At 42.8% G+C, this 144,179-nt stretch overlaps 1 protein-coding gene across 1 annotated transcript; it reads right to left on the bottom strand.

Annotated features, from left to right (window-relative positions):
* Window positions 1-35,508: 35,508 nt before the first annotated feature.
* Window positions 35,509-107,316, bottom strand: LOC140190448 (uncharacterized). Its single transcript, XM_072247052.1, has 9 exons — window positions 107,158-107,316; window positions 64,492-64,574; window positions 59,639-59,695; window positions 56,546-56,622; window positions 54,823-54,915; window positions 52,373-52,541; window positions 49,933-50,012; window positions 45,739-45,837; window positions 35,509-39,798 (listed from the first exon to the last, which is right to left on the bottom strand). Exons 2-9 carry the CDS (start codon window positions 64,526-64,528, stop codon window positions 39,538-39,540), a joined length of 873 nt encoding a protein of 290 aa, XP_072103153.1. The 5' UTR covers window positions 64,529-64,574; window positions 107,158-107,316; the 3' UTR covers window positions 35,509-39,537.
* Window positions 107,317-144,179: the final 36,863 nt, after the last annotated feature.

Here is a 144,179-nt window from a genome sequence, read left to right as displayed (position 1 = left end):
GCATTCTTATCCATGTCATGAATGTATAGAAAAAACAACAAGAGTTCCCTGTTCTGTTCCCTGTGGTACACCACCAATCACAGTCATCCATTCATAAAATTAATCTTCCACCATCACCTCCTACCTCCTACTGCCAAGCCAATTTTGGATCCAATTTATCAACTTAGCCCTGATCACATTGACACTAACTTTTTGGAGCATTCCCTGATGTGGTAGTTATCAAAGGGTTTACTGAAGTCCCTAAGACCTTAAGTCATAGGAGCAGAATTTGGCCCATCGAATCTGCCCTACCATTCCATCACGTCTGATTTATTACCCCTCTCAACCCTTTCTCCACATAACCTTTGATGCCCTTAATAATCAAGAACCCATCCACCTCCACATTAAATATACCCAGTAACTTGGCCTCCACAGCCAACTGTAGCGATGAACTCAACAGATTCATCACCCTGTGGCTAAAGAAGTTCCTTCTCATCTCTGTCCCTTTCAATGACAACAACCACACTGCCTTCATCAACATATTTTGTTATTTAGTCCTTGATATCCCATAGCACTGAGAGGTCCTTGGATTTGATGCCCATACCTTTTCCCATTATGGAAAAACTTTAGCCTTGACATTCTAGCAAGTAGCTGCTCCCAGATCTTCATTGCCATCTTCCATTTTATGGCATTGAAATAGGCCTTCCCAGTCTTTTGCAAATTCAGGCCATTAATTTCCAGGCCATCCTTTTCCCTTTCCTTACCTACATTTTAATATTATTTTGAATATGCAGGGGAGGAGCCTCAGGACTCACCCCACCAGGTTCGGGAACAGTTATTAGACCACAACCATCAGGCTCCGGAACCAAAGGGGATAACTTCACTTACCTTCTCTTGCCCCGTCACTGAACTCTTTCCACAACCTAAAAACTCACCTTCAAGAACTCTTCACCTCAACTTCTCAATATTTATTGTTTATTTATTTATTATTATTTTATTTTTTCTTGGCTCATGCAAGTCAAACCTGAGATTTTTGCATCGCCAAGCAGACTTATTTCTTAATTGCAAGGAGCTTTGGACTTTTCCCAGTATGATAGCAGAGTGTTCGATCACAGTGTCTTCTACAGAGTCACCCAGAGGTATTATTTTTTTATAAACGTATCTTTTACAATCTTAAGACCTTGCTGGACATTAAGAACTTAAAGTACTTCAGGTCTAACCCATCATCAAGTTGCTTGTTGGAGGAAAATCTGAAGGAGCTGGACTTGGTATGAATCATGCTACTGCTTGTGTCAGGGGCATCGGTGCATGAAGGCAGTGTGCAATCTTACAGCAAGCAATCATCTTGGTCACTTTTCTTGTAATCGCAAGACCCTGTTGGACATTGCTAATGTAGAATGCTGCAAGTCATATTCACTGTTTTATTGGCAGATGACAGGGGAGCTGTGTGGCCTCAGTTGTAGCGAGGATTAGGCCTTAGGCCGCGGTGTCGCCTGTTTACAGTTTCAAAGGAGAGAGAGGCATCGGAGTTGGTGTGGCTTGGCGTCCAAACTGGGGTCGTTGCTGCCCCCAGTGTTCGCTTGGCAGAAGACAGCTGTATTGTGTTTGACTGCAGACTGCTGCAACATGCACGGACGCAGAGTCTTGGACTATATTTCTTTCCGTGACTGTATTTTACTGATATATATGCTATGTGGCTTGTGCTGTGTTTGATTGTTGGTACCGTGTTTTGCACCTTGGCCCTGGAGTAATGCAGTTTCATTTGGCTGTATTCATGGGTATTCATGTATGGTTGAATGCCAATTAAGCTTAAAATTAGATATTCTAGTCATGTTTAGTATTGTGGCTTTCTGCAGATTTACATAAATATTGCTGTGTAGGCCTAATTGTTTAATGCTAATGTGTAGTGACTTTGGAATGATACCAGTTGTAGACATAACTATTGGGACAATGTTCCCTGTTCATGTTCCATAGTCTTTCAATTTCCTCTTTTAATTCAGCATACTTATGTTGTATTTCACTGTGATTTCCGTATATTATTTGTGTTTGAAGTGGCTGTATCTACTCAGTAAGTTGTTTTTTCTTCTTCATCCTGTAATATTATATCTGGATGGTTATTATGGATTGGCTGCAATATAATTTGTGAGATTCTGGGTCTAAAACTGGATCAAGCATGTATTTATATTAAAGAGTGGGGTCTCTTATGAGTTTGTATTTTAAAGCAAGATTTGGGTGAATGATGTTTGCCACTTGAGTATGTCTGCATAAGTAGATGTTTTTTTTGCTGGTGGGTGAGGGGATTGTTGCTTTGCTGCTGCTTACACATGGGAGGGGGAAGCTGGGGGTGGGCTTTGGGGATCTAACATTTAACTGTCATTCATTCTCCTCTGTTTTCGTGGATGGTTGCGAAGAAAAAGAATTTCAGGATATATGTTGTATACATTTCTCTGACATTAAATGTACCGTTGAAATAATCAGATTGAGTTAAACTATTACAGGATCCTGCAATATGTTGGATTGTTTCTGGTTTCTCTAAGCATTTTATGCATTTATCCTCTTGAATATGCTAGTCTTTTATTATGTATTTTTGATTTTTTTTTTGTGTGTTAACCACCTGATTGTGTATTGCTACAAAGAACCTCTCTGTTTTGGGAAAAGATTTCCAGCTCTGAGCCAGGCATTTGACACTTTCTTGTCGACATCTAGTCTGCTCAGATCATGGGAATGTCTTCCATTCAGAGTCATGCTCTTCCTCTGGATAATGTTTCCTTCTGTAGTGATAATTTCATCATTTTTCTGGGTTGTACTTTCATCTATATTAGTGGTGTGTACTTCTTATAGGAATTGTATATGCTCACGTGGAGTGCTGAATTCTATTTTCGTTGACGAAAATATATCCTTAGAAGTTCTGTCTGATTGTTGGTAACTTTTTTATGGCTGTCTTTCTTCTTCCTCCTTCTGCCCTAGGTTAATCGAACTGTGTTCAAGTGTACATAGTGTTTTCTAAAACTTGTGATTGCAGTTCTTATTTTTCTTTATAAATTTTCCAGATCAGTTTTGGAGTAAGATATTATGCCAGAAGAGTATGTTAATATGGGTATAGCGAAAGTGTTTATCGCCTTTGTTATATTTTTACTATGGAGCTCTGTTTGGCAGATTTTCTTAAGCCTTGAAGTAAATTCTGTCGAAAGTTTTCCCTTTATCACCCTATGAACTACAGATCGACCTTCACTAATCCGGCACCATCGGGGCCTGAGGAGTGCCAGATTAGTGAAAATACCGAATTACAGAAGGATCACATTAGGCATAATCAGTGCCGGATTATCGAAGGAACAGGATTACAGGTAGTCGGATTAGTGAAGGTTGACCTGTATTTTCTTTTCTTGCTGATATCCCAGATACTTAGATGATTCATATTCATCCATTGGTTGCATTTTATCATGCTGTTCTGTTTTATACTCTACTAGTTCTATTGCATCTTTGGGCCTAATTGTTTAATGCTATTGTGTAGTGACCTTAGGATGATACCAGATGTAGAAATTACTTCTGGGACAATGTATACCCTGATCATGTTTTGTAGGCTTTCAATTTCCTCTTTTAATTCAACATATTTCTGGTGTTTTTCTACTTCATTGATTTCTGTATGTTATGTGTGTTTGGAATGACTGTAACAGTTAAGCAACACACATACCACCCCAACAGTCCTTGTCCTCACCTACCACCCCACCAGCCTCCAGGTCCAACATACAATTCTCCGTAACTTCCGCCACCTCCAACAGGATCCCACCACTAAGCACATCTTTCCCTCCGCCCACACTCTGCTTTCCACAGGGATTGCTCCCTACGTGACTCCCTTGTCCATTCATCCCCCCCATCCCTCCCCACCGATCTCCCTCCTGGCACTTATCCTTGTAAGCGGAACAAGTGCTACACATGCCCTTACACTTCCTCCCTCACCACCATTCAGGGCCCCAGACAGTCCTTCCAGGTGAGGCGACACTTCACCTGTGAGTCGGCTGGTGTGATATACTGCGTCCCGTGCTCCCGATGTGGCCCTTTATATATTGGCGAGACCAGACGCAGACTGGGAGATCGTTTCGCTGAAAACCTACGCTCTGTCCGCCAGAGAAAGCAGGATCGCCCAGTGGCCACATATTTTAATTCCATGCCCCATTCCCATTCTGATATGTCTATCCACTGCCTCCTCTACCGTAAAGATGAAGCCACACTCAGGTTGGAGGAACAACACCTTATATTCCATCTGGGTAGCCTCCAACCTGATGGCATGAACATTGACTTCTCAAACTTCCGCTAATGCCCCACCTCCCCCTCGTACCCTATCCATTATTTATTTATATACACACATTCTTTCTCTCTCTCTCCTTTTTCTCCCTCTGTTCCTCTCACTATACCCCTTGCCCATCCTCTGGGCTTTTCCCCCCTCCCCCTTTTCTTTCTCCCTAGGCCTCCTGTCCCATGATCCTCTCATATCCCTTTTGCCAATCAACTGTCCAGCTCTTGGCTCCATCCCTCCCCCTCCTGTCTTCTCCTATCATTTTGGATCTCCCCCTCCCCCTCCCACTTTCAAATCTCTTACTAGCTCTTCCTTCAGTTAGTCCTGATGAAGGGTCTCGGCCCGAAACGTCGACTGTACCTCTTCCTAGAGATGCTGCCTGGCCTGCTGTGTTCACCAGCAACTTTTATGTGTGTTGCTTGAAATTCCAGCATCTGCAGATTTCCTCGTGTTTGCGTTTTTAAAATAACTGTTAAGTAAGTTGTTCTTGCTTGTTTATTCTGTATTATTATATCTGTACCATATTATAGATTGTCCTATCTGTAATAGCCGATCGGTCATAATATAATTTTGTGGGACTCTGACTCTAAAACTGGGTCAGGCTTGGCCTCAGAGTAAGATATGGTTTATTTTATGAGTTTGTATTTTAAAGCAAGGTTTGGTGATTGATACTTGCCACTTGATTGTGCCTATGTAAGCAATCTGATTGAGTTAAACTGCTGCAGGATCCTGTAATGGGTTGGATTGTTTCTACTTTCTCTTGGCATTTTCCGTATTCATCATCTTTAATTTGTTGGTCTTTTATTATGTATTTTCGATAATTTTTTGGGTTAACCACTTCTCCTGTGTTGCTACAAGGAACCCTTCTGTTTCTGGGAAGGTGTCTCCAACTCTAAGCTAGGCATTCAAAGGCTCTTTTTTGCCATCTAGTCAGCTCAGATCATGCAAGTGTCTTCCCGGGAGGATCATGCTCTTCCATTGGTTAACTTTTTCTCCTATAGTGATAACGTCTTCATTTTTCTGGGTGGCGCATGCTTTCACTTAAGTTTAGTGGTGAGCCTTTCTTATCAGAGCTGCATCCGATCGCATGAAGTGCTGAATCCATTTTTTGTTGCTGTGCGAGGCTCTTTGGGGCTCTTCACACTGTGCCACTGAATGCCCAGGCACCTCCTGGACCTTGTCACTGAGCTTCAGAGAGCAGTGTGCTAGAGAGAAGGAGTCACCATGACCAGCTTTGGGAAGTGTACTGGCTGGACAATGTGCTGTGGTTCTGCAAATGGTCCAGCTCAACTTGGGTCAAAGTGATTAGATAACACATTTATACTAATCTTTTTTTCTTTGGTAATTTATTTTTTTATTGAAGTTCGTCATCAAACAAACATTTCCATCAGATGTATTTCAGATACTGTATATATATATATATATATATTCATATTTGCCACAAATCTCCACATAATATTTATCTGAAGTATACACTTACAGAAAAAAGAGGGAAAAAGGAACAAGCAAAGGGAGAAAACTATGTACAAGTAGGGAGTGATTTCAGGGAATGTGACTGAACTCCTCCCAGGTCAACATGGTCCAAAAAATTATCCAAGATATCAATCCCACAGGCTGTGTTGAAACAAAGGGCATCATAATAAACTTCTTAAGCATACTGAAAACTGAAGAAGCCACCCATATAAACATAAAAAGGATGCAGTTTGAAGTTAGTATCTGTGTTCGTTCCTGAAACCCTGCACTATGATAACGATTAAGATTTACATGCTAACAGAGATGATTCCAGCCAGTTTGGTCTTGGTCCAATGGCCTGCAAAAATTGTGAACAGCAGAATGGATTTTAGAATAAAAGATATTTGCTAATGTTTCAGAATTATGATTATGATTATGAGGACACGCAGTCCCCTTTTATTGTCATTTAGTAATGCATGCATTAAGAAATGATAAAATGTTTTTCCAGAATGATATCACGAAAACACATGACAAACCGACTTAAAAACTAACAAAAACCACATAATTATAACATATAGTTACAACAGTGCAAAGCAATACCGTAATTTGATAAGAACAGACCATGGACAGTAAAAGTCTCAGAGTCTCTCGAAAGTCCCATCATCTTACGCAGATGGTGAACCTCCAGCGCCGCCAACTTGCCAATGCAGCATCCTAGAAGCATCCGACCACAGTCCGACTCCAAGTCCGTCCAAAAAACTCCGAGCCTCTGACCACCTCTCGACACTGAGCACTGAGCACCATCTCTGCCGAGCACTTCGACCCCGGCCCCGGCAACAGGCGATAGGCAAAGCCGAGGATTTGGGGCCTTCGTCTCTGGAGATTCTTGATCGCACAGTAGCAGCGGCAGCGAAGCAGGCATTTCAGAAGTTTCTCCAGATGTTTCCTCTGCACTTCTCACGGCTGTCTCCATCAAATCTGGATTGTGCACGGCACCCCTAGTTACACATATCGATATCATTTGGAACGGCCGCGCGTGCTGTGTCGCGCTGCCATCTTCTCCTCCCTCCAGCACCGATATTATCAGACTTCTACATATCAAAGCATTAATGCTGAATATCAAACATTTCTACTTAAACAGTTCACATACTTACAAACAGCAGGCACAATGCAAATGGTACAATATCCTTGCAAGCAGTGCAAGTGCCCTACCTGCCCCTATGCCTCCTCTCTTGCTACCATTTGGGCCCACAAACAATCCTTCCGGGTGAGGCAACACTTGACACGTGAGTCCGTTGGGTCATCTACTGTACCTGGTGCTCCCTGTGTGGCCTCCTGTATATCGGGGAGGAATTCAGAAGGTGATATATGCAACTCAAAGAAGAAGAGATATTCTACAGGCAGGATGGTGTCATTGTGCCTAACAAGAAAAGTCAAAGCCAACATAAAAGCCAAAGAGAGAGCATATAATAAAGCAAAAATTAGTGGGAAGATAGAGATTGGGAAGCTTTTAAAAACCAACAAAATGCAACTTAAGAAAACAGTCATTAAGAAGGAAAAGATGGAAAACAAAGGTAAACTAGCTAATAATATTAAAGAGGATACCAAAAGTTTCTTCTGCTGGAAAATGACACTGTAGATGTAATAATGGGGGGACAAGAAAATGTTGGACGGACTGAGTAAGTATTTTTGAGAGAATCATGGGGCAGAAGTGTGTGAAGTTGCCATTACTAGAGAGAAGGTTCTTGGGAAACTCAAAGGTCTGAAAGTAGATAAGTCACCTGGACCAGATAGTTTACACCCCAGAGTTCTGAAAGAGGTGGCTGAAGAGATGGTCGAGGCATTAGTGATGATCTTTCATGAATCACTAGATTCTGGCATGGTTCCCATATGTCACGCTACTCTTCAAGAAGGAAGAGAGGCAGAAGGAAGGAAATTATAGGCCAGTTAGTCTGCCCTCAGTCATTGGGAAGATGTTGGAGTCGATTGTTAAGGATCTGGTTTCAGGGTACTTGATAAAATAGGGGGTAGTCAGTATGGTTTCCATAAGGGAAACTCTTGCTTGAAAAATCTGTTGGAATTCTTTGCAGAAATAACAAGCAGGATAGACAATGGAGAATCTGTGGATGTTGTGCACTTGGATATTCAGAAGTATCCCTTTGACGATATGCCACACATGAGACTGGTTAACAAGTTAAGAGCCCAAGGCATTACAGGAAAGATACTAGCATGGATAAAGCTGTGGCTGATTGGCAGGAAACAAAGAGTGGGAATAAAGGGAGCCTTTTCTGGTTAGCTGCCAGCTCCTAGTGGTGTTCCACAGGGGTTTGTGTTGGGACCAATTCTTTTTATGTTATATGTCAATGATTCGGATGAAGGAATGAATGGCTTTGTTGCAAAGTCTGCAGGCGATATGAAGATGGGTGGAGGGACTGCTAGTTTTGAGGAAGATGAGAGGCTACAGAAGAACGGAGACAAATTAGGAGAATGGGTAAAGAAGTGGCAGATGGAATACAGTGTCGGGGAGTGTACTGTCATGTACTTTGGTAGAAGAAATAGAAGTATTGAATATTTTCTAAATTCAAAAATCTGATGTACAAGGGGACTTGAGAGTCCCCTTGCAGGATTCCCTAAAGGTTAATTTGCAGGTTAAGTCTGTGGTGAGGAAGCCAAATGTGATGTTACAATTAATTTTAAGAGAACTAGAAAATAAAAACAACGATGTAATGTTGAGGCTTTATAAAGCACTAGTGAGGCCTTACTTAGAGTATTGTGAGCAGTTTTATGACACCTGTCCACGAAAGGATGTTCTGACATTGAAGAGGGTTCAAAAGAGGTTCACAAAAATGATTCTGGGATTAAAAGGCTTGTCATATGAGGATCATTTGATGGCTCTGGGCCTCTACTCATTGGAATTCATAAGAATGAGGGGTGACCTTACTGAAACCTATGAAATGTTGGAAGGCGTTGATAGTGTGGATGTGGAAAGTTGTTTCCTATGGTGGGGTAGTCTTAGACCAGAGGACACAGCCTCAGAATAGAGGGATGTCCTTTTAGAATGGAGGTGAATAGGAATTTCTTTAACCAGAGAGTGGTGAATCTGTGGAAGTCATTGCCACAGGCAGATGTGGAGACTAAGTCATCGGGTTAAGGCAGAGATTGATAGATTCTTGATTAGTCGTGTCATGATGGGATATGGGGAGAAGGTAGGAGTCTGGGGCTGAGAGGGGAAAATGGGATGGCAGAGCTTACTCAATGGGCCAAATGGCCTTATTCTGCTCCTATATCTTATGGTCTAAAATAACAACAGCAAAGCATGTCCCTTGCTGCTGCTGCTACTACATACAGACACACAAACCTCTAACCCCAGAGCAATCATCTCCAGGCTTCTGGTCTCCAGTAGATTCAGACTGGCAGGCAACTGGTCTTCGACTTCCCTAGCAGACCGACAGAGGCTCGCAGCCCAGGTTAAGGCCATCACCAACTCAGCAACAGATAGAAAGAGCTTACACCCACTGATGGTAACTTATAGTGGCCTCCTACCAGAATTTACATCCTTGTTGAGACTCTTTCCATGACCTGTTCTACTGTGACTCTTTTTATATCCATAACCACAAATGATGTTCTTGCATCTGCAAGCCTGCTTGCAATGGAATTTAGTACCATTTCTGTTTAGCTATGCTTTTATTCCAATGTCAGTCGCTCTATCTGGTATTAGCTTACAGCTCACACTGTGGGATTTCTACACTGTTATAGTGAGTGGTTGACCATGTTTACACACAGGGCACACGTGTGTCATGCCTATTCCCTTACCTCCTGCTTACCGTTTACTGTATCTTAAATGTTCTTGCCATTATGAGGAAGCAGAGCTCGCTCAGAGGGGAGGAGCAGAGAATGGTAGTGATCGAGAAAAAGAGCGAAAGCAATCAGAAGGTAGAGAAATGGGGAATGGGAAAGCTGTTCTTAAAAAAAGGAAAGGCATGTGAGGAACTTAAGTTTAGTATAGAGTCACCTGTAAGAGACAGAAAGGGATATGAAGAGGTCACCTAAAAAATTAGCAGATATGTTTTTTAAAAATTGCCCAAAAAGTGCAGAATTCAACTCATGGTTTAATCTCAGCTGAGGGAGTGGCACTGCAGCTGCACTCAATGAGCTAACTTTTGGATCCCAGTGCACTGATAGACCAGGGCCCCATTTGAAAATAGAATAGAGTAGAATAGAATAGAACAACCAGGAAAGACTGGGTGACAACCACGAAAAGAGTGGTGACGACTGGAGAGTCAGTGACAGCCCAGAGAGACGGCAACCAGGGCAGAACGGGCTGGCAACCCAGACTGTGTCCTCTGAGAGGGGGACCCCCACAAAAGCTACGATGAATCTAAAGGAAAGATACCCCCAGGGGTGCCCGAGAGGGGGGAAAAGAGCACCCCAGTCAGACGGACATATCAGCATCAGACCCAGGCAATGAACAAACGACGATGAGGAAGCAGTGTGCATGTGGCAAAATCTGCAAGAACGATCGTGGCTTGAAGATCCACCAAGCGAGGATGAAATGTTTGGCAGGAGCAGAAGCAGCACAACGCACAGGTGTCCAACGAAGGAGAGGCCAGGCCCGGAGTCACCCCATAGTGCCCGGAACCTCCAAGCGTTTGCAAACTAATCCCTCTAACATGAAGTCTAACGGGAGGCGGATCAAATGACCTGCAGCAAACATCACTTCACTGTGGAAGCAGTTTGATGAAGATGTTAACCAAATTCTGGAGGCAACGGCGAAGGGAGGGGTTGATAGGAAGGTCTCCCAGTGGAGGTTGGTTGTAGGGGATTTGCAGCCCGTTCCTTAGTTAGAGCCTTCAGCATTTTGGGCATCGAGGGAGAGAGGAAGAGGAGAGCCATCCGCAGTACCACCGATGCGGCAGAGAGGGCCTCAAGGTGGCTGTGGCTCACAAGAGGGGAGCCATGGAGTCATAAGTAGCTAGCCATCTGGACACAAGCTGGGGTCTGATCAGCCCCGGCTGGGTCACCTGGAGAAGGTTGTATGATGTTGAAAGACCCGAAATACCCGATGATTCCAGGAACATCACTGAAAATGTGTCCAGAAGCATCAGTAGATGTATGTACACAGTACAGCACATTACAGGCCTTTTGGCCCACAATGTTTGCTGACCCTCAAACTCTGCCTCCCATATAACCCCCCACCTTAAATTCTTCCATATACCTGTCTAGTAGTCTCTTAAACTTCACTAGTGTATCTGCCTCCACCACTGACTCAGGCAGTGAATTCCACGTACCAACCACTCTCTGAGTAATATCCCGCTTGAACTTCCCACCCCTTACCTTAAAGCCATGTCCTCTTGCATTGAGCAGTGGTGCCCTGGGGAAGAGGCGCTGGCTATCCACTCTATCTATTAATATCTTGTACACCTCTATCATGTCTCCTCTCAACCTCCTTCTCTCCAAAGAGTAAAACCTTACCTCCCTTAATCTCTGATCATAATGCATACTCTCTAAACCAGGCAGCATCCTGGTAAATCTCCTCTGTACCTTTTCCAATGCTTCCACATCCTTCCTATAGTGAGGCGACCAGAACTGGACACAGTACTCCAAGTGTGGCCTAACCAGAGTTTTATAGAGCTGCATCATTACATCGTGACTCTTAAACTCTATCCGTCGACTTATGAAAGCTAACACCCCATAAGCTTTCTTAACTACCCTATCCACCTGTGAGGCAACTTTCAGGGATCTGTGGACATGTACCCCCAGGTCCCTCTGCTCCTCCACACTACCAAGTATCCTGCCATTTACTTTGTACTCTGCCTTGGAGTTTGTGCTTCCTAAGTGTACCACCTCACACTTCTCCGGGTTGAACTCCATCTGCCACTTCCCAGCCCACTTCTGCATCCTATCAATGTCTCTCTGCAATCTTCAACAATGCAAAATATCTCCCGGCGCATGAAAGCTGAAGTGAAAACAGAAATGCTGGAGTTGCTCAACCCGTCAGTCAGCATTTGTGGAGAGAGATGACACTTGATTGGAATTTGTCAGTACCGATCCAGTATAGGTTCTTTAGTCACGTACTGGTGGCTGTAGTGGTTTCCAAGATGAGTAATATTGTTGAAAGTTCCCTTTCTGTTTAACAATCAAGTGGATAAAATCTCAAAATCATAGGCCTGATGAAATAGCTTTCTACTCTGCAATGCATTTTCACTTAAGCTATTGGAACACCATGCTCTGCAGTGCCATTTATAATGTCAATTTTATTCTCACTGACAATATGACAGTATTTTCATTGCTTTGCGATTTCAAGGAGCCACTCACCCTCCTATAATCTGCCGTTCAAAAGACTGAAGACACCCACTTCAACCACTGTATATTATCTGAAGCACTTCACAACACTCGGATATGGGAGCTCGGCACACTCAGGTATGGATGTTTAGAATTCTTCACGGAGGATGATTCCAAGTACCCAAGGCTCAGGACAATGTGTGTGAAGTGTTTTCAAACAAACAAGTTCATACCGATTATCTTTCTGATGCATAGCTTCAGATTCACAAAGCAAGGATCTTGAGAATATGCACCCTCCTTACATTAAGGCTTGCAGGCTGGAAGCACATTCTCCCTTGAAGTGAAAGACAGAGAGATGTAATTGCGCATTTGTCAGATATCACATACTGTGCAAGAAACAATGGATATAATCAGGCTTGGAGAAGTTCTCTGCGATCTGCCAGGATTCTTGATAGTTCCCCTTCAGCAATCAGCAGTGAAGTGCAAGTGTTGCGCCCTTGGGTTATTGTTAACTTCTTTTATGTTGCTTGTGCTTCTTTCAAAATATTGTGTCTGACAGTTTAAATTTCCACAAAGGGGCTGTGAGTCTATATACAGACACTGTTCTCTCTGACCTCCTGATTTCTCATCTATGTGACTCTCTATGTAAGTTGCTCATAAAGTACTTTTTTGCATTTTTCACATGGAGCTATGCCAAGATAGCAAATTTTACCATTAATCCAGACTTTACACTTCAGAATTTGAAGGCAAGGATCAATAAAGGTAACCGTACATCTCACTTCTAATTCACCGCTTCAAATAACAATTTGAGATGAGTTTCTATCCAATGTATTTTTGATACTACAAGGTCACATTTGGATGAATGTTTAGGGCAAAGTCATTGGTTCCATCCCTGCCATCAGTATCAAATCCTGCTTGATATTCAGTTAACATTTCACCAACAGAATACCCAGCTCATAGCTGTTTTGTATCCACCACGTCCTGAACTTTCGGCAGATGTGTGTTGAAACGTGAAGTCTGGGTCAGGAGGGTTTGAACTAGAGTGAGTGTGTGTGTGTGTGTGTGTGTGTGGAAGGTGGTGCCCTGAGCAATAGAGTGAAGGATAAGAGATCGGAGGTTAATACTGTAGCCAATGATAGGAAGTTTTATCATCAGAGCTTGGTAAGGGAGGAGGAATAAATCAATTGGTTTCAATGCAAGGTTCTTCACAGGTACGGCAAATGAGCTCAGAATGTGGATTGGCCTGGGGGACTGGGGATATCACAGCCATAACAGAAACATAACTGAGGGAAGGGTAGAACTGGCAGCTCCTTGTTCCAAGATACAAATGCTAGACTTGTGACAGAGGGGCAGGTAAGAAAGGAGGGGGAGCTACCTTCTTGATGCAAGGGTACATAACAATGGGCCTTCGAGAGGATACTTATTAGGGAATCGTCCACTGAGGCCAAGTAGGCAGATCTTAGTTATAGACAGGGGATGCCACTCTGTTGGGATTTTATTACAGCATTAAGGTGGATAAATCCCCAGGGCCTAGCCCATGACATCCTTGTATCTTGCTGGAAGCTAGAGAGGAAATTGCAGAGGCCTGTGCAATGATTTTTGCTTCACTTCCAGTCACATATAAGTTCCAGACACTGGAAGGCAGTTAATGTGATACCACTGTTTAAAAAGGGTAGCAAAATGAGCCAGGGAACTCCAGGCTGCTGAGGCTGACATCTGACATCAGTTGTGGGTAACTTACTGGAAGGGATGCTGAGGGACAGCGGGCGGGTGGGGGTCTAATTCGGGACATTCAGCATGGCCTTGGTGTGTGGGATGTTGAGCCTGTCAAATATTTGGAGTTTTTCAAGGAGGTAACCAAGAGGGGAGATGAGGGTCGGGCAGTGGATGTCATCTATCAGCAAGACCTTTGAAAAAGTCTGTAATGGAGGACCAGTCTGGAAGGTTAAATCGCATGGGAAAGGGGGACATAGCAGACTGGATTAATAACTGGCTGGGTTGAGAGGTCAAGGATTGTTTCTCAGACTAGAAATCTGTGCGTGGTGGTGTGCCACAGGTTTGGTGTTGGGACATTTGCTGCTTAAAATTTATATAAACAACTTGGATGTGAATTTACAAGACTTGGTTAGTAGGTTTACAGATGATACTGAAATCAGTGGTGTTGTATATACTGTGGAAGGTTATGAAAAAATACAGGGGGATCTTGATCAGGTATTTATATGGGTTGAGTATTGGCGAATGACTTTCAAATCAGATAAATGAGAGGTGTTGCATTTTGGGAAATCAAATCAGGGTAGGACTTGTGTAGTGGATGATGGTACTCTGCTGAGCGTAATGGAACAGAGGAACCCGGGAGTTCATTAAAAGTGGTGCCACAGGTAGATGGAGGGGTGGTAAAGGAGACATTTGCCATGCCTGCTTTTATCAGTCAGGCCACTGAGTACAGGAGTTGGGAAGTTGTGATACAGTTATACTGTATGAAATATTAGTGAGGCTGCAGTTGGGTAAATGAAATTATTTTAAAATTTGTTACCCCTATTTGGATATATATTCGCAAACAAAAGGGGACAACACACATATTCAAGGCCACGTGAAAACACTTTATTAGAACTAGAGCAAAGGCAGAACAAAAGGAAAAACAAATCTCTTTCAGTAAGTAGCAGTATAGCAATTAAAATAATATGCATCATCCTCTAAATAATTTGATCTGCAGATCCACAGGGGACTGTATTGGCTCCCTTCCTGTTTACCCTGTATATCTTGGACTTTAGATACAGCATTAAGTCACGTCACCTGCAGAAATTCTCTGATGACTCAGCAACAGTTGGGTGTATAACGGGAGGACGGGAGGATGAATACAGGGCTCTGGTGGAGGACTTTGTCAAATGGTGCAAGCTGAGTCATCTGCAGCCAACATCAGTAAGACAAAGGAGATGGTGATGGACTTTGGGAAGACTAGGCCTGCACTGCTTCCTGTAACTATTGATGGTGAGGACATGGATATGGTGAGGACCTACAAGTACCTGGGGGTGCACCTGGATGACAGACTTGAGTGGAGCACTAACATAGAGGCTGTGTACACGAAGGGCCAGAGTCACCTCTACTTCCTGAGGAGACTGAGGTCCGTTGGAGAATGCAAGTCTCTCTTTTACATGTGCTACCATTCTGTTGTCACCAGTGCAATCTTCTGTGCGGCAGTGTGCTTGGGGCAATGGCAACAACACGGGGTTGATAAACTGATTAGAAAGGCTGGCGCTGTTACAGGAGTCAAACTGCACACACTGGAGGCTGTTGTACAACAAAGGACCTTACGGATAATCCTGGGAATTCTGGACAATATTTCTCACCCTCTGTATGCCACGTTGGCTGAAAAGAGGAGCACTTTTAGCAATAGACCAAGACAATTGCACTGCTCCAAAGAGTACTATATGAGGTCATTCTTACCTTCAACCATTAAGCTGTATAATGAGTCAACCAATAGCCGGGGAAGTGATGACCCCCGCCTGTTAAACTGAGGTAACATTTTTTATCCTTTCTTACTTCTCTTCTAATATTAGCATGTCTGTGCACTTGTAATACTACTGTGACACTGTGGTTTCCTTTGGGATCAATAAAGTATATATCTATCTATCCATCTAATACTGACAGACTTTCACACAGCTTCTCTCTCTCTCCCTCTCACTGACCCAACATACTCTGACTCTTTCTGCATACTGTTCTCAATCTCAGCGCCAGCCACCAGCCGTGATTTAGCCTGGGACAAAACTCTCTCCCCCTTGCACTAAGAAAGAGGCTCTTTTATACCCTTCAAGACCCCTCACACTGCGACTTTTCCATGCATTTGATATCTGCACCTGTACAATGACCTTGCCTTCCCTTGAAATACATGTTTTTTCACTATCTTCCACTGTTATGGGTATAGACCTGTACTCCCTTAGCTTTCTCAAAACATTGCTGTGGACTGATTCTCCTGTACTTCGCAAAGCAATCCCTCTCCAAGCTACTAGAACTTTGCCTTATAGTCTTCCATTTTACTTTAGCATATTCTGATGAAAAATCACATTTAACTATTTCATTACAACTTGGAATATTGTGTACAGTTTTAGTCACCCTACTACAGGAAAGATGTTATTAAATTAGAAAGAAAAGCTTTACGAGGATGTTACCTGAATTTGGAGGATTGAGTTACCAGAAGAGATTGCATTGACTCGGGCTTTATTCCCTGGAATATAGAAGATTGAGAGGAGACCTTATAGAGGTACGGTGGATTCTGGTTAATTGGGACACATTGGAACCAGTATGTTTTGGTCCAATTAAGTGGCTGCCTTATTATTCCAAAGTTTTATGGAAATAGTTAAAAAGATATAAAAGGACTAACTACCACTTAGCTGAGTAACAAGCTATGAATTTAAATAAAATACAGAACAAATCAGATCACTACTAATAATACTACAGTACTATAAAACTGTCAGGCAGATGGGGCTCGTTAGCTCATCTAGGAGAAGAAACGCTCTGATCTTAAACCTCTGCTGCTTTGCGGCTGTACCCAATCATGGGGAAGGCTTCAGGAGTAAACCCCAAGGGAAAAATCTGGAGCAGTCCTACATTGAGTTCAACACTGACTGCAAGTCTTGCGGCACATCTGGTACCAAACTGTATCGGTCTCTGCCGTTCCTTTGGGTTCAGCAGATGTGTGCAGAGGGGGAGCTTGCTATATGGGCAACAGCTTGCTCTCCATATCATATTGCCCAGGCTTGCATACCTAGACAGCTAGGATGCTTTAATTTCCTCGGCATACACATCAGCAAGGATCTTACATGATCTATACATACCGGCTGTGTGGTGAAAAAAGCACAACAGTGCCTCTTTCACCTGAGACAGTTGGAGAAGTTTGGCATGAGTCCCCATATCCTAAGGACTTTTTACAGGGGTACAACTGACAGCATCCTGACTGGCTGCATCACTGCCTGGTATGGGAACTGTACTTCCCTCAATCGCAGGACTCTGCAGAGAGTGGTGCAGACAGCCCAGCACATCTGTAGATGTGAACTTCACACTTTCAGGACATTTACAGAGAGAGCTGTGTAAAAAGGGCCCAAAGGATCATTGGGGACCCGAGTCACCCTAACCACAAACTGTTCCAGATGCTACCATCTGGGAAATGGTACCACAGCATAGAAGCCAGGACCAACAGGCTCTGGGATAGTTTCTTCCACCAGGCCATCAGACTGATTAATTCACGCTGATACAATTGTATTTCTATGCTATATTGACTGTCCTGTTGTACATAGTATTTATTATAAATTACTACAAATTGCACATTCAGATGGAGACGTAACGTAAAGGTTTTTACTCACGTTTGTGAAGGATGTAAGAAACAAATCCAATTCAATTCAATATCCATGGTTATCCTGAGGTCTATGGACTCCTTGATTAATAGTAGGGGTCCATGGCATAATAAAGGTTGACTTAGAAGGATTTAGAACAGTATAGCACAGTACTGGCCCTTTGGCCCACTATGTTGTGCCGACCCTACAGGCGGGATGTATGGTTGACCCCAAATGGTTGAGCTGGAGGACCTGTATCTGTCCAGTATTACTCTATGACCCTATGACCCTACACAGATTTGCTAATGTTGAACTATGATGCAGTGTACTCACTGGAGCCAGGCTGGTGGAAGATCACCTCATAGCATCTTTCTAGGAAGTTAAATTGTACCTACTCTGCTATCTGATTGCAACCTTCGTGGAACTGGTTGAATAACCTGTTATCAAGGACCTGCTGTTGTTGTTGTTGTTGATGCCATCGAGTTGCCATTGACTTTTGGTGACCCTATGGATAGTAGTGTAGTTGTCCATAGGGTTTTTGTGGCAAGATATGGAAGTAGATTACCAGGCCTTTCTTCTGCACTGATACTGCTGCTGCCCAGGTGAGGACCTGGCCGGATTCGAACTCAGGACCATCCAGCTCGAAGTCCAGGGCTGATGCCATTACCAAAGTGATATTTTACCATTGTGAAATTTTAAACAAGCAAATGGACAATTTTCTTCACTTACATGCTCAAGATTGGCTTCTTCACCGCCTTTTAACTCATTTGGTGTGTCAAAAGGGTAGCATATAGGCTGAGTGGCACAACACAGGAGGAAGACTGCTAGATTTTCAGCAGTACCCCTTAACTTGCATCTCCAAGTTTACATTCTGAGGTTTGTGACCGTCTGTCCATCACAAGCAGGTGCAGATTTAATTTTTTCCTTGATTATTGCTTGCTACAGAGCTCCACAGATTTTTGGGAATGCCCATGCAAGGCGAGAAGATCAGCAAAAGCAGGTTGGAAAACTTGTTTGGGTACCTGAAAATAACTTCTTAAAATGAAAGTTTATTTGCATTGGTAACAAATCTTGACTTTACTGATTATCAAAGAAAAACCTATGGGGAATCTTTGATCCGTGGAGAATTATGATCCTGTGGTGGCCCAAAGGATTTTATTTATTTATTGAGATACTGGATGAAATAGGCTCTTCTAGCCCTTTAAGCTACTCCACCCAGCAACGCCCTGATTTAATCACGGGACGATTTACCCGATGACCAATTAATTAACTAACTGGTACGTTTTTGGAATGTGGGAGGAAACTGGAGCACCCTGAGGAAACCCAAGGGGTCATCGGAAGAGCATGCGAACTCCTTGCGGGCAGCGGTAGAAGATGAACCCAGATCACCTGTACTGTAAAGTGTTGCGCTAACTGCCACGTCACCGTGCCACCCAGTTCTATAACAAAGATGGTTCAGGTGGAGAGAAATGGACAGCCAAAGTTTCGGGTCCATGCTCTTTCTGTGGATAAAATGTTTCAACGTTAAATTTCAACTCTCCGGTCCCTTCCACTGATGTTGCCTCACCTGACGAGTTTCTGCAACAGTTTGTTATCTTTTTGCTCCAGACTCCAACAGCTGCATTTTCTTTTGTCTCCACTGAATTTTCTTCAGGTAAACTACTTTCTCATTGATTCTCATGTCCCCTTCTTACTCCATTTCTTTTGTACTCATTCTCTTTAATCAGCCTAACATATGACCATAGCCTATCATCTTACATGATTCCGCCCCACCCCCGCCACTCCTCTGCTTTAAAGTTGTAAACTCTCCTCTCTTTTCCCCCTTCTAAGGGAGGATCCTTCCATAGATGCTGCCTGATTGGCCGACTTCCAACATATGTTTTAGTTTCAGATTTCAGCATCTGCGATGTTACTCATTTTCCAAAATTCTTTTCATGGCGACAGGGTAGCGTAACATTCACAAAATTCCCAGCGCTGCCTGTAAGGAGTTTGTACACTCTCCCCGTGACCGTGTGGGTTTCCTCCAGGTGCTCTGGTTTCCTCCCATATTCCAAAGATGAATAGTTTAGGGTTATTAAGTTGTGGGCATGCTATGTTGGTTCCGGAAGCATGGCGACACCTGTGGCCTGCCCCCAACATGTCTTGGACTGTGTTGGCTGTTGACGCAAATGACTCATTTCACTGTATGTTTTGATGTACGTGTGACAAATAAAGCTGATACCTGTATCTCTTTTCAGGGAAGGTGGGTCTCTGCAATCTGCAATGCACACCCTCTACCAGATGGTGGCACTGTGTCACTAACCTGCTTGACAATCTATTGTCTTTTGGAGATTTCACCAGTGGACAGTACATCAGAGCCATGAGCCACTGCACATATTTTAGTCTCTCAGTCTTTGTGAGGGGGTTTCTGACAATCCCCAGTCACAAACTTCTTAGGACCTTAGCTGCAGAAATATCCAGGTTATGAGCCACCAATCCAATCACAATCAGTAGCAATACAGACAGGAACAGTTCCTAACCAAACTAAGGCTAAACAAGAGGATATACAGCAAGAAACAGTCCTTGGTGGACGATCTCAGAAGTTAGCCAAAATTGTACTATCCCAATATGCCATGAGAGAGCCAAGGCTCTGTGAAATATACAAGGAGTGAGAGCAGAATGTGTGTGTGTTTGTGTGTGTGTGTGTGTGTGTGAGAGAGAGAGAGGGAGAAAGAGTTTTGATTTACTGGTCTAACCATATCTTTTCTTCCTTGGGCCCCTAAGATTTTGGGCTGTATATGGAGCTACAACACTCCTCTGAAATAGGCTCAAATACTCTGAAACCATTGAGTGAGGAGTTGATGAGAAAGGACTTTCAGGAAGAACAACAGTTATAAGACCATAAGGCATAGGAGCAGAATTAGGCCATTTGCCCCATCGAGTCTGCTCCGCCATTTCATCATGGCTGATCCATTTTCCCCTCAGCTCCAATCTTCTACCTTCTCCCTGTATCCCTTCATGCCCTGACCAAGAACCTATCAACCTCCTCCTTAAAAGTACTTAGAGGCTTGGCTTCCACAGCTGCCTATGACAATGAATTCCACAGATTCACCACTCCCTGGCTAAAGAAATTTCTCTTCATCTCCATTCTAAAACGACATCTCTCTATTCTGAGGCTATGTCCTCTGGTTCTGGTGAGCCCCCACCAAAGGAACATTATCTTCACATCCATTTTATCAAGGCATTTCAACATTCAATAGGTTTCAATTAGGTCACTTCCAGTGACTACAGGCCTAGAGCTATCAGGCACTCTTCATGTGACAAGCCGTTTAATCCTGGAATCATTTTTGTGAACCTTCTTTGAACCCTCTCCAATGTCAGCACATTCTTCCCAAGATAAGGGACCCAAAACTGCTGACAGTAGTCCACATGAGGCTTCCCTATATAAAGCTTCAATATTACATCCTTGCTTTTATATTCTAGTCCTCTTGAAATGAATGCTAACATCGCATTTGCCTTCCCCACCACAGACTGAATCTGCAAATTAATCTTTAGAGAATCCTGCACAGTTCATCTCCATTTAGAAAATAGTCTCCCCTTTTATTTCTTCTCCCAAAGTGCATGACCATACACTTCCTGACACTATATTGCATCTGTCATTTTTTTGCCGACTCTCCTAAGCTGTCCAAGTCCTCCTGTGGCCTCTCCACTTCCTCAAAACTATCTGCTCCTCCACCTATCTTTGTAATGCCTGCAAACTTTGCAACAGAACCATTAATTCTGTTGGCCAAGTCATTGATAGATGATATAAAAAAAAATTGGTCCCAACACAGGCCCTTGTGAAACACTACTAGTCCACGGCAGCCAAACAGAAAAGGCTCCCTTTATTTCCACTCTTTGCCTCCTGCCAATCATCCACTGCTTTATCCATGCTGGTATCTTTCCTCTAATATCATGGACTCCTAACTTGTTAAGCAGCCTCATTTGTGGCACATTGTCAAGGGCCTTCTGAAAATCTAAATACACAACATCCACCTATTCTTCTTTGTCTATCCTGCTTGTTATTTCTTCAACAAATTCCAACAGATTTGTCAGGCAAGATATTCTCTTGAGAAAACCATGCTGATTACAGCCTATTATACGCCTCCACATCCTTAACAATCGACCCAACATCTTCCCAACCACGGAGGTCGGACTAACTGGCTCATAAAATCAGTTCCTCTGCCCTTCTCCCTATTGAAGATTGGAGTGACATTTGCAATTTTCCAGTCTTCTGGAACCATTCCAGAATCTAATGATTCTTGAATGATCATTACTAATGCCCCCGTAATCCCTTCAGCCACCTCTTTCAGAACCCTGAGGTGTACACCATCTGGTACAGGTGCATTATCTACCTTCAGACCTTTCAACTTCCCAAGAGCTTTCTCCCTAGTAATGGCAACTTCACACACTTTTGACCCTTGACACTTGGAACTTCCACCGGACAGCTAGTATCTTCCACTACAGTGAAGCTTGATGCAAAGTACTCATTCAGTTCATCTGCCATCTCCTTGTCCCCCATTACTGCCTCTCCAGTATTGATTTCCAGTTATCCGATACCCACCCTTGGCTCTCTGTTACACTTTTGGTATCCTCTTTAATGTTATTGGCTAGCTTGCTTTTGTATTCCATCTTTTACTTCTTAATGACCTTTTAGTTGCCTTCTGTGGGTATTTGAAAGCTTCCCATCCTCTAACTTCTCAGTAATTTTTGCTCTGTTATATGCCCTCTCTTTGGCTTTTATGTTGGCTTTGACTTCTCTTGTTAGCCATGGTTGTGTCATCTTACCTATGGAATCAATATATCCTGTGCCTTTCAAATCGCTTCCAGAAATTCAAACCATTGCTACTCTGCCTTCATCCCTGCCAGTGTTCTTTTCCAATCAACTTTGGCCAGCTCCTCTCTCACGCCTCTGTAATTCCCTCTAATCCACTGTAATGCTGATACATCTGACTTTAGTTTCTCCTTCTCAAACTTCAGGGGTGAATTGTATTATGATTACTTCCCCTAAGTGTTCTTTTACCTTAAGCTCTCTAATCAATTCCAGTTCATTGCCGATCACCCAATCCAGAATAGCTAATCCCCACGTGGGCTCAACTATGAGCTGCTCTAAGAAGCCGACTTGTAGACATTCTAGAAATCGACCTTCTTGGGATGTAGCACCATTCTGATTTCCCCGATCTGCCTCCGTATTGAAATCGCCCACGACTATTGTAACATTGCGCTTTTTGCATGCATTTTCTATCTCCCATTGTAATTGGTAGATCACATCCTTAGATCCCTACATCCTTAAGCAAATAAAGAAAATTCCTATGGTGAAGATGTGTGTACTATCAGAAGACAGGAGTCAGGAAGCTTTTAAATATTTATTTCCCCATCTAAAGTACAAACATCAGCTGGTAGTCCACTGAGCAGGGGCTGGACTGAAGGAAGGCTTGTTTTGACAATCACTAGAGTTGGGCTTCATTGGAATATCAATGGACTAACCCCAGGGAATGTACATTACTTGGTTAGTGGTGTAGTGGGTTAAGAAGAAAGGAGAATTGATCCTTGTGGCTGCTGTTACAATGATGTCAAACTCTGGTAAAGACATTTCACCACAGAATAAAGTATTTTTCTTGTCATTTACTACCAATACCTTGTCAAGAATTCTGCACATCAAGCAATAATTCTTTACTAGATGGACGGAGGGTGAGATGAGTCCTATTTTGGAGAGAGGCAAGATGGTTTTTAATCAGTTGGTCTAATTTTATGCTCAAAAATTTAGATTATCTTTATATGAGCAAAACTCTTGTACTGTGACCAATAATGATAAAGCATTTTTATCTCTAAACTGTATTTGACAGCTCCACTGAAGAGCGCGGATGTGTTGAGTATGAGACTGAGAAGATTTAAGGGATTGAGAGAATTTTGGATGATCAGGAATCTAAGTTTTTTTGGGGATCAGGCAGCGAAATAGAACTGTGAAAGTTCAATGTCCATTTCTATTGATCCATCTTTATTGTAGAACTGAGCACCTCTTGGGCAACACAGAACCCTAACTCTCCATAGATCAAAGATTCTCCACAGATCTGTCTCTTCCTATCTCTATCTCTCCCTATCTCTATTTCTCCCTATCTCTATCTCTCCCTATCTCTATCTCTCTCTCTATTTCTCTCTATCTCTCTATCTCTCTCTCTTTCTAATGGCTGCGTTAACTTGTCAACTGGATGAGCTCTACAACTTATCCAAACAGCACCTTCTCGGGTATTCCCTTTCCCCTACCTTCTCTGCGATTTAAACTAACTCTTTTTTTCTCACCTCTATAGTTCTTTCAACCTAAAATACTAGCTCTGCTTCCTTTTCCATAGATGCGGTTGATTTGTTGAGTGGCTCCAGATTCCCAGCATTTGTAGTTCCCTGCCTGACTCTAAGTGTGTGCGTGGGTATGCTTACGAGTCTCATGTGCTTTAGTGAGAATTGGAGCCAATATTCATGTGTATCTGTATATACAGGTTTGCATTTGCATGCGTCTCTGCTCTGCAAAGGTGTGAGCATATTTATGATTTGCATCTGAATTTTTGCATGTGTGTGTATGCACATGCTTTTGCATGAATCTGAATGTAACGTGCATGTTCTTGAAGACAATGTCATAGACTTAATGAGCCAAACAGCACCTGAAGAGGTAAAGGAATGGTCCACATCTTGGTTTGAGACTCTGCATCAGAACTGAGAGTGTAGAGGGGAGATAGCCAGTGCAAGAGGAGAGACATGGAGCTGGTAGTTGATAGGTGGAACCAGATGGTCAGGAGGGGCGGTAGAATTATGGGCATTGGGAGAGGGGAGGGAAAGAGGGGAGGATGTGACTGGTGGGGTGAGATCCCAATACAGCTGGTGGAAGTTTAAAAGAATGATGCGCTGGATGTGGAGGCTGGTAGGGTGAAATATAAGGACTAGAGGAACTCTGCCACTGGTCTGTCAGTGGAAAGAGGTGGCAGGGAAAATGGAGAAAATGACTGTGAGGGATCATGCGTCTACAGCAGAGGGGAAGCCTTGCTTCTGGAAAAAGGAAAACAGATTGGATATCCTAGAGCAGCTCTACTGACCATCTTTCCTCTGCACCATTAGTCCTCATCACAAAATGTCAACCATCTCTTTCTCTCCACAGAGGTTCTCTGACTCACTGAGTTCTTTCCAGCAGTTTATTTCACATTTTCCTCTGGATTCCTTCAGGAAGGGCTACCTGACAAGTAGAATTAATGAGGACCCCAAGGCATTCTATACAAATATCAAGAGCTAAATGATAACCAGCGAGAAGGTTGGGCCACTCAAGGATAAAGGAGGGAAGATGTGCTTGGAGGTAGAGGATGTGGTGAGGTCCTAAATGAGTACTTTGCATCAGAGTTTACCAAGGAAAAGAATGTGGAGGATAGGGAGATCAGTGTCAAGCGCGCTAATTTGCTAGGTGATTTTGAGATAATGAAATAAGAAGTGTTGGGTTTCTTAAAAAATATTTAGGTGGATAAAGCCTGATGAGATCTCCCAGGTTACTGAGAGAGGTAAGAGATGAGATTGCTGGGACTTTGACCAGTATCTTTCTGCCCTTTCTAGCCATAAGCAAGGCCCTGAAGGACTGGCATGGAGCTAATGTTGTTCCATCATTTAAGAACAGAAATAGGAAATCTCCTGGAAACTACAGCCCAGTGAGTCTCACATTAATGATAGGGAAATTAATGGAGATGATTATTAGAGATAGGATTTATGAGTATTTGGAAAACCATGGCCTGGGTTGGGACAGTCAGCATTGCATTGTATGGGGAAAGTTGTGTCTCAATAACTTGATTGAGCTTTTCAGGAGGTGATGAGGGTAGGATGTTGCCTATATGGATTTTTGTAAGACGAGTAACAGGGTTCCTCGTGGGACACTCATTCTCAAGAATAAGGTGCATGGTGAATGTGTGGGGTAGTAAGTTTGTAAATGATATGAAGATAAGTGATGTTGTGGATAGAGTAGAAGACTGCCACATGAGACAGTGGGACATAGACATGTTACAGATATGGCGGGGGGGGGGCGGCAGGGAATGGCTGATGGAGATTAGCCTGGTGAAATGTGAAGTGTTGCACTTTGGGAGATCAATTGTAAAGGAACAATACACTGTTGATGCCAAGATCCCAACGGTGTTAATGTGCAGAGGGATCTTGGGGTCCATAGCCCTATGAAAGTGGTCGCATGGGTTGATAGGGCGGTAAAAATGCAAATGACTTGTTGAGTTCAAGAGTTGGGAAGTTAATTAGATTTATAAACTCTAGTTTGGACAAATCTGGAATATCACATTCAATTCTGTTTGCCATTATAGGAAGAATGTTGAGGCTTTGGAGGGGGTGCTGAAGAGGTTTGCCAGGATGCTGCTTGGATTAGAGGGTATGTGCTAGAAGGAGAGGTTGGAGAAACGTGGGTTGCTTGTCTCTGGAGCAGCAGGGACTAATGGGAGACCTGATAAAGGTTTATAAGATTATGAGAGGCATAGAGAATAAGGAGAAAATGATCTTAGAAAGGATGTTCTGAAACTGGAGAGGGTTCAAAGGAGTTTCACAAAAATGATTCCAGGATTGAATGGCTTGTCATATGAAGAGTGTTGGATGGCCCTTTGCCTGTATTCATTGGAATTCAGAAGAATGAAGGGTGACCTCATCAAAACCTATTAAAGGGTAAAAGACCTTGGAGTGGATGTGGAGGGAATGTTACCTATGGTGGGAGAGTTTAAGACCAGAGGACACAGCCTCAGAATAGAATACTTTTAGAATAGAGATGAGGAGGAATTTCTTTAGCTAGAGAATGGTGAATCTGTGGAATTCTTTGCCACAGACAGCTGTGGAGGCCAAGTCTTTGTGTATATTTAAGGGAGAAGTTGATAGATTCTAGGTAGGTCAGGGCATGAAGGGATATGGGGAGATGGCAGAAGGTTGGGGCTGAGAGAAAAATTGGATCAGCCATGATGAAAAGGTAGAGCAGACTTGATGGACCAAATGGCCTAATTCTGCTCCTATATCTTAAGGTCTTACGGTTAAAGACAGCCAGTGTCTTTTTTTCCCCAGAGTTGAAGTGTCTACTACCAGTGTGAAACTAGATAGTGTGAAACTAAGACCAATACATCTGAGAAGACGTTAAGCTCAATCTGATCTCATGTTACAGGTAATGGGTGACATTGTAACTGATTGTAAATGTATATCTGTCCACTGTTACCACGGCCTTCATAACCTTTCTGCTTGTGCATTATCATTTTTTATGTTCTGAAGTTCAGGTAACAATTTTTAGAATTAATATGGGTGTGGACCATGATTCCAACTCTAACTGCAGGCCAGATCCAGTTTCCTGGTGAGGTAGATGCAGGAAATCCATAAGATATAGGAGCAGAATTTGGCCATTTGGCCCATTGAGTCAGTTCTGCCATTTCATCATGGCTGATCCATTTTCCTCTCGGCCTCAATCCCCTGCGTTCTCCCCGTGTCCCTTCATGCCCTCACTAATCAAGAATCTATCAACTTCTACCTTAAATGTACCCAATGACTTGGCCTCCACGGCCCTCTGTGGCAATGAATTCCACAGATTCGCTCTGGCTAAAGAAATTCCTCCTCATCTCCATTCTAAATGGACATCCCTGTATTCTGAGGCAGTGTCCTCTGGTCTCAGATTCCCCCCACCGTAGGAAACATCCTCTCCAGACCCACTCTATTAAAGCCATTCAACATTTGTCATTCTTCTGAATTCCACTAAGTACAGTGAATTGTAGGGCATTCTGTAGGTAGCATGCCCTCTTGATAAATTTCTATGTATTTCAACTGTTTGAGGGAATATTAAATAAGAGATTGTCATGGGATATAGAAAATGTTGGACTGAAACCAATGCAGTGATTATTATGATGGCTGATTACCTTGTATTGCCTCTCAACAGATCCTGACAGCACTGCTGGAGTCAGCTAAAGACTGCCTTTGTTACCAGACTGAGTCAAACCAAGAGCCAAGAGTTCAGGATGTTGTCAACAGTGTTGATAGGAATTCCTGAATCAGAGCAACAATACTTAACACGGCTAATAGAATTGCAATATCTTACGATTGGCATCCGTCTGTCTGGGAGGACAAGGCGTGATGATGAACTTCATCACAAGCTTTGGTGGAAGGTATGGAGATCCTGAGATGTCCATTCGCCAAGATCCCCCTCTTGGTCTCATCAGTGTAATCCAAAGGAAAGCTCATGAAGCAATCCGTTTGGTACCAGCTTGGTTGCAGGAGCTGCCGGAAGGATGTTCAATGATGTCCAGCTGCCTTAGGGCTCCACACAGGATTTGCTGTCTGGGTTTACTCCTGTAGCCTTCATCTCTCCCGAGGCTGCCCACTAGACTGTGGGCTATACCTTATCCAGTTTACTCAAAGACAGATCTGATAACGATTGTCTGGTGTCAATTGTACTTAGCTTTTTAATGTCATTAACTCAAAGTTTGTGGCGATGCACAGCACTTTATTGGCAAATTTAATTGTCATACTGAAAAGATAAATTCTTGGTGTAGCCAAAATTTGAATCTTAATGATTTTCAATGTAACTGATTTTCAGTTTTATCATGTGAAAAGTTCACAATTAACAGTATAACAATTTATATGTTTCTATTATAAAAATTAGTCAAACTTCTGTTTCTCAGGGTAGAAATGTTTAATACTAGAGGGTATGCATTGAAAGAGAGAGGGAGTAGGTTCAAGGAAGATGTGAGAGGTAAATTTTTTACTTGGAGAGTTGTGGATGCCTGGAATACACTGTCTGGTATGGTGGTCGAGGCAAATACATTAGAGGCTCTTAAGGGACATCTGGATAGGGACATGAATGTGAGGAAGATGGAGGGATTACTGTTGGGTGTTTTAGATTTACTTCTTAGCTGGTTTGACACACCACTGTGAGCCACAGTGCCTGTTCCTGTGCTGTACTGTTCTATGTTCTCCTATTAAGGGCAACCAGAAGGCTAAACAGGAAAAAATAACTAGTGGAAATTTTAGTAATCAGATACTTGTGACACTGATGTTTACTGTGTAGCTTGACCACAGCTGGTGTGCAGCTGTTTGTCATCTCTGGTTATTGAACCTTGTCCTCAAAACACAATTCCCTCCTGCATGGAATTACTCCTGAGGCTGGTTTCTGGGCCAATGGAACTTGTGACTGGTCTTGAAGAGTGCTGCCTTGGATCATGTGGTCCAGAGGAATAGCAATGTCATTGTTCTCAAAGGGTAAATCCACAAGAATCATTAACTGCTTGACTGCTGAATGTTATCCAGCAGCTTTCTGACAAAGTTCAAAGCAAATTTATTATTGAAGTATATATTTGTCACCATATACTACTTTGAGATTTCTTGCAGCTATTTACAGGAAAGTAATGAAACACAATATAATTTATGAAAAACTTTAAATAACAAAGATTGACAAATAACGCATGTGCAAAATCATGCAAATAAAATAGATGCAAGTTAATAATACTGTGTGGTAGTGTCCTTGAAAATCAGCTCTGATGTGAGTGTGGTGCAGCTACTAAATGAGGTAGACCTGCAGAAGGAGTTGTGCACTACAGAGTGGAAGATGTTAATTTAACTGATTTGGTATGTCACCAAAGACACTCACAAAATTCTACAGATGTACTGTGGAAAGCATTCTAACTGGCTGCATCACTGTCTGGTATGGGACGGTGGTGGGAGGGTGGGGTGTCTACTGCACAGGATAGGAATAAGCTGCAGAGACTTGTAAACTTATTCAACTCCATCATGGGCAGTGACTTCCATTGTATCCAGGACATCTTCAAGGAGCAATGCCTCAAAAAGGCGGCATCCATCGTTAGGGATCCCATTACCCAGGGCGTGCCCTGTTCTCATTGCTACCATCAGGAAGGAGGTACAGGAGCCTGAAGGCACGTGCTCAGTGATAGAGCAATATACTGCTGCCGCAAAGACGCAGATTTCACAACATGTGCTGGTGATATTGATTCCGATTCTGATTCTGATACTGACCAACGGGGAGAAGCCTCTAGGCAGATTGCACATAGCTACAGTCATGTGCAACGTCTTAGGCACTATATATATATATATATATATATATATATATATATATATATATATATATAGAGAGAGAGAGAGAGAGAGAGAGAGAGAGAGCTAGGGTGTCTGAAACTTTTGCACAGCACTGTATTTGTCAACATGGAGTGGAGAGCGAGAATGCAAATCTGTCAGGAGTAGAGGATTTTAAAAAACGCAAACAACAGGAATTCTGCAGATGCTGGAAATTCAAGCAACACATATCAAAGTTGCTGGTGAATGTAGCAGGCCAGGCAGCATCTCTAGGAAGAGGTACAGTCAACGTTTCAGGCCGAGACCCTTCGTCGGGACTAACTGAAGGAAGAGTTAGTAAGAGATTACTAACTCTTCCTTCAGTTAGTCCTGACGAAGGGTCTCGGCCTGAAACGTCGACTGTACCTCTTCCTAGAGATGCTGCCTGGCCTGCTGCGTTCACCAGCAACTTTGAGGAGTAGAGGATGTTGGGAATGGTGAGGTTGGAGCTGCATGGGAGGGGTGTGGAACAGTTGACAGATAAGGAGTGCCTGAGACCGAAGGAGGGGGGACACGACGTGGGTGCAGACACACACCCATCCTTGATACATCAGGCAAGGTAATCTGATTCCAAACAATTGGTTTATTGATCATTCCCGAAGGTCTCTCTGGTGCTTCCCTCTCCCTGCACCTTTTCCCAACCATGATTCCTCTCTTCTCCCTGACTCCTTCCCACTCTCAGTCCACAATAGAGACTCATATCGGAATCAGGTTTATCATCACTCATGTTTGTCATAAAAATTGCTTTTTTGCTGCAGCAGCAGTACAGTGCAATACATAAAATCACTACAGTCCTGTGCAAAATCTCGCTACTGTATATATATTTGACTACATTTTATATGATACAGGTGTCCTTACAATGTTTAGTGATTAACGGTAGCACATTCAAGATTCAATGTTATTGATCACGTGTATGTTGAAACATACAGTGAAATGCATCATTTTGCATTAACATCCTGGATCATTCTTTCTCTGCATACCCACTCATCTGACTTACAACTGGGGAGGAGATAGTAAAGATTAATATTAGCTTTATTTATCACACGTACATTGAAACATAAAATGAAATGCATTGCATGCACTATCGTTTGTGATATGCTGGGGCAGACCGTAAGTATCGCCATGCTTCTGGTGCCAAAATAGCATTCCCACAACCCAGTAACTCTAACTGTATGTCTTTGGAATGTGGGAGGGAACCAAAGCATCTGGAGGAAACCCAAGTAGAAACAGAGAGAGCATACAAACTTCTTACAGACTGTGGCAGGAATCAAATCCCGATCAATGATGCTGTAAGGCCATTGAGCTAACCACTGCGCTACTGTGCTGCAAAATAGGCACAAGTCATTTGACCTCACCTTCTCAGAGTCATTCTGCTTGCTTGACCTATTGTTCTGCCACCTGCCTTGCTGTTGAAAACTAACTCTTTCCCAGTTTTGCTGTAGAATCCTACACCTGACACATTGACACTTTTTTCTGTCCATAGTTGCTGCCTGTCCAGCTGGGGTGTTTCCAGCATTTTCTGCTTTCCTTCCACACAAGGGATTGGTACATGGCGCAGGGCAGCAGTGGTTAATTAAGCTTGGTTACGTAATTAGAAGTTCAAAACAATAAGCTAGTCTCTTTGAAACAGCAAGTTGAATACTGCACCTCGAGGCATTCCAAGATTCATTAGTCTCAATGCTTTCAAGGATTTCAATCACTTTTCTGAAACAAACTGAATTAGACTTGAAATCAGTCTATTTAAATAAAATTTTTGCGGTGCTACAAGTTCTGTTAGTATGCTCCTAAACAGAATGATTAAGCAAAAATTATACAACTGCTCAATTGTCTCGACATATTTTGTCAACAAACCTTGGATCATGAACTTTTGTAAAATATTGGAAATCACTGTTGTTTCTGTGGTAATAGATGGTAGACAGCCAACTTCAGCAAGCACATTATACCTTCGTGAGACAGGGCTTTCTTTTTGTGCTCGATCACAGACAGATGACCGAACCTCTTCATACTGTTTCTATTGAATTAATCGTTCATTACCATTCTAACTTGTTTTCCTGTGTACTTGATGTCAGACCTCCAGAGGTTTTAAAGAATAAACTACACTGGTTAAATTAATGATTCAACAGAAACATAGTTTGCCTGATGACGCATATTTAAAAAAATACACTTTCAAACACGTTTAAGAGAGTATTAGGAAACTAATCAAGATAATTGTATGTTCTGTTATTGCTGCACTGATACAAATTTGGACTATGGACTTGTGGAATTTTTTAGTCTTATGGTTTTTACATTCTGTGTTTTTGTCCGTTATTTCTCATTTTTTTTTCGTGTGGCAGGAGGGGGTTGGGCGATCTGATGTTCTTTCTGTGTTTATATTCATTTTTTGTGTGGGGAGGGGGATTTGGAGGCCGATGTTCTTGTTACATTTCATGCGGGATGGGGGTGGTGTGGAGGCTGATATTCTTGTTGTGTTCTGTGCGGGGAGGAGGGAGTTTGGGGTGGGGGGGGTTGTTGATCATGTAGCTGTTCTTTTTTTAGTGTGTGGGGAGCTGAATTTGCTGTTTCTCTTTAAACTGACTTCCATGGTTTTCTTTGTTTTGTGGCTTTCTGGAGAAGACAAATTTCAGAGTTGTATACTGTATACATACTATCATAATAAATGAACCTTTGAAATGGAAACTTGAATCATTTCCAAATCCAAATGCTGAGAAACAACCTGTGTTGCCAGATGCATAGAATTTTTGAGCTTACAGGGAAGTAAATAATCCGTGTTAAATCTCAGTACATTTTCAGTACAAGAGCAAAGAGATATATAATTATTATTCCAAATGTATTAGAAATGACTCATTTTAATAACTCCTTTGTACTGTCAATAGTTCAGATTACAGTTACAGAATTTTTTCCATCACTATCCATACACAAAATACTGGAGGAACTCAGCAGGTCAGGCAGCATCTATGGAGACGAATGCATAGTTGACATTCTGGATGAAAGCCTTCATCAGGACTGGGCTAGATGAAGAGTCTCGGCTGAAATGTCAACTGTTTGCTTCCCACCATGGATGCTGCCTGACCTGCTGTGTTCCTCCAGTATTTTGGTAGTGTTGGTCTAGACTTCCAGCCTCGGCAGAACCTCTTGTGTCTCCACCACTGCACACCTTTGCCTATCATTTATTTTAATGCTTTCAGTACACCAATGTAAGCACACAAAATAGCAGGAACTTTATTACCAATTACAGGCTATCTCTAGGTTATGAGAGCCTGAATTGTGGGCATCCCACACATATGAACAAGCTCCATAATATCTGTAAATTCAGAAGTCTACCTATGTTCATTCCTAAGAATGGTGGAAGTAGTTTTATCAATCTTTCTACTTTTAAGTAATTGTTCCTTCAAATAGTCTTGTGTTTTTGATGCCATTCATTTCAATACTGTGGAGGTATGGCTACCAAACTATGAGCAAAATTTATTTATAGACGTTTATTAAAACAGAACCTGCACATTGGAGGAAACTGGAGCACCCGGAGGAAACCTCTGCAGTCACGGGGAGACCTACAAGTTCCTTACAGGCAGCAGTGGGGGTTAAACCCTGTTCTGTAAAGCGTTGTGCTAACCACTATGCTACCGTGCTGGCATCCTCTTTCCACAATTGCAGCTAGATCTTTCTGCCCTTGAACTCCATTTCTGATTTAAGTGCGCTAACACACTGAATCGTTACTGTTCTGCCTTCAGCAGTAAACCAGATTTCGTTCTGCGAAATCGGCCTCAGAAGTTCTGGAGACATTCATTTTGTGCAACTGCTGAGAGTGATACAGTGCCCAGGAGCAACCAGCTCTTCTGGGAGTAATGTTTTCATTCTTCTTATTTATATGAAAGTTGAAGCAAACAACTTCTGTGGAAAGCAAGTGAGATATTGCAGTCATGCAGCAAATCTAATACAGTGTAAAGAAACCATGATTGCAACACCAAGAATGACCGGTGATTACTTAACAGAAACTTAATCAAATGACTTTTGAAAACGATTAAAAGGATGCCAATGGTAATATTAGATATTCTTATGCATATTATAATGACAGGAAACATATCATTGCAACAGCTTGCACTTACTCCACCTTTAACAATATTGAAGAGCCTTCAGAATATTTGACTAAAATCAAGATCGAAGGGGAAATCTTCACATCTTGAAGCAAAAGAAAGGTTCGTTAAGGGAAGGAGTTCTAGTATTCAGCATGAAATGGCACACTGTGTATGCCGGAATGTTTGCATTTGGAGAAGGGTAAATTGTCAGAATTGAAGGACTGCGGTAGTGTCAAAAACTTGTAGGGCTGGAGGACGTTCCAGGTATAAAGAAAGGGAAGGCCATGGAGAAATTTGGAAATAAGGAGGAGACTTTAAATTACACCAGTTGCTCTAAATTCTGGGAAATGTGATAACGATGATTCAGAACTTCAAGACAAAGATAAACTGATAGCAAAGTTATACAATAGAATTACCCAAAATACTTACCATTAAAATTATATCAATACCTCCAAATACTTGTGGGAAATACATACTTCTCTTTCAGGAAATTCATGATGTTACAATGATGACAAGAGATTTTAATTGTCACTTTGCTTCCACAAAAATCAGTGAGGCCCACTGTGGCTATGGATCAACTTTGCCACACACCACAGGAAGTATAAAAGTAGATTTAGTATTACACAAGTTGCCCTGCATTACTAAGCTACAAGTACAGCTGTTTGCACATCAGTCAGCACAACAGACCACACTGTCTGGTCTCCTGGGATGAACTTCTTTGTTTATGTGGATTCTTCAGAAATGCTGGTTCATTCCGCTTAAGACAGAGAAGGCAAGGAAGAAATTTAATAGCAGCCTTCTAAATTATGAAGGGTTTTGACAGAGGAATAAAGGACAAAATGTTTTTGTGGTCAGACGGTCCTTATTAGTTTATTGGGAGAAAATAAGGGAATGCAAAATTAGTTTGTTATAAAGCAAATTATTATGACTCAGAATCAGGTTTAATTTCACCAGTGTCTGTCGTGAAATCTGTTGTTATGCGGCAGCTGTACATTGCAATACATAATAATAACTGAATTACAGTAACTATATATGTTAAAAAGTTAAATTAAAAAGTAGTGCAAAAAAGTAGTGAGTTTGTGTTCACAGGCTCAATGTCCATTCAGAAATCGGATGGCAGAGGGGAAGAAGCTGTTACTGACTAGTCGAGTATGTGCCTTTAAGCCTCTGTACCTCCTTCCTAATGGCAGCAAAGAGAAGAGACCTAACATTTGTTCAAATATGGTAGAAGGGGTTAAAGTATTAACTTTCAAAATGGAATTGAACACATAATTGGAAAGGTCAACTTAGCAGGATTATTGACAAGGAACAGGTGAGTTAAACTGACTGAATAATTCTTTCGAAGTGCTGACCAAGGACAGTGAGGTGATTATGTGTTCTACCATTCAGGTTTTTTAGATACATGACTGTTGTTTTGAAAGAAATGGAGCAAATAGTATGTTCACTGAAATAAGCTGTCTAAAATTAGCTGAAATGTCATGAAGTTAACAAAGTTCACGACACATGCCAGTGATAATAAACCTGATTCTGATTTTCATGACTGAAGAAAACCCAATATGAAATATGAGCTATATATCTAATCTATATTTGTTACTTCAACAACCTTCCAGTTTAACTCCTTCCTTTAGTACTTTCTATAAACTTGCCTGTGCAAGTCCTGCTGAAATGCATTTCCTTTTTCTTTATCCTCTGGGAAGCCCAATTCCCGGAAGTACGGTTGAGAAATCAATGATATGCTTCCCTCTGGAATTTTGGGACTTCTGATTTCAAGAATGTTTGAGCAGGAGTCTCAAGCCTCCTGATCATCTTGGAGGGAAAGTCTGGTAGTTCCACGTGGAACTACAGAGAATTTCCCACGAATCCAGATTAATTAGACTTAAAATAGCATTAAAATACTGTAAAATTAAAGTAGCGGAATACAACACCACAAAACCATATATATTGGAATTTAATTTTATTAGTGCTCATTTAATTAAACATAGATGCCACATAGAGCTATGAACTGTTGGAAATTGCCTGAAACCAAAAGAATAACATTATCCGGAACAATAGCACAGTTAAACACTTGTAGCCATTGTCGGGAACACAATCTTCTGCTATGCTTTTGTTAGAACTAATTCAAAAATAGCTGTGATAGATTATGGAAAAAGTGATTTAACTACATTAATGATACTTAGATAATATGCATTTCTTTTTCTATAGTGATGCAGAACTCAAAGATGTCAGGAGACTCAGAGATACTTAATATAACCGAGAGTTGTGTCGATCCTTTTTCCTGCTTCCAAATATCAGGAACTTTTTAATAGGCCCTTCCCCAATTTAGCCGTAACCTAACCACAGAACAATTAACTTACCTTTGGACTATGTGTGTGTGTGTGTGGGGGGGGGGGGGGAGGGGGGGAGGGGGAGGGTGGTGGGTGGTGTGGAGGGGTAACTGGAATACCCGGAGCAAATCTATGAGGTCACGGGTAGGAAGTACAAACTCCTTGCAGGCAGTGACTGGAATTGAACCCAGTTGTCTGTCCTGTAAAGCGTTGTGCTAACCACTATGCTACCGTGCCACCCGTTTCAGAAAAGAGGTAGCGATCTGCAATGTCAGACGTAAAAGTTAATTGGAGCCAAACCCGGGTAGCTTAAAAAAAAGTTAGGATGAGTTTATATTTTGCAATTAGTAGGTCAAAGTGGAATCAACTAAGGTTATATCAAATCAATAATTGAAAATTGAAAACTAGAATGCAAGTTCTTTTTCATTCTACCACTGAATGACTGTTATTAAAAAAACAATGATGGGATCAGCAATTAATGGATGGTGTCAAATTGAAACTCGATTAATATTGTTATCCATTGCCTCTTAATTAATATGACATGCAGCAATCTATCAAAGTGCCCAGCCGCTGGTAGCTGACACTGTTGATAATTTTTTAGTGTTGCTGGGAACTTGGTAGGGTCAGAATTGCAATGTAGACCAATCCCAAATGAGTGGGTTTCACTAGAATGACTATTGAAGCAGAGAAGCATGGGGAAAGTTTTTAAATCAGAACACACTTTTATTTTCAAATGTACTTAATTACCTCTGAGCCTCACATAACAGAAAGAGTAAAGTGGTTGAAATATTAACATGCTAATTGAAATCCCCAGCTGCTTTCCATTAATTCTTTGAGAGATTGAAATCACCCCTTTAACAAAAACTGAAAGTTCATAACTCTTATTAATTAATAATCTGAAACAAAACGAATGAAATGACACAGCTCCTGAAAACCCAATATCATTGTTTAGGGAGGGGGAAAAAAACAGATTATTGTTGCTCAAGTGAGGAATATAATTTCTCTTATATGCTTTATTCATATTCTATACGTTACTCTAGCATTATAGAAATATAATTCTGTTTGAATTTTATTATATTCCAGTCAAACATATATTTTGTGGTTGAAGCAAACATCACGAGACATAGGTTTCGACTACATATTCACAGATGAGCAGGGTGACCAGACCTTGCCAGAATCTGCATTGGTTATGTGCTCTGCAGTAAATATAACAGCAACTACAACCATTCAGAGTCACATTTGACTTTGCTCAGATCATTCTTAACGGGCCTGTTCAGCACTGAAACTGCACGGAGTGGATGTCAATAATGCCAATTCAGTGTAGATACTTGCAGATCAGGAAGGCAAATGGTAAAGCCGTGGCATACAAATCATTCTCTGGTGCTTCGGGAAACTTCTGACTTATGGAAGTGGGTTGGTTGTGGAGTGAAAGATCAGCTTTCATTCCTGCATTTTCCACAGTATTGTTAAAAAGTGAACAGGTGACAAAATAAATGGAAGTGCTTCCAGTGCCAAGTTGAAATCTCTCTTTTGTTTTCTGTGGATCTTACTCTAGATTTGGCCAAAATTATGTCAATATAAGATATGATAGTGACTTGAATTACCGAGGTTAAATGGACATGAGAACAGGTTGTTGGACCTGTTTCAACTTATGGAGAAGTAAACATCCACATGAGCTGATGGGGTTGATGACCAAATTTCAGTTTACAATTTTGATGTTTGTTGTCCAGTCACTAAGTCGTGACCACATGGACCATAGGGTCTATAGGGTTTTCATGGCAAGATACAGAAGTAGATTTCTTCTGCACAGATACTGCCGCTGCGCCGGTTGGGACCTGGCTGGGTTTGAACCCAGGACCATCTGCCTCGAAGTCCAGTGCTGATGCCACTACACCACAAACTGACCCACAAATTTAATGTTGTACTATGCATATTCTCACATAATTTCTTAACCATAATAAATAAGGAAAATGCTTTCCTGTTGTTCAGTTCCTTTGTCTTCTAGGTAACTGCTCGTACAATCTGCTTTAGAAAATATGTATATTATTCCCATCGAAAAGTATTCAACATTGAATGTTACTTGTGTATACATGTAATATTTAATGATAATTAGTTGGGGAGAGATGTCCAATGAGCTCATTGCATCCCTCACTCTTTCACAGATAATGGCTCTTATTCATTACAGATAGAAACAACCAGATGGAGGATTCAAACTGATGCTGCTGAGCTTTCTGTAAATAATTAAAGGAATTAAAGGTTACAGGATTAGCACAGGAAAGCAGTGCTATAGGAAAATATCAGCATGACATTGCACAGCAGAGCAGTTGTAAGGGGGTGAATGGCCTGTAGTAAAGAACCAAAAATGAACCAGATTTTGCCTCAGGTTCAGCATGATCTGCAATTTAAGAGGGATATTGGAGGATATGAGAGTGGAGAATAGCAGTTACTGGGATCTTAATGCTGCTCAGAGCTTCTTAGATTTCCTTGATGTTTACCCCATACCATACTTTCATACTTCCTTCTGCACTTCCTCCATTGCATAATGAAGAGCAAGGGTAACAGCACAACTTTTTTCTGCCACAGATCCATCATCTTTTTTTTAAATCAAAAAATATTGTTATTTACAAGAAGCTAAAAATATTTCAACAAAGCAGACTTGCAGCACTGAACAGGCCCCTTAACTATTTATAATATATATCAATTGACATTACAATGATTGACGCTTATTTAGAACCATGACATATACTGCATAAGCCTTTTTCTGTATAGTTCTTTATGCATTTTTATAACATGGTGCTATAGAGATGAAAATTTCCAGAAAAGTTCATGTTTTATGTCACGCCATCTGCAGTAGGCACATCAAATTTCAAACTATTGATATCGATTTCAGTATCAAATATCTGTGAATAAACACTGCTTTCTGTGCTAACATTTGGCCTATGGTTGATATTCTTTTTTTTTAAAGTTTGGCAAGGAAATGGTGTTCCATTTTCTCATCCATTTTGCATCATGCATTGAGACACCCAAAAGCAACTTTAAGTGAAAACAGAAATACTGAAAGCAGTTTGCTTTCTTTTGTAATTAGAATGCATTTGTCGGTTATTTTCCATGGACCTTGATAAAGCCTATAACTAGTTTGAAGGTCATTGTTCACTGAATATTTTGAGACTGTGTCATTTAACATGGTAAAATTCCTGTGGTGTTGACAGAGCTAAAGCATTCATGCTGCTTTTAATGTTTTGATCTGATTTTGATCATGTTCTTCTGACTTCCTTCCTTTTCTTTCTACTTGCTGCTTTTGGTCTTTTTAACAATGATGCTCATAGAGTGTGAAAATGTGAGAGAGGAGAGAGAGGGAGAGAGAGTGGGAGAGAGAAAAATAGACAGAGAAAGAGAGAGAGAGAGAGAGCGAGAAAGAAATGGACAGAGAGACAGACAGAAAGATAAAGAGAGAAAGAGAGAGAATTATTACCTCAACAGAACTGAAACCGATTATCTATACTATAATCTTCTTTTGGGTGGATAAATTTGTAGTTTTAATTATATTAAGGCTAATTCGTTTCACAGAAAAAAAATCTGCTCACTTCGAATACTGACATAAAAAGGCTTATGCAGTTTGGTGCTGATGTCCGAATTTTATAAAGTCTGGTGTCAATTATTGGCTCTTGCTTTTAAAAACTAAAGGGAGAAAACTGATTAGCCAAAGTAAAGGCAGCAACTGCGTATATCATCACCTTCATAGACTGTGCCATACTTGCAGATCCCAACAAATATTCTTGTCCGTCTAACTTCAGACAGGAGTCAGTGGTTGCCTGGCAACACTCCTGGATACATGTTGACGCACTGCCGCTGGAAGAACATCCAGATGAGACTGTATTGCAGCTACTGTCACAGCCACTTGTCCATTTGTTGCTACTTGTCTCCTTTTCCAGCTAAGTCAATGAAAAATAAACAAGGACATATTTTAACTTCGGCTTCAGTCACTTACCATCCATCATAGTCCTTCCCATCAATTTCCACAACTGCAAATGACAAAGTAGAATGGACTGGTTGCTATGGCCACAATGCACCGCTGTTATTATTTCTATTTATTTATTTGTTTGTTTATTTATTTATTCATTGATATAGAGCTCAGAATCATTCCTTTCAGCCCTTGGAGCCACGCCCAGCAATCCCTATTAGATGGCGGCGCGACGCAGTGCGTGTAGCCTCTTCGGTGAAATGATATCCTGTTTGTTAAATTTGCACAATTCTGATTTGATGGAGACAGCTGTGAGAGCATGGAGGAACATCTGGATTAACTTCTGAAATGCCTGGTTCGCTGCCGCTGCTATTGTGCAATCGAGAATCTCCAGAGGGAATACCCCAAAATCCTCGGCTTTGCCTGCTGCTGGTGGCTGGGGCTAGGGTCGAAGCGTTCAGCAGAGATGGTGCTTGGTGCTCAGTGTTGGAGGGCTGGTCGGAGGCTCGAAGTTTTTGGATGACTCAGATTCAGACTGTGGTCGGGTATGGCAGGGAGAGTTTTCTTCCTTCTCCCGTCTGCGTGAGATGTGGGACTTTTGAGAGACTTTGAACTTTTTAACTGTGCTTATGGCCTGTTCTTCATCAAGTTATGGTATTGCTTGCACTGTTGTAACTATATGTTATAATTATGTGGTTCTTGTCAGTGTTTCAGTCTTGGTCTGTCCTGTGTTTCTGTGATATCACACCGGAGGAATATTGTATCATTTCTTAATGAATGCATTACTAAATGACAATAAAAGAGGACTGCGTGTCCTCATAGTCTAAATCTAAAAGTAAAATCCTAGCCTAATCACCAGACAATTTACAAATTACAGGAAGGATTACTAGGTGCTGCACAGTGGAGTGTAAACTGGAGGTGCAGGGAGAGATCGGAACCAGAGTGCCAGAACAGTTAGTAGAGAAGTTGTAGAGACAGATGTTGGTAAGACCTCAGGCAAAATCAGGAACCAAAAGGTTAAGCATGGTGCGACTAGTGTCCTGAGCTGCGTATATTTCAATGTAAGAAGTATGGTAGAAAAGGCAGATGAGCTCAGGGCCATGGACCAACACCTGGGATGTTAGTGAGACTTGGTTGCAGGAGGTGCAGGACTGGCAGCTCAATATTCTGGACTTCTATTGTTTTAGACATGACAGACCGGGAGGTATTAAAGGAGGAGGGTGGCATTACTAGTCAGGGAAAATGTCACGACAGTGCTCAGTCAGGATAGACTGGAGAACTCATGTAGTAAGGTGGAACTGAGATATAAGAAAGGTATGACCACGTAAATGTGGCTATATTACAGACCACTCAACAGTCTGAGGGATTTAGAGGAACAAATTTGCAGAGAGATTGCAGACTGTTGCAAGAAACAGAAGGTTATTATAGTAGGTGATTTTTAACTTTCCACATATCGACTGGGACTCCCATACTGTAAAAGGACCAGACGGGATAGAATTTTTCAAATGTGATCAGGAAAGTTTCCTTAATCAGTCTGTACAAGTCCCAATGAGAGAGTGCGCAATACTTGATCTGCTACTAGGGAATAGGACAGGGCAGGCAGGTGACAGAAGTTTGTGTAGGGGCACACTTTACATCTAGTGATGACAATGCCATTAGTTTAGAAGTAAATATGCAAAAAGATGGGTTTGGTCCATGGGTTGAGATTATAAATTGGATAAAGGCCAATTCTAATGGTATCAGAAATTATCTGCCAAGTGTGGATTGTGACAGGCTGTTTTCCGGCAAAGGTGTACTCGGTAAGTGGAAGGTCTTCAAAGGTGAAATTTTGAGAGTACAAAGCTTGTATGTGCCTGTCAGAATAAAAGGTAAAGATAACAGATTTAGGGTACCTTGGTTTTCAAGAGATATTGAGGCCCTGATTAAGAAAATAAAAGAATATATGGAGTATAATAAATGCAAGAAAATGCGTAAGAAATAAATCAGGAGGGCTAAAAGAAGACATGAGGTTGCCCCAGCAGACAAAGTGAAGAAAAATCCTAAGGGATTCTACAGGATTGCAAGGGAAAAAACTGGTCTTCTAGAAGATCAAAATGGTAATTCATGGTGATCCAAAAGAGATAAGGGAGATCTTAAATGAACTCTTTGCATCTGTTTTTACTCAATGGAGACAGACACAGAAGCTATAGAAGTGAGGTAAAGTGGTAACAACTTTATGGACCATATAGATTACAGAGGAGGAAGTATTTGCTGTCCTAAGGCAAATTAGAGTGGATGAATACCCAGGGCTTGACAAGGTGTTCCTTTGGACCCTGAGGAAAGTGCAGAAACTGTTGGGGCCTAGCTGAGATATTTTAATCATTCTTAATGACAGGTGAGGTACCAGAGGGTTGGAGGATAGCTAGTGTTGTTCCGCTGTTCAAGAAAGGCTCTAAAAATAAACCAGGGAACCATAGACTGATGAACATCAGTAGTGGGAAAGTTATTAAAAGATATTCTGAGGGACTGGATATACATATATTTGGATAGACATGAACTGATTAAGGATAGTCAGCATGGCTTTGTGTGTGGTAGGTCATGTCTAACCAATCTTACAGAATTTTTTAAGGAAGTTACTAGGAAATTTGATGAAGGAAAAGCAGTGGATGTTGCCTACGTGGACTTTAGCAAGGAATTTGACAAGAACCTACAGGGATGGCTGGTCAAGAAGGTTCAGTCGCTCAACGTTCAAGTTGAGATAGTAAATTGGATTAGGCATTGACTTTGAAGCAAAAGCCAGAGAGTGGTAGTGGATGGTTGCCTCTCTGAGTGGAGGCCTATATCTAGTGGAGTAACACTGGGATCAGTGCTGTGTCCATTATTGTTTGTCTTCTGTATCAATGATGTGGATGATGGGATGTTCGTTGAAGTTGTACAAGGCATTTGTGAGGCCTAGTTTGGGCTATTGTGTGCAGTTTTGGTTACTTACCTACAGGAAAGATGTAAATAAGGTTGAAAACGTAAAGAGAAAATTTTCAATAGTGTTGCCAGGTCTAGAGGACCTGAGTTATAAGGAAAGATTGAATAAGTTAGCACTTTATTCCTTGGAACATAGAAGATTGAGAGGAGATTTGATAGAGGTATACAAAATTATGAGGGGTATAAACAGGATAAACGCAAGCAGCCTTTTTCCGTTGAGGTTGGATGGGACTACTACCAGAGGTCAAGGGTTAACGATGAAAGGTGACAAGTTAAAGGGAAGCATAAGGGAAAAGTTCTCCACTCAGAGAGTCATGAGAGTGTGGAATGAGCTGCCAGCACAAGTGGTCTATGCAAGATCGATTTCAACGTTGAAGAGGAGTTTGGATAGGTAGATGGATGGTAGGGATATGGAAGGCTATGGCCACGATGCACGTTGATGGGAGTAGGCTGTTTAAATGGTTCAGCATGGACTAGATGGGCCAAAGGGCCTGTTTCTCTGCTGCACTTTTCTATGACTCTATGACCAATTAACCTACCAACAAATACATTTTTGGACGCTGGGAGCTGGAGAGGTAGAATTAGAGGTAGACAAAAATAAAGACATATTGGAACTGTGAGGTACAGGCTGGGTGTTTCTGAAAAGGAAAGAGCCAGAAAATCCATCTGGCTCATTACATTTTGACAGACTAAGGTGCAGGAGAAGTTAGGTCTATACACTGTTCAGTTTAGAGGTAGAAGAAGAGTCCTTATTGGAATAAGCTACCTAAATAACAACATAGCCTCCAGTGGTGGAAGAAATGGATGCTCAGAAGGGTAGGAATATGACTTAAGCAGCCTGCTTTGTACTGACTGATACTGAGCTTAAATTGTTGGATTTGCACTGACTTAGGCAAGTGGACAGAATGCCATCATTCCCCTGACAAGCTTTGCAGTCAGTGAAAAGACTATGGGCATTTAAGAAGTGGTCTTACACTGCAATGTGTCGGTTTCTGATTTGCTCCTTGCATTGTCCAGTTCTCTGTATTTGCACTGGAATTTATGTGCTTGGTCCTGTTGAATTTCTTGGTAATGATGACATTCAGGATATTGCTGCTGGGATACTCAGCGAAGGTAACATCATTGACTTGTGTGGGCTTTGCCTTCAAGGACATGGTCATTGCTCAGAACTTCTGTGGCTGGAATGTTGTCTGCCCCTTAATCAACTCATGTCCGAAATATTCCTAGTGTTGTTCCATGCTAATTGGCTGATCTACATTCTGAAGAGTTGTGTCAGAATTGTACACTGTGGAATTATTAGCAAACATCCCCACTTCAGATGTAAGGATGCAGAGAAGGTCACTGATGTTTGGGCCAGGAGATTGATCCCAAGATTTCTTGCAGTGGTGCCTTAGGAACGAGAACAACTGCTATACCTCATGCAACATATGAATGTACCAGTGGAATATTTTCTCCTTGATGTTCAATTACTTCTATTTTATTGGCCATATTTAGTCAAATGCTGCTTTGATGCAATGGGCTGTCAATCCCATCTCATTTCTGAGGTTCTGCTGAGTCTAAGTTTGAGCCAAGGCTGTGATGATTTCCATAGCCAGGTCATCCTTATGAAAGTCAGGATATGATTAGGTGGCATTTAGTTTTAATTAATTAATTATGTATTGAGATACGGTGCAGAATAGACCCACCTGGCTCTTCGAGCCACACTGCCCTGCAATCCCCCAGTTTAATTAGAGTCTAATCATGGGACCATTAGCCTACTATCCAGTACACCATTGGACTGTGGGAGGAAACCTATGTGGTCACGGGGAGAATGTATAAACTCCTTACAGACAGCGGCAGGAAATGAACCCCGGGTGACTGGTATTGTAATGACTACGCTACCGTGCTACAACTGTGGTGCAATGGTTAGTGTAATACTTTACAGCACCAGAATCTGTAAGGAGATTTTAGTTTCACCCCTTGACTGTATGGGTGCTCCAGTTCCAAAGACACACAGGTTAGGGTTAGTAAATTGTCGGCATTCTGTGTTGGCACCAGAGTCACGGTGGCACTTGGGGGCTGCCTCCCAGCACTTCGTCATACTGCGTTAGTTGCAGACACTAATGATGCATTTCACAGTATGTTTTGATGCATGCTTGGCAAATAAAACTGATAGGAGCATCCAAAGAACCACATGTTGCTCTCTGTTTCGCTGTTCCTCGCTGCCATTAAAAGAGTCAGTAGCCCTCTCGATTTCGTTTTAAAAACACCTCGTCACCTGTGTTATGTTTTGTACCTTCAGGAGGCTAAAGAAAGTCGGCATATTCCCTTTGACCTTCACCGGTTTTCATAGAAAGCATCCTATCCGGATGCATCATGGTTTGGTATGACAACCGCTCTGACCGAAACAACAAAACCAGCAGAGCTCACTGTTAGGTTTTGTAAAACTAAATTAATTCAAAGGAAGACACGGGAGTCTGAGCTGCCTGGGTCTAACTTTGTATTTACTTTAAGTGCATATCACTTGGTAGTACAATGATGTGTGCAATTAATGTATTTTTACAGATAATTATTTAAACAAATAAGAATGCTTAATCAAACAATATACGGTATATATATACATACACACACACAAGATTACTCAAATAATATTGAAATATTAAATACACAACAGAATTAATGTTAAATTACTTAATTGGGGCTGGGTAATAAGCAACAATGCTGTGGCTGTGAACCAAAGCCCTCTAAAGTTAATCTTCAAATCCATTTCCAACCAAATTCTGACTGAAGTGTGGATAAATACACATGATATGAACTTACTAGAAACATGAAGGCCATGGCTCATAAGTAAACTAGAATCACCCTTACATCTCTCACTGAGACCATGCAGAATGCCATCTCCTGACGTTAAGCTTTTTTTCCCCATACAGATTTCCCATATATCAAATCTATATAAAAATTAGATAGGCCTTACCTTGCAGTATGGTTCTGCCTCAGTGCAGTATTCTTGTTCGGGAGCTTGAGATTGGTAGCAGGTATCTCCAATACAGTTAACCACTTTACACCTATTGCCCTGCAAAGTTTTTTTTTGAGGAAAATATCTCAGCTTGTTATAACAATTTACAGAGCAACACAAAGAGAAGCTTTGAGCATTTTCTACCATGGCAAAAGAAAAACATTTTTAACCTAACTCCATGTCACAAAAAGTGCCTGTGAGCTTTGTTGACTTGAAAAACCAAGTAAGAATATAACAAAACTTCTTTCTAAATATGTTTCTGAGCACACTGTGGAATGAAAGAAAATGGAGAGTTCCTGTACATTTAGTCTTATTGATCTACTAACCTGCCTTCCTTTTCACTATGTGCTGTTAAAGGGAAATGTTTCCACAAACACTTGGAGCTTGTATTGAGACTCGACCCATTGCTAACCTTTTGGGTTATGCTGACGTACTGAGAGGGATAGAAACTGCTCCAAGGCAATTTCCCTCAGATTTGTCGGCATCTGTTCCCTCAATCTGAAGCTGTAAAGAGGGTCCCATATCCCTAACAATAAAACTGCTATTGGGGTCCGAGTTCATACCTCCCTGAAAAAGGAAACAGTAGTAGATAGAAGAGTAAAGAAGATGTATGGCACACTAGGGCCATAGACTAGAAGAGTCGGGAAGTCATCATTTTGTATAAAACTTTGGTTACACTGGACTTGGTACAGAGGGTAGTTGGAGCAGTCTATTCTTAGCATGAGAGGTAAGAATAAGAGAGGGTTCAATACTGGACCTCCTTTTTGGGCAACGAGGTAGGACAAGTAACTGAGGAGATAGTGAAGGAACACTTTGCCCAATACAATTAGCTTTAACGATGGGACCGATCCACAGGTTAGGGTCCTAAACTAGATGTAATGGAGGTTAATTGGGAAAGACTGCTTAAAGGGAAAGTAATGGATGGCAAATAAGAGGAGTTTAAGAGTATGATATCAAGAGTCCAATATTCTCAATACAAGCTCCAAGTGCTTGTGGAAACATTTCTCTTTAACAGCACATTGTGAAAAGAAAGGCAGGTTAGTAGATCAATAAGACTAAACATGCAGGAACCCCGTAGATTTTCTTTCGTTCCACAGTTTGTTCAGAAACATATTTAGAAAGAAGTTTTGTTATATTTTGGCAATATTATAACCTGGCAAGCTTAGGAACTCTTCTGCACTCTGGTTGATCTTTCATTGATCCTGTTACAGTTACTTTTCTATACATTTTCTGAGTATGCCCACAGGAAAATGAATCTCAGGGTCGTACACGTATGTACTTTGATAATAAAATTTACTTTGACTTTGACCTTTAAACTTGCCATGTTGAGGCTCTGGTCAAGCAAAAGAGGGCAGCATACATAGGGTTTAGGAGGTCGGGAATGGTGAATCCCTTGATCACTATAAAAAGATTAAGAATACTCTTAAGAGGGGAATGTGGAGGGAAAAGAGGGAGTATGAGATGGATTTGGCAAGTAAGTTTCAGAGAAGTCCCTAGAGGCTCTATAGATATATGAAGAGTAAAAGAGTGGTTAGGGAGAGAATAGTTCCTCTTAGATGTCAGCAGGGAGGACCACCTATGTCTCAAGCAGTGGAAATTGGCGGGATCTTTAGCAAATATTTCCCCTCTGTAGTTACTGAGAAGGAAATTACAATTGCTCAAGAAATAAGAGAAATGAGTGAAGATGTTTTGGAGAACATTCATATTAACAGGGAGGAGAGATTTGCAGAGGTGCATTAAGGTGGATAAATCCCCAGGACATGACTAAGTATATCCTTGGACTTTGTGGGAGGTGAGAGAAGAAATTGAAGAAGCTTGCGGAGCCTCTCCTTGTGGAGATTCTTGCTTCATCGTTAGTCAGTGGTGAAATTCCCAAAGACTGGGAAGCAGCTAATGTTATTCTATTGTTTAAGAATGGTAGTATTCAAGCCATGGAACTACAGGTTAATCAGGCTGACTGCAGTGGTGGGGAAGTTAACGGAGGGTACTCTAAGGAACAGGATCTATCATCATTTGGATAGACAGATTCTTATTAAGAGGAGTCAACATGGCTTTGTGCATAGGAAGTTGTGTTTGATTAATCTTTTAGCGCTCTATGAAGAGGTAACCGAGAAGGTAGATGAGGGTAGGGAATGGATGTTGTCTATTGGCCGCGACAAGATCCCACATGGCAGAGCGGCCTGGAAGGTGAGGTTACATGAAATCCACAGTTAGGTGGATTCAGACTTGACTCAGAAGAAGCAGAGTTTGGTGACTGGAAGTTGTTTTTCGGAATGGAGACCAGTGACTAGTGATATGCAGTAGGGTTGGTTTTGGAACCCTTGTTATTCATTACTTCTAAAAATGATTTGGATGTGAATGCAAAAGGCTTGATCAGTGAGTTTACAGATAATGTAAAATTAAGAGGCGTTGGTGAAAGTGAAGAAGGCTATCATGGATTACAGGGGGATCTTGATCAGTTAGCGAAGTGAGCCAAGGAGTGGCATGTGGATTCAATGCAAATAAATGTGAGATGATGCCCAAAGTCAAACCAGCACTGGATTTATACTGTGAACGGTAGGGTAGGAAGGAGTGTAATGCCACAGCAGGACCTAGAATTACAAGCGTATAGTTAGTTGAAGGTGGTATCGTTGGGTGATAGGGTGGTGAAAAGGTCATTTTGCACACTGACCTTCATTGACCAAGGCATTGAGGTAGTGACTGTAGGAAGTGGTCGAGGCAGGTATAATTGTATGATTGAAGAGTCACTTGGACATGTATGTGGAGGGGAGGGGGCCTGGAGGGATATGAGCTGATCACAGGAAATTGGGAAAGGCTAGGGGAACAAAATGCTGGACATGAACTCGTTGCTCCGAACGGACTGTGCAGTATTGCTCCACGACTCTATGAGAGGGACATTTGGTGGTCTCTGCATTAGCTTGCTGGTCGCATGGTGGAGCACCAGGTACAGGGCCCCTAGTTGGATCCTGACTGACTGAATATTATCGACATGGAATTTACATACTGTATTTTCACTATGACTGACTGGGTCTCCCCCAGCGCTCCAACATCCCAAACATATTCTGCCATGTTAATTGACTACTGTTAATTACTATTGCAAACGGTGTGTGTAAGTAACATAAAAAATTGAATGGGTGCTAATGGAGCTGTGAGAGACAATATGGGCAACAGAAAGAACAATTACTACCTCCTCAACCGTCAGGTTCTTGAACCTGCCCCAACTTCACTTGCACCATCATTGAAGTGTTCCCACAACCAATCGATTCACTTTCAAGGACTCTTCATCTGATGTTCTTGACATTTATTTCTTATTTATTTATTATTACTTCTTATTTTTGTATTTGCATAGTTTGTTGTCTTCTGCACTCCGTTTCAACACCCTAGTTGGGCGGTCTTTCATTGATTCTGTTATGGTTTTTACTCTATAGTATGCCCACAAGAAAATGAATCTCCGGGTTGTATATGGTGACATCTATGGACTTGTATAATAACATTTACTTTCAACTTTTGAACTTTGTATGGGACTGACACGATTTCTCTTCTGGGAGTCAGTGTAGAACTAAGAGCTAAAAGGTCTTTTTCTGTGTACAAAGGGTCGCATGGAAGTACAACACATGTTATAACTATTGTGTAGGGATTCTCAATGATGGAACCTTCTAGACTGTTGACACCGTAGTTTGAAGGTTCATCTTCTCTCATTCACAAAGACTGGAGGACAGTAGAAGTAAGACCTGCAGAAGCCTCCCAGCATATTTGGACGTACTGAGGCAGCATTTAGATTCAGACTCTTGAAATGCCCCATTGGAATCATATCTCAGGATGGCAGGCTGCTTGCATTATCAGCCCACAAAAAACAGATGCATATCTATCTAATGAACATAAAAAACTGTCCATAACAATATTAAATAAAATGGAGAAAAGCGGGTCACCCTACAGTACACCCCTTAGAACAGGGTTAGACCCAATCTTGATCCTGCCATTCTCAATATTTCTCTAAGTTCTTCTTTATTGGGGTGGCTTCTTTTCAATAACATCTTAGAATTCCCAAGGTTGAGAAGCAGAAACATTATTTGGAACATTATCTGTAATTTAATTGGTTAAACAGCTTACAGGATAAGCATGCATCCTCTCACATTAATAATGAATACTCACACTGCCTATTGTTGTTGCAGCAGTTGTTGGCATCGGTGTTGTTTCCATTGTTGTAAATTCAGTCATAGGTTCAGTCATTTCTTAAAAAGTGAAAAGAAAAGTGTTAGCTCAAATCTAGACAGTCTAGAATGGATAATGAATGAGAATCTTTCCCACAAGGCAACATTCAGAGGTCTAATCTTTCCTCCTGTCGGAAGCGGGAAAAGTGAGACAAAAGCTTGGTAACTTCAAAGGAATATAGTAGTTAAAGAAATACAGCTAAAATTTGATAACCCAAATACCTGCTCTGTGTTGAGGAGGAGTTCAAACATAGCTTGGAAGATTTAGTACAATTACATTCTGAAGCACAGCTAATAACAAAATAGTATTCTTCAGCTTGAGTTGATAAACCCCTCTGTGGAATTATTAATTCCGTCCGTACTGATGCAGGAGGTAGCTGATCTGACCTGAAAGAACATTGTTGGCCATTTTTGACTATTATTGCCGTGTGCCAGGTCCTTTGGTTGTGACAGATAAAGGCCATGGGGCTGGAATGCAACATTTTAGTCAAGGACTGTCAATCCCTTTAGATGGTCATATAAACCTTTGTCAGAAGAGGCAAACAATAGTAGTGCTGGCAGTGATTTCAAGACAAAGATGCAGCACAGAGTAAGGTGACACGAAGAAATAAATTGTTCTTTAAAAAGGAGTTGTCTCTTTCTAAAACATTTAAGCAAATGGCCTTTGCATTTTGCACATGGTAATTGAAAGGTTCTAAATAAAACCAATATAAATATCTCACTAATAATTGTTACTGCCTTAAGTTCTGGAATCCCCTAAGCAATCCACACATGTCCAAGTGACTTCTACTTTTAGCTTCTGTAAGTTTCCCCACCAGTGAAACCAAACACGTTCATCTATTTTGAGCCCTGAATCTACAGATGTTTGGAGATTATAACCAGGGTACCTACAATTTCCTCCCCCACTACCTTGGATGCATTCGCTTTTATTTCAGATTTCCAGCAACCGATGTGTTCCGTTTCTCTCTCCACAGATACTTGTAAGATGTTTCTGTTTATTTTTAAATGTTATGGCTGTAACCGGCTGTGTTGTCCCTTGGCACTGATAGTATTTTGCATTGACATGCAGTGAGTTGGATGAGATGGACAAAGCTCAGGCATATTGCACCTGCCAGCACTAAAACAAAACTCTAGGATCAAGTTTCCTACCTGACCTTATTCACTGGGCACACATGCGGTGCGGACTTCAGAGAATGATAGAATTATGAAATGAAATTAAATGTTTCTATAGGTGGCTCAAAGCCATATGAATGAATTTAAACAATTATCTCACTAATCTGAAAAAATGAAAAAGGGTCAAGTATTAATCGTATGGAAAATATCAGCTTCAGCCATTTTCTGAGAACTCGTTCTCAATACCACTGATAACAAAGGGTAGACTATTCATTACAAGGTCCAACTTGACTTTAGCTAGGGAATTGATTCATCGATTCTAAAAGTCATCACCTGGGTGTGTGATAGGGATTTACCATCTGACTGTTGCTTTTCTGTGGGGCTAGGAAGAATGCTTCATAAAATGGTATAATGTGAGCTTTGTGTAAGGCCCTGGAAAAGGAATTTACTGAGCACAAGGTGTCATATGCAATAGAAAAGTCCTTAATTCCTTTTCTGTCTTCAAACTGAGCTGGTGGCTAAAGTCTTCAGATTACAAATGGAGGGCGTGAGTCTATGGCAGGGCAGCGGATCAGTCTAAAGTAGGGAGAGGATTGGCCTGGGTCAGGGCTAGTCTAGGTGAAGGTTAGTGATTGGGGTCAGCTGGACAGTGATGGAAGATTGGTTATAGGTCATACAGGAAAATGGTGGATGGAAGGAGGGAATGGGGTAGGTGTGCTTCAAAGGTTGAAAGGTGTTAGTAGGTTGGTCGGTGGTTGACCTGGTGTTCGGTGCAGTGGGCATGTGGAGTGCAATGTGGACAGTGACTGGGGATCACGGTCAGGTACAGCAGTGACTGGAGGTCATGTGGGTTAGTCAGCAGGTGATTGGGTGGACATAGAAATCAAAGGGGAAGATTGGGTGCTGGGATTCATGTGGCCTGAACTGGACTGTGGTTTTGGCAGTCAGATGTTCAGTAAACTGGGACCATAAGGACATTGACAGCAAGTGTAAGGAGGGATTAGGTGGTGGCCGACATGTATGTAACCATTTAATGAGGACCAATCTGGAAGATGACAGACACTTTAGAATCCCTAGCAATGAACTGAAAAAGATTATGATCTCTTTAACTAAAGATGAAGGAGCTCCCCACTCTCTATGGATGACACAAAACGAATATGCTTTTAGCAATTGGGGTTCAAACTTTACTATATGCATAAAAATATTATATCGATTGAGTAACTTGGCCCATGTTTTCAAAGTCTACAGAAAGTGAGAAGTATCTCTACCATAATCCCAGCGTAGTTCTTGGATTGTGCCGTTCAGCATCAGGCAGAGCGTTGTGTTGCAGCACTCCATTGTACACATGGTCTGTGAGGCATTCCAGCAGATGTTGTCCGTGCCAGCACAACTGTCGCTGCAGCCCGCCCAGTATGAGTCATTGGAGGTATGATAAAGCTATAAAACAAAATGAATATTCGTAGTTTGAAAAATGAATAAAATACGGGGCTATTAAATCTTTGAGATCTAGAAGGGCTTAAATGGTCAGATAGAGCCCTAAAGGTATAAAGCACTACAACACAGAGACTGGCCCTTCAGCCCATCTAGTACATGCTGAACTGTTATGCTGCCTTGTCTCATAGCCCTCCATACCCCGTGCATCTGAACTTCACTTAGATGCTGAAATCGAACCTGCGCTGGCAGCTCACTCCAGACTTGTACCACTTTCTAAGTGAAGAGGTTCTCTTACGGTTTCCCTTTAATATTTCACCTTAACCTGTGACTTCTAGTTGTAGTTTCACCCAACCTCAGTGGGGGAAAAAAACAGCTTGCATTAACAACGTCTATACCTAGATCCAGTATGGGATTTCATAGCTGAAGTTGTTCAGCTCTTGTTATTGAGCTGCAGGGATGTACCATTCTTCCACTCAACCTTTCCTGTGAGACATGAACAAACTGGTTCTCAATGGAAATGCACGTTCAGTAAAAGGCAGAAAACCTAATGCACATTGTGACACATTCCCTAAGGAACTCAGATAATACAGCACATTGGACAGCTTTTTTGATGATTCACTTGTGTCCCAATGTTTTGTCATCTTGCATAGTTGACTTAACAACCTAAGTATGGAACCACCAATGCCTTTGAATGGAAAATCCAACAAAAAGTAATGGATTCAGTCCAGTACATCTCAGGCAAAGCCCCCCCCCCCCCCCCAACCATTGAGCACATCTGTATGAAACACTTGCAGAAAAGCAGCATTCATAATCAGAAATCCCCACTGCCCAGGTTATGGTCTCTTCTCACTGCTGCCATCAGGTAAAAGAACCTCAGGACTCTTACCACCAGGTTCAAGAGCATTTATTACCCCACAACCATTGGGCTCTTGAATAGAAAGAGATTTTTGCCCCATCATTGAAATGTTCCCACAACTAATGATCTCAATTGAAGGACTTCCTATCTCATTATCTCATGTTGTCATTACTTATTGCTATTTATTTATATTTCTATTTGCATCTGCAGTTTGTTGCCTTCTTCACTCTGGTTGATCTTTGATCCTCTTGTAGTTACTATGCTAAAGATTTGCTGAGTATGACAATAAAAGCAATCTCATGGTTGTATATGGTGATGTATATGTACTTTGATGATATAATTGACTTTGAACTTTAAACAAATACTCTCATTTGGGCATTTCATAAATGAGTGTAAGTAGCTATTGGTTTGGAAAATGCCTTACACAAAAAGTTCTTTTTTCAGTTTCTCTCTTTTCACTTCGTCTTCCAAAAATGGTTTCATGGGTACCAGACATCCCCCCCTCCCATTACCTCACACAACTGATAATTAGTCAGATGTCTGCATTGTCCAAGATTAACACTGGAGCTACTTGAGCATAAGAAGCAAATGCAGCTCAGTCTGTATACTATTTACAGTATTAAGATACAACGTGGAATAGGCTCTTCCAGCTCTTTGCGCCGTGTCGCCCAGCAACCCCCAGTTTAATCTAAGCCTAATCATGGGTCAATTTACAATGACAGTTAACCTATCAGCTGGACTGTTGGAGGAAACCAGAACACCTGGAGGAAACCCACGTGGTGATGGGGAAAATGTACAAACTCTTTGCAGAACCAGCGGGAATTGAACCTGAGCTGCTGGTGCTGTAAAGCTTTGTGCTAACCACTACACTAAGTGTGGTGCGTGGTCAAGTGGTTGAGGTGTCGGTCTAGTGGTCTGAAGGTCGCTAGTTCGAGCCTCAGCTGAGGCAGCGTGTTGTGTCCTTGAGCAAGGCACTTAACCACACATTGCTCTGCAAAGACACCGGTGTATGGGTCCTAGTGTCCTTCCCTCGGACAACATCGGTGGCGTGGAGAGGAGAAACTTACAGCATGGGCAACTGCTGGTCTTCCATACAACCTTGCCCAGGCCTCAGTCATCATTGAAAATCGATGGACAGCAGAAAAGTTAACCACTACACTAACGTGCTGTATATTCTCTGCCAGAAACTACTGCAGACCTATAAAGAGCAGGAGGTTTGGCTGGACTTTGGTCCAGGTGTTCTTTAGACAGAAAACAGACAATTGCAGATGAGATCAGTACACTCAGCACAGGTCAGGAAACAATGCTGGCAACAGCCTGTTCGCAGTAGCTCGGTACTGCAGTAAAGCTATATGGGTAGTAACTGCTCCTTAAGAAATTTGGCTTTGCATTTTCTCCATATTATTGAAGTAAATCATGCAATCCTACCTCACAGTACATGTGAGTCGAGGGACATTCCTCCCAGTCGTTCTGGTTCTCATAGCACTCGAAGCCTGAGCAGTTGAATGTCTGACAGGAGGACTGTAAAGAATTACAAATATTTATTATCCTCTTTCTTTGGTGTCAATACTATTTGTTACACAGATACCGTTCACCACTGCTGAGAGAAGGGGTGATTGCTGGATAAGACCATAAGACATAGGAGCAGAATTAGGCCATTTAGCCCATCGAGTCTCCTCCTCCATTCCATCATGGCTGATTTATTGCTCCTCTCAACTCCATCCTCCTAGCTTCACCTCATAACCTTCAATGCCCATAAGACCAATCAACTTCCACTTTAAATGTACCCAAAGACCTGGCCTGCATGGCCACCTGTGGCAATGAATTCTGCAGATTTACCACCCTCTGACTAAAGAAATTCCTCCTCATCTCTGTTCTAAAGGGACATCCTTGTATTCTGAGGCTGTGCCCTCTGGCCTTAGACTCCACACTGTAGGAAAGATGCTCTTCATGTCCATGCTATCTAGGTCTTTCAATATTTAATATTATAGTGTGATGATTCTGGATGATCCTAGATATCAGCAATTTATTTATGTGTTTATTTATTTATTGAGATACCATGCAGATTAGGCACTTCCAGACTTTTGAGTCATGATGCCGAGCATTCCCCAATTTAACCCTAGTCTAATCACATGACAACTTACAATGACTAATCGATCTGTCAACCGGTATACGTTTGGACTGTCGGAGGAAACCCACATTGTCATGGGGAGAATGTACAAACTCCTTGCAGACAATGGCAGGACACTAACCAAGATACAGTCTTTCTGGGATCTGCATGGACATTATCCAAAACCTTTTCTGGAAAATAGATGCAGAAAATTCTCCCATGTTACAATAATTAGCTAATCCTTTCAGCTCTCCTTGCAAGCTCCTGGGTTCCTTTCTTGACTAGTACAGTTTCAGCTGAGAAGGAAACTGCTTCCTCTGCAAATGACATTACAAGTCATTTGTTCCTGGTCATTCCAGGGAAACAAGAGCCCTGAATGTATTTAGGCTACAGATGTAACAAATAAGGTATAAAAAGGAGATTATGCAACAAGTGTGAGGAGAAATATGGGATTTAGGACATGCCCTCACATTAAGCCACATCACCCAGACTCACTGTTCTCAATGCATCCAATAAACTGTTATCAAAATATTAAGTTTCCTTGCTTTCAGTTTGCCAATCATTCATGCTATTCATGACAACCAAGCTTGAAGTGAGGGAAAGGAATTTCTTAGAGAACATCACATACAAAACAAAGCTCAGAGAGATTTTAGGTCCTTGGTCTCGATTCTACATTCAACCTACACTCTTTCCAGAATCCAACAGTGATCATTTCCTTGCCAGAGGGAGTGAAGATTCCAGTGGTAATGAGCATTGATGAGGGAGAGCCCTGCAGCTATGCATCTGCTAGTCAGTTGGTGGTGAGGAAGATTAACTAACGTGAACCAAAACGTCCCTTTACCATTGCTCCTTTCCCAACACCAACCCAACCCATGATTGCCCCTACCCAACAAGCCCCACCACTTGCTCATCCATTGGACAGGAGGAATTAATGAAAAAGAACTGAAGATGAGATATCTCTTCTTTTTGTACATTGTTTTCTTCCCAGGTGCACATTCAGTAAATTTTTTTGCATGAAGAATTAAAAAGAAGATAACTTACATTTTCTGGTATTTCCATTCCATTTGTCACATTTGAATAAGGTTCAGTCGTCATGTTCATGTAGGACAATGTAGTGGCTGCAGTAAAATAAAGTTAACATATGTAGTCTTGCTACAGGATCTCGGCCCATGACTTCGACAGTACTCTGTTTCATAGATGCTGCCTGACCTGCTGAGTTCCTCTAGCATTTTATGTGTGTGACTTGGATCTCCAGCATCTTCAGATTTTCTCTTGTTTGTTAATATACACGTTAAGTATTTTCAAATATTTTGCTTCCTTTGGAAAATATGTAACAAAAATGATCACTTCAAAGTTTTTTTATTTATAAATGCACTATTTGGTCATGATTAGTGATGTACTTTGTACTTCAGTCTTCCCCTTAAGTAGTCACGGTGTTCCAAAACGATCCATCCAAATGTATCAAATGGAAATTGTGCTGGCTAGTTTCCTTCCTTGCGCCAAGTAAATTACTACAACGACTCACTGAGTTAGATAATCATTTATGGATTTGTACATCTGATTAGTATTTTTTATGACCTCAAGTGGCCATAGAATAGAGGTGCCAATTGAGATGCTGATACACTATCATTCCCACCATCTGGCCAAGTCAAAATTGCCAACATTTGCTGATGGATGATCAAGTCTGTCCGGCTGGGATCAGAACAATTAGTCACGGTCATGGCCTAGAGTAGGCTATGACTATATTCAGTGAATGGCTTATCAGATCATTTCAAACTCATTGGAAGTACACACAGATTGAAGAGTATGGTGGAGTTTGGAGGTTCAGGGAATTGGTTATAAATACACAACTCATTGAAAGGAATATTAAAACACAACAGAATGGGTAAAAGAGTTTTCATTAATAGTTCTGGAGTACAAGAGCAAAGGGATTAGGAATAATGTTTATAAGATGATGGTCAGAAATCATGTGCAATTTTGGGTATCACATTGTAGAAAGGATATTTTGTTCTGTTATTAACTGTAGAGAGATCTGAGGGTGGGGCTAGAAAAACTTTGGTCTGACTGGGGTTGACTGGATGCTGTGCCATCTTTATCCAGACTGTGTCTTTCAGATAGAAGCTATCGCTCACAGGCAGGGAAGAAGGATGGGGGTCATGTAGAAATCCAGATCTGTGGAGGATCACTGCCCATCCTGAGAGAGAGTGGTTAGTGGCCGGTGTGCTCGCTCTGATACCCAATTGTGTGGGTTCTACCTGGACTGCCTCATTAGAATATGTAGGTGGACAACCTACCTCCTGCGAGTGAGATGATTGGATGGATGTTAGTATTCAGATTCTTTGATACTTGTGTAATGTACCCACATAAGGGTTTAATCGTATTCCCTTTTCAAAATAGCATTTTCCACTTCAGATTTCATCCAAAACCTATTGAATACTGAAAAGCCTAGATACAGTGGACATGGAGGGGATGTTTCCAGTGGTGCGGGAGTCTACAACCAGAGGGCACGGTCTCGGAATACAAGAATGCCCCTTTAGGACAGAGGTGAGGAGGATTTTCTTTGGCCAGAAGATGTTGAATCTGTAGAATTCATTGCCGTGGACTGCTCTGGAGGCCAAGTCATTGGGTTATTTAAATTGGAAGTTAATAGTTTCTTGATTAGTCAGGGTGTCAAAAGTTACAGACAGAAGGGAGGAGAATGGGGTTGAGAGGGATAATAAATCAGCCATGATAGAATGGTGGAACAGCCTCGATGGGCGAATGACCTAATTCTGGTCCTAAGTCTTATGGGAACTTTATTTTCAATCTGGAGTTTAAAATATTAATTACTTGTTTGCCTGTTTCTAAAATATTAAAGAGAATTTAGCATATTGGGTTCTGAAAATTGAAGACTAATTCCTGAGAAAAAAAGATCATGCCAGGAAGTATAGATATGGTATAGTTTAGGTAAAGTTTAGTGTAGGTAAAGAAGAGGTAAACATTAGGCGTAGCTAAACATACAGAAAATAATTAAATTCACAATAGGCTCAATATCAGAAAGCAAGGGGTAATATTTGGCAGGTATGTTTATGACAGGCCAGTTGTTACCACTGGGGTTCTAACAGTGTCCCAAGTCTCTTGTTTTTTGTAATATAATTAGCATAATGATCCAAATTTGGTCGGATGGTAGATAAGGGAGAAGGCTTTGAACGGCGGGAAGAGGTAGCTGGTTTAGTCAGTTAGTCAAATAACAAATTAAATTTCATTCAGAAAAAGAAAGCGAGATTTTGTGTTTGGGAGATGCAGAAAGGCAAAAGAATGCATAGCAACTGGCCGGGTATTGATTGGTGTGAAGGAACAGAAGGACCTTGAAATGTATATCCAATAACATGGCTTAAAAGTTAGTTGGAATGTTTTCCTTTATTACCTGGAGCACGGTAAAAAGAACAGGAGGTCTCAGCCTGAACTGGTTCATAGGTTGAGCACTGCACACGTTTTTTATCACCACATTACAGAAGATACAGTATGATTGCACTGGAAAGGTTGAAGAGGAGATTTGCAAGGATGTTTTCAGGACTGGAAAATTGGAGCCAAGAGGAAAGAGGAGATAAGCAAGGTTTCTTTTTGGGAAAAGATATTTAATAGAGTACCTGCACTGAATAAGAAGGGAGGATCTATTTCTAGTGGCAAAGGTGTAAGATGTCAAAGAAGTTAGACTTAAAGTAATTGGTAGGATTAGAGGGGCGATAACATGTTTCTCTTCTAAGGTGGCAGGGGTCTGAATCAACCAGCACATTTAAAAAGTTCACCTGACCTGCAGAGTCACCGGCCTAGGAGAAGAAGGTGAGGTTAAACTCAACAGCTCTTGTACAACTTAGTGTGCCTAACATCCTCCTCCTGTGCTCTAACGTAGGTTTGATTTTATGACCTCATGCCCTGCACAATAAAGAAATACAAATGTTTGTAGGTTATCTTGAGTATGTTGCTCTGCGCATGATTTCTTTTGCCACAGAGAGGACCCATCCAAAACAATTGCAAGGCCTGAAATAAGAACGGCAACAAAATGTAGAAATGCTGGTGAAAGCTCATTAAACACAAATCTTAAATGTGTTTCTCTTTCTACAGATGCCACATTTTTATTGTTAATTGGCTTACCTCCAGTTGCAGCATGTGTTACATTGTAGGATAATGCAATAAAAAGCAGGAGGAAACCTGTGGGAGAAGGGCATAAATCATCAGCCAATGACCACTTCCACTTTTTTATTTCTGGTGTTTATTAGTTATTATTGTTTGTCAAAGCCAGGCATATGCTGGTTATTTTAATAGCATCTTGATAATATCATCTGAACTTTGTTTCCATAGCAAATTGCAACTAAGTTAGCATCAGTAAATCATTTCTATACATAAATTTCAACTACCACAGGCATTTTACTGCTATGAAATATTTTCCCCAAGTTACCCAGATTAATGTATTCTATTGTCTAATCACAAAAGGATGGGTGTACAAAGAAGCCCATGCAAAGTATCTGCATAATAAAAAGCACATTCTAACAGCAGCATACTTTGCTGACAATAGAAAATATATTTCTAATTGGCTTTTAGTCGTGTAATTTTAAAGCACACTTTTGGTTGTTTTTATTAAGTTATAATAGTTAAGATTTTAAAAATTAAGTCTCGTAAAAATACATCATAGTATGATCAGAATCCGGATTATTGTGTCTGATTTAAGTTGTGAAATTTCTTGTTTTGTGGCAGCAGTATAGTAGTGGCATAACAAATTACCACAAGTTATGATAAAATATAAATAAATAAATGCCATAAAAGAGAAGTGGTGATGTAGTGTTAGTGGACTGTTCAGAAAATCGATGGCGGAGGGAAGAAGCTGTTCCTGAAACATTGAGTGTGGGTCTTTCGGCTCCTGCACCTCATGCCTGACGGTAATGACACAAAGAGGACATGCTCCAGATGATGAGTGTCCCTAATGATGCATGCTGCCTAGTTGAGGTACCACCTTTTGAAGATGTCCTCAATGGTGGTGACGTTTTTGCCAGTAACAGAGCTGGTAGAGTCTACCCTGGCCACAGCCGTCCCCAACACTGAGGACATCTTCAAAAGGCAGTACCTCAAGACGTCGGCATCCATCATTAAGGACATAATTAATTTACTAAGCAGCAAGTCTGCTGACTTACCATCCATGGACCTGTTTGTACTTGAGATCAGGATTGGAAATATTGTACCAGGGGTTTGGAATATGGGTAGCTGAGTGGCTGGAGCCAGGGACCAGAATGTGAGCTGGGTGTGTGGCTCTAGTCAGAGCCAAGTTAGGAGTTGTGATCAGAAACCGGGAGATCAGCGATGCGGAAAGGTTTACGTACAAACTGAAACTTACAAACCCTAAAACTTGAAAAAAGATTGTTAAGTCTATGAGTTTTGACCGTAATCAGTGGCTTTGGTGATATCCGAACGTTTTTGCTATTTGTTGGATGTCTATACCCCTATCATTCATGAATAATGAAGACATATTGAAATGTAATACAAGTTCTGCTCTTCATTCACTGATTAATTCACAGATAATAAGCTTACTTGTGTAACTCATACACTTGCTAGCAAAATAAAATCTAAGCATTTTAAAAGCTGCTAATGTTAGGGTATTTTTATAAATGAGTTCAACATTTAGTAACTTAGTTACTCTGTTCATCAATTCTTTTGAAACACTGAATTGCCTTCCTTAACAAACAACACAATGCTTTGAAGTTATTAAGTTACAGTCCTGTGAAGCCTGTGAAAAGCGCTTTCTCTGTGTGAAGTTAACCAGGAATTATTAGAACTGGTGTTGTGTGACTGGGCTGATGGCTGCAGGAAGCTCAAGCAAATACTGTAGAAATTGATTTAGGACAGGAAATTACCTCAGTAAAATAACATTTTTGATGGCATCTCAAGTGTTTATAAAAATCATGTGATAAGCCGTACTTCTCAGAGAAATTGCTGTGTTACAAATATTTTATTGGCTTCTGAATTTCAACATAGTGCATGATCCACTGTTACATTATCACAGAACTTACTTCCTAACAGATGACAAAGTTGATATTATTTATTTATTTAGAGATACAGCATGGCATCAGGACCTTCGGACCCAATAAATCCATGCAGCCCAGTTCCGCCCGCGTGATCAATTATTCTACTAATCCATCCAGAGGAAACCCATGTGATCACAGAGAGAATATAGAAAACTCCTTACAGACTGCGGCCGGAGTTCATCCCAGGACACTGACACTGTAACAATGTTACATTAACTGCGATGCTAACATACCACTCTTACATTTGTCATGTATGTGTACGGGGTTTCTTCTTGGTATGTTAAATTTAAAATGGCTTCTTTGTTATGTTAATCTTTTAAACTGCTGCATATGTGGATTAAAATGGCTTCTATGTTATGTCTCTAGCTGGAAATTTGCTTGGGTTGATACAGACAGCAGGGTGCTATTAGCCAATGGGTATTCATGTTATTATTTCTTGGGGTGATAATGCTGTCTCATATGACTGGGAACGAGGGTTTTTGGCGGGGAGTCGGACGAGAGACGGGGAGGATGACGGATGTGCGTGAAGGCTCCTGTTGATCACTCTGGGTGGTCTCGAGCTGCGAGTCAACAGGGTCCGGGTGGTCCCGAAGAACTTCCTGAGCTCCAACTTGTGCACGAAGAACTTGAACTTTGATAAGTCTGGCGCCTTTTTCCATTCCTTCTTTTTCTGTATCAAACTTATATTAATGTCATAGACTTAGTAATATCTATAAAGTGTACGGTAAAACGTACTGTGTGTGCTGGCTGATGATTGATGTTTGGAACTGATTTCAGTGGCAGTGGTACAGCAACCGACCCAACTGGAGGCGTCCAGGCGGGCGCCGGGCGAGATTTCCCCGGGACATATATGAGCCAATATATATGAGCGTTACATATGTTAAAGCTGTATGTTAGGTACAAAGAAAAGCCATTATTTATATAACATAATCTCAGTACTGTATATGCCATGTCTAATACTGGAGTGCATGTATTTAAGTGAGGGGGGAAAGTTCAAAGGAGATAATGGGGGGCAGTTTGTTGTACATCGAGGATGGTAGGTTCCTGGGATGCACTGCCAAGGGTGATAGTGGAGGCGAATATGATAGAAGTGTTTGCTAGATCGGCACAAGGGATTAGTTTAGTTCGGCGTTTAATTAGTTTGGTAAAATATCATGGGCCAAGGGGCCTGTCCTGTGCTGTGCTGTTCTATGTTCTGAAGTGATTGGTAGGCTTAAATTTTGGAAGCATAGCAGCAGTTATACCCTTTTCTACTGAAATTGGTAAAACCAAAAGCAGTGAGGATGAACTTCTCTGAGTTATTATCTTTCAAATGAAATGTTAAACAAATTTTCAATTGGCACCTTAGGTGATGATAGAGACCTTAGACCATTATGCTAAAATCAACCCTCAACTCCAATGTCAAAAAAATACAGGCTGGATAATTTATTAGAACGCTGCTTGTGGGAACGTGCCTTATGCAAGTCACTTTTATCACTACTCCAATAATATACATCAGCGCTTATAGATTGTAATCCGGTCCCAAAGCCGGCAAAACAGTGGCTGTGTTTCATCAGGAGCTTGAGGAGATTTAGGATGTTACCGAAAGCACTCGCAAATTTCTACAGATGGACGTGGAGAGAATATTAACTGGCGCATCATCGTCTGGTATGGGATGGCTACTGCACAGGATCGAAGTAAGCTGCAGAGAGTTGTAAAATTAGTCATTGCGACCATCAGGTAGGAGGTACAGAAGCTCAAAAATTCAGGAACGGCTTCTTCCCCTGTGCCACCCAATTTCTGAATGGATATTGAACCCATGAACACGACCTCACTATTTTTTTTTAGTTCCATGTTCCACTATGTTATACACACACACACACACACACACACACACATACATATATATATATATATATATATACACACAGACTGACTGTAATTCACAGCTTTTTTTCCCAGAGTATCATGCATTGCATTGTATTGCTGCCACAAAATTAACAAATTTCACGACTTATGTTGTTGATAATAAACCTGATTCTGATTCTTACATTGTATATTTGTTCTTTTGTGTGTTGCGTTAAATTCAGGTCATGGATGAAGGCAAAGGCAGTTCCGATGAAAGGCTGCTGAGCTGAAAAGTTAACTTTTGGCTCTTCTCTCTCCACAGATGATGCCTTACATGTTGAGTACTTTTTGTTTTTATGTTTTTTTTTCTGGATTAGTGAATCAAGCACAAGCAATAGAAGTGTTGCTCAGAGGGACTGTCCCCATTTTGGAGTGGGATCTAGGATGTACTTTACCCCATGTGCCCAGATCTGATTAGCCCACGTACTGATCAATACCCTGTCTGAATTTAGATTTGACGCAAACAAATTCTTTCAATTTATTTTAATAACATCTGGTTCATACAAAATACAGGTGAGTCCGGAGCTTAAGGTAGTTAACCAGTTCATCTAGAACCTCAAGTATTTGGTGCCATATGTCACTGTGGGGTAATTTAGGACAAGAGAGCATAGTTCCAGAGTAAGAGAGGTCACGTATTTAAGAAAGAGATGAAGGATAATTTCTTAATCTGGAAGAAGTGGCCCTCTCTGCTTCAATCAAATTCCTTCTACTTCAGCCCTTTACACGTCCACCCATCACTTCCCACCTTCTCACTTCAACATCGTTCTTAGAACAACTGATAACAAAGAACCCATGAACACTACCAGATTATTTTTGCTCTCTTTCGGCAATACTTATTTTTTATATGTATTTCTAGTATTGCAATATACTGCTGCTGCAAAGCAACAAATTTCAGTGCTAATAAGCCTGATTCCTTTTCCCATAATATAATTAGTGTTGTAATGTTATAGCATCCCACAAATCCATAAATACATATGACCATCATCAGAAAAGCATTTAAAGGAATATTTATTGACAAATAATACAGAAATATGAGATATATACTTATAAGATGCTGGATCTTGTTGATTCTGATTACCATACTTCAAACCCCGGGGAAAGTCCAATGGGCGCGTCACCAAACAAATCTGAAAAAGAATTAACTGCTCTGATTAGTAAGTCAATTGAAGCTTACGTACCTTTACATTCCTGAGCGCTGCTACCTTGTGTAATGTTTTGCATGCAAAACTTATAGCCTACCAAGCAGCAATGATCCCTAACTTTTTAGTTGCTCTTGGGACATAGACTTCCTACAAAAGATACCTCAAGGTGCTGAAGATATCACCAATGTGTCTCTACAAAGTACTTCAGATTCACTGTAAGGACAAGTGAACCAGTATCATTAATCACTCCCATGCTAATATCTTCATACTGATGCCTTACTTGGACACAATCAGATCTACTGGGTAGGTCATATTATCTATATGGTGAGACCAGACTCTCGAAACAGACTCGATATTCCACAGGAAGAGATTACCAGTGGTCAGAAGAAAAAGAAACAAGAGAAAAGCCAAACCAGAATAGGACATATACAATGAATGGTAAGGCATTAGGGAGTGCAGTGAAGCAGAAGGACTTAGGAGTACTAGTGCATAGTTCCTAAAACGTGGTGCCACAGCTAGACAGGGTGGTGACAATGGCATTTAGCATATTGGATTTATCAGTCAAAGCACAGAGTACAGGTTATGGGACATTATGTTGCAGTTGCACAAGTTGCTGATGAAGCCATATTTGGAGTACTGTGTACAGTTTTGCTCACCTGTTATAGAAAAGCTGTGGCTAAACTGGAAAGAGTATTGAGAAGATTTATGATGATGTTGCCAAGAATAGAGGGACTGAGTTATCGGGAAAGGTCTGCCAGTCCAGGTCTTTATTCCTTGGAATGTCGGAGAATGAGGAGAGACCTTATAGAAATTCATGACAGGCATAGATAAGATGGACAGTAACAGTTTTTTCCCCAGGATAGGGCAGCCCAAAATTAGAGGGCATAGACGTAGGGTGAGAGGGGAAATATTTAAGATGGTCCTGAGGGTCAACATTTTTACACAGAGGTGATGAGTGTATGGAATGAGCTGCCAGAAGAAGTGGTTGAGACAGGTACAATAGTATCATTTAAGAAGCGAAGGGATTGATACATTCAGGGTTGGGTCTTATAGGGATATGGGCCAAACGCAGGAAATTGGGATTAGATGATTCGGCACTGTGGTCAACATGGACTTGTTGGGCCGAAGGGCCTGTATCTGTGCTGTATTACTCTATGACTCTAAGTATGCTCAAAGCCCCCTTGAGGAAAAATGCAGGAACGCCGCTGATTCCGGCCCAGGATCATTCGAAATAGGATGGCATTTGAGAATGGAATTAGGACCAGATCAGACTCTTTGGTTTGGTTATTAATATTATCATAGAAATTCACAGAAGTGGTGAATATGGGTTTGATTTCAACTCTTCAGGAAAGTCTGGATAAGTATAGGGATGGGAGGGATACGGAGGGCTATGGTCCAGGTGCAGGTTGATGGCAGAATAATGGGTAAACATGGACTAGATGGACCGAAGGGCTTATTTTTTGGCCTGTAGTTCTCTAATACTCTGTGACATATGCTCATTGGCCACTTTATTAGGTACACCTGCTCATTAATGCAAATACCTAATGAGCCAATCATATGACAGTAACTCAATGCATAAAAGCATGCACACGTGGTCAAGAGGCTCAGTTGATGTTCAGACTAAACATCAAAATGGGGAAGAAATGTGACTTTGACTGTGGAATGATTTCTGGTGCCAGATGGGGTGGTTTGAGTATCTCAGAAACTGCTGTGATTTTCACTCACAACAGTCTCTAGAGTTTATAGAGAATGGTGCAAGAAGAAAAATAAATATCCAGTGAGTGGCAGTTCTGTAGACAAAAACGCCTTGTTGATGAGAGAGGTCAGAGAATGGCCAGACTGGTTCAAGCTGACAGGAAGGTGACAGTAATTTAAACAACCAATCGTTACAACAGTGGTGTGCAGAAGAGCATCTCTAAATGCACAACACGTTGAACTTTGAAGTGGATGGGTTACGGCAGCAGAAGACCACAAACGTACACTTAAGTGGCCATTTTATTCGTTACTTAATAAAGTACCACTGAGTGTATATCGAGGTGCAGTGAAGAGCTTGTCTGGCACATTGTTCATACAGCCTGATTCATTACACAGCTACAGTGAAGGTGCAGTTCAGGCAAACAATAAGCTGCAACATCATAACGAGGTAGACTGTGAGATCAGGAGTCCATCTCATCATCCTAGGGAACCATTTAATAGAGGAAGAAACTTATTCTTGCTTCTACTGATCACACAATAATTTTTTTTTGTGTGCCATCTTCTGCCAGAGCCTTGGCGACCACTTTCTCAACTGGTCCCCCAAGTCCTTCTCACAGCGCAGTTTTTTGTTTTACAAGGCCAAGTTGCGAGCTCGACACTCAACCCGGCACGGATGGAAAGCGCGCCCAGGAGTGGCCCGAGTGGCTTCGAACTCAGGAACCTTCGTTCCGGAGTCCGGCGCTGATGTCACTGCGCCACAAGCTGGACGCACACACAATAATGCTGAGGGCTTAAAATGAGTAAAGGATTTCACACAATCCTCTTTACTTATCGAGATAAAGCGGACAGTAGGCCCTTCCGGCCCCTCGGACCACGCTGCCCAGCAATCCCCCAATTTATTGCTAATCTAATCACAGGGCAATTTACAATGACCAATTAACCTACCAACCGGTAGGTCTTTGGACTGTGAGAGGAATCCAGAACACCCAGAGGAAACCCACACGATCACGGGGAGAACGTATAAACTCTTTACAGACAGTGACAGGAATTGAACACCGGTCACTGGTTCTGTGAAGCGTTGTGCTAACCACTATGCTACCGTGCCATGTATCTGGCATCACCTTTGAAAGCAAACCAAAGGGAAACTCCGAGAGGTCCAAAATGACCATTCTAGAAGTTAGAAGCTGAGGGCAGATTTTAAAATGCAGGAGTAAGCAGACTGGATAAACGTCCTGGAATTGACAGCGCCCAGATCCAGTCTGTCCGTTCCACATCTAATTCAAGCACATTGAGCCGCGTGTAAGAAACTCCTTAGGAGGGGTGGAATATATTTGAATAGGTCTATAATCTAATTAGTGCAATACTAAAAAAGACTCTTAAATTAATCTTGGGCTTCCTGGCTTGCCAGAATCATGCTGAGCAAAATAACAGCAATAGAGGAAAAGTAAGACTTATTTATTTTTACAAAGTATGGATATCCCTAGGCAGACCAATATTTACAGTTGGTTCCCCCAAGTGTCCCTTGAGAAGCTGGTGGATAGTCTCTTTCAAAAGCCATGGGGGAATGATATGGTACTCCCTAGTGCTATTAATGAAGATGATTCAGGAATTTGATCCTGCACTGATGAAAGAATAATGGCATTTTCCAAATTAGGATGGTGTGTGACTTGAGGGTTGGGACACTTGCATGCCTTTATCTTTCCACTTGATAGAGATCATTTGTTTGGACGATTCTTATGGAAAGAATTTGCTGTGGTTCATATTGTAGGAAGTACACACTACGATCATAGTGCACATATGCAGTTGAGGGAGTCAGTGCTGCAGGTAGTGGATGAAGTGCTACTGACGTTTGTATGTTATGTATGATGCAGATATTTGGCTCTATGGAGAGTTTCCCAACAATTCTTTCGCTTGTGTCTTTAAAGATTTTGAAAAACTAGTTTCACTTGTCACAAATACATTGAAACATCGAAACATACAGTGAAATGCATTGTAAAAATCATTGATTTTTTTTCAATGTGCTGGGACAGCCTGCAAATGTCACCATGGTTCCAGTGTCAACCTAGCATTATACCTAAACATTTGTCCTTTGGAATGTGGAAGGAACTGGAGCATTCAAAGGAAATGCCTATGGTAATGAGGAGATCACACAAACTCCTGGTACTTGTGTGCTTTCCAATTAAGCTCCTGGTAATAGAGGTCTCCAGGATACGCATGATAGGTAACTAGGAACAACAAAGCCTTTGAATGTCAACTGTAGATGGCCTGATTCTCTTCTGTTGGAACTGGTTATTGTCAGATGCTTGTGAGGTGCAGCCTGGCAACCTGAGCCTCAGTATTGCCCAGGTCCTTCTCATTCTGTCCCTAGACTGCCGAATCATCATCATCAACAAATACCTGTTACACGGCTGGCATTCAGGGCAGCTTTTATGTTTCTGTGGTATTTTGTTTTCTGACCGGTCAGGGTTGTTAGCCTTGAGCCGAACCCTGGAACCTGGAGGACTGGTGGACCACTCTTAGTCTGGCCAAATACCCTTTGACCTGTTTGGCATGGGTGGCCCTCCCAAGAGTCAAAGAGCAAGCCCCTGATTCCGGCCAACATAGCCCGGTCATTGAGGCTGCAAGCCTCCATTCCCTACAACAAGGTTGTGTTCCTCTTGGAAGAGACTGCCTCATTGTATAAGATATGGTACTGCAGACATTCCCTTCAGGAGAAGGCCATTGGCTAGGCAGCTAAAGATGGTTGGGACATTATTTGAGGAACTCCAAAATGTCCGGGGCTCAAGATAATTGAGCTCCTGCAGTCGTAACCATTTCCGCCATGCTCTACAGTTCTAGAAACCCAGGTTCAAATCCCGCCACTGTCTGTACGAAGCCTGTATGTTCTCCACATGACAATATGGGTTTCCTCCAGGTGCTCTGGTGTCCTCCCACAGTTCAATGACCAACCAGTTGGTAAGTAATTGATCGTTATAAATTGTCCCATGATTAGGCTAGGGTTAAATTGGTGGTGGGGGGGGGTCGCTGGTTGGCGTGACTTCAAGGTCTGGATGCGCCTGTTCCATACTGCATCTCAATAAATTAAAAAACAAAGTCATTTGAATCTGTCATCGGCACTATAATTGCTTTTCTCACTTGGACCATTGAGGCTTTTAGCTGAACTTCAGAATGCTTTTGTTACTTGGTGTATGTATGGGTGTATTTGCTTGTGTGTGCACTACTCTTGAATTTTTTCTTCTCCCTTGTATTATTGCCTGTCTAATAACTGTTAATGGGTGTCGGGATGGAGATTCATTTCTACCAAAGGAGGTGTAAGCACTCCTTCCCTTTATGAACCTGCAGGTCACCCTTGGGCAAGGTGTAGCACTCGACAGGCCCCCGATCAGAGTCATGTGAAGCCATGGGACCAGGTGGTGGATGGTCGCATAAGCAATTGTGCATATCGCAAGTCCTGATCATGCGACCACTGACGCCAGCAGACAATCTCCAAAGAATATTGATAATGGCTGGGGCCACCAGTCTTGTAAAGACACTGTCCAGAAGAAGGCAATGGCAAACCACTTCTGTAGAAAAACTTGCCAAGAACAATCCTGGTCATGGAAAGACCACGATCACCCATATCATTCAACACTGCACATAACGACTGAGAGACTTGTTAAAATTATTATGAGATAGTAACAAGCGAATTATCACAATCGTGTTTATTCATTTATTGCGATAGAGAGCAGAGTAGGCCCTCCCGGCTTTTCAAGCCAGGCCGCCCAGCAATCCCCCAATTTAGTGCTAACCTCATCACGGGATAATTAACAATAACCAATTGACCTACCAACTGGTACGTCTTTGGACTGTGGGAGGAAACCAGAGCACCCGGAGGAAACCTTTTGAAAACGTGTCTGGATTTCACGCTGAATGGGAACAAATATCCATAGACTCCGACAGCATGGAAGCAGGCCCCCCCGTCTATTGAATCCATGCTGACCTTTAGACACCCCTATACACTAATTCTGCACCAACTCATTTTCCTGTCATTCTACCATCTCCCACGTTCTACCACTCACCTCCACTTCCAGGGACAATTCCGAGTGTCCAATTCACCTCGCAATCCACAGGTCTTTGGAATGTGGGAGGAAAATGGAGGACCCAGGGGAGAGAACATGCGAACTACACATCAGCTGCTTTGAGGTAAACACCTTGATACCCTTCAGACAACGTGTGACAATTATTTTACCTTTACAAGCAACACACATAAAAATTGCTGGTGAACGCAGCAGGCCAGGCAGCATCTATAGGAAGAGGTACAGTCGACGTTTCGGGCCGAGACCCTTTGTCAGGACTGAAACGTCAACTGTACCTCTTCCTATAGATGCTGCCTGGCCTGCTGAGTTCACCAGCAATTTTTATGTGTGTTGCTTGAAATTCCAGCATCTGCAGATTTCCTTGTGTTTGCGTTTTTACCTTTTCAAGCTTGTTTTGGTTAAATGTGTATGAAACACGCTGATTTAACACAGACTGCTTGTAAACTATTTTCCTCTTTCCAGCAGTATGACAACCTCCCGCCCAACCACAACCTTTTGTTTCTATGCAGTCAAAGGAAAATTGATATCCAAATTGCAATTTCTTTGAGATTGAATTGAAATGCCAGCGCCAAGGTTTATTACTGAATCAACGTAATAAGGGGCTGAGACAACTACTCTGAAGCTGCCGTTAGTTTTCGAGCCAGCAGACTGGAGGTGCTGAGGCAGATATGACGTTTGGGGGAGGTTAAAGAAGTGGGATCACTGAAAAGAATAGGAGAGGAGTTGTTGACATCCTTGCTTTGGCACATGAGCAGCGGGTTACTTCAGTAGTGAGAAGAGAACTAGCTTCTATTTACAGGGAACATTTAGACACCATCTGTGCGTAAGTATTTTTTTTTGTTGACGTAACTTTAATTACTGCGTGATATTTATCCTGGCACTTCCTTGCATTCCTGTTCTCCAGATGGAGCTGGCACTGGCAGTTAGCAGAGAGGAAACAGCAGCAAGCTTGAGTTGCCCTGTTGAGCTCAGTTCCAAAACACCACCCCCAGAATCACAGGCTTGCGGCGAATCAAGAAGTTTTTCATTTTTTGCTCAGGCCACCGCTTCCGAGAGGAGAAGTAAATTCAGCACCAAGGTCTAACTCCGAATCTGATTCAGATTCATTTATTTATCGCGTGTACGTCAAAACATGCAGCCGACGTTAACAATGAATACAATCTCAGGTCCTGGCCCGAAACGTCAATTCTTTATTCCTCCCCGTAGATGCCTCCTGATCTGCTGAGTCCCTCTAGCACTTTGTGTGCGTTGTAACCTCAGGTTGTGCTAGGGTCAGCCTGCAAATGTCGCCATGTATCCCAGCACGGACATGCAGCAGCATGCCCACAATGCTCAGAAGGACAACAGAGAACACGACAAGCAACAAAACAACAACAGCAAAACAAGCCTTTTTCATTCCTCACACTCACCCACAGTCACGGACAGCCCTCCGACCCCAGGACTGGGCTCCTGTCTCTAGCCTCCGACCTTCAATCTTCAGTGTTGATCCTCAGACTGGACAATGATGGGACCCCAAACTCCAGGGTCACCAACTCACGGGCCCTCATGCCTCCTGCTCACACGGGACATCTGATCCTGGAACCCATTGACCCAGGTCGGTCCGACATCCACGGATGTCCTTCGTCATCTGTCCACGTCGCTGGCCTTTGAGTGTGGAGGCCTGGGCTCTGGATGTTCTTCGTCCCACGTCCATATTGCTGGCCTTCGAGTCAGCTATATCCAGATAGTGTACAATAACGTATCATATCTTGCCAGAACCCTCAGAGAGTAGGGAGGTTGTCTGTGATCATGTCTTTCCAGTTGGCAGGACGTCCAGCATCCAATCTTACTTAAGCAGAAACTTCATCCAAATAAATACCGGGAAAACCAGTCTCCGTTGTAAACTCTGTTCCCTGGGCACTGTGGGTGTCAGTACGAAACTCTGACTCTTTGCAACCTTATTGAATATTAAGATGAACGACCAGGACAACCAACACACCTGAGGATGTGCACATGTCACCACACATTCCGGCACTAACATAGCATGCCTACTGTGCTCGGCAGAACAACACAGAACACAACAACGGCAACACAGGCACCATTCCTCCCTCCCAATGTTCATACACAGTCCTCTAAGCCCTAGGCAGGCCATCTGCAGTCTCCAACCCCTAGCGGACTCATGGATTATCACACACTGGGCCTTTGGCTTCCCCAGTGGAGTCACAGAGATTCGCAGGTGGCAGCTCAGTGCCATCTTGGTCCGCCAGCCTCCTATCTCAATGAACCATCAAGTTTCTCCTCAGGGAGCTGCTTTCAGGACATTCTGGATAGATCTACTCCCTCCTTCTCTTCCCACACAAGCCTGTCGCTCAATGAGCCCCTCTTTATTCTCCCACTTTTGCTGTACCACTGAGGGAATGCACATTAATATACTTTAAGTTTAAGTTGAGGGTTTAGAGTGAATGTCTTCTGCATCTGCCACACACTCCCTGAAAATGTTAGCAACGTTCGAGCACTCTCCAAAGTACTAAACACTTGGAGAATTGTACCAACACCAAGTCAAATTTAACCAGCAATTAACCTACATGTACTGGAGATGTTGATGTTGATGTTGATGAGGCCTTGAGGAGAATCCATCTGGCTGATAATGCACACCTCTTCAGCCGTGCGAGGAAGTAAGAGGATGTACTGTGCCTATAAGTAGTATTCACCCCCCCCCACCACTTGGAAGCTTTCATGTTTTACTGTTTTACAACATTGAATCACAGAGGATTTAATTATATTGAGCACAAACCTGGCAGGACTAATTACACAAGAGAATTGACCATCCTGCCCCCTTCTGTAGATGTCTTCTCAAAGACATCTTTAAAGAGCCGTGCCTCAGAAAGGTGGCGTCCATCATTAAGGACCCCCCATCATCCAGGATGTGTCCTGTTCTCATTGCTACCATCAAGTAGGAGGTACAGAAGCCTGAAGGCACACACTCAGCGATTCAGGAACAGCTTCTTCCCCTCTGCCATCTGATTTCTGAATGGACATTGAACCCATGAACGCTATCTCACTACTTTTCATATTTTCTGGTTTCGCAGTACTTATTTTAATTTAACTATTTAACATACACATTATATACTTATGAAATTCAGTTTTTCTATATTTATCATGTATTGCATTGTTCTGCTGCGGAAAAGATAACAAATTTCCTGACAAACGACGATGATATTAAAACTCATTCTGATTCTGACTCTGACTTCTGATGGCTGTTAGCCCCCTCACTAATACACCAAGATTATGCCACAGGGTGTGTGTGAGCGTACGGGGTCAAAAGTGGGAACAAATTTGTTACAGAGTCAAAGTTTGTAACTAGAAGCTACGGCTATTATATTCCTCTATTCATACAGCACAGGAACTGATCATGAAACCTTCCAGTTAAAATCTTATTTTACTTTTCCTATATTCCCATATTTTTATATTTCCTATGTAGAGTGGCAGGGTGGAGATACATTTCTACCAAAGGAGGTGCAAGGTATGTCTTCGCTCCACGAGCCTGCAGGTTACCCTTGGGCGAGCTGTAGCACCTGCTAGCCCCTCAATCAGGGTTACGCAAAGCCACGGGAGCAGGTGGTAGACGGTCATATGAGTAGCTAAAGCATATCACAAGTCCTGGTTACATGACCACTGACACCAGGCAGACAATCTCTGAAGAGGATTGATAATGGCTGGGGTCACCCGCCTTGTAAAGACAATGCCCAGAAGAAGGCAACGGCAAACCACTTCTGTAGAAAAATTTGCCAAGAACAATCATGGTCATGGAAAGACCACTATCACCCATGTCATACAGCACGGCACACAATGAACGAACAATATTCCCATCAACTTCCCACAGATTCTGTCAGTCACCTACACACGAGGGGCAATCTGCAGCTGGCCAAATTAACCGACCAGTCTGTGCGTCTTTTTAGGATGTGGGAAGAAATTGCACACTGTGAGGAAACCCTCTTGGTCACAGGGAGAATGTGTAAGCTTCATACAGGCAACAAGACGGTGTCAGAGTGGCTAGCACAACGCTTTACAGTGCTGGCTACTGGGGTTCAATTCCCGCTGCTGCCTGTAAAGTGTTTGTACGTTCTCCCTGTGACCGCGTGGGTTTCCTCTGGGTGCTCCAGCCCACAGTCCAGAGACGTACCGGTTGGTAGGTTAATTGGGCATTGTAAATTGTCCCGTGCTTCGATTAGGATTAAATCTGGGGATCGCCAGGCGGTGTGGCTTGGAAGGCCAGAAGGGGCTGCTCCGTGCCGTATCCCAATAAATAAATAATAAGACGGGATTGAACCTGTCTCCCTTGTGCAATGAGGCTCGGGGATGCCCTATCCCAAGCCATTATTTATTGAACACCCTGCTGAGACACAATTCCCCATCATTTTGGGAATTCTGTGACGTTTTCAGAAGGATCACAGGCTGAAGGAGGAAGGTTCCTAACAGAGCTTCCATCACGGACATTGGCTACAAGAGCACATTTACACAAAGGGTAACACAGAGACCAGGAGATCGTTTACACTGTGATTGGAATTCATTTCAACAGAGAGAAGAGAACTCACTTACTGATAGAGTAGATCTGCAACATGGAAATTGGAAATCAATTACCAGACAGTGATCCTGACAGAGAGAAAGACACGGTGCTCACTCAGCAACTGCTCCGGTCACAGAGGCTACGTTATGTGTCCCGCAGAAAGAGTTTTGCATTCTGAGAAATCAGAGCTTATTCAGAGAGACCTGCGCCAATAAAAAAAGTGCTTGTGCTTGCATGGAGACTAATGATTATAAATGGCTGGTACTCACAATGAGACTGGTACTTACTAATACGGGGACTGGTACTCACTTGTACAGAGACTAGCACTCAATTAAAACAAGGAGTCTGAATTTCGGGTTTGATTTATTGATTTAAGATGATGTACTAACTTGTGCATTGCAAATAAAAATAGAAATATCACTTTAAATGGCTATGCAAATTTTGCAAGCACGGTAGAATAAAAGTAAGCTTCCTAAAGAATGATAGCTAAATATATGTGCACTTCATTAGACCACAAGACCACAGAAGCAGAATTAGGCCATTCAGCCCATCGAATCTGCTATGGCATTCCATCATGTTTGATCTATTATCACTCTCAACTCCATTCTCTTGCCTTCTCCCCATAACTTATGACATCCTTACTAATCAAGAACCTATCAACCTCCGCTTTAAATACACCCAATGACCAGGCCTCCACAACCAGCTGTGGCAAGGAATCCCACAGATTCACCAAACTCTGGCTAAAGAAATTCCTCCTCATCTCTGTTCTAAAGAGAAATCCTTGCATTCGAGGTTGAGCCCGCTGGTCCTAGACAAACCCACTGTAGGAGACATCCTCTCTACATCTAACCTATCTAAGCCTTTCAATATTCGTTAGATTTCAATGAGATCCCCGCTCATTTGTCGAAATTCCAGTGAGTTTATTGCACTTAGTTTAATTAGTTATTGATATGCTACTCGTACTTTCTCCCATAGTCTGTAAAATGCGCAGACTGGTTAATTCATTTGGTGCCTCCAGCTCATCTTCCATTCGAATATGGAATCCCCCATCACCGTGTCTCATTATCGACTGCCTTTCATTTCAGAGCTTTCATATTGTCCATTACAGACTTCCGGACTAGTTCCCACCTGCCCACCCGCCAACTGCAAGCTAAGTAGCAATCGCCTGTACATTTGGAGCCCCACACTTCGTTGGTAATAGTGGACAACTATCCTTTGCCCAGTAGCTGTCAGCAAGCATTTTAAAATTTGTCATTACTATGCAGTCGTAAAAATGATAATGGCAATGTAAAACATTATGGCACACAATTTAAAGCATAATATATCCAATTAGTGTTGTATTCGGTGTATAGGCATCCTATAGTTAGTCTCGTGAAACCATGAATTTGTGCCTTGGATAGTTTCCAGGGTGCAGACCTGGATAAGGTTGTGTGGAAGACCAGCAGTTGCCCATGCTGCAAGTCTCCCCTCTCCACGCCCCCGATATTGTCCAAGGGAAGGGCATTAGGACCCATACAGCTTGGCACCAGTGTCGTCACAGAGCAATGTGTGGTTAAGTGCCTTGTTCAAGGACACAACATGCTGCTTCAGCCAAGGCCTGAACTAGCGACCTTCAGATCACTAGGCGAACGCCTTAACCACTTGGCTATGCGCCAACATGCCTATATTCGGTATACGTAATCTGATAATAGATGTACTTTGAATCTTTCTGGAATTGAAGCAGAGTACATGAGACCATATTTTTTATTTGATAACTATAAGCTTTGTTCTGTGCGTTGGAACAACTTATTGCAAAGTTACGCATTTTTGGGCTCAGATGCCAATGATCTGGTCGAAGACAAAGGGTTCTGGCCCGAAACGTCGGCTCATCGTTTCCACGGATGCTGCCCAACCTGCTGAGTTCCTCCAGCGTATTTTGAGTGATGCCAATGATCTGTTATTCTGCCAAATGCCCCTATGATTATTACATCGCAGAAGCAGTGTGTTTGCATAGTGTATCATTTATAGTACAAACTTTTGAAGCTGAGAAGTCCCTTTCTAGAAAACCTCATCTCAACATCAATGGTCTGACAGTTGCTCCCCTACCAACAAAGCCTTCTCGACACTGGAAACACGAGCAGGCCAGTGTGTGCACCACCTAGTGGCCCAAATACAGGAGATGCAATAATCTGCAACATTGTCTCTTCAGAACCTTAGCACATCCCAGGGTCCTGCTCAACCAATGAAGAATTTCTAGAGGGTGCTCACCATTGCAATGTAGACAAGGGCAAGTGGCAATTTTAGGTACTGTATAGAAAGGTCCCACAATAAGCAGGAAAATAAGTGAGCAAGTATTCTACTTTATTCACACCTGTGGGAGATGGGGAATCTTCTGCCCTTTTAAAAACAAACATCCTACAACCAGATTACTGGCATATGAAGTGAAATTTGTTGTTTTGCTAATGTAGTATAGTGCAAAGATTTAAAAATCTATAAATTATAAAAATAACTCAATAGAGCTAAAGAGGGAACAACTGTCCGTGACATCATGGACTGTTCAAAGATCTGGTGGCAGAGGGGAGAAAAGCTGTTGCTAAAATGTTGAGTGTGGGTCTGCTCCCTGATGGCTGAAGCGAGATGAGGGCATGTCCCAGCGGCTGAGGCTCTTTAATGATGGATGCTGCCTTCACGTCCTTGATGGTAGCGAGGGGGGTGGCCATGATGGAGCTGACTGTGTCTACAACGCTCTGCAGCATCTTGTGGTCCTGTGCACTGGAGGTTCCATGCAGATTACAAAGCAAGCAGGCAGAGTGCTTTCCACTGCAGATCAGTAGAAATCTGGAAGAATGTCACCCTTTCCACTGCTGACCCCTCAGTGAGGCCTGGTGTGCGCTCTCGTGATCTCACCGTTCTGAAGTCCACAGCCAGTCCCTTGGTCTCAGTGATAATGGAGTGCGAGGCTGTTGTTGCGGCACCACTCAGCTATCCAATCTATCTCGCTCCTGCAAGTCTCCTTATCACCGATTATGATCCGACCCATGACAGTTGTGTCATCGGCACAACTGTTGTGCTAGGAACATGTCCACAGCCCAGCAGGGGGAGCCAGAGAGAAGGTAGCATTGGAACTGCTCAGCACTTGCAAATTTAAAGTGTCCAGGTGGATAAATGTAATTTTTCCCCGGTAAAAATGGAAATAATGTAATTACTTGGGGAAGTTCCTGTGAATTTCAGTAAAGCTGGTGCCAGTTACGAAGCTGATAAGCCATTCGGAGTTTGGGAGGAGACAGCATGTACATCATTGCTCTGTTCCATATAATGGGCTCCACGGTAGCATGGCGGTTAGCGTGCTGTTATTACAGCTCGAGTTTCTGTAGGTCTTCCCTGTTAATATGTGGGATTTCTCTGAGTCCTCCTGTTTTCTCCCACAGTCCAAATACGTACTGGGTACATTAATTAGTCATTGTAAGTTAGCCCGTGATTAGGTTAGGGTTAATCGGGGTTGTGGGGTCGCTGGGGCAGCGTGTCTCAAAGGGCTGGTGGGGCCTAATTCATGCTGTATCGATAAATAAATAAATATCATCATCTTCTGAAAGAGTGGGTCATGGCCAGGACAAATGTATTAAGTCTCTTGCATCTCACTGGTGCTCCACCTATCCAGTCCTTTGGTAACCTTGAGGTTCCATCTGACCAATCAATGCTTTTCTGAACCTGCTTCGAGCTCAGCAGACTGATTTTCCCCAGAGGTACCTACACATGAGTAAATTTCCCAGTGCCCTATTCTAAATGAAGAAACATGTGAAAATCAAAAAGTTTAAAGCAAATTTATTATCAAAGTACATAAATGCCGCCATAAACAACCCCGAGATTCTTTTCTTTGCGGGCATTCTCAATAAACCCAATAACCATAATCAAATCAGTGAGAGACCTCACCAGCGGGGTGTACAAGCAGTGTGCAAGAGACATCAAACTGCGCAAGTACAAAAAAAATGAAGTAATAATAATAATAAATAAATAAATAATAAATATTGAGAACATGAGATGAAGGAATTGACTGTGGATTTCAGGGAGGAGAAATTGGCAGAACACACACCAATCCTCATTGACAGGTCGGTGGAGGAAAGGGTGAGCAGCTTCAAGTTCCTGGGTGTCAACATCTAAGAGGATCTGTCCTGGCCCAATACATTGATACAATCACGAGCAAGGCATGCCAGTGGCTAATGTTCAGTAGGAGTTTAAGGAGATTTTATATGTCAGAAAGACTCCAGCAAATATCTACAGATATACCATAGAATGCTTTCTAACTGGCTACGTCATTATCTGGTTTGAAAGCTCCAATGGAGAAAAAATGGCCATGAAGGGTTGTAGATTTATCTGGGAGGTCAGGGATAATCACTGTCCGGTAGATTATATTGTTTCAGATATTAATCTTCACTTGACTAGAGGTTGCACTGAAGGCAATGATGAATTCCTCCATCAATCTGCCTATGTTGAGGCACGATTCCTGGGAAATTGGAAGTGGTCCACAGCCTCATCATGAGTATTTATTATTGGGGATGGTTGATAAGAGTTCTTAGTTTGAGCTAAATGGAAGATCCATTCTCTCACATCGAGGAGCTCTGGTGAGGAGAATGTAACCCTTTGCACATTTGGGCAAGCTAAAATAAGCCTTGCCCACCTTGGAGAAGTATCCATTTGACAAAGTAGTCAAGAGTCACCCTGATTTGAGTCATCTTGATTGTTTTATCTTCACTCTCCAAGCTCAGTAAGAGTATGGCCCAACTTGTCCCATTGTGGGTAAGGTTTCACCGGCAAGAATCTTCTCCTCGACATAACTTATGGTAGTTTTGGATGATTCTAGAGACTGGAGCAGGCTGGGGGTTGGGGGAAAGACAGGGGGTTTGCTAACATCTAACTGAAACTTAATAAATGTCTAAGGTCTCAGCAATAACCTCCACCAACATATGGAGACACAAGAGACTGCAGATGCCGGAATCTGGAGCAACAAGCAATTGGCTGGAGGAACTCAGATTATATGGCATCTGTAGGAGGAAAGCAATCGTTGACATTTTGTGTTGAAACCCTGCATCAGATCGTGGAACAGTACCTTTTCAAAGGTTAATTATCAAAGTATGCATCAATATACAACTCTGAAATTTGTAGTTCTCCACATAGCCACGAAATAAAGAAAGAGCATGATGGTCACTCAGAGAGAAATATCAATTCCACCCCTAAGAGTGGCATCCTGATCATTAACCTCCCCCCAAAACCTGTTCCCCTCGCACAAAATGGAACAGGAACTTTGACACCCAAAAAAACCTCTCCCCCACACAAAAAAATAACAGAACATCAACCCCCTAACATCCTCCCCTCACATTAAAATGGGTGATTAAACAAAAACACAGAATATGAAAACCATAAGCCTGCAGAAGTCCACAGTCCATAAATGCAATAGTCCAATCCATACGTGCAGAACCACACTCATCAAAAGAGGGAGACCACACAGGCCAGAGAGGCTACTCGCCCACCACAGCGATAAGCCGCCCACCGACTCTTTCTCCGGCAACGATCAAAAGACAGGCAGTCATCGCTGAAACTCTCGCTTGCCTTCTGCATTTGCCTCGATGTCTCAGTCTTCCCCAATGCTCTAATTGGCGATTAAAGGATGCTTTAAACAGCGAAATGGAGTCAAACATCGGCTCGCGCCCAGTCTTGAAGTTTCTTCGCATTGAGCCTGTCTGAGAACGCGCTCGCTTCCTGGAATCTTCTTGGAGCTAGTAAATCGATGGATCACTCAAACAGTCTCCAAACTGTAATTTGCAGGGTCTAACAGTCCCAGAAACACATTTAAGGTGAAAAACAGAAGTAAAAATGCTATTTGCACTTGCTATCTGGAAGATGTCAGCTGAGGGAGTTGTACGCTGGAGCCATCTTCTCCGGTACCACTCCCTAACTCGTTCTCCCTTACACAAGTGACTGCATTGGTGCTGCTTCTTGCATCCATGCAGAACTTATCAAGTTTATCATCATTGCCTCTAACCTTCATGTTGCTCTCAAATTCACCAGAACATTTCTGATCAATGTCTACCTTTTCTACACTTGACTGTCTCCAACTCAGCAGATACTTGCTATGGTGCCTATAAAAATTATTCACACCCCTTGGAAGTTTTCATGTTTTACTATTTTACAACATTGAATCACAGTGCAATTAATTTGGCTTTTTTTTTTGGACACTGATCAACAGAAAAGACTCTTTCGTGTCTAAGTGAAAACAAATTTCTACAAATTGGTGTAAACGTATTACAGTGATAAACACAAAATTGATTGCATGATTATTCACTACCTTCAAGTCATTATGTAGTAGATACACTTTTGGCAACGATTACAGCCTTAAGACTGTGTGGATAGGTCTCTATCAGCTTTGCACATCTGGACACTGCAAACTTTCCCCATTCTTCTTTACAAGACCGCTCAACCTCTGTCAGATTGCATGAAGATCGTGAGTGAACAGCACTTTTCAAGTCCAGCCACAAATTCTCAATTGGATTGAGGTCTGGACTCTGACTTGGCCACTCCCGGACTTTAGCTTTGTTGTTGTTTTTTTTTTAAGATTATGAGAACACTCAGTCCTCTTTTATTGTCATTTAGAAATGCATTAAGAAATAATACAATGTTTCTCCAGAGTGATATCACAGAAAACATGACAGACCAAAGACTAACACTGACAAAACCACATAATTATAACATATAGTTACAGCAGTGCAAAGCAATACCGTAATTTGATAAAGAACAGACCATGGGCACAGTAAAAAAAGTCTCAAAGTCCCGAGTCGATCGACTCCCGAGTCTCCGATAGCAGGCGGCAAAAGGGAGAAACTCCCTGCCATAAACCTCCAGGCACCGTCAACTTGCCGATACTTTGGAAGCAGCTGACCCCAGCCGACACTGAGTCTGTCCGTCCAAAAACTCCGAGCTTCTGAGCAGCCTCTCCGATACAGCCACCCGAGCGCCATCCTCTGCCGAGCGCCTTTGACCTCTCCCCGGCTGCTGAGACACGCAAAGCAGAGGATTGCGGGGCCTTCAGCTCCGGAGATTCTGGTTATCACACAGTAGCAGCGGTAGCAAAGCGGGCATTTCAGAAGTTTTCCAGATGTTCCGCTGTGCTCTCACATCTGTCTCCATCAAATCAGGATTGTGCATGGTCCCCTACTTGACAAATAACAGATATTCATCACCGAAGTGGCCGCGTGCATTATCGTCACGCCGTCATCTTCTCGCCCCTAGTTTTTAGACTATTCCTGTGTAGTTTTCACTGGATACTTGGATCATTGTTTGGCTGGGAAAAAAATCTTCTCCCAAGTCGCAGTTCTCTTGCAGACTGCATCCGGTTTTCCTCCAGGATTTCCCTGTATTTTGCTGCATTCATTTTACCCTCCACCTTCACAAGCCTTCCAGGGTCTGCTGCAGTGAAGCATCCCCACAGCATGATGCAACTACCATCATGCTTCAAGGTAGGGATGGTGGTGTTTTTGATGGTGTGTGTTGTTTGGCTTACGCCAAATATAGCATTTAGTCTGATGCCAAAAAGCTCAATTTTGGTTTCTTCAGACCATAGAACCTTCTTTCAGCTGACTTCAGAGTCTCGCACATGCTTTCTGACAAACTCTAGCTGAGAATTCATGTGAGTTTTTTTTTCCCCAACAGTGGCTTTTTCCTTGCCACTCTCCCCTAGAGCTGCAACTGGTGAAGCACCCGGGCAATAGTTGTGAAATGCACAGTCTCTCCCATCTCAGCCGCTGAAGCTTGTAACTCCTCCAGAGTTGTCATAGGTCTCTTGGTGGCCTCCCTCATTAGTCTCTTTCTAGCACAGTCTCTCAGGTTTTGAGGACAGTCTGCTCCAGACAGAATTGCAGCTGTGTCATATTCTTTCCATTTCTTGTTGATTGACTTAGCTGTACTCTAAAGGATATTCAGTGGCTTGGAAATTTTCTTGCATCCATCTCCTGATTTGTGCTTTTCAACAACCTTTTTGAGGAATTGCTTGGAGTGTTCTTTTGTCTTCATGGTTTAGTTTCCCACCAGCCGTTGGATCTTCTTTTTTTGTTTTATGGAGGTTGGCGATCAGTTTTCAGTGCATTACCGCCACCTGCTAAGCTTCTTGTGTTCCAACCAAATATGTCCTGGAGTTCTCTACTTTAGACAATCTAGTTCAGCCTGCAGTCCTCTATTAGCATCACTCTGTATTTTCAATTCCTCGTGAATGTTTAATGTGCTCATTAGGTAATGCCGCAAACTGCTACTCTTCCCTAATTTTGTCACGTTTTCATGTAGTTGCATTATCTCAATTACGTTGATTTCATCTACATCACTTGTAAGACTAAAATCGTCTTGTTAAAGAATAGTAATTATCACACGCTATACTTTTAAAATTGCTGTTTTTCCAAGTCTACCTGCTTTTTCAGGTTTTCCTTTTCTTGGATCGTAGCCTGCGGTTGTTTACTGAGACCTTGGAGTTCTTCTTCATTTGCTTCCATGTTTTCATTTTATAATCTGAATGTAGATAATTCACTTTGCAACAAATTCCTTTTCCTTTTGTATCCTTGTAATAATTTCCTCCATTTTCCAATCTCTTTCCAACTCACCGTTGTTCTTGTCGGGTACTCTTATTTGTTGTTGGAGTTCTGCACATTTACCCTGGGTTTCAACCATAAAACCTGAGGAATTTCCTTAAGTTCTGAAACATTTCTTAAATTCTTGACCATTTGGGATAAATATACTACCACTAAGATTCCATCTCCCCACCTGTGAACTGTTGGATCCTCCATTCAGCATTTCTTTGACTTCTTCCCACCTAATCCCTTTAATACCAAGATACTTTTCTGCAGATTTGAGGATAATTTTAATTTTCTCAGTTCTTTTGCTCGTTTGCGCTGAACAATTAATTGCATCCACAAGAAAAAGCACAAAATCCTTTCTACTCATTAAGTGTATCCTTATTTTTCATATTATAGCTCTCACAATTCACCAGTTTATTATTCCCTGTATTTGTTTGCTTGACAGCCTTTTTTCCATCAAATTCTTTCACTGCCTCTGCATAACTGATTCCTTGAGTTACTTTTACGTATTGTATCTCAGCTGCCTTCTTGCTATAAATGCACCCTCGATAAGCTGCGCTGTGTTCCTTGCCACAATTGCAGCATTTCAGCCTAGCGCCCGTTTCTCATTTCCCATATTCATGTATTCCAGCGCATCGCTCACATCTTTGTTTTCCTCTGCAGACCGCCGCAATGTGCCCGAATTTCTGACATTTATAGCATCTTAACGGCAGTGGTATATATATTCTAACCGCATAACACATATACCCTAAGTAAACGTTAGTCGGCAATCTCTCTTCATCAAAGTTAATCATTACCGATAAACTATCACACTTTTTCCCGTTTCTTGTAACTTTCAAACATTTGGCCTCAATAATTTTTGCTCCTTTTATGTTCTGTTTAATCTCATCCATAGTAACTTTTGTTGATATCCCCGAAATAACTCCTCTCGTCCACTTTCTATTGTTGGGTATTGAGCATTGTACTTCTTTGCTGTCTATTTTACATAATCTTATCACTTTACCTTGCTGAGAACTATCCCAACAAATCACTAATAGCGATCCATTTCGTAAATTTTTTGCTCCTTTAATCTCGCCTAGAATTTTGTTGAGCATCTTCGTCAAACGAATCGGGTTCCAATCACCAAAAGATGCCCCGTCTTCACTTAGTTTTATAATTGCTTTAATTTCATCTTCTTTCCATTGTTTTGCTGTCCTGTTTTGATCATCCGCTGACTCCTCAGAGTTTGATATCCCGTACCCCTGCTTTCTTTTCTTCCTCTTTCCATTCCATTCCTCTTTCCCGCTAACCTTCATCTCTAGTTCACTTCTGCTCTTGCCAGAAACTTCCTTCAACAGCCTGGCTCTTTCCTTGATGTTCTCTCTCTCCGCCGTTTTCCAGTCACAACTACGACTCCCTGTCAGCACTCAGAACTCGAGCCAGGAGGAGGAATCCCCGCCAGCAGGTGGACCTTCCAGCTACAGATGTATTTTTACTACAATCAATTGAAACACCTTGACTGAACACAGGTGATCTCCATTCAACTCATTATGTGACTTCTAAAACCATTGGCTGCATCCGTGATGATTAGGTGTGTCATATAAAAGGGGGTAAATACTTATGCAATCAATTATTTTGTGTTTTATATTTGTAATTAATTTAGATCACTTTGTTGAGATTTGTTTTCACTTTGACACAAAAGTTTTTTTTCTGTTGATCAGCATCAAAAAAGCTAAATTAAATCCACTGTGGTCCAATGTTGTAAAACATGAATACTTCCAAATGGGGGTGGATACTTTTTATAGGCACTGTATAAACATACCGACTCCCACAGCAGCTTAGTCTACACTCCTTCCCACTCTAAGGATACCATTCCTTTCTCCTGGTCCCTCAGAATCCACTACATCTGCTCTCATGATGAGGCTTTCTCTTCCAGAATGTCTGAGTTGTCCCTTTTCAGGAAGCATAGCTTCCCTTCTACTGCAGCTGATGAAGCCCGTTCTCACATCTCTGCTGTTTCTTGTGCTTCTGCTCTCATCCCATCTCCTGTCAGACAGAACAGAGACAGAGTTCCTCTTGCCCTTATCTTTCACCCTCTATGCATCTGCACAGTCCTCATGCTGAGCTTTGACCAAAAATGTTGACAATTGCCTCCCTCCCCCTTCCCACAGATACTGCTCGACCTGCTGAGTTCTGCCAGCACATTTTTTGTTGTTAATAATCATGAATATTTCAGGATTTAACATTTTCTGAGTTCTCAATAGTGACCTGGAGGTGTCCATACAGATGGAGGGCAAACCCTTGCCACATGCAGAACCTAACATCATGTCACTCAAGCACATTAATGGTAGTGCACCAGAAGCCAGAGTTTAGTGATTCAACCTATGACTTAGGCTAATTCTATTTGTGAAACTTCTACAAATCTTCCGTGGAGAGCATCCTGACTTGTTGTATCTCTGCCTGGTTTGGGTTGGGGTTGGGGTTGGGGGGTACAGCTACTGCACAAGATTGAAGTAAATTGCGGAAACTTGTAAAATTAGTCAGCTCCATCATGGGTACTAGCCTCTACAGTATCCAATACATCTTCAAGGAATGGTAACTTAAGGCAGTATCTGTCATTAAGAATCCCCACCACCCAGGACATGCCCTCTTCTCACTGTTAACGTCAGGAAGGAGGTACAGAAGCCTAAAGGCACACACTCGGCGATTCAGGTACAGTTGACGTTTTGGGCCGAGACCCTTCATCAGGACTAACTGAAAGAAGATCTAGTAAGAGATTTGAAAGTGGAAGGGGGGAGGGGGAGGTCCGAAATGATAGGAGAAGACAGGAGAGGGAGGGATGGATCCAAGAGCTGCACAGGCCATTGGCAAAAGGGATATGAGAGGATCATGGGACAGGAGGCCCAGGGAGAAGGAAAAGGGGGATGGGGGGAACCCAAAGGATGGGCAAGGGGTATAGTCAGAGGGACAAAGGGAGAAAAAGGAGAGAGAGAGAAAGAATGCGTGTATATAAATAAATAATGGATGGGGTATGAGGGGGAGGTGGGGCATTAGCGGAAGTTAGAGAAGTCAATGTTCATGCCATCAGGTTGGAGGCTACCCAGATGGAATATAAGGTGTTGTTCCTCCAACCTGAGTGTGGCTTTATCTTTACAGTAGAGGAGGCCGTGGATAGACATGTCAGAATGGGAATGGGATGTGGAATTAAAATGTGTGGCCACTGGGAAATCCTGGTGGACAGAGCGTAGGTGTTCAATGAAACGATCTCCTGGCCGGCTGAGCTCACCAGCAAATTTTATGTGTGTTGCTTGAAATTCCAGCATCTGCAGATTTCCTCGTGTTTGCGGCAATTCAGGAACAGCTTCTTCTCTGCTATCTGATTTCTAAATGGGCATTGAACCCTTGAATTCTACTACCTCATTACTTTTTTATCTCAGATTTTTGCATTACTTATTTTAACTTAATTATTAAATATACACACTCCTCAGTTTTTCTCTGTATTTATTTATCTTGTATTTCATTGTACTGCTGCCGTAAAGTTAACAAATTTCATGACACATGCTGGTGATATTAACCCTGATTCTGATTCTGAATAATAGTATAAAATTACACATCTTAAAATAATTATATTATCTGTTTACTAATTCAACTAGTTAGAATGCTACAACCCAGTGCAACATAGGAATCCTTGTGAGGAACCATTGTGCCAAGGATTTTGCTCTAAGTGCTTAGTGTTGTTTCCTCTCTTTCCTCATTCTTCCCAAAGGGTGAAAGGCAGCTCGGGTGCTGTACGAGCAAATAATGTCCAGGATAATAATTTACATGTTGAGCAAGCTAGGGTTTTTCTCCTTGGAATAAAGGAGAACGACAAGTGACTTGACAGATGTGTACAAAATGGTAAGAGGCATAGATTAAGTGTCCGTTCAGAGAACTTTTCCCAGGGCAAAAATGACTCATATGAGGGGCATAACTTTCAAGTGATTGGAGGAAGATACGGAGGGATTATCAGAGATAAATTTTTTACATAGAGACTAGAGGGCACATGGAATACTCTGCCAAGTATGTTGGTAGAGATAGGTACATTAGGGTCACTTAAGAGATTTTTAAGTAGGCAAATAGATGATATAAAATGGAGGGCTATGTGGTAGAAAAGCGGTGGATTGTTCTTAGAGTAAGCTAAAAGGTCGGCACCTCATGGGTTGAAGGGCCTGTACTGTGCTGTAGTGTTTTATGTTCTACGTGGAACCTGGGCTGCCATTACGTGCAGGAATAATATCACCAGGGTAACTCATTTTGCTTAATATTTAAATTGTTAAGGCATTTAGAAGCTGCATTGTCCTTTCCAATGAACTAACAAAATGAGTTCACTGTGCAAAGAATAACGGCTATAATCTCATACCTATCACTGCTCAGTGCTAAACACTTAGACCTTGGCCTTGGGGGAGGCCGGGGGGGGGGGGGGGGATGGGCATCTATAACCAGGTTCTAGATCTTCTGACTGGCAGACCTCAGTCAGCCCGAATTAGTCGTATTTCATCCACCCTGTTCTCCCACACTGGTACTCACCAGGCATGTGTGTTCAGTCCTCTACTCTACTCCGCTACATACCCACGCGGTGTGGGCAAATATAGCACCAACTTAGTCTTCAAATTTGATAATGACATCACTTTCATAGGGACCAGACCAATGGTAATGATGAGATGGAGTACTGGAACAAGAGCATGAACTTTGTGTTATCACGTGAACATAACCCTGTTCTCATCAATGAAGCTGATTCAGAGATGGTTAATAGTTTTTAGCTGTTAAGAATCCAAATGACCAACAACGTGATGCTGTTGCTGGTCCCCCCAACCCCACACCCCTCCCTCGCACAGATACCGTGATCAAGAAAGTGCATAAGTGTAATTATTTTCTTGGGTATCTGAGAAGGTATAGTTTGTCGATGAGTATTCCCTCAAACTTCTAAAGGTGATCTGAGCCTGGTAGGGACCCTGGGGAGTGTGGTAAACACTGTCCAGTCCATCACAGCCTCATCACGTCCTTCCATCTCGTCCACCTGAATGGTGTGTTGCTTCAGGAAAGCCGGCAGCCTTCTCTGCCATCCTGGCCATTCCCTTAACTCTCCTCTACGTCCTAAAAAAAGCTAGAGGACCAGGAAAGCCCAGACAACCGAACTTGAGAATGGTCTCTTCCCCACTGTTATCAAACTTCTGAAACAATAACCTTTCACATGCCCTTCATAGAGGGGCTTCCACATTCTCGAACCCTTAACTTAACCTCTTCTGTTATTGTTATTCCAGCATTTGTTTTTGCATTACCTCGGGTTGTACTGCCACACTTTGCACCATTCGGTTGCTGTGCTTGTTATATTTATTGATCTGCTCATTAATACCATGTTTATTGTATTTAATTTTATTTTATTAAGAGATACAGCATGGAATTGCCCCCCTGGCCCTTTGACACACAACCCCCAGCAAGCCCCAATAACCTCTGCTTTAATCCTAACCTAATCACAGGACTATTTACAATGACCAATTACCCTACTGACCAGTATGCCTTTGAACTGTGGGAGGAATCCAAACATCTGTAGAAAACCCACGCATGCCATAGGGAGGATGTACGGACTCCTTACAGAGGATAATGGTTTTGAACTCTGAGCTTTGACACCTTGAGCTGTAAAAGTATTGTGCTAAACTTCAGGCGAGCAAGAGCTTTCCAATTGCACAATAATGGAGAAATACTGTGTCTTTGTTCATTTGGTTACTGGATTGAAAGACGTGTCCAGGAATTGAATGGAACCACTGAGCACAAGCTGCACTCCTTTCTAATGATCATTAACCAATTCAATGGCACAAAAACAGTATATTCATCTTTTTTTTCTGTGGGTGGAAATCTCCAACATCCATGTACCTTCCTGCATCCCATATACTTTCAAAAATAACTTGTCATACATCAGTCAAAACTCTCTTACAAAAGGTTTATAAACTAGAAAGGATTGCCAAACACAGGTGCAATTCTTATGAACTAAAACAATGTACCAGCGATATGCAGGCGCTCAAGTTGTTCATAGCAGAAACCAAAGATTGAGGAATGACTTCTAGTTCTTTTTTCTGTTATTCTCTTTGTCAATCCTAATATCCTGTTATTCTCTTTGTCAATCCCCAGTGCATTCAAATACTTATGCTGTTTTACATTATTTGCATGTGATGTTTTTCAGATACCTTTGCGGGGACAAAGTAATTTACATAGATGGTTTAAAAGCTTCTGGACAGAGAGATCCCAGGTACCCACATTTAATGCTGTGAGGGCTGATCCTCTGAGTACATGAACATCTCAAACTTTGACTGATGAGCTACACCTGTGACCGTGTTTGATGTGCTAATTGACAAGCTCAGTCTGGTCTGCAAGCTTCCTTGAACTCAGTCACAATGGCACAAATAACTTATCCAGTGTAGTCTGGTTTGTTGCAGGCCAATTAACATATCCCCATTTTCTTACATTGATTAAACATGGGCCTTCAAAATATCATTGTTTACTTCTTTACAACAAGAAGCTGAGCAAGAGGTATGGGTTAGAATTTTAACTTCGTCATAAACAACTCTGACCCCTTGTAAAGGCCATGTTATTGCGGTAGAAAGCTGAGGTTAGCAATAAGCCCCTTGGGCCCTGGAGAATGAACATACATCACGTTTTGAGTTTGCAGCTTTGAGAGGTTTCAATTTTGACATTCAATTTACTAGAAAAAAACTTTGTAGGGCAAGCAAAACTCAACTGACTCTGATACAACCTGCAGGACAAGATCTTATAGACAAATGTGACTACCCCAAAGTCAGAATCAGAATCAAGTTTATAATTACTGTCATAACTGTGTGCTGTTTTATGCCACAGTACAGTGCAAGACATAAACATTATTTTATGGTACAAAATAAATACATAGTGCAAAAGATGAATAACAAGGTAGCGTTCATGATTTCACTGTCAAGTTTGAGATCTGATGGTTGAAGGGAAGAAGCTGTTCTTAAAATCTTGAGTGTAGGTCAAATAAATTCAAATTCTAGATGTGTGCAATCTTGGTTTCATTGCTCAAAGCAATGTCTTACATTATCTTCTCCATAAAATTATGATTTTGGCAATAAATAATGATGTTGAAATGATTTTCATGCCCAATAAACGAAAGAATCAGAAAGAAAATAGATGGAAGTTCACTCATTTCTTTCTGACGTTTTCCAGACACCTTTTATAAATCAGAAAGGTATATTCAGATCATGATAAAATGAGAACGTTGAAGCAAGCCCTTCACATTCTAGGTGTTTCTCATAATTTTCTGACAGCCGCAGCGTCTCCCCCGTGATGAAGCCCAGCAAAAGTCAGGTTACAGACATCAGCCGCAGCCAAGAAACTGCCCTTATTATATACAATTTAAAAGGTTAAGTGCACTGTTTGTGTCAGCTATAAGACAGCTATTTAACTCTGATAAATCAGAACTCGTTCTCCTCACGTGTCGTGTGTTTGGCGCTGTGATCCATTTTCCTTTCCTCTGCAGCTTTCTGCATGGAACCCTCCACCTTTCTTCTCATGGCAGTACAAGTACACGCTGCTGTCCCCACATGCTTCAAATCAGTCACCATTATCCCTGTACAAAAGACGTCTACACCTTCAGAACTAAATGGTTGCTCCCCAGTGGAACTGAGGCCAATCATCATGGAGTGCTTTGAATGGTTGGTAATGGCACATATCAAAAACTCCATTCCTGCCACACTGGATGCTTACCGACAGAACCACTCTACGACAGATGACATGGCATCAGTCATGCGCCTGTCCCTGACACAACTAGAAAGTAAGGACACTTATGTCCAGAGTGCTGTTTGTGTTTTTCAGTTTGGCATTCAACACTATTGTCCCACAGACTTTGGTGGGCAAGCTCCTACTCCTTGGTCTACATGCACCACTGTGCGACTGGGTGTAGGACTTCCTAACGAACAGACCTCAGATAGTCAGGATTCACAACCGCTCCTCCCTCCCCACCATTCTCAACACGAGTGCCCCCCAGGGCTGTGTACTGAGCCCACTACTGTACGTTCAGCTCATGGCCAAGCACCCGAACAATCACATCGTCAATCTTGCCGATGACACAACAGCGGAAGGCTTTGTCACCAACAACGATGAGATAGCTGACAGAGAGTAGGTGGGAGAAGTCAAGGCCTGTTGCCAGGCAAAAAACCGTCTTCCTTAATGTCAAAAAGACAAAGGAGATGGTTATTGACTTCAGAAGAACTCTTCATTTTTTGTGGGGTTTTTTATGCTGCGCAATGATGATTTTGTTCTCCTTACACTTGTGTATATGATCTAAGATTAACCAGCCTTGAATTAAACAAGAATTACCCTGAAAATAACTCTCGTGTTTCTCAGCCTCAATAAAGCATCTGAAACTATCTTTCTTCAATGTTTCTCCTTGGTTGAATCCTTATACTAGGATTCACTCTAACTTGGCTAATCAGAACCAAAGCGTTTCAAATAATGTTTTCTCCATTCTTGGCCCCCTTGTAAATGTTCAGGAGTAAATCCAGATCCCATTCTCAAAGACCTGGTTGGTATAGACAAGTAGGCCAAAGGGTCCATTTCCAAGTAGTGTACATCTACAACTGGCTTCTACCTTCTGCCTTCCTATCATCTGCTGTCCCCTGCTTTGTGCCCCTTCTGGAGCACACAGTGTCATTCACGAACTCTTTATTTCAGCACACCCGTGGCCAGCCTCACAGTCTCTGCCTTCAGTTAGCAACAGGACACTCAGAACGATGACTCTATCATGTACTTCCCTGTCAGCGCTGGAATCTGTGACCCAGTTTTCCTTTGTCGAAACTTTCTCCACAACTGCGTTGTTTAACGAACACGTTGATTCTGGCTTTGTACATTCCCCATTCCTGCCTAGTACAACCAGCAGCAAGCAGCTTGTTTTCTGTAAGACATGTTATGGAATCTGCTTCCTAGCCTTCCACTTCTCCAGACTCTTTCCTTTAGAACTTTCAGCCTAATTCAACAAGCCATCATTTAAATTATTTATTTAATGATACAGTGAAGAGTCCTTTGAGCCGTGTTACCCCAGCAACCCCTGACAAATCCGATTAACCCTAACCTAATGACAGGACAATTTACAAGGACCAGTTAACCTACCTGGTATAGCTTTGAACTGTAGAATCAAACTGGTGCACCCAGGGAACACTCACGCACTCCATAGGGCTTTGCTATTGCTTGCATGGTGGGTGGTGGGGCGGGGGGATTGATGTTTTTCTGGAGCAAGTGTGGAAAGGGGAGTGGGGGGGGTTGATGGTTTTTCTGCTGCTTGTGCGTGAGAAGGGGCGGGGGGTCTTTGAGGTTCTAACGTTTCCTATCACTCATTCTTTGTTTTTTTTTTGTTTTGTGGATGTCTGTGAAGAGTAAGAATTTCCGGGTGCAGGCTGTATACATTCTCTGATATTAAAATGAAACATTGAAATCTTACAGGGCTGGCCCAGCATATCCTTAAGTGCGTTGGTTGTTAATGCAAATGATGCATTTCACTGTATGGTAAATAAATCTGAATCTGAATGGTTCATTCTCCTCACCTATTAGATTCCTTCATTCCCAGCTCTTTGCCTTTCCCACCCATCTGGCTTCAACTATCATCTTCCAGCTGGTCCTTCTTCTCCCACTCCAAACCATTTTATTCTGGCATCTTCCCCCTTCCTTTCCAGACCTGGAGAAGGGTCTCGACCTGAAACGTCGACTGTTTATTCATTTTCATAGATGCTGCCTGATCTGTTGAGTTCTTCCAGCGAAAGAAATATTTCCAGGTTATTGCCAGGTTACTCTGGGTTTAATCCTGATCTTCCATGTTGCTTGTGTGAATACATGGGTTTCCCCTCAAGTGACACAGTTTCCAGCCACATCCTGAAAAAAACCCTGCAGCCTAATAGATTAAATAGCCACTGTGAATTGCCCCAAATGAGTGTTAGAGTCTGGGGTTAGCTAATGGGAATGTGGAGGTAATAAGATGAAATAAAGTGGAGGATTAGTGTCCATGGGTGTTTGATGGTAGCTGCAGAATTAATGGGTTAATGGGCCTGTTTCCAGGCTGCCTGATGATAATATTGATACAAAATCCTACAAAATTTAGTGGATTTGGAACAGTGCATCACGACCAACTACTGAGCATGTTAAACATAGAAGCATAGAAAACCTATAGCACAATACGGGCCCTCTGGCCCCCAAAGCTGTGCTGAACATGACCTTACCTTAGAAATTACCTAGCCTTATCCATAGTCCTCCATTTTTTTAAGCTCCATGTACCTATCCAGGAATCTCTTAAAAGACCCTATCGTATCTGCCTCCACCACCGTTGCCGGCAGCCCATTCCACGCACTCACCACTCTGCATAAAAAACTTACCCCTGACATCTCCTCTGTACCTACTTCCAAGCACCGTAAAACTGTGCCCTCTCATATTAGCCATTTCAGCCCTGGGAAAAAGCCTCTGACTATCCACATGATCAATGCCTTTCATCATCTTATACACCTCTATCAGGTCACCTCTCATCCTCCATCGCTCCAAGGGGAAAAGGCCGAGTTCACTCAACCTATTCTCATAAGGCATGCTCCCAATCCAGGCAACGTCCTTGTAAGTCTCCTCTGCACCCTTTCTATGGTTTCCACATCCTCCCTGTAGTGAGGCGACCAGAACTGAGCACAGTTCTCCAAGTGGGGTTTGACCAGGGTCCTATATAGCTGTAGCATTACCTCTCCGCTCCTAAACTCAATCCCAAGGTTGATGAAGGTCAATGCACCGTATGCTTCCTTGACCACAGAGTCAACCTGCGCAGCAGCTTTGAGTGTTGTATGGACTCGGACCCCAAGATCTGTCTGATCCTCCACACTGCCAAGAGTCTTGCCATTGATACTATATTCTGCCATCATATTTGACCTACCAAAATAAACCACCTCACACTTCCCTGGGTTGAACTCCATCTGCCACTTCTCAGCCCAGCTTTGCATCCTAACGATGTTTCTCTGTAACCTCTGACAGCCCTCCACACTATTGACAACACACCCAGCCTTTGTGTCATCAGCAAATTTACTAACCCATCCTTCCACTTCCTCGTCCAGGTCACTTATAAAAATCATGAAGAGAAGGAGGTCCCAGAACAGATCTCTGAGTATTTTTGTCTTTGGACTTCCTTAGTACATTGAAGTGCAGTAATAGGATTTCTTCTCATTGCTACCATCAGGAAGGAGGTACAGAAGCCTGAAGACACATACTCAACGAGTCAGAAACAGCTTCTTCCCCTCTGCCATCTGATTTCTGAATGGACATTGAACCCATGAACATTACTTCACTACTTTTTTATTTCCATTTTATTTGCACCACTTATTTAATTTAACTATATACTGTATATATAGTAACTCACATTTTTCTTTCTCTCTGTTATCGTGTACTGCATTGTACTGCTGCCGCAAAGATAACAAATTTCACAACATTTAAGGCATCCGTTAGTCTTGCGAGACCATGGATCTGCGCCTGGAAAGTCTTCACTCTCCAGTGCGCGGGCCTGGGCAAGACTGTATGGAAGACCGGCAGTTGCCCATGCTGCAAGTTTCCCCTCTCCACGACACCAATGTTGTCCGAGGGAAGGGCATTAGGACCCATACAGCTTGGCACCAGCGTCGTCGCAGAGCACTGTGTGATTAAGTGCCTTGCTCAAGGACACAACACATTCCCTCGCCTGGGGCTCGAACTCATGATCTTCAGGTCGCTAGTCCAATGCCTTAACCACTTGGCCATGTGCCCACTGAGATATGTCAGTGGTATTAAACCTGATTCTGATTCATATCTTGGCCTCAAGATTACTAGTCCAAAAGTTATAATGTCCATATAGAACTTGGTTTCTCATAGCCCTTGGTGGTCCTCAGTTACACAGTCCTTGATTTCTCATTGCAAATCCTATCTGTTGTACTAACATTCCAGAGGAACCGATAAACAATTAAAACTGCCTGCTAACATTTAGATCCTATTTAATGACATGCTGTTACTACACTATTATTTTTGAGAATACAGTTCTATAGCATATAGCAATAATTCTCCACACTGTTGTTCATTCTGTGTTGGAACATATTATATTCTTACCAGGAGCTGCCTATAAAAATCTGCTGTCAATAAACATAATCACAAAGCTTACTGTTACCCAATAAATGCTTGTATCCTTCCCAAAGGCACTGATATCTCTGTGAATTCAGTCCTGCACTAGTCCCTGTATTCTACAATGACCCATGCACCTAATGGCTGCTAATAATTCAAGAAGAAACCCCAGAAACATTTTTGTAGGATAACTAAGAACGGGCCATAAGTGTTGCATTTGCTTTTGACATGCACATCTAGGGCATTCATTAAAGATATGAAGCATTGTATCTTGTATGTATTGCAGTGCAGTTTTTCTGCTGCAAAGGTGAAGATGTGTGTAGTTTTTTAAGTTCTTCTGAGGTAAAATTGCTTTTGAATTCCTGAGGTGAAGTCTAAACCAATCAATAGTTCAATAGTTCCACTTACTATCAGAAGATGTATACAATATGCAATGTGAAATTTTTGTTCTTCGCAGATATCCACAAAAGCAGAAGAGTACTCCAACGAATGAGTGACAGTAAAAATGTTGGAACCCCAATACCCCCCTTCTCCCCCCTCCCATGCACAAGCAGCAGCAAAGCATCGACCCTCCCCTTCCCCATTTAATTCAGCTAAAAGCATCTGCACCCTCTACCCACCATGCAAGCAATAGCAAAACCCCTGCGAATGAGGAAATTACAGTGGTCTACAGAGGCAAGTAGAATTTAACAAGAGCTGACTGACTTTGTCCTTCCCTTTGTATGGCACAGAAACCTCCAGATCCTATGTTGGCTCCAATAAATGTTTTGGAAAAAAAAATCCTTCTATTGATTAACTTGTTTTCTAGCTTTGTGCTTTAAACAGAAAGCAAGTTCAATGAGGCACATTTTGTGCAGACTATTTTACGTCTGACCAGGAAGATTAGATTGAAATCAAATGGTAATTCTTTCCTTTATATATTCTGGATAACAAATTACTAAGTATTGTTGGGTAAAAGATAGTGGGACGTGGTAGACAAGGGTTCCAATTACTGCATAGCATAGAACAGACACACTTTCCCAAAATGATCTTGTCGTGGAGTTTATGTAGTAGCGCTGAACAGGCATGTTGTGGCAACTGTGTGGTTACACCTTCTTCAAAATGAATGCCATTGACTTCTCTGATCAGGAGGCAGAAATCAAAATGGTGATGCACCTAACACTGAAGTCTAGGGATGAATATATAGACTTAGATCTCTCGGCTGCTTTCATCGTCCACTCAGTTGTCATAGTGGTGTCACTGAGCCTGCTTGACATCAGGAGAACATTGTCCTCTGTCCCACGTGCACGTGCAGTGCTGTACTCCATTTCTGATAGTCTGGTTCATTGCCTACGACATTGGAAAGGTGACAACATCAGGCCTGGTTACAAACTTCTGAACTTTGTCACCGATACTTTTGTTCCTCCCTTGCCAAGGGGTTAGACTGAACCAGACCATCCATCCTCATGGTGTTCAATTTGAACCAGAAATTAGCTTCCTGCATTCCATCCCAGTCATGAAAAGAACCACTTATGTTATCCTGGCAGCCCTTGTCACCTGCACCTTTTCCGCTCCTTTAGGATCTTCATGACAGTAAAGTTTTACTACTTCTGTCTCTCCTGGAGTTAACCCAATTCCAGAACACTCCAGAAATCTCAGATCCTCAATAAGTTCCAACATGTACACAAATAGCCCTTGAATTCTGTCCCACAGAAAGTTCCAAGAGATGCTTCATAAATATCTAAATTTCTGCAGCAGCCCTTTATCTCATCATGAGAGCTTCCTTCTCAAGCCTCCAGCATTCTGTGGATTCAGTACTGATAAAAAAGCATCAATTATGTTAGTCTGCAAACTCAAAGTCCTCACATAACTTTTTTTCTATGGAACCATCAGTCACCCTGTTGACCTCTTTCTTCCGACTCTGTGACTGTTTTCTTTGTCCCTGCTTGTGATATTCCTTGTGCTCCAGCTGCCATACAATTGGAAGCTGATACAGGTATTGCTAAGGCTTCCATAGGAGCCTGGGGTCCTGTTGTTTCGACTATCTGACCATTGGTAATATTACCAAAGAGCCACTTCCATTTCAGCTGCACACTTGAGAATAAGCAATAAAAACCTGTCCTCCAGGTGTAGCCTTAGCCATCTTAAGGCCTTGGTTTTATCTGCTTGCAGCCAACAAGTTTTTGGTGTTCAGTTAGGATTCAGAGATAGTTAACCAGTTGGAGAGATTAGAAATTAGACATGGAGCCAACTGGAAAGCAGAGCTTTCGTGGAGAAGCTGCAGAGGTGGTGATGGGATTAATGTTGGGAAGAGTCAATTAAAAGCCAAGAGCAGAATGGAGTAATTTTGAAGCATTATAACTCTAATGGTCTCACAAACAATGACTGCTTAAAATTGCAGTCAGGGGCCTACAAACTTGCTTTCCATGTTATGTGACCTTCCATGTGAACTCTATAACTATCCATCTCCAAGTTTCCTGGGGCAGATATGGGAAGGACCAGTAAAGGGAGTGACTTGACATCACTTACAACTAAACACCATCCAGTAGGGAAGAACTCAGGAAGGTGAAGATGTTGAAACTTGGAGATAAAGCTAACCTACTGGAAGAACTCAGCAGGAAGAGGAGTATATGTGTGGGGGAGAAGAATTGTCGACAGTTCAGGTCAAGTCCCTGGGAAGGTAGCCAGTAGAAAGCGGAGAGGGGGTGGGGATAGTTCTCTGCACGAGCAGTCACAGCCATCTCCGAGCAAGCTTAAGGCAGTTCTCTTCTAGTTTCCCAAGGTGCTAATTTTATTTTTAAAAAATGCATTAACACCTTCAAGACCAGGTAGTGCTTAACAAACATCACAATGGGCTTGTGTTTAAAATCCAGTCTACGGTGAACAGCTCACTCCACGCACAGATCCTATTTCTGATTGTTTTTCTGTGATGAATCACACAAATTGATTTCTGGAGGCCATGATTTCCTTAGTTTGATTTCCTTAGTTCATTAATTCGCCGTCCCACCCTCCCCCCACCTTCTTTATAGGGCCTCTGCCCCTTCCCTCTTCAGTCCTGACGCAGGGTTCTGGCCTGAGATGTTGACTGATGTCGATGCTGCCCGACCTGCTGAGTTCCTCCAGCGTGTTGTGAGCGTTGCTTTGACCCCAGCATCTGCAGAGTATTTTGTGTTTACTAACTTGCAGATCTTTTGGTTATTTTAAATAATGGTTCTTAAATATCACCAATTAAAATAAATCTGAGCAGCATTTTCTATCTTTATCTGAGAGAAACCAGAAAAAACTACAAGTGTGTAGACCTGTGGTCTAGCTTTATCACAGGAACCTTGGATGTTGGAGAACTACAGGAAAGGGACACTTGGGTGTTGAGCACTCAGCGTGTGATGTATGAATGTTGAATTCTGCAAGTGAAAGCTGAAAATTCACAAGCTGGGTTGAACAATGATATTGCAAGTCTGGCAAATAGAGGAAAATTGCCTGCTCATTTGTTTTTCCACTTCTTACGGACAGTGGCGGTAATTGAGCCCGGGTCTCCAGTACTGTAAAGCAATATGCTAACCACTACAAGCAGCACACACAAAATGCTGGTGGAACGCAGCAGGCCAGACAGCATCTATAGGAAGGGGTACAGTCGATGTTTTGGGCCGAGACCCTTAGCCAGGACTAACTGAAAGAAGAGATAGTAAGAGATTTGAAAGTGGGAGGGGGAGGGGGAGATCCGAAATGATAGGAGAAGACAGGAGGGGGAGGGATGGAGCCAAGAGCTGGACCGTTGATTGTCAAAAGGGATACGAGGCTGGAGAAGGGAGAGGATCATGGAACGGGAGGCCTAGGGAGAAAGAAAGGGGGAGGGGAGCACCAGAGGAAGATATAGTGAGAGGGATAGAGGGAGAAAAAGGAAAGAGAAAGAAAGGGGGGAAATAAATAAATAAACAAACAAATAAACAAACAAATAAATAAGGGATGGGGTACGGGGGGGGATGGAGTGGGGCATTAACGGATGTTGGAGAAGTCAATGTTCATGCCATCAGTTTGGAGGCCACCCAGATGGGATATAAGGTGTTGTTCCTCCAACCTGAGTGTGGCTTCATCTTTACAGTAGAGGAGGCCATGGATGGACATATCAGAATTGGAATGGGACGTGGAATTAAAATGTGTGGCCACTGGGAGATCCTGCTTTCTCTGGCGGACAGAGTGTAGATGTTCAGCGAAATGGTCTCCCAGTCTGCGTCGGGTCTCGCCAATATATAGAAGGCCGCACTGGGAACACCGGACGCAGTATATCACCCCAGCCGACTCACAGGTGAAGTGTCGCCTCACCTGGAAGGACTGTCTGGGGCCCTGTATGGTAGTGAGGGAGGAAGTGTAAGGGCATGCGTAGCACTTGTTCTGCTTACAAGGATAAATGCTGGGAGGGAGATTGGTGGGAATGGATGGGGGGGACGAATGGACAAGGGAGTCGCGTAGGGAGTGATTCCTGCTGAAAGCAGAAAGGGGGGGGAAGATGTGCTTGATGGTGGGATCCTGTTGGAGGTGGCGGAAGTTACTGAGAATTATATGTTGGACCCTGAGTCTGGTGAGGTGATAGGTGAGGACCAGGGGAACCCTATTTCTAGTGGGGTGGCAGGAGGATGGGGTGAGAGCAGATGTGCGTGAAATGGGAGAGATGCGTTTGAGAGCAGAGTTGATGGTGGAGGAAGGGAAGCCCCTTTCTTTAAAAAAGGAAGACGTCTCCTTCTTCTTGGAATGGAAAGCCTCATCCTGAGAGCAGATGTGGCGGAGACGGAGGAATTGCAAGAAGGGGATGGCATTTTTGCAAGAGGTAGGGTGGGAAGAAGAATAGTCCAGGTAGCTGTGAGAGTCAGTAGGTTTATAGCAGACATCAGTAGATAAGCTGTCTTCAGAGATAGAGACAGAAAGATCAAGAAAGAGGAGGGAGGTGTTGGAAACGGACCAGGTAAATTTGAGGGCAGGGTGAAAGTTGGAGGCAAAGTTAATGAAGTCAACGAGCTCAGCATGTGTGCAGGAAGCAGCGCCAATGCAGTCGATGTAGCGAAGGAAAAGGGGGGGGGATGGATACCAGTATAGGCTTGGAACATGGATTGTTCCATAAAGCCAACAAAAAGGCAGGCATAGCTAGGACCCATACGGGTGCCCATGGCTACACCTTTAGTTTGGAGGAAGTGGGGGGAGCCAAAGGCGAAATTATTAAGGGTAAGGACTAATTCCGCTAGACGGAGGAGAGTGGTGGTAGAGGGGAACTGGTTAGGTCTGGAATCCAAAAAGAAGCGGAGAGCTTTGAGACCTTCCTAGTGGGGGATGGAGGTATATAGGGACTGGACATCCATGGTGAAAATAAAGCGGTGGGGGCCAGGGAACTTAAAATCATTGAAAAAATTCAGAACGTGAGAAGTGTCATGAACATAGGTGGGAAGGGATTGAACAAGGGGGGATAAAACAGTGTCGAGGTATGCAGAAATGAGTTTGGTGGGGCAGGAGCAAGCTGAAACAATGGGTCTACCTGGACAGGCAGGTTTGTGGATCTTGGGTAGGAGGTAGAAACAGAAAGTGCGAGGTGTGGGAACTATAAAGTTGGTGCGCTACCCTATTTATTTGTTTGTTTGTTTGTTTATTTATTTATTTATTCCTCCCCCCCCCTTCTCTCTCTCTCTTTTTTCTCCCTCTGTCCCTCTCACTGTATCTTCCTCTGATGCTCCCCTCCCCCTTTCTTTCTCCCCAGGCCTCCCGTTCCATGATCCTCTCCCTTCTCCAGCCTTGTATCCCTTTTGCCAATCAACTTTCCAGCTCTTAGCTCCATCCCTCCCCCTCCTATCTTCTATCATTTCGGATTTCCCCCTTCCACTTTCAAATCTCTTACTATCTCTTCTTCCAGTTAGTCCTGATGAAGGGTCTCAGCCCAAAACGTCGACTGTACCTCTTCCTGTAGATGCTGCCTGGCCTGCTGCGTTCCACCAGCACTTCTGTGCGTGTTGTTTGAACTTCCAGCACCTGCAGATTTCCTCGTGTTTGCGATGCTGACCACTATGCTACTGTGTCACTTTATTTGTCATGTACATTGAAACATCGAAACGTGCAGTGAAACACGACACCTGAGTCAATAACCAATACAGTCCAAGGACCATGCTGGGGACAGCCTGCAATTGCTGCGATGATTCCAATACCAACCTACTGTAGCATGCCCATAACACGCTGACTAATACTAACCTTATGCCTTTATAATTTGGGAGGAAACCCATAGGGAGAACGTACAAACTCCTTACAGACAGTAGTGGGAATTGAACCCCGATCAGCGATCGCAGGGGCTGTAAAGCATTGCGCCAACCACTAGAGTTCCATGTTATGTGATGCACTGTACAGATTTAAATAATCCATTAATTTGCTACTACTTATTCTATGTTCTCACACAAGATCAAAATTTACACCACAAAGTAGTAAAAATATTAAAAGTCCTATTCCTTTGGGCTGTTAGTTCCGAATTGTGTGGCTCGGTGAATTGTGGTAAAAACATACTTTGACCTCTTCACTCAGAGAGTGTGGGAATGTGGAATAAGCTGCCAACACAAGTCATGTATCTAAGTTTGATTTTGATGTTTAAGAGGAGTTTGGATAGATACATGGATGGTAGGGGTATGGAGAGCTATGGTCCAGGTGCAGGTTGATGGGACTAGGTACTTTAAATGGTTTTGGCATGGATTAGATGGGATGAATGGTCTGTTTCTGTGCTGTGACTATATGACTTGATGGTTTTTACTTCCCTTTTATGAAAGTCCTAATCTGAATGCTATATTGTTTTGTAGGGATTTTTCTTGTGGTATCAATTACTTAGTTCTGTTAGTGAGAGGTAATTACTGTTGAGACATTTCTTTGCACTATGCTGTGTGAAGTTTGGAATGGTTCACACCCAGCGGTTAGTATTTCGCAGACGCTACCAATGGAACATTTTTTTTTGTGCAGGGACTTAGTGTAATCGGTCACAGGTCTGTCATTTTTAACAAAAACAACAGGTGTTTTTGTAGTTAAATATTACACAACAAAATTGCTCCGAGTCTGTCTTTCACATGACATTGGAAACCACTTCATCAATCACCCTTGGAAACGGAAGAAATGTCATCCTTGCTCTTAAATTTGTGGCCCAAAGAGAAAATATCTCCTCTGTTCGCAAACTTTGGATTCTGATGAATGTTTGAGATATATTTAGGATCACATAAGCTTTGTTCTCTCATGAATCTGTGCATCAAAAAAGTGCCATTCTAAATTATTTTAAAAGAACATTATTTTTATATGAATATGAATTATTTTAGGACCAATGCTTTAAGGAAAACAAAGTTCTTCTGTTGGGGCCATGTTACTCACGAGTACCAGTTAATGGTTTATTTTTCATAAGCTTATTAGTCCCCAGTGTGTTTCCTCATTTTTTAACCTTTGGATGGAGGTCATATTAAACAGTATGTAATGTGTCAATTATTAAAGCTCAAATGCATGAAAAAATAGAGAGTTTTATAGTATTCATTTAAGGACTGGTACAAAGCTGTTGAATTTCTAGGCTTGAGCTTTGACATTGAAAGGAAGTGTATTCACAGCAACCAGAGAAGAGGTGTGGATCCTCGATCAGTTTACCAAGGCACCAGCACAAGGGGGAGAATTTCAATCGGGCTGCTGTGGTGATAGCTTTAGTGAGTGAGTTTATCCTCAGGCCTCCTGCGACCTGTTATTGCTGCCATGAGTGGTGATATCATATGTTTCCCTCTGTTGTACTCACGGCAGCTTCGCTGCAACTGAAATTCCCATAGGATACTGGTGGGAAAAAAAATAAGCCGAGATCCATCTGGGCTTGAGTAATTTTAATACACTACGCGGTAAACAACCTCTGATATTTTTTACTTCACAAACAACTTGTAACACCAACCATACTGTGTACTTGAACTGAAGCTGATTCTTCCAATTAATTGACTGAATAGGCCATATGTTTTAAATAATCCTTAACAAGTCTGTCAACTGTTTCCCGACCCTCTAAAGCATCTTTGCCTATGAGGCAGGTGATCTGGTCACCATTTCCATAGGAAAATTGGTTCCTTTATCCAAATGGCCCAATATTCATATGTGAGCTCAGATACTTGCATAAACTGGTTGGCATTTTGCTAGACTACAAATACACCCTTTCAGGGCTGAGGGAAGTTGGTGCCAACTCTAATGTTTCCACTCCTATTATGGCTACGATAGCTCAACCCATCACTGACCCAGGTCCTTTTGGTAGAGCGTGGGATGCTCTATGACTTGCTGTTGTTCCCTTTCTGAGCTGCAACTTTTGCTGCTTCCTTAGCATATGTCCGTTTTTTTTATGAGACAAAGTTGCTAGCTTGACGTTCAACCCAGTGCAGATGGAAAGCGTGCTAGGGGTTGAGTGGATTTGAACCCAGGATCATTCACCTTGAAGCCCAGTGCTGATGACACGACACCACCAGCCAAATCTACTTGACTTGAAAGATGGATATATCCAATAATCTTATCAATTACACCGTTTCTCGGTAGATGTGAAAATAATAAACTCATTTACCAATTGTTTTATATATTTAAATGTATAATTGTAGTTTTATTGTAGAAGGCAAACTGATGTTTTAATCTAGAGCTTCTATCGAACAGACTAGGATACTGAACTGTACTCAAGGTGCTATATTCAGTAGGTACACGTTAGACTTAAGCATCCTATCCCTGATATGGCAGTGTCTCGAAGAATTTTAAGTCACTTTTTTTTTAATCAAAGCAGTAATCTTATATTAGTCTCAATTGTCAACACAATGGGCAATGGGCCTCCCAACATTCTCGTCCAAACTCAACAAGACACCTCAAGCCTACACGGAAGCAATTCATCAAGCAGAAGTGGTTTGATTACATCTATCCACTTGTATCATTAAATCTGGTTAAACTGATCAATCATTGTCTTTCCCTGAGGACAGTAAGCAGATATAGCGGGCTCATAATTTCTGCTAATTGGGACCATTTTTTTCCATGAAATGAGATGCAACTGGTCTCCGCAGTTGTTATATGATGGCTCAGGGACTCCGTGTCATTCAAAGTATTATTTAAAAAATGGATTTGCAAAATATTTTGGTGGTGCGGTCCAGTTGTGGATTACATGCTTAGGAGGCTTCTGGTTTGGTCACTCATCTGAGTGCTACTGGTACCATGTAACCCAGTACTGCCTGTCGCATGGTTGGGTGGTCGGTGACTAAATCGGCTCCCCCACCAGGCTTGCCTGGTCAGGAGGGTGGCTAGACACCCTGCAGGATGAAAAACAAGACCTGTCAAAGGGCGGATGAACCCTCTCGTAGGATCAACGGCCACCTAGCAAACACGTGCCGTGAAGCGTGGAAAGGGCATCCCTTGCATCGAAGCTTGGTCTGGCCATTCACTGCAACAGAACTTCCCCCCGGCCGTCTTGGACCCCACCATGCCGCTGGATCCGGGAGGGGATGTCGAGAGGGTGGGTCTGGACCTGTGCAACCCCCTACTCACCTAAAATCCATTCACTCACACGCTGTTCCTTTCCGAGGAGTGGGGTACCACCCCACTAACTGACTGAAAGGAACCATCATTGTCCTCTGGGATGGATAGCCAGAGAGAGAGAGAGAGAGAGATATGCTTAGGAGGTTATCTCAGTGCTTGATAGATTCTTGGTTAGTCAGGACATGTAGGGATGTGGGGAGAAGGCAGGAGATTGGGATGTAGAAGGAAATGGGTCAGCCAAAGTGAAATGCCAGAGCAGACTCGATGGGCCAAATGGCCTAATTCTGCTCCTATATCTTATGGTCTAAAATGTTGGGGGAAATATTGAGGGAAATAAACATTTGATGTGTCCAGCTGAGACCCTTCATCTGGACTGGAATGGAGCCAGAATAAGAAGATGGGGGGTGCAGGGGAAGGTGTACAAGCTGGCAGGTGATAGGTGAATCCAGGTGAGTGGGAATGTGATGGGTGTAAGCAGGGGGATGAAGTGGGGAGCTGAAAGGTGATATGGAAGAATTTATTTCGAACAGTTTGTCCTCTGATAAATACTCGTAGAAATGCCCCGCCCTGATTTTTGATTTCTCAACTATTCCCGCCAATGTGTTTTTACAGTATTTCAGAAAGAGCAGAAGTACTTCTAAAATCTGAGGCAGAAAGTATCATGCGAGCCATTTCCATATTTCATTGACTATGTTGCAAAGAAGGATATTGAACTTCTGGTTGTGCTTCAGCTAATTTCTGGCAGTTTAATCCTGTAAAACAGCTCATAAGAAGAATGGGTAAGGAAGGCTCCTCCATTAATTCCAGTCTCATTTTCTTAGGAAAGAATCTTTACTGCCTGTCACCCTTGTCTATATGATGATGCCTTGCAAATTGGAATGATGCAGATGTACAGTAATGACCAGCAGACTGCTTTGAAATGAAATCTTAATTCTGGCTTTCTACCTGTCCCCGTGTGCGTGGCCTTTTAACACAAAGTGCCTCGGTGTCCTCCACCTGTCCACATGCCTTCTGGTTAAACAGAGAGCAACAGCTCAAGGAAAGAAACCTCCATTAATGCTCACCTGCGTGGCAAATGTCATTTTAATTAACGCGTGCAAATGCAAGGGAACACGTCCCAGAAAACGCTCAAGTTATTCTTTAATGATAGTGCTGAAAAGCTGTTTGGGAAATTGTGCAATGAGATGAGAAAATGATGAGACAACCTGATCTGTGCTGAGCCATTATGTCTCAGAAAGCACAGCAGAAGCAGATTCGATAGAGAGCTGAATGTATGTATTAATCTATGATTACATCTTACTGACTGGGCAGATGGATTACATCGCTTTTGAACATCATTCATAGATGTTGCTTTAAAAATGAGAAAATAGACAGAGAGTGCTTCATCACACCACTCTTTCAATGAATCACGTCTGTCATCTGCGAATAAATACAGCTTAGATGAAAGATCCAGTGCTGCCTTTGATAATCGAGTCAGAAGAGACTGAAGCAATTTAGGCTGCAATTAATCCCTCACACACAGAATTTACAGCTGTTATGAGATTAATAGACAGAGCAACAGATAGTCATGAGATTTGAAATACACTTCAGGAGAGAGAAGTGATTCTTTAAACTTCATTAATTTCTGAACATCCTAATCTCCAGCTACCCATTAGTAGAGAAGCACCTGCAGGGAATCTGATTAGTAGAGAATCTTTTTTTTATTTGTGAATCTGATGAAATAAAGAGTAGAGGTTAATTGCAGCATCTGGAAGCCTCCCTCACCAGACACACAGATTTCTACTTACTCCAGCGTATATATATATATACTTGCATATATGACAATAAACTTGACTTTGAATTTGAGACTCAGCCTCTAGTATCTGTGCCCTTATAATGAACGAAGGGAAGCCACAAAACTGTGAAAGGAGGTTCAGCTCTACCAGGCTGCAATTCAAAGCAAATTTTCCTCTAGCCTAAGTATCATCTGGTTCAAAACGTGCAGAAAGTAAATAATTTTATTAACTTACCCTGTGTTCTTTAAACAAGTCAGTAGCTGGAGGTTTCAGAGCAAATCACGGTGAAGTATTGAAAATGAGTTAAGCCTACAAGCTTTGGCGTGCTGCAGGTGTGCGCTGTGGAGGTGGAGTGACTGGAAGTCGCTAAGGTAACTTTCCCCCCCTGCCTCTCTGGTGTCAGACAAGCGAATCTAATTTAACTGAAATGCAGGAAGTTCTCACCTGCAGCTCAGAGCAATTAAGCTGCTCCCTCTGATTGGTGGTCCCCTTGTAGTAGTGACGGGGGATGGTTCATCCACTTCAGTGTTAGAAAAATAAATCCTCTGTTTGATTCGGTGAGTTTCAAAACTGTGCTTTCAGGAAAAGGCAGGTAAAATATGACCATAATGGACAATGCATGCCAGTGATATTAAACCTGATGCTGACATTAAACTTATTCTGATTCTGGTAAAAGCATATAATTAATAAGGAACAAGCGCATAACAGGCAGAGTAATCCAAGGGGATACAAATCTAATGGACAAGATTACAGGTGAATGATTTTACATATTCCTGGACTCCAAAGTAATTATAAACTAACTGAGGTAGTTTCAATTTCAAGGCCTCAGGATTGTTTTCTGGAACCACTGCTCTTCAGCTGAAACTTTTCTCTGACTGCAACACTTTAGATCGTGCTCATTTTTCTTATTTCACTTTCTCCTGCCATAGCTTTCCAGCTTGTAGCATTCACATTTGAGTTCCCTGACTCCATCGCATTGTCATCCCGGAGGCCTGACGTGGTCATTTGGTCAGAAACCTCGAAGCAGGTGGTCGTGGTAGAGCTGACAGTTTCTTGGGAAGGCCGGATTGAGGAGGTGTTTGAGTGGAAGAAAGCCAAATGCCAGGAGCTGGTAGAGAAGTGTCAGAGACAGGGGTGGAGGGCACGATGTGAGTCTATAGAGGTGGCTGCTTGCTCTGCGGAACCTACTCTCTCCTTAGCATTACGTGGGCTGCAAAGAAAAGAGAAATCAGGACCATCACAGAGACTGCTGAGCAAGTCCCTAGGTGGCTATGGGTCAAGAGGTGTGACCCGTGGACCAGTGCTGCTGGAACAAAAGCTAGGGCCTGATCAACCCTGCCTGGGTCGCCTGGGTGAGGGTGTCTGATGTTGAAAGACCCAAAATGCCCGATGACCCCAGGTTACCTCACCGATGATGAGTCCCAGCACATCCTAGGATGTGTCTCAGCATTATAATAGGTCAGAATTTTATTAAGTAAATTTAGCTTGTTGGCCCTCTGAGATTCAACTTCAGTTTTACCCAGAGCAGTTCTCTATGGAGGTCATTTGCAAGGAAAATCAACCTAATTACCAAAACTGGCCTGGGCAACTCCAGGTGCAGTTCATATTAGTACCACTGAAATTCCAGCATCTAGCAGGCACTGGATAATGTCACAAGGCACATGACACCCACGTATCCTGACATGTTCCTCCCACACTAACATCACTGTTGAATCAGGAGTACATAAGAACATAAGAAATAGGAGCAGGAGTAGGCCATCTGGCCTTCGAACCTGCTCCGCCATTCAATAAGATCATGGCTGATCTGACCATGGACTCATCGCCACCTACTTGCTAATTCCCTACTATGCAAAAATCTATCCAACCTTTCTTAAATATATTTACTGAGGTAACCTCCACTGTTTCATTGGGCAAAGAATTCCATAGATTCACCACTCTCTGGGAAAAGCAGTTCCTCCTCATCTCTGTCCTAGATTTACTCCCCCAAATCTTGAGGCTATGTCCCCTAGTTTTAGTCTCACCTACCAGTGGAAACAACTTTCCTGCCTCTATCTTATCTATCATTTTCATACTTTTATATGTTCCTATAAGATCTCCTCTCATCCTTCTGAATTCCAGTGAGTATAGTCCCAGGTAATACAATCTCTCCTCATAGTCAAAACCCCTCAGCTCTGGAATCACCCTGGTGACCCTCCTCTACACCACCTCCAAAGCTAGCATATTCTTCCTCAAGTAAGGAGACCAGAACTGCACACGGTATTCCAAATGCAGCCTCACCAGTAATATGTACAGTAGCAGCATAACCTCCCAGCTCTTAGTCATAGTCATAGTCATACTTTATTGATCCAGGGGGAAATTAGTTTTCGTTACAGTTGCACCATAAATAATAAATAGTAATAGAACCATAAATATTCAAATGGTAATATATAAACTATGCCAGTAAATTATGACTTGAGTCCAGGACCAGCCTATTGGCTCAGGGTGTCTGATCCTCCAAGGGAGGAGTTGTAAAGTTTGATGGCCACAGGCAGGAATGACTTCCTATGACGCTCTGTGCTGCATCTCGGTGGAATGAGTCTCTGGCTGAACGTACTCCTGTGCCCACCCAGTACATTATGTGGTGGATGGGAGATATTGACCAAGATGGCATGCAACTTGGACAGCATCCTCTTTTCAGACACCACCGTGAGAGAGTCCAGTTCCATCCCCACAACATCACTGGCCTTATGAATGAGTTTGTTGATTCTGTTGGTGTCTGCTACCCTCAGCCTGCTGCCCCAGCACACAACAGCAAACATGATAGCACTGGGCACCACAGACTCGTCCCTCCAGCAATGAAGGCCAACATCCCATTTGCCATCCTGATAGCTTGATTGCTCCAATTAGTTGCTTTTCTTGTTTTTTTTAACTGATGCATTGTAGATATTTGGCGATCTCAATGGATAAGTTCAGAAATGACTGCAGATTGCTCAAATGCCTTCCAAGGACTATAGTGGAGCTGCAACTGAAAGGGGGCGCTTTTAATAGCTTTTAGTATCAGTGCTACACATTCACTGGGGGCCTCTCTAGCAGTACTCCTTACTAGATTTGTTATAACCATGGCTGACCTCCCCAAGAAGGTTGGGGACCTCAGGACAGGCAGCTAGAATATCCATATGGAGCATAGTAACAAAGAGTCTACAGAGACACCCCATCAACCTCTTCTTCCCAGTGAACAATAATATCCGTGGGGTCAGCTTTTTGAAGCCAGTCATCACTGGGATAGATGGCATTTTGCAAGTAGACCCTTGGCCATAATGGTCTTCTCTTTATTTGGAAATCAAGGTCAAATCGATCCCTCAGCACAGAATCTTTCCAAATGATTGTAGAAGGTCTTTGCCTGGGCTCCCAATTTGCAGACCATCACTATAACAGAGAGCTCAGCCAGCAGATGTCTCTGTGCAGAATCGATTTCATTCATTGAGGAACAGGTACCACCTCAGGCATTGAGATGCGCACCATCTTAACCAAGGTCTTTTTAAGAGTTTACACCTCCTCAACAGGTCTCTGTTGTGGACTGAGAGTGGGAAGGGGGCAGGGAGAGGGGAATCATGGTTGGGAAAGGAAAGGGGGAAGGGAGAGGGGAGAAAGCAGAGAGCACCAGAGAGACATTCTGTAATGATCAATGAACCGAATGTTTGGAATCAAATAACCTTGCCTGGTGTCTCAGGGCTGGGTGTGTCTGTGTTTGTGCCACTCCCAACCCTGGCATTCCTTCTCTGCCACCTGTCCCACACCCCTCCCGTGGCGCTCCACTCTCACCATTCCCAACATGCTTTGCTCCCGCCAGATTTACAAACTCGCTCTCCGCTCCATGTTGACAAATACAGTAATGTGCAGAAGTCTTAGGCACCCTCGCTGTATATATGTACTGTATGTCCCAGGGCCCTCATATCAGTGTGCTCTCCCAACACGGCAGCTGAACAATAGGCCTTGCGAGTACCAGAATAATTGTAGAGAATGATATTTGACTCCTGAAAATCAGGTATATTGCCTGCATTAGTCACAGGGTCATACAGCAGAGAAACAGGCCCTTCGGCCCATTTGCATCCCTGCTCACCAACAACCACCTATTTACACCCATCTCACATTGATCTCAGTTACACTTCAGATTCAGAATCACTGGTGTCAGTTGTGAAATTTGTTGTTTCTGTGGCAGCGGTATAGTGCAAAACATAAACAATTGCGATAATTTACAGCAAAAATAAATAAATAGTGCAAAAGAGCAATAATAAGTTAGTGTTCATGAGCTCGTGGACGATTCAGAAATTTGATGGCAGAGGGGAAGAAGCTGTTCCTAGTATACTGAGTGTGCATCTCCAGGGTCCTGTACATCATCTCTGATGGCGGGCATGAGAAACGGCCATGTCCCCCATGGTGATGATCCTTAAGGCTGATTTATACTTGTGCGTCAACTCAATGCCGTAACCTACGCAAGTGGCCTGCGCGCATTGTGAGCATTTATTCCTGTGCGTTGGTGTGTCTGCATCGCTCTGCAATTCGGGCACATCGCGCATGCGCACGCACCTGCCCGCGAAAGGCTTCATGGTCATGGTAGTCTTTCTCGGGGTAAACAAGTTTAAAGTGAGCTTCTTTTTTCGTAAAAGCGAAATGTGTCCTCCATAATTCCAGAGGTTAAAAAGCTTTATGGAAAGCATTGCAGACAGAGTTCCTTCCCTGCCCCTCAGTTGGCCAATGGGAAGCTATTGCAGCGTAGGAGGAAATGTGATGCTACCAGGTAGACCAATCACAGTTGTTGCGGTCTGCGTTGCCGCAACGCGTAGTTACGGTTTGGGAGAGGTGCGCGTCAGGCTACAGCTTAGGGATCCACGTAGGCTCTGTGTAGGGTTTGCGGCGACGCTGTACCTACGGCGTCGAGTTGACGCACAAATATAAATCAGCCTTTAATGATGGATGTTGCCTTCCTGACGTACTGCCTTTTCAAGATGTCCACTATGTGGGGAGTCTTGTTCCTGCCATGGAGCTGGCTGAATCTTTAATCTCTGCAGCCTCATTCAATTCTGTGCATTAGAGTTTCCGTACCAGGCAGTGATACTATCAAGGTGCTCCTCATGGTCCATCTGTAGAAATTCGCAACAGTCTTTGGTGACATACCAAATCTCCTCAAACTCCTAATGAAATAGAGCCGCTGGTGGGCCTTTTTTGTTATTGCATCAATATGGTGGTCTCAGGATACTCCTTCGGAGATGTTGACCCACAGGAACTTGAAGCTGCTCACCCATTCCACTGCTGACCCCCCTCAATGAAGTGTCCTCCCAGCTTCCCTTCCTGATGTCCGTAATCTAAATAAATAAAATCAGCTGCTTGGTCTTGCCGAAGTTGAGTGCGAGGTAGTGTTGCAATGTCACTCAGCCAGCTGATCTATCTCGCTGCTGTATGCCTCCTCGTCATCTTCTGAGATTCTCCCAACAACAGTGAGGTGATCAGCAAATGCATAAGGCCACATGGTCATGAGAGTAGAGAATGTAGAGCTGGGGCTAGGCACGCTTCCTTGAAGTATGCCTGTGTTGATTGTCAGTGAGGAGGAGATGTTACTGCTGATCTGCAACGACTCCACACATTCCCATCAACTCTTCTCAAATCCTGCCATCGCCTGCACATGAGCAGCGATTTACGGTGGTCACTTGATCTAACCATCCGCACGTCTTTGAGATGTGGGAGGAAGCCAGAGAGAAAAACAACAGCCCTTCCAGTCACAGGGAGGACATGCAAGATCCATCCACTGAGAGTCAGGATTGAACCCGGCTCTGTGGCATCGTGAGTTGTTCTGCTAGCTGCACCTCTGTACCAACCAGCCTGGGGCTGCACCTCAATGCACACCATTGTTGATCTCCCTACAGTGTGCTCTGCAGGCCTTGCGTACATGAAAACAGCAGACAGAGGAGAAGGAAGAGCAACAAAGAGACCCAGAGCCTGGGGGACATGAGGCAGAGCCTGAAGTGGATGATTACTGGGGGCATATCCTTGCTCAGCCTTCACAGCCTCCTGCCCCAGTCAAAAGAGACTCATCCTCCTTATAATCCTGAAAGCTCCCCAGCTGAAACCCTGTGCATTCCAATCAGCTCCATCTAATTAGTACAAATTAGTCAGACACACAGGCGATAGATAAAAATCCCTCTGATGCTGCTTTACGGATCCACCTCCAGTGACTATAAATGTTCCAATTACTTAACCATTTGCTGTGACATAACTGGTGTAGTGGTCTGAATTTGTTATATGAGGGCCCTGTTGACTCCTATATAAAATATATATTCCTGTGAAGATCTCCATTCTGCAGGTGTAACATAAGCTTTGTGAGGACATAAAAATGTCTTTTAATATTGCTCTATTGGGCATTCGATTGTTGCCTGTGGAGGATACAGTTATCAGGCTCCTTTGTATGGGGATAACTGGTGCATCTCCTGTCCACAACAAGTTCACCAAACCTCCCACCTATATCTCATCAACCAGGAATTTCATTAACCTTTGAATGGAAATCTCCACCCACCCCCAACCCATGGAACCCATTATATCCATGGGTTAAACAGTCGACTTTTCAGGCCGAGACCCTTCATTGGTCTTGATGAGGGTTCGCAACCTGAAACGCTGATGTACATTCATTTCCAGAGATGCTCCCTGAGCTGCTGAGTTCCTCTGGCACTTGGTGTGTTTTGCCATGGACTTCCAGCTTCTGCAGATTTGCTCCTGTTTGTGGGTTGGTGCTCTTCACTGATTGCTGCAGAGCTAAGTGTCAGGTGATGTTTCTGGATGCTAACTATAGTAATATCATCTCCAATGAATTTATGACTTTCTGCAGGGGGCCTGATTTGTTGCTCATGCTTAAAACAGCTCTTTATATCACAACAAGAACAGTCATAGCGTAATACAGCACAGAACCAACCCTTTGATCCAAGTGGTCATTGATGACCTCAGCATCCTTCATGCTTGTCCGGTGGCCCATAACCCTCCAACCCTCTTCCCCTCCATATACCTAACCAAATGCCTCTTAAATGTTGTAATTGTACACAACTCAAACGCTTCCTCTGACAGCTCGTTCCCAGCTCTCACGGCCCTCCGTGTAAAGAAGTTACCTCTCATGTCTCTTTTAAATCTTTCCTCTCTTATCTTCTATTTGTTGCCCGCTAGGTTTGGACTCCTCACCCCGAAGGAAACATTATGCTCGCCTGCCTTATCTATACCCCAAGTGATTTTGTAAATAGATATTCAAGGTACATTTATTATCAAAGTATATATGCAGTACACAACGCTGCAACTCGTCTTCTTCTCCAGACAACCATGATACAAAAATAAACCATGGAGGCAATTCAAAGAAAAACATCAACCCTCCTCCCCCATGTGCGAGAAAACAAATCGTGCAGACGGCAACAAGAATATCAAACCCCAAAGGAGAAGGCGAGGGGAGAAGATGGCGACGCAATGCAGTGCGCGCGGCCTCTCCAGTGAAATGATATCGTATTTGTTAAATAGGGGGCCATGCACAACTCTGATCTGATGGAGACAGACGTGAGAAGCACAGAGGAACATCTGGAGAAATTTCTGAAATGCTTGGTTCGCTGCCGCTGCTACTGTGCGATCGAGAATCTCCGGAGGGTAGGCCCCAAATCCTCGGCTTTGCCTGTTGCTGGTGGCCGGGGCTGGGGTTAAAGCACTTGACAGAGATGGTGCTCGGTGCTAGGTGCCGGAGGCTTGAAGTTTTCGGATGACTCAGAGTCGGACTGTGGTCGGGTGCTTCCCGGATGCTGTGTCGGCAAGTTTGTGGTGCTGGAAGCATGGCAGGGAGAGTTTTTCTTCCCTCTATCGTCTGCATGAGATCATGGGACTTTCGAGAGACCTTGAACTTTTTTTACTGTGCCCATGGCCTGTTCTTCATCAAATTACGGTATTGCTTGAACTGTTGTAACTATGTTATAATTATGTGGTTTTTGTCAGTTTTTCAGACTTGGTCTGTCTTGTGTTTAGTCATAGTCATAGTCATAGTCATAGTCATAGTCAGACTTTATTGATCCCGGGGGAAATCGGTTTTCGTTACAGTTGCACCATAAATAATAAATAGTAATAGAACCATAAATAGTAATATGTAATTATGTCAGTAAATTATGAAATAAGTCCAGGACCAGCCTATTGGCTCAGGGTGTCTGACCCTCCAAGGGAGGAGTTGTAAAGTTTGATGGCCACAGGCAGGAATGACTTCCTATGATGCTCTGTGCTGCATCTCAGTGGAATGAGTCTCTGGCTGAATGTACTCCTGTGCCCACCCAGTACATTATGTAGTGGATGGGAGACATTGACCAAGATAGCATGCAACTTAGACAGCATCCTCTTTTCAGACACCACTGTGAGAGAGTCCAGTTCCATCCCCACAACATCACTGGCCTTACGAATGAGTTTGTTGATTCTGTTGGTGTCTGCTACCCTCAGCCTGCGGCCCCAGCAAACAACAGCAAACATGATAGCACTGGCCACCACAGACTCGTAGAACATCCTCAGCATCGTCCGGCAGATGCTAAAGGACCTCAGTCTCCTCAGGAAATAGAGACGGCTCTGACCCTTCTTGTAGACAGCCTCAGTGTTCTTAGACCAGTCCAGTTTATTGTCAATTCGTTTCCCCAGGAATTTGTAATCCTCCACCATGTCCACACTGACCCCCTGGATGGAAATAGGGGTCACCGGTACCTTAGCTCTCCTCAGGTCTACCACCAGCTCCTTAATCTTTTTCACATTAAGCTGCAGATAATTCTGCTCACACCATGTGACAAAGTTTCCTACTGTAGCCCTGTACTCAGCCTCATCTCCCTTGCTGATGCATCCAACTATGGCAGAGTCATCCGAAAACTTCTGAAGATGACAAGACTCTGTGCAGTAGTTGAAGTCCGAGGTGTAAATGGTGAAGAGAAAGGGAGACAAGATAGTCCTCTGTGGAGCCCCAGTGCCGCTGATCACTCTGTCAGACACACAGTGTTGAAAGCACACGTACTGTGGTCTGCCAGTCAGGTAATCAAGAATCCATGATACCAGGAAAGCATCCACCTGCATCGCTGTCAGCTTCTCCCCCAACAGAGCAGGGCAGATGGTGTTGAACGCACTGGAGAAGTCAAAAAACATGACCCTCACAGTGCTCTCTGGCTTGTCCAGGCGGGCGTAGACATGGTTCAGCAGGTAGACGATGGCATCCTCAACTCCTAGTCGGGGCTGGTAGGTGAACTGGAGGGGATCTAAGTGTGGCCTGACCATAGGCCGGAGCAGCTTCAGAACAAGTCTGTCCAGGGTCTTCATGATGTGGGAGGTCAATGCCACCGGTCTGTAGTCATTGAGGCTGCTGGGGCGCGGCGTCTTTGGCACAGGGACGAGGCAGGATGTCTTCCACAGTACAGGAACCCTCCGAAGTCTCGGGCTCATGTTGAATACATGGTGAAGTACTCCACATAGCAGAGGGACACAGGCTTTGAGCACCCTGGTACTGACACCATCCGGTCCTGCAGCCTTGCTTGGGTTGAGATGTTTCAGCTGTCTTCTCACCTGTTCAGCCATGAAGCCTACTGTGGTGGTTTCGTGTGGGGGAGGGGTATACTCATGAGAGCAGGGTGGGGGACTATGAGGAGGGGTAGGAGGGGAGAGTGGAATATGTGTTGGTTGGGGGCCGACAACAGATGGCTCATCTGTTACTGTGGTTTCTGTGATATCACACCGGAGGAACATTGTATCATTTCTTAATGCATGCATTACTAAATGACAATAAAAGGGGACTGCGTGTCCTCATAATCTTAAAAAAACCCCATCTCTCCTGCGCCAAAAAAAGGAACAAATTGCGCAATCGGCAACAAAAACATCAAACTCCAGTATCCACCCCTCCCCCATGAGGTCACCTCACATTCTCCTGGGTTCCAGAGAACACACAGTGTGGCCAAACTCTCCCTAAAACTCAGGCCCTCTAATCCAGACAGCATCTCTGCAAGTAAGTGCAATAAAATTTCTACGTAAGTGGTTTTAAGCAGCAAATCCCGATTTACCTCAAACCCATTTTCATTTTTTATTTAATTTTAATAGAGACTTTAGAAGTTAAATTTCTAAATGAAAACATTGACACCAGCACATTCCTTCATCCCTCTGACCACCCCTCAAATCCACACAAGCCTTTTGAACGGTCTTACCCCCAAAAATTACCATTATCAAGATTTTTCTTAATTAGCTTAAATAGAGGTTATGATGTGGCACCGTGGGTGACAGATGGAATGTGATTGATGGCTCACAAGTTTGTTCATGAAAGATGCTGTTGGCTTAGCAAACTTGTTCCAGCTTTCTGTGTGCAAGGAAAATATTTCCAGCTCTTCAAGTCATGGCATTTGACAGAACATCACTTACCTTTCAATAAGATGTTTAACAAGAGATATGCAGTGGCCAGCAAAGCAACTTGGATGGATATTGTGGCATCAAAAATATATCTGTGAGGTTGTGGGGGTAAAATGGTTGTTGGGATTTTGGGCAGAACATCAGATGATGCAAAAAGGACAGTCAATGTTTCAGCCTGAGACCCGAAATATTCACTGTCCATTTTTCTCCACAGATGCTGACTGACCTGCTGAGTTCTTCTGGAACTTTGCATGTTGCTGCCAATTTCAGCATCTGCAGACTCTTGTGCCTCTATTTTGTTAACAACTTGCTTTCAAAGTTCAAAGTAAATTTATTATCAAAGCAGATATTTGTCACCACATACTATTTTCTTGTGGGCATTCATATTGATTCTATTACGTTCTCAGAAACTCAATAAGATCAATGAAAACACTGCACACAACAAGACAGACAATCAATGTGCAAAAGACAACAAACTGCTCAAATACAAAAATAAATAAACAATAAAAATAGTAAATAAATAAACAAACAAACAATAAATATCTCCTTGAAATGATGTCTTTAACTTGTCTACAATCCAAACCAGGTCATTGTTGCTAAGTTTCATACACAGTAGCCAATTTCTTATGTTTAGTTGTACTGGCTGGATTTGAATTTTCAGGCAAGAAAGTTTGTTTCACAGACACATAATTAATCAAAGAGTTGACACAAAACAAAGATTGGAGATATTAGGATTAGTGGCTAAATGCTTTGGCAAATATTTTTTAAACTAAGTATTAAATGAGGAGAGGAGAGTGGAGAGGTGAAGGCGAATGGGGAGGAAATTCCAGAGATTAGGCTAAACGATAGATGAAGTCCCAGTACCAATGTTAGACTGGAGGAGCTGGGAGAATATATCAATTAGGTAATCATGAAGAGTATTTGGGCTGAAGTTGATATTTAGATGAGTGGCAATGAAGAGAGTTGATATCAAGAATGAAATGAAATCAGGAGGTTGACAAGGCTCAGCTTAATGGGGAAATGGTGTTTGGTGTGAGTTGGAATGTGGGAAAAGCTGAAGTTCATGGAAGATGGAAGGTGGGAGGTATTTCTGAGGAATATTTTGCTCTAGAAATGACATAAGCATGAGTGAAGTACACACAATCTTTTATAACATCTATTCATTGATAGGATACAGACATTGCTGGTGATTCCAGCTTTTAATGGCCGTCCCTTATTGCCACTGAATGAAGGTGTATTTGTTATGACGCAACCACACTGGTGGATCGGGAGACACAAATAGACCTGACCAGGCAGGGCTGCAGATTACCCATTTTGAAGCACATCAGTGATCCACGTGTGTTAAAATTAAAATCTGGTAGTTGTGTGCTCATTGCTGAGTTTAAATTGCAAGTTTAACTGAGTTTAAATTCTCAGCACCGGTGACCCCTGTTTCCATCCAGGGGGTCAGTGTGGACATGGTGGAGGATTACAAATTCCTGGGGATACAAATTGCCAATAAACTGGACTGGCCAAAGAACACTGAGGCTGTCTACAAGAAGGGTCAGAGCCATCTGTACTTCCTGAGGACACTGAGGTCCTTTAACATCTGTTGGACGATGTTGAGGATGTTCTACGAGTCTGTGACGGCCAGTGCTACCATGTTTGCTGTTGTGAGCTGGGGCAGCAGGCTGAGGGTAGCAGACACCAACAGAATCAACAAACTCATTCGTAAGGCCAGTGATGTTGTGGGGATGGAGCTGGGCTCTCTGACGGTGGTGTCTGCAAAGAGGATGCTGTCCAAGTTGCATGCCATCTTGGTCAATGTCTCCCATCCACTACATAATGTACTGGTTGGGCACAGGAGTACATTGAGCCAGAGACTCATTCCACCAAGATGCAACACTGAGCGTCATAGGAAGTCATTCTTACCTGTGGCCATCAAACTTTACAACTCCTCCCTTGGAGGGTCAGATACCCTGAGCCAATAGGCTGGTCCTGGACTTATTTCCTAGCATAATTTACATATTACTATTTAATTATTTATAGTTTTATATTGCTATATTTATACTCTATTCTTGGTTGGTGCAACTGTAATGAAAACGAATTTCCCTCGGGATCAATAAAGTATGACTATGACTATGACTATGGTTAGCATGTTGGGAGCAAGCTCATATTGCAGAATCATTGATCCAGCCTTTGGCTACTAATTGAGGTGAGGAGGAATTTCTTTATCCAGAGGGTGGTGAATTGGTGAAATTCTTTGCCACAGATGGCTGTGAAACCCAAGTCATTGGTATATTTAAAGCAGGGCTTGGTAGTTTCTTGATTAGCAGAGGTATCAAAGGTTGTGGGGAGAAGGCAGGAGAATGGGGTTGAAAGGGTTAATAGATCAGCCACTGATGGGAAAGACTCAATGGGCTGTATGATCTACTTCTTCCCTTATGCCTTATAGTCTAGTTCAGTAAGTTTGACAGAAAAATCAATTATATTGTAAAGGCAAAAGGAAGTGACTTCAGTGGTGGACTAACCCACATCCAACTGCTTCCACATGTCAAAACCCCCAACACACCACACCTTACACAAATCATGCTTTCATCCTCACCCTTCAAAATGCTTTTGCCTCTGTCGCAGGTGCCATGTTCAAAGATTCAAGGTCATCTCCCAGTTTGCATTTGCCTTTGTGGATTGTGTGGAGGATATTTTTGGCTGTTGTTGGCACAAGGCAGGGCTCGTGAGTTTCGGATCCCCAGAGTAGAAATAATTGAAGGATGGAAAAATCCAAGGGCAGCCCAACTTGCAATACTTTCATTGGTCTGTCAATAGCCCCCACTTGCAGAAGCCCCGGTGTGGTTACTTGGCCAAGATAAGACAACGAACCATGAAATAAAGAAAAGGAGGTGGTGAGTCAGAGGGGGTGATGGGCTGCTCTTGAGGGGAAGAGGAGAGAAGGGGTGAGAGGGTAAACAGAATGGTAATGGGAAAAGAGCATGGAGTGATTACCAGAAATTAGATGAATCAATGTTCATGCCATCAGCTTGGAGGCTATCCAGAAAGAATATGAGATGAACTGTATACCCTTCCTTAAATTCACAAATTCTTTCCTCTCCACACCTTCTTGTTCAAGCTTCTGCCCCCTTTCATTCTAGTCTGACGAAGGGTCTTGAGCCAAAACGTTGACTGTTTATTCATCTCCATGAAACCTGCCCGATCTGCTGAGTTGCTCCAGCATTTTGTATGCATTGCTCAAGATCTCCAACATCTGCGGAATCTCAGGTGTGTATGATTTCCCACCCTGATCATTGTCTCAGTGTGAATCAGACTGTTCACAATCTTGGGTTTATGTTTGACCCTGAATACGCTTCCATTTCCATGTCCAGGAATCATAGCCAACAGCACAGAAGTGGGCTCTTCAATCCACCACGTCCATCAGTTTGTCCACTTTTAGATAATATCCTTCTATTCCCCTTGAATTTCCTCCAAAAGGTAATTCTGGGTTTCATTCTAACCTCAACTCCTACCACTGATAAACTTTTACCTCCTTGTTTAATATAAATCTATCTATTACCTTAAAATATTAAGTGACTCTTCAAAGTTCAAAGTAAATGTATTATCAAAATACACATATGTCCCTATACACAAACCTGAGAGTCATTTTCTTCCGGGCATACTCAAAACGTCCATAATAGAATAATAACTATAATGGAATCAATGAAAAGCCACACCAACTTGGGCATTCAAACAGTGTGCTAAAGACAACAATCTGTGCAAATAAAAAAAAGAAATGATAATAATAAATAAACAATAAATATCGAGAACATGAGATGATGAGTCCTTGAAAGTGAGTCCATAGGTTGTGGGAACAGTTCAATGATGGGGCAAGTAAAGTTGAGTAAAGTTATCCCTTTTGGTTCAAGAGCCTGATGGTTGAGGTGTAATTTCTGCACTGGAACCTGGTGTTGTGAGTCTTGAGGCTCCTGTACCTTCTTCCTGATGGCAGAAGTGAGAAGATAGGTGGTGGAAGTCCCTGATAATGGACGCTGTTTTCTTATGACAACACTTCATGTAGATGTATCTCAATGGTGGGGAGGGCTTTACCGATGATGGACTGGGAAGTATCTATCTCTTTTTGTGGAATTTTCTGTTCAAGAGCTTTGGTGTTTCCGTTCCAGGCTGTGGTGCAGCCTGTCAACATACTCTCCACTACATATCTGTAGATGTTTGTCAAAGTATTAGGTATCATGCCAAATCTTCACAAACTCGTAGAGACATTGCTGTGCTTTCTTTGCAATTGCCTTTATGTGTTGGGCCCAGGACAGGTCCTCTGAAATGGTAACAGTGAAGTATTTAAGTTGCTGACTCTCTCCGCTTCTAACCCTCTATTAGGAACTGGTTCATGGACCTCTACTCCCCTCCTCCTGAAGTCAGTAATCAGCTCCTTAGTCTTGCTGACATTGAGTAAAAGGTTCTTGTTGTGGCACCACTCAATAAGATTTGCAGTCTCTCTCCTCTATGCTAATTCATCACCACCTTTGATTCGGCCTACAACAGTGGTGTCATCAACAAACTTGAATATAGCATTGAAGCTGTGCTTAGCCACACAGTGTTAAATGTAAAGCGAGTAGAGCAGGGGGCTAAGCACACAGCCTTGTGGTGCACCTGTGCTGATGGAGATCGTGGAGGAGATGTTACTGCCAATCCAAACTGACTGGGCTCTGCTATTGAGGAAATCGAGGATCCAATTGCAAAAGGAGGTATTGAGTCCAAGGTCTTGAAGCTTAACGATTTGTTTTGAGCGTACAATGGTATTGAATACCAAGCTGTAGTTGATAAGGAGCTTCTAGATGTATGTATTTTTGCAGTCCAGATGTTCTAGGATTGAGTGAAGAGCCAATGAAATGGCATCTGCTGTGGATCTCTTGTGCTGATAGGCAAATTGGAACAGGTCCAAGTTGCTACTCAGGTGGATCCAAGTCGCTTCTTCATCCTTTAGGGAGACAACTTCAAAGACTCCCAATCCCCTGAGAGGGAAAAAAAAGCACATTAATTCTTGTCATTTGCAATTTGCAATCTGAAATAGTTTGAAAACAATTCTAGTGTAGGAATCACAGATTTATAAGAGACCAGTCACTGGATCTTGACTGTCCTTGGTCCACATATTTCAACAATACCCCACAAGATGCAAACAATCTCAACTACTTTCACATCAGCAACATCCTGAAGAATGTGTCCCACATTGCTGGGATTAAAGTACCAGGGCATAGCACAAAATTAAGTAAAAGGAGTTTAAAACTGGCCAGGGAATTGGTCTTGGGCAACCAATTCACCATTACACATTTTGCACAACCAATAAAACTGAACTTATTCCCTTTATCAGAGGTGTGGTTTTTCTGCCACGATACAGTGAGGGAAATGTGGACTAACTAGTCATGTATGTGCTGGTTTTCAGTCCCACTTCCACTAGCTGTTTGCTTCGTCGAGCACCTCCGCTCTGTCCGCTACAACAGACAGGATCTCCCAGTAGCCACCCACTTCAACTCTGCTTCCCACTCCCATTCAGACATGTCCATACATGGCCTCCTCTACTGCCATAATGAGGCTAAGCTCAGGTTGGAGGAGCAACACCTCATATACTGTCTAGGTAGTCTCCAGGCCCTTTGTATGAACATAGAATTCTCCAACTTCCAGTAATTCCCTCCCCCTCCCTTCCCCTATCCCTATTTCACTCTGCCCCCTCCCCCAGCTGCCTATCACCTCCCTCATGGTTCCGCCTCCTTCTACTACCCATTGTGTTTTCCCCTATTCCTTCTTCACTTTTCCTGCCCATCACCTCCCTGCCTCCCCTCCCCACCCCTTTCTCTTTCCCCTTACTGGTTTTTCACCTGGAACCTACCAGCCTTCTCCTTCCCACCCTCCCTCCACCTTCTCTATAGGGCCTCTGCCCCTTCCCCCTACAGTCCTGACGAAGGGTTCCGGCCCGAAACGTTGACTGATCGTTTCCACGGATGCTGCCCGACCTGCCTAGTTCCTCCAGCGTGTTGTGGGAGATGTTTGCTGAAGATGTAGGTGTCATGATAAGCACAGGAAATACTCCATACTTCAGAGAGAGTGATCTTCAACTTAATTTTACACTTGACTACCAGTACATATTCATATGCCATTGCCATGTTATTGCTCTCATTTCATAAACCTCTAGGTTGCCAAGAAAATCACTTTTGTTATCAGGGCAAACAAAAACACAGATTAAGTTCTAACTGCTTCTATTGTCCTTCCCTTCAACTTATTTGCAGCGATTTCTGTACAAGCTGGCCCGATGCATTCAATAGTAGAGAACCTGTAATATATAGTACCAAACCATTCTGGACATTTGGATCAGTTCCTATTTTCACAGGGTGGCAAGGCAGAAAAATGTCTCTCATAAAGGAGGTGTGAGGTGCTCCTTCCCTCCGCTAGCCTGCAGGTCACCCTTGGGCACGGTGTAACACCTGCTTAGCCCTCCAATTAGGGTCATGTGAAGACATGGCAGCAGGCGGTGGATGGTTGACCAAGCCACTGGTGCATATCACAAGTTCTGGTTATGTGACTACAGACGCCAGGCAGATCATCTCTGAAGAGTATTGATAATGGCTGGGAGGTCACCCGACTTAGAACTATAGAACCTGTTAGGCTTGCAAAGACTTGTAAAGACTTGTATAGACTTGTAAAGACACTGCTCAGAAGAAGGCAATGGCAAACCACTTCTGTAGAAAAAAATTTACCAAGAGCAGTCATGGTCAAGACCATGATAGTCCACGTCATATGAAATGACACATAATGATGATCTATTCTCACAGTTCTCTTCCCTAAAACAAGTGTAATATTGAAGAATTATAAATGATAAGTACATTTCAATTTAATGCATATTAATCTATGAGGCTATGGGTGTGATTTTTCACCACCATTAATTAAATTTATGTCTGATAAACACTGAATAAATATTATTGAATATCAAGGATAGAGTTGAACCCTTTGGTCCTGCTTCTAGCTTTTGCAAGTCATGACAATCATTTAAACCTAGTTCCTCATCCTTTATCTATGTTCACTATGCTTTATTAATCCCTTGTACGTAAACAATTCTCTCATTTTTCAACATCTTACTTGCCTTTGAACAATAGCATTGTGGGCAGTACATTCCAGGTTCTCACAATCCATTGCACAAAAGATTTCTTTTTTCTCAACATTTCTCTGTATTTAACTGCCGTCATTAAGACGTTTTGGATCTTTGTTGTTCCTCTATTGGCAAAGAGAGTCATTTCTTCCTTCACAACTTAAAAATCTCTCTTTTTGGTGATCTATAATCTTTTCAACAGCAGGAAATAACTAGTTTCTCACCATAACTAAATCCGTTACACATAGGCATAATGGTGCTTGACTTCTTGTTCTTTGCCAAGTGAATTAGAAATGTTATTCTTGAGACAAGTATTATATTACAGCATTCAAACAAAAGGTTTGATATATTTATAATACAATGAGTTCAAACATGAACCACATGCTGAAATGTCCCATTGTTGCCAATGCGTAATCCAATGCTAGTTGTGGCTATGATGAAGACCGCTGCTTCTTGCCAGAATGCTTCACGGATTTAAGGCACGGACATTCTGTAAAATAAAACATGCCTTGAGATGAATTGCAGAATTATTGAAATGAGTTAATTCTGATGTGACCTTGAAGCTTTCTGCACTTCACCCTGTTTCGATAGAGGTTAAACAAACTGTAACTATTCGTGCATTCATCCTTTTACAGAGTGGACTTCAATGCTGTCTTTCCTGTCAATAGATCAAAGGTCTTTGGCTCTAGACTAATTATAGACGTGAGGAAACAAAATTACACAGTGAGCTGTCATGGTTGTAAATGCATTCATTTTCAAAGGAGAATTGAGTAAATGCTTTGAAAGTAAAAATTCCCTGGGCTGCAAGAATGTCTAATTTGAAAGAGCTACTAACAAACTGAAGAGACATAAAATAAAAAAAATAAAACACTGTAAATACACAGTTGGCCAGACAGCTTTTGTGGAGAGAGAAACTTCCCCAATGCAAACCATAGTACAAGGCTGGAAGTTCACTCCCCTCTAGCCTTGCAAGACATGCTTTCAAACGGTCCTGCCACGGCACCAAACATCTCACTTTGTCTGCCCATCAGTCCTTCTTCATAGAAACCCTGGACCCTACTCATTAAATCAAAAAGCTTTTTCAAAAGCACTATTTTTTCACAAAGTTGTATTCCGCATGCCATCTTACCCTTCTGTAGTCTGGGCTTGAACTCTGCTCATCTGCTGAAATTGGCATTAGTTACTTGGCCTTTTATCCCCTTCTTTCCAGATCTGTTGAAGGGTCTCAGCCCAAAGCATCGACTGTTTATTTTCCTCCATATATGCTACCTGACTTGCTGAGTTCTTCCAGCATTTTATATGCATGTTGCAACAACTTCTTGTCAATGTGAAATGACCTCTGATGTCTTGTATGTGGATACAGACATCAGTGAAGCCACAAAGACTATTAGCTGTGATGTCTCTAAGAACAAATAAAATTGGTCTCCATCTGGGCTCCTCCTCAAAAAATGGCTACTTGAGAAAGGTACAACTGCTGAATGAGCAAAATAATAAAGGAGAAAATGAGGGAGGGGACATCATTAACATAAGTAAATTTTTAATTTTATTTGTATTATTTTGAAACACTGTCCTTTCTCCACTATGGCATCATAGTATGAAGTTCTGACTAAAACACATGGTTGGTGACTTCAGACCACTGATTGATGCATATCTGCAGACCCTGTCATTAAATCAAGAAATCTTTTCACAAATTTGTATTCTATTTTTTTTTGTCAAAACCTCCCATTATTTTATACACCTCAGTTAATTCTTCCCTGGTCTCCATTGTTTAAAAACAACCAGTCACATCATGGATAGTGTTTCTTCATTACAATAAACTTACGGCCCTAGCTGCTTGCAGATGGCTCATAATATAACAATTACAGCCCGGAAACAGGCCACCTTGGCCCTTCTAGTCTTTTCTAAAGCTTTCTTATCTATGTATTCGTCCAAGTGTCTTTTAAAATCTAATTCATATGTTTGCATGTGTGCTCATATGACCACCAATGGTGAAAATTTGAAATTCTTTGAGCAGCCAGAAGTAATGAAGATTAGGAAGCTACATAAGAGGAGTTACAGGAGTATACCTGTGGAAGCACTGTAAATCTCATTTCACTTCTCTGTTGTAATCACATTCTTCATGTAATGTGGCAAGTTCTCAGTTCTCCAGCTGTGACCAGACAACTCTAGCCCGATCTCCCTGCTCTAATATTATGCACACGCCACAGCCAGCAAAGGCAGGTATTCCTTAAGCCTTCTTGATCACCTTGTTTATCTGCCTTGTCACCTTTAAAAAGGCTGCACGGTAGCACAGTGGTTAGCACAAAACTCTGCAGTACAGGTGACCAGAGTTCAATTCAGGCCCCCGCCTGTAAGGAGTTTATACGTTCTCCCCATGACCGCATGGCTTTTCTCCAGGTGCTCCGGCTTCCTCCCACAGTCCAAAGATGTACAGGTTGGTAGGCTAATAAATCATTGCAAATTGTCTCATGTTAGGCTAGGATTAAATCAGGAGGAGGAGGAGAAGATGGCAGCGCGACGCAGCGTGCGCAGCCACTCCGGTGGTGATGTCTGTTATTTGTCAAGTAGAGTACAGTGCACAATTCTGATTTGATGGAGACAGGCATGAGAGTACGGAGGAACATCTGGAGAAACTTCTCAAATGCCCACTTCGCTGCCGCTGCTACTGTGTGGTAACCGGAATCTCCAGAGCTGAAGGCCCCGAAATCCTCGGCTTTGCGTGTTTCAGCGGCCGAGGCGAGGTTGAAGGCGCTCGACAGAGGATGGCGCTCGGGAGGCTGTATCGGAGGGGCTGGTTGGAGGCTCGAAGTTTTCAGACGGACAGACTTAGTGTCGGCTGTGGTCAGGTGCTTCCAATGCATCGGCAGTTGTCAGTGCCTGGAGGTTTATGGCAGGGAGTTTCTCCCTTTTGCCGCCCGCTATCGGGGACTCGGGAGTCGATCAGGACTTTGAGACTTTTTTTTATCATGCCCATGGTCTGCTCTTTATCAAATTATGGTATTGCTTTGCACTGCTGTAACTATATGTTACAATTATGTCGTCCTGTCAGTGTTAGCCTCTGGTTTGTCCTGTTTTTCTGTGATATTACTCTGGAGGAATATTGTATCATTTCTTAATGCATGCATGCATTTCTGAATGACAATAAATGAGGACTGAATGTTCTCATAATCTAAAAAAAAAATTAGGGGATTGATGGGCACCTGAGCACAAAGGGTTGGAAGGGCCTATTCCGTGCTGTATCTCAATAAATAAATAAAATTAATTTGTAGACATGCACTCCAGTTCCTTGAACTTAATATTTTGTCACATATTCTTCTGCTTAGTATAACCGCCCCCCCCATTCTGATATTAGTTATGTCCCTTACATTAAAATCCAAATCTATATTCAGCACCTGACTGGCACTGAGTCGTGCAGAACTTGAGAAATATTTCCTACAATTTGCCTGCTACAATGTTTAATTGAATGGCTTGTATAGACCTGGTCTATCACTTTCTTCCATGTTAAGCATAGTGCCACTCCACAACTTTCCAATTCTCTGTCACCATGCAGGAAGGTGATAGTCACAGCATTCTCATTGGCTTTCCTCGCTTTGAATGAGACTGGAATACAATTTATCTGTGTATGACAATCTTTTAAAGATGCTGGATTAGGATCTTACTGAATGGTAGAGCAGGCATGCTGGGTCATATGGCCTACACCTTATCCTGTCTCTATATAAACCACACCATAATATATCTTCTCTATATCATCCCTAGTTCTTCACACTCCTCCGCCTTCTGTCCGAGACTTCTTTCAGAGTTGATGCCTCCAGAAGACACGGTACATCATTAAAGACTCCTCACACCCTCTCCATGAACTGTTTGTTCTTCTGCCATCAGGAAAAACGTTACAGGAGCATCAAAACTAAAACCACAAGGCTACTAAACAGCTTCCTCCCACAGGCAGTCAGACTGCTAAATAGCTGCTCCACCTGACTCTGCTTTGGACACTTTTAACTTGCACTAGACACTTATAACTGATTTAACTGACATGTGGCTGTTCTGTTTTACTATTTATTGTTATGTTTATTATTTAGTGTTGCGTTTGTTATGTTATGATTGCACTGCCCCTGAGAAACGCTGTCTCATTCTGCCCTGCAGAGCTGATGTATGGTTAGAATGACAATAAAGTTTTTTGAGTCTTTTGAATCTTTTGAATCTTTTTGAATCTTAATGTCAATATCCAGATCGTTCTTGTTTTTTGTGCTGAAAGATGCAAAGTAATCACAGAGAACTGTTTGTCATTTTAGGCACCTCTAACCAGTCCAATCCTTTCCCTTCTAATCCTCTTTCTCTTCACAAATCCGAGGACATCTTCAGACTTCTGTGATAATAATGGCCAATATATTTTCAGGTGTCATACCTGTTACCCTAACACACACACAAAATTCTGGAGGAGGTCAGTCAGCATCCATGGAGGGGGATAAATGGTCAACATTTCGGGTCATCCTAATTTCTCTTTATAATTTCACAATCTTGCAGGTCTTCTCTGATGTTGACAGGTTAGTGGCTGTCATAAGCTTCCTTTTATATTTGTCCTCTACACTTCTCAATACCCATTGAGATATGGAAATGAGAGATCTTCCTTCTCATTCAATGAGTGTGCACTTGCTCTGAACATTTCCTACGATAAACACAGCTGGTGTATTTGCATGTGATAAATATCTGCCTCATCAGAGTTTGAAGTTCAAAGTAAATTTATTATTTAAGTACGTAATCCCTCAGTGACCACTTTATTACACTCACTTGTACACCTGCTTGTTAATGCAAATATTTAATCAGCCAATCATGTGGCACCAACACAATGCAGACATGATCAACAAGTTTCAGTTGCTGTCCAGACCAAACATCAGAATGGGGAAGAAACATGATCGAATTTGACTTTGACCGTGGAATGATTGTTGGTGCCAGATGGTGTAGTTTGAGTATCTCAGAAACTGCTGATCTCCTGGGGTTTTCACGCACAACAGTCGCTAAAGTTTAGAGAATGGCACAAAAAAACTAAAATGATCCAGTGAGTGGCAGTTCTGTGAATGAAAACACCTTGTTGTTGAGAGAGGTCAGAAGAGAATGTCCAGACTGGTTCAAGCTGTCAGGAAGGTGGCGGCAACTGAAATAATCATGCTTTACTACAGTGCTGTGCAAAAGAGCATTTGTGAATGCACAACACAACAAACCTTGAAGTGGATGAGCTACAGCTGGAGCAGACTACGAACATACACTAGGTGGACATTTTGCTAGCTACAGGAGATACCTAATAAAGTGGCCACTGAGTGTATGTCACCATATACTACCCTGAAATACATTTCTTTACGGACATTCCATTGAAACCTACGCACAATAAAATAATGTGCAAAAGAAGGCAAACTGAGAAATACAAAAAAAACACAATAATAAATAATATTGAGAACAAGAGTTGTAGAGTTCTTGAAGGTGAATCCATAGCTTGTGGAATTTGTTTGGTGTTGACCTGAGTGAAGTTATCCACACTGGATTCAGAACCTGATATCTGAAGGGTAATAACTATTCCTGAACCTGGTGGTGTGGGACCTAAGGCTCCCACACCATGAGGGCTGTTTAGAGCTGTGGATGGTGGAGAGGGAGGAGGTATAGAGGCACGTAAGACTCTTCCTATGTGTACAGTGTTAGTTGCCTGAGGAGAAGGTAACATAGTCATAGTCATAGTCATACTTTATTGATCCCAGTGGAAACTGGTCTTCGTTACAGTTGCACCATAAATAATTAAGTAGTAATAAAACCATAAATAGTTAAATAGTAATATGTAAATTATACCAGGAAATAAGTCCAGGACCAACCTATTGGCTCAGGGTGTCTGACCCTCCAAGGGAGGAGTTGTAAAATTTGATGGCCACAGGCAGGAATGACTTCCTATGATGCTCTGTGTTGCATCTTGGTGGAATGAGTCGCTGGCTGAATGTACTCCTGTGCCCAACCAGTACATTGTGTAGTGGATGGGAGACATTGTCCAAGATGGCATGCAACTTAGACAGCATCCTCTTTTCAGACACCACTGTGAGAGAGTCCAGTTCCATCCCCACAACATCACTGGCCTTACGAATGAGTTTGTTGATTCTGTTGGTGTCTGCTACCCTCAGCCTGCTGTCCCAGCACACAACAGCAAACATGATAGCACTGGCCACCACAGACTTGTAGAACATCCTCAGCATCATCGGGCAGATGTTAAAGGACCTCAGTGTCCTAAAGAAATAGAGACGGCTCTGACCCTTCTTGTAGACAGCCTCAGTGTTCTTAGACCAGTCCAGTTTATTGTCAATTCGTATCCCCAGGAATTTGTAATCCTCCACCATGTCCACACTGACCCCCTGGATGGAAATGGGGTCATCGGTACCTTAGCTCTCCTCAGGTCTACCACCAGCTCCTTAGTCTTTTTCACATTAAGCTGCAGATAAGTCTGCTCACCCCGTGTGACAAAGTTTCCTACCGTAGCCCTGTACTCAGCCTCATCTCCCTTGCTGATGCATCCAACTATGGCAGAGTCATCCGAAAACTTCTGAAGATGATAAGACTCTGTGCAGTAGTTGAAGTCCGAGGTGTAAATGGTGAAGAGAAAGGGAGACAAGACAGTCCCCTGTGGAGCCCCAGTGCTGCTGATCACTCTGTCGGACACACAGTGTTGCAAGCACACGTACTGTGGTCTGCCAGTCAGGCGTAACTTAAGGCGTAAGAGCATGCAGCCAACCAGGGAATCATGGAGAGAGTGGTCCCTTCAGAAAGCAACAAGGGAAGGGGTGGGCAAGGATGTGGCTGCTGGTGGGATCATATTGTAGCAGTTGGAAGCTGTGGAGAAAGATTTGCTGGATGTGTAGGTTGGTGGGGTGAGAGGAAAGGAATAGTGGAAATCTCTCCCTGTTCTGTCTGTGGGGTGGGGGTGAAGGTGGTGGTGAGGGTGGGGTGGGGGAGCGACAGTGTGCAGTGGTAGAGTAAGAGCAGAAGTGCGGAAAATAGGGGAGACCTGGATGCGGGTTCTATCAATAACAATGGTGGGGTTGAGAAGTGGGGAGACCCTCTTTTCTAAAAAAACGGAGAACTTCTCAGATGTCCTGGAGTGGAAGACCTCATCTTGAGAACAGATGCCATGGACATGGAGGAACTGAGAAAAAAGAATCATATTCTTACAAATGATTGGGTGAGAGGAGATATAAGTAGCTGTGGGAGTCTGTAGGTTTGTAATTGATATCAGAGGAAAGTCTGCCCCATGAAGTGGAAAAAAACAAGGGGTTGCATGGGGTATAACCCAAGTTACCATGGGAAGCAAGGGGAGAGATTGCTCTGCCTTTGGCAACGATCTTAGCGCCCTCACTGGCCACAGGAGTGGTACCAGAAGATTGGAAGATAGCAAATGTTATTCATTTGTTCAAGAAAGCTAATAGAGATGAACTTGGAAATTATAGACCAGTGAGTCTTAGATTAGTGGTGAACATACTATAGGAGAAGATTGTTCGAGACAGGACTTACAAGCGTTTGGAGAAGCATGGCTGAAATGGGAAAGTATAGAGAACATTGGGGTAGATATTTTACACAGAGTGTTGTGTGTGTGTGTGGAATACACTGCCAAGAGGTGGTGGTAAAGGCAGATACATTAGGGACATTTACAGTACAAGACTCTTAGCTAGGAACATGGATAAAAGAAAAATGGAGGGCTATCTAGGAGGAAAGGGTTAGATAGATCTTAGAATAGGTTAAAAGGATGGCACAACATCATGGGCTGAAAGGCCTGTACTATGCTATACTGTTCTACGTTCTTGTATAGCTTATGATTTTCTTTTTTAAGTATCATCATATAATTTCCAAGTAAACAGTCTGCATACTCTGCTCTGAGCTACAAGACTGTGGGTTCAAGTTTCATGCCTGAGACTTGAGCATAAGGGTGCAAGCTGGTAACTTAATACGGTAGTCAAATAGTCTTCTGGAGCGGAAATTAAACTGCGACTTTATCTACATTCTCAAGCATTGTGTTACAAAAGGATAGAAAAGGTAGATTAGACAATATTTGTCTATCAAGCAACAACACAAAACAGAAGATGTGATCAGTATCATATTTAGTTTATTCAAATGATTTTAATCCTTTTTCTCATGCCAGTTATCTCTCCTTTTTCTCCTCTTATCCACAAAAGACACAACTCCTTATTAAAATAGCTCTTTGCTCAGCTATTTATAGAAATGTAAGATGATATGACATTACATCAGTTGGTTAGCATGTAGTGACTCCACAGAAAGCAATTGTTAACAATGTTGACATTCATTGTCAGTACGTCCAGTGATAGAGCTTATAATAATTGGTCTCACCTCATTAATGTTTCAAAACAGAAGAACGTTTAATATTATTTGTCAATTGAACTGGAAATGGAGATTGCTGTACAGATATAGAAATGTACAGAAGTCTTATTTTTGCACAGTACTCTAGCAATTTTATGTATTGCACTAAACTGCTGCCACCAAAAAAGCACAAATTTCATGACAAATGTGAGTGATGATAAACCTCATTCTGATTTGGGTCTCTATTGTGGACTGAGGGTTGGAAAGGGGCAGGGAGAGGGGAATCATGATTTGGGAAAGGGGAAGGGAGAGGGAGGGAGCAGGAAACACCAGTGGTTCTGTAATGATCAATAAACCAATTGTTTAGAATCAAATGAGCTTGCCGGGTGTCTCAGGGCTTGTCTGCAGATCTGCAGCCACATCCTCCCTCACCCACCCCTGCCACTCCTTCCCTGCTACTTGTCCCACACCTCTCCCGTGGCGCTCCACCTTCCACATTCCCAACATCCTTTGCTCCTGCCAGATTTACAAACTCAATCTCCGCTCCACATTGACATTTTTAATCTCTCCCTCTCCCTGTGTAGAGTGCCGTCCTGCTTCAGGTTATCCACCAAAAAAAGACCCGAGTAACATGCCTGACGACTGGCGTCCTGTCGCACTCACCTCAATAATAAGCAAGTGCTTTGAGAGGCTGGTCAAGGGCTACATCTGCAGCTTGCTACCACCCAAACTGGACCCCCTACATTTTGCCTACCGACACAACCAATTGACAGATGACACAATAGCCACTGCTCTACATACTGTCCTTATACATCTGGAGAATAAGGATGCTTATGTGAGAATGCTGTTCTTGGATTATAGTTCAGCATTCAACACCGTAATTCCATCCAGGCTTGACAAGAAGCTCAGAGACCTCAGCCTTCACCCTGCCTTGTGTAGCTGGATCCTGGACTTCGTGTCAGGTCGCTGGCAGATGGTAAGAGTGGGCTCCCTCACCTCCACCTCTCTGACTCTCAACACAGGAGCCCATCAGGGCTGTGTACTAAGACTCCCTATAGACCTATGACTGTGTCAGTACCCACAGCTCCAATCTGCTAATTAAATTTGCTGACAACACTACATTGATTTGGCCTAATCTCAAACAATGGGCCTAAGAAGTCATCTCTCTGACACAGTGGTGTCAGGCAAACAACCTCTCCCTCAATGTCACAGAAAGAAAGGAGCTGATTGTGGATTACAGGAGGAATGGAGACAGGCTAACCCCTATTGACACCAATGGGTCTGTGGTTGAGAGGGTGAACAGCTTTAAATTCCTCGGCATCCACATCACCGAAGACCTCATGTGGTCTGTACACACCAGCTGTGCGGTGAAAAAGGCACAACAGCGCCTCTTTCACCTCAGATGGTTGAGAAGTTTAGTATGGGCTCCCAAATCCTAAGAGCTTTCCACAGAGCACAATCGAGAGCATCCTGACTGGCTGCATCACTGCCTGGTATGGGAACTTGTACCTCCTTTAATCGCAGAATTCTGCGGAGAATTACAGCTCAGCGCATCTGTAGTTGTGAACTTCCCACGATTCAGGACGTTTACAAAGACAGGTGTGAAAAAAGGGTCCGAAGGATCACTGGGGACCCAAGTCACCCCTACCACAATCTATTCCAGCTGCTACCATCCGGGGAATGGTACCACAATATAAAAGCCAGGACCAACAGACTCTGCGACAGCTTCTTCCACCAGGCCATCAGACTGATTTACTCACACTGATTTGAGTGTAATTCTATGTTACATTGACTGTTCTATTTATTATAAATTATTATAAATCACTACGATTGCACATTGCACATTTAGATGGAGACGTAACGTGAAGGTTTTTTGCTCCTCATGTATGTGTAGGATGTAAGAAATAAAGCCAATTCAATAGAGTACCGTGCGAAAGTCTTAGGCACCCTAGCTCTATACGTGTGTAGAGTACTGTATGAAGAATTATTGAGTCAATTGTATACATTTTGACCATTGCATCTGCTCAACTAATAAAGAAGGTGTCTCACACAGCTTCATCCACCTTGCTTCCATCCTGATCTCCAGTTGTATCTGTGTGGAATTTGCACATTTTCCCTATGGGCTTCCTCCCACATCCCAAAAAGGTGTGGTTTGATAGGTTAATTAGCCACTGGAAAACTGTGCTTAATGATTAGATGAGAGGCACAATTTGGGAGGAGCTGATGAGAATGCGGGGAAACAGATTGGGATTAACACATTGTAAGTGTAATTGGCGGCCTGATGGTCAATACAGACTCAACGGGTCAAAATCTAAGACTCGATGGTTCAATTAATATTGTTAAGATCTCAATTCGGGGATCTGAGACCAAGGTTTTGGTAGGGAGGATAACCTCGATGACATTGCATCACCTTGAGTGGGAAACCAAAGCCTTTCCAACCAAATCTAACACTTTCTGTGAATACGGTGGAAAGTGAGGTGGAACTGGCGATTAGCTAACCTTCAATTCTCCCACCTTTGATAGATTAGATTGCTGAGCTGCTGCCTGAGCTGAATCGCCCAGCACGTTCGTCAGTCACTTGACTCGCATTTCAGAGAGACACAACTCCACTGAGTTTCTCTCATCGCATCTGGACGTCTCAGGCCAGAGGCCTCTGACTGTGACTGAGTGAGTGCTCCAGTCAGGGTCTCCAGCTCCGTGCGGGACCCAAGGAAGTGACCTGGAATGTCTGGATACGGGCTGGGAGAGGTATGAAAGTTCAGTAGTCTGGGAGGGGTGGTCAGAAAAGGAAGACGGTTTGGAGAATTGGTGTCATAATGGGGGACAGAAATGGGGCATTTTAAAGGTGGGTAAAGCAGGCTGCAAGTTTAATTTTGCGCATGTCTGTCCTCACCCCATCCTTCTTCCACCCCACCAGGGGCAAGGTTCCTCTTGTCCTCACCTACCACCCCACCAGTCTCCATGCCCAGCACATAATTCTCCGTTACTCCCACCATCTCCAACAAGATCCCACCACCAAGCATATCTTTCCATCCCCTCTACTTTCTGCTTTCTGCAGGGATTGTTCCCTACGCGACTCCCTTGTCCATTCGTCTCTCCTCACTGTTCTCCCTCCTGGCACTTATCCTTGCAAGCAGAAAACGTGCTACACCTGCCCCTACATCTTCTCCCTCACTACCATTCAGGGCCCCAAACAGTCTTTCCAGGTGAGGTGACACTTCACCTGTGAGTCTGTTGGGGTCACCTACTGTATCTGGTGCTCCTGTTGTGGCCCCTTATGTATCGGCGAGACCCGACACATATGGGGAGACCGCTTTGTCGTGCGCCTACGCTCTGTCTACCAGAAAATCAAGATTTTCCAGTAGCCACCCATTTTAATTTCACTTCCCATTCCCATTCCAACATGGCCACCTCTACTGCTGTGATGAGGCCACACTTGGGCTGGAGGAATATCAGCTTATATTTCATTTGTGTAGCCTCCAACCTGAAGGCATGAACATCAATTTCTCAAACTTCTGTTAATAACCCCCCCCCCACTTTCTCTATTCCTCATCCCCTTTTCCCTTTCTCACCTTCTCTCCTTGCCTGCCCATCGCCTCCTCCTGGTGCTCCTCCCCCCCCTTTTCTTTCTTCCACGGCCTTCTGTCCTCTCCTATTAGGTTCCCCCTTCCCCAGCCCTGTATCTCTTTCACCAATCAACCTTCTCAACTCTTTACTTCACCCCTCCCGGTTTCATCTATCCCCTTGTATTACCCCCACCCTCTAACTTGCAGTCATCTTTTTCTCTACAGTCCTGCTGGAGGGTCTCAGGCCGAAATGTCGACTGCACTCGTTCCCATAGATGCTGCCTGGCCTGCTGAGTTCCTCCAGCATTTTGTGCGTGTTGCTTGGATTTCCAGCATCTGCAGATTTTCTCTTGTTGGCAAGTTTAACATTCTAATATCGTATCAATAGACCCAGATGACAAAAATGAGGCCTCTCATGAAATTTCAGGGTTATACTTTCATTTGGGATCAGAGTGGGTACAAGTTATAGACTGTGCAAAGGTCTTAGCACATATATATACTGTAGCTAGGGTGCCTAAGACTTTTGCGCAGTACTGTGGAGGGGAGAGCAAGTTCGTAAATCTGTCAGGAGCAAAGGATGCTGGGAATGGTGAGGGTGGAGCACTATGGGGAAGGTGTGGGACAGGTGGCAGGGAAGGAGTACCAGGACACACTCAGCCTTGAGACACCAGGCAAAGTCATTTGATTCCAAACAATTGGTTTATTTATATTTTGTTTACGTATTGAAATACAGTGTGGAGTATGCCCTTCAGGCCCTACGAGCTGCATTGCCCAGCAAACTCCCAATTTAATCCTTGCCTAATTATGGGGCAATTTACAATGACCAATGAACCTACTAACTGGTACGTCTTTGGACTGTGGGAGGAAACCGGAGCAACTGGTCACGGGAAGAACGTACAAAATCTATACAGGCAGTGACAGAATATCTCTCTGCTTCACATTGCTCTCTGCCCTCTCCCTTCCCCTTTTCTCAACCATGATTCCCCTCTCCCTGCCCCCTTCCCACACTCAGTCTGCAATAGAGACCCATATCAGAATCAGGTTTATCATCACTCCCATCTGTCAGGAAATTCCCTTTTCTTTGTGGCAGTAGTACAGTGCAATACATAAAATTACTACAGAGCTGTGCAAAAGTCTTAGACATCCTAGCTGCAGTATATATATATATATATGTGCCCAAGACTTTTTCACGGTCCTGTACTTCCTAGTTGCCAGAAGCCCAGCAGCTGATTCAGAACAGAGATCCACAGGTCCTTCATTGGACATTGTGTCATTGTGTCTCATTGTGTCGAGTCTGGGCAGGCAGCTAATTATCCCAGCCGAACTTCACCTGTGTGACCGCCGCTTTAACTCCAGCCAGGACAAGAAAGCCCCGAGATACCACAAATGATCTGAATCTCATGGAGAATAAATAATATTTGGACTTGCGCAAGATGTTTACCTAATGGAGTGTTTCTGTTTTATTTTATTGCAACTGTTGTGGGTATTCTTTCTTTCAGTCCCATGAGGTTATGTATGGCGCACACAGAAACAGAGGGCATACATCGTTTACAGGTATAGTTTTAATCCCAGTTGTGTGTACCATAAAAATAAAGCAATTCAGTTCCTTTGGAGGGCATGGTACACCAAAGGCACGGTACAGGGGAGAGCTGGGATTGCCTAAAGGCCATGAGAGAAATCCCAGAGTACAACTTCTCACGAGATTCTGCATACGGTATAAATACAAATACAAAACTTACTGCAAGCATTTTAAATTGTATTTCTTCAGTTATTAGGAAATTACATCCTCAAGAAGTATTTGCTCTGAAGGTACTTAAAATGTGGAGCTTGATTCTTTGAACAATGTTAATCTATTGGCAGTAACTCCAATAAATGTTTATTGAAGACAGAATGGAGCTTGTAGTTTCACAGTGGAACATGTTGCTTATCACAATCCATCAGACATGAAGGATGGTAATTTGTGTCATAATTATAAGAACGGAACTGGCCATTTGGCCCAACCAGCCCATGATAGTTTATGCCTTCTTTATCTAAATCTTAATCTAACCTGTATATATTTAATTAATATTAAATGCTGTTCATTTAAGTCTTTTCCTATAGCGTCATGATCCACATTCTGATCACCACCTGGGTAAACAGTTTTCCCCTGAAATCTCCTTTGACTTTATTAATGAAGGCTTACATCAACAGGTCGTTGTTCTTACTCCTGCAGATCAAAACCTCTTTCTTCCTTTGCTCTGTCAGACATTTCTACATTTCTATCGGATCAACTCCGTCTTCTCTTTACAGCGGAAGTGTGGCTTATTTCAAGCTGTCCTGTTGGACCACCGGTTCTAGCAAAACTATTGGAAATCTTGCTGCAGCTTCCCCAGCAAGGACCCTGGACGGCAGGCTCAGGTTGCGAGTGCGGTTCCCTTTAAGAAATGGGAGGACAGCAGGCGTGCTAGGCTACAGGTACCTTATCCTCTCTCCTGACTATCCTGCTGGTGAATGTACAGTCTCTTGAAAATAAAATTAAAGACTTCAGAGCAAGATTGCAGTACCAAAGCGAGATAAAGAACTGCTGTATACTCTGCTTCATGGAAACGTGGCTGTGCCCTGCCTTTTTGGATGCAGCACTGAAGACTGAGGGTTTCATCTTTCACTGCAAAGAAAAGTCTTTTAAAGGTAGAGGAGGAGGAGTATGGTTTGTGCTTAGCTCATTATGATGCTCAGATGTGGCAGTCTTTCTCAATCCTGCTCACCTGACCTGTAACATTTAGAAATCAAGTGTCATCTATTTTATCTGCTGAGTGAGTTCTTTGCCATTATCTTGGTAGCAGTGTACATTTCACCTCAGGCCAACATCAAGCAGGCACTGAAGGAGATGAGCACTGTGATCAGCAGTCACGAAGCAGTGCACCCTGATGCCTTCCCTATTGTTGTAGGGGATTTCAACCAGCCCAGCTTGAAGAAGTCTCTGAACAAATACCACCAACGTTTCACCTTTGGAACCAGAGGAGCCAAAGCACTTGACCACTGTTACACCACCATCAAGGACACTTACGGTGCCATCCCACACCCACACCTTGGAAAGTCCGATCACCCGGCTGTACTTCTCCTGGTGTACAGGCAGAGACTAAAGACCACAGCACCAGCGGCGACGAACAAGAAAGTATGGTCATGGGAGGCGTAGAGGCACTTACAGGACTGCTCGGTATCGGTGAACTGGACAATATTCATGGATTCATTACAGTTCACAGTTAAGCCGCAGTTGTCACTGACTTCATCAAGACTTGTGTGGATGCGTGTGATAGCTCTCAGAACATACCAGACATACCCAAACGAAAAACTGAAAGCTGTGGATGAGCCAGGAGATTCATTGTCTGCTGAAGGCTTTATCTGTGGCATCCAAGAATGATGATCCAGAACTATACAAGAAGCCCAGGTACGTACAATGGATGGCTACTTTAAGAGCGTGAAGACAATTCTGATTGAAATTAGAGATGAAACCGCATGCATATCGGCTCTGGCAGAATCTGCAGGCAATTACTTCCCACAAGGCAAAACCTAACATCATGAATGGCTGTGAAGCACTCCCAGATGAGCTCAGTGTCTTTTGTGCACACTTTGAAAGGGAGAATAAAATTATGCCAGTGCGAATCCCTGCAGCGACTAGCGACCCTGTGATCCCTGTCTCGGAGGCTGATATCAGAACAACTTTTTGAGAGGGTGAAGGCGTCAGCCTTGATGGTGTACCTGGTAGGGCACTGGAAACTTGTGTCAATCAACTGGCAGGAGCGCTCAAGGACACCTTCAGTCTCTCGCAGCTGCAGTTGGAGTTTCCTACCTGCTTCAAAAGGGTGACAATCACACCAGTCACTAAGAAGAGCAGGACGAGCTGCCTCAACAGATATCACCCTGATGCACTCACATCTACAGTGACGAAATGCTTTGAGAAACACACATAAAAGTTGCTGGTGAATGCAGCAGGCCAGGCAGCATCTCTAGGAAGAGGTACAGTCGATGTTTCGGGCCGAGACCCTTCGTCAGGAAACGTTGACTGTACCTCTTCCTAGAGATGCAGCCTGACCTGTTGCGTTCACCAGCAACTTTTATGTGTGTTGCTTGAAATTCCAGCATCTTCAGATTTCCTCGAGTTTGCGTTTTTAAATGCTTTGAGAGGTTGGCCATGGCCAGCATCAACTGCTGCCTAAGCAAGGACCAGGACTCCCTGCATTTGCCTATCACCACAATAGGTCTACAGCGGATTCAATCTCACTGGCTCTCCACTCAGCCTCAGATCACCTGGGCAACAGAGGCACCTACATCAGGCTGCTGTTTTCTGATTACAGCTTAGCATTCGACACCATCATACCCCCAGTTTCAATCAACAAGCTCCAAAACCTTGGCCTCCGTACCTCCTTCTACAACTGGATGCTTGACCTCCTCACTGGGAGACCGCAGTCAGTGCAGAATGGTAGTAACACCTCCACCTCATTGACATCAACACTGGCACGCCTCAGGGATGTGTGCTTAGCCCACTGCTCTACTCCCTCTACACCCATGAGTCTGTGGCTAGGCACAGCTCAAGCACCACTTATAAGTTCACTGATAGCACAGTTATCCTTGGCAGAGTTTCAGACGGTGAGGAGCAGGCGTTCCGTACACGAGCAGGATAGATCAGCTGGTTGGGTGGTGTCACAACAACAACCTTGCACTCAACGTCAGTAAGACCAAAGAATTGATTGTGGACTTCAAAAAGGTGAGGTCAAGGAACATTCACCAGCCCTTATCAAGGGATCAGCAGTGGAAAGGGTGAGCAGTTACAAGTTTCTGTGTGTCAGCATCTATCCTGAACCCAACATATTGATGCAATTATAAATAGGCACAACAGCAGCTATATTTCATTAGGAGTTTGAGGAGACAGTATGACACTAAAGGTTCTCACAGATTTCTACAAAGCATTCTAACTAGTTGCATCACCGTCTGCTATGCAGGGTCCAATGCACAGAATCAGAAAAATCTGCAGAAAGGCACGATCTCAGCCAGCTCCATCGTAGGCAGGAGCCTCTCCTGCACCAAGGACGTCTTCAAACAGCAATGCCGCTGAAAGGCAGCATCGATAATTAAGGACCCCCATCACTCAGGACATACCCTCTTCTCATTGGCACCATCAAGGAGGAGGTCCAGGATCCTGAATGCACACAACTCAGTGTTTTAGGAACAGCTTCTTCCCTCTACCAGCAGGTTTCTGAGTGAACAATGAACCCATTTTCACTACCTCATTTTTTTTTCTTTTTTTTTTGCTCTCTTTTTGCACCACTTATTAAATTAAATATTTAAAACATATTTCTTATTATAATTTATAGTTTTTAAAATTGTTATGTATTGCGATGTTGTTATTCGTCCATCGTCATCGTCGATGAAGACCTGGACACCATTATGATGATGATGGTGTCGAGACTAGCGCGTGATTTGGATTTAAGTGAGGGAGAGTTGCACAGCGTCAGCCTCACTCTCTCTTCCCAATTCCCATCTGGATCCAGTGGCAAGACAGAGTCGAGACGGCTGGAGATGGGACTAGGCACAGTGGATGACCAGGATGTCTTCTGTGTCTTGTATTGCTCTACATGTTCCACGACGCTTGCAGAGACCGCCTTCTTGACCGTTGGACCTTCCATTGGTCTCATCCGCTCAATCCGCCAGAGTCTGTCTTCACATGCTGGGATGGACAACTCCCTATCTCACCGAGGGTTTGAGACCCGTCGGCTACCCTCACCTGGTTTAGCCGGCTTGTCGAAGCCGTTGCCCGGGGTGTGGCCGCTGTCGCATGCAAACAGCTATGGGGAGTCATAGGTGAGAGTTGAGTGCCAGGTGGGGACCAAAGGTGGGCTAACCACCTTGAAAAGGATGTGACATGTTCCCCCACCAGAGGTGCTACCCCTCCCTGACACCCCATACACCCCATTGCAATGTACTGCTGCCACAAAACAACAAATTTCATGATATACATATGTCGGTGATATTTAACCTGATTCTGTGTACCTAAGCAAGCTTTAGCAGGATCATGTAAACAAAGGAGGGAGGTTATGCCATTGAATGAAATGGCTACTGAATCACAGACTGATAAAAGTTTAATGGGCAGAAGGGGGCCACAGTGTTAGTTATCCTCCATTCATTCATATTCTCACTAACCCAGTAAACCAACATTTAATATCCATTCCTGCCTCGTCTGAAGAACGTTGCCAGAAGCCATCTTCATGAACTATTGCGGTACGTGAGCTGCTGCTAATTCCACTGCGATATTTATTGATAGATGCATAGAAATACAGAAAGTGGTCCTCAGTGCAACTTGTCCATTCTAAACCCTTCTCTTCCATGTACCTGCCCAGGTGGTTTCTAACTATTGTAACTGAATCTGCCTCTAACACCTCCCCCAACAGCTCCTTCCATGTATGCACCTTCCTTTGTGTGAGAACCCTGCCCACTAAGGCCCCTTTAAATCTTTCTCCTTTCACATTAAACCTGTGCCTTCTAGTTTTAGATTTCCATACCCATGGTGATTGTGACTGTCTACGCTATTGATACCCCTCATGATTCTATTGACCTCTGTTGGTCACCCCTCTGCTTCTTTTGCTACAGAAAAACTAGTCCCAGTCTGTCCAATCTCGACACATAACTCCAGTCCTCCGGTCCAGGCAAACTTCTTGAGAATCTTTCTTACATTCTCTGGTAGTTAATAAATTCCAGGGTTTTGAAAATGAAGAAATGCTAATCTAGGGAGACTATCCCAACCAAAGTTAAGCATGCAGACAGACAAAGGTTCTGACAGCCTCATCTCTCTCTTATGATTTACTTGAACTATAGCAGCTTTGGCAGTGGTAAAAGGGAAGAAATATCAGTAAATAGAAATTAAAATAGGAACATAGGACAAAATTGGAGCAGAAGAAGGGCATTTAGTAGAAGGTATCACCTCAAGTTTGACTTATTCAATATTAACATGGCTGAACTGTTCTTCATCTTCTCTTCTAGTTCCCCACAGATCTGAATTCCATGACTGTTCACAAATGCATCTCTTTCCTCATTAAATACCCCAAAGGTAGCTCCACAAGGCTCGGGGGCAGAGAATTCCAGCAACCCCCCCCCATCTAGGAGAAGTTCCTAGCTATCTCGGTTTTCAATGACTTCCCTTTAACCTTGTAAATACGTCCCCTTGTTCAGTGAAAATATTTCAATATCTACGCGTTCGTTCCCCCGGAGGATGTGAGACATTTCTATTAGATCACCCCTCATTCAAGTAGGTGTAAGCAAACCACCGGGATTAACGGAATTCTTTCCTTGATGGTAGGGGGGTGGGGGGGACTAGTTTGGATCCAATTAGTTCCAAGCAAAATATACTCATTTGTTAAGTTCAAGTTAGCTTACTACATAAACTATTTGATTTTTGGATCACATGCCAGGGCGATAACATCCACTGAAGAAGAGGAAGGCCTAAAAAAAACACTCTTCCATACATTCACCCAGGGTTGAATGCATCAAATGGATTTTAGTCTTGTGTGCTGAAAGGCGAAAGTGTCATTATATGGAATAGAAGTCTGTTTGACCCCTCTTGTCTACTCTGCTATTCAATAAGACCGTGGCTGATCTTTTACCTCAGCACTTCTTCATGGCGGCAATCTCATTTTACTCATTCCTATAATATCCAGAAACATATCAATACATTGCCTTGACTGCCCTCGGTAAGTGAGCCTTCTGGATCTGTTAGGCAACAGAATTCCAAAAATCTCTCCACTCAGGGTGAAGACATTTCTGCTTCATTTTGGTCCTGATTCTTGATG

The sequence above is a fragment of the Mobula birostris genome, chromosome 30, assembly GCF_030028105.1.
Source record: "Mobula birostris isolate sMobBir1 chromosome 30, sMobBir1.hap1, whole genome shotgun sequence".
Classification (NCBI taxonomy): domain Eukaryota; kingdom Metazoa; phylum Chordata; class Chondrichthyes; order Myliobatiformes; family Myliobatidae; genus Mobula; species Mobula birostris.
This window is presented reverse-complemented; position numbering and strand designations above follow the sequence as displayed.

Excerpts from the sequence above, each read along its gene's own strand:
- LOC140190448 (XM_072247052.1), bottom strand. The coding sequence starts at position 64,528 with ATGGTAATCAGAATCAACAAGATCCAGCATCTTATAA. Across the intron at positions 56,623-59,638 it reads AACACATGCTGCAACTGGAG|CCACTACATTGTCCTACATG; the intron begins GTAAGCCAATTA and ends ATTTTACTGCAG. Across the intron at positions 50,013-52,372 it reads AGAACTACGCTGGGATTATG|AAATGACTGAACCTATGACT; the intron begins GTAGAGATACTT and ends TCACTTTTTAAG.